Genomic DNA, 144,179 nt, shown 5'->3' with positions numbered 1-144,179 from the left:
TTAAAGGGTTGGGTAACATGCTAAGTAGTTGCAAAGTAGCTTAAATGCTTAAGTTGTCCATTATGAGATTCAAACACACAACCTTTGTGTTGCTAGACATTCACGTTACACATCCACCTATCCACCCCAACCAAACACCTATCCTCCTTTCAAGTTTGCCTTAAGTAACCTTCTGTCTTATTTAACCATACCTAAAATATCATATTAATTTGAGTGACCAATTTTAGTTTACTATGATACGTCCAGTTTATGAGACCAGGCTGGAATAGAGCATGCCTATCCTTACATAGCAGAAAACAAATCATTCAGACAACATTATAGATTATGGCGATATCGTCTATATGCACGCAGCTGCCATTGTATTGAATCCATTGGCAGCAGTTTGTCATAGCACACTATGCTTTATTACGGCCGATTGGTTCAGTACACATCACTGCATTCTGTATCAGAAAGTAGGCTGGTCCTCTTTGAAGTCTTGTAGATTGATGCATTGCACTCTTTTCGTTTATAAAGCCCTCTTGCACAAACTTCCGCCGTACCTTACTTCATTATTAACCCATAGACGTACGGTGTTACCAGACCCGGTCTCAGGGGTGGCTAATTCTAGAGCTCCCTTCCATCTCCACCGAGTTAGCTAAATCTGCTTTTAGTTGTTGTTTTTTTCACCTTACTTGTGATATAATCTCCAAAACGCTCTAAAATGTAACGATTTAATGCCTCTAGGGCCATTCAGATGGCTGATTGAGGACCTGTTACTGAAGAATGTTTGTTTTCTACGATTGTGTTTTGTATCTCAGTTTTGATTTTATTTGTGTATTGATGTGTACATTTTGTTTACGAGGCTCGTCTTTAAAAGAGACTGTGGTCTCAGCATGACTCCCTGTCAAAATAAAGATTCAATCAAATGTGGTTGTATTTAGTCTTCTAAGGGCGATATTAGCTTATCATGTGCACCTGAAAACCTTCGAGTTGACCCAACTGCTGTCCTTCTAATGATCTTTATTTCAGCATTTAACTTTGTGTTTCTGTCTGTCGAGAAACAGTGACAATAGTAGCAAAGCTTTTACATTGATCAAATGGAGCCATCTCTTGTCTTCTGACTGACCTTCGGATCAACAGGGCTATCAGCCTCCATGGACCATGTGATGATGACCAACGTGGAGGGGTTGGGTTGTGCAGCAGGAATGAAACTACACACCAGGGTGACATCATCGCCTCGCGCAACCTCATATGTAGGTTGTCCAATGGTCACCTGTAGGCCTCTGGCAGAGGAGAAAACTAAAAAGAAATCAGATGTATTCTATTCATCTCAATACTCACATATTTCTCTAGATCACTTTCGAATGTATTGTATATCAGTTGCATATCATTGTATAGGCCTATGGAATTTTTAAATATAAAATTCTGACTAAGATTTACACACACTGAACAAGAATATACTGAACTCATAAATTATGACATTATTTTTTTTTAAACAGTTGCTAGTTAAGGATGAACCTACAGCCTGTTCAAGCAAAAGTGGAAATATCTTAGACAGGTTTGGGGAAGTGATTATGTTCGCCATTGATTCAACACACTGAATCAAGACATACTAGACCTATGCAAAATGAAATACCCCTAACAAAACAATATCCTTCAAGCACAGGACAAGAACAACAAACATCCTAAATCCATCAAATACATGATATAGCAAATGTAGAAAATTGAATAAATGGCACATTTCTTCCCTTAGTTCCGGGAGAGAATACTTTTATTATCTTTTTCATGTGGTTAATGATTAACCAGGGTGTTGAAACTGCAACATGACATACAAGACAGGGATAGACGAAGCAAAGCAGCTGTGATGTAGTAAATCTATCCATATGATTTTGATTGCCAGTGACTTCCCTCCTACAGTAGTCTGGGTGAAAAGGTGTTGGCCGTTTTGGAATTAATAACTAAAAGATTACAAAAGAAATTGAGATGGCTACACATACCTGCAAGTATGAAAAATAGTATCATTGTCGAGGTCCCCTTTTCAATCACCTACAGGAATAGTGTTGCAGTCCTCTCAGGTGTCAAATGTCCAATATTGGTGCTTCAAGCGCACCTCACTCAGGTAAACCAAACTGCAGGCACCTGGCGTGTATTTATTACGTCTCGCAACGGAAACCGTTTACCTTCTAAGAACTAAACGGAAGCAAAAGGGAAAAAGCGGGAGGGATCTTTAAAAAAATAAAGAAATAAACCTTTATATTATCAGGGAGTCATACTGAGACCAAGATCTCTTTTACAGACGAGCCCTGAATTACTTAAATTACAAAAAATACAAAAATCTTAATCTAAATACAAAATGCAAGCAGAAAGAAAGAAAAACACGCTCATAAAAAACACACTCATCAGAAATAAGGTCCTCAATCATCTTTCTGAATTACCCTAGAGGCACCAGAACATCACATTCATCAGTAATACGGTCCTCAATCATCTTTCTGAGTTACCCTAGAGGCACCAGAACATCACATTCATCAGTAATACGGTCCTCAATCATCTTTCTGAGTTACCCTAGAGGCACCAGAACATCACATTCATCAGTAATACGGTCCTCAATCATCTTTCTGAGTTACCCTAGAGGCACCAGAACATCACATTCATCAGTAATAAGGTCCTCAATCATCTTTCTGAGTTACCCTAGAGGCACCAGAACATCACATTCATCAGAAATAAGGTCCTCAATCATCTTTCTGAGTTACCCTAGAGGCACCAGAACATCACATTCATCAGTAATACGGTCCTCAATCATCTTTCTGAGTTACCCTAGAGGCACCAGAACATCACATTCATCAGAAATAAGGTCCTCAATCATCTTTCTGAGTTACCCTAGAGGCACCAGAACATCACATTCATCAGTAATACGGTCCTCAATCATCTTTCTGAGTTACCCTAGAGGCACCAGAACATCACATTCATCAGAAATAAGGTCCTCAATCATCTTTCTGAGTTACCCTAGAGGCACCAGAACATCACATTCATCAGAAATAAGGTCCTCAATCATCTTTCTGAGTTACCCTAGAGGCACCAGAACATCACATTCATCAGAAATAAGGTCCTCAATCATCTTTCTGAGTTACCCTAGAGGCACCAGAACATCACATTCATCAGAAATAAGGTCCTCAATCATCTTTCTGAATTACCCTAGAGGCACCAGAACATCACATTCATCAGTAATATGGTCCTCAATCATCTTTCTGAGTTACCCTAGAGGCACCAGAACATCACATTCATCAGTAATACGGTCCTCAATCATCTTTCTGAGTTACCCTAGAGGCACCAGAACATCACATTCATCAGTAATAAGGTCCTCAATCATCTTTCTGAGTTACCCTAGAGGCACCAGAACATCACATTCATCAGAAATAAGGTCCTCAATCATCTTTCTGAGTTACCCTAGAGGCACCAGAACATCACATTCATCAGTAATACGGTCCTCAATCATCTTTCTGAGTTACCCTAGAGGCACCAGAACATCACATTCATCAGAAATAAGGTCCTCAATCATCTTTCTGAGTTACCCTAGAGGCACCAGAACATCACATTCATCAGTAATACGGTCCTCAATCATCTTTCTGAGTTACCCTAGAGGCACCAGAACATCACATTCATCAGAAATAAGGTCCTCAATCATCTTTCTGAGTTACCCTAGAGGCACCAGAACATCACATTCATCAGAAATAAGGTCCTCAATCATCTTTCTGAGTTACCCTAGAGGCACCAGAACATCACATTCATCAGAAATAAGGTCCTCAATCATCTTTCTGAGTTACCCTAGAGGCACCAGAACATCACATTCATCAGTAATACGGTCCTCAATCAACTTTCTGAGTTACCCTAGAGGCACCAGAACATCACATTCATCAGAAATAAGGTCCTCAATCATCTTTCTGAGTTACCCTAGAGGCACCAGAACATCACATTCATCAGAAATAAGGTCCTCAATCATCTTTCTGAGTTACCCTAGAGGCACCAGAACATCACATGCATCAGAAATAAGGTCCTCAATCATCTTTCTGAGTTACCCTAGAGGCACCAGAACATCACATTCATCAGTAATAAGGTCCTCAATCATCTTTCTGAGTTACCCTAGAGGCACCAGAACATCACATTCATCAGTAATACGGTCCTCAATCATCTTTCTGAGTTACCCTAGAGGCACCAGAACATCACATTCATCAGTAATACGGTCCTCAATCATCTTTCTGAGTTACCCTAGAGGCACCAGAACATCACATTCATCAGTAATACGGTCCTCAATCATCTTTCTGAGTTACCCTAGAGGCACCAGAACATCACATTCATCAGTAATACGGTCCTCAATCAACTTTCTGAGTTACCCTAGAGGCACCAGAACATCACATTCATCAGTAATACGGTCCTCAATCAACTTTCTGAGTTACCCTAGAGGCACCAGAACATCACATTCATCAGTAATACGGTCCTCAATCATCTTTCTGAGTTACCCTAGAGGCACCAGAACATCACATTCATCAGTAATACGGTCCTCAATCATCTTTCTGAGTTACCCTAGAGGCACCAGAACATCACATGCATCAGAAATAAGGTCCTCAATCATCTTTCTGAGTTACCCTAGAGGCACCAGAACATCACATGCATCAGAAATAAGGTCCTCAATCATCTTTCTGAGTTACCCTAGAGGCACCAGAACATCACATTCATCAGTAATACGGTCCTCAATCAACTTTCTGAGTTACCCTAGAGGCACCAGAACATCACATTCATCAGTAATACGGTCCTCAATCATCTTTCTGAGTTACCCTAGAGGCACCAGAACATCACATTCATCAGTAATACGGTCCTCAATCATCTTTCTGAGTTACCCTAGAGGCACCAGAACATCACATTCATCAGAAATAAGGTCCTCAGTCATCTTTCTGAGTTACCCTAGAGGCACCAGAACATCACATTCATCAGAAATAAGGTCCTCAATCATCTTTCTGAGTTACCCTAGAGGCACCAGAACATCACATTCATCAGTAATACAGTCCTCAATCATCTTTCTGAGTTACCCTAGAGGCACCAGAACATCACATTCATCAGAAATAAGGTCCTCAATCATCTTTCTGAGTTACCCTAGAGGCACCAGAACATCATCAGTAATACGGTCCTCAATCAACTTTCTGAGTTACCCTAGAGGCACCAGAACATCACATTCATCAGTAATACGGTCCTCAATCATCTTTCTGAGTTACCCTAGAGGCACCAGAACATCACATTCATCAGAGTCCTCAATCATCTTTCTGAGTTACCCTAGAGGCACCAGAACATCACATTCATCAGAAATAAGGTCCTCAATCATCTTTCTGAGTTACCCTAGAGGCACCAGAACATCACATTCATCAGTAATACGGTCCTCAATCATCTTTCTGAGTTACCCTAGAGGCACCAGAACATCACATTCATCAGTAATACGGTCCTCAATCATCTTTCTGAGTTACCCTAGAGGCACCAGAACATCACATTCATCAGAAATAAGGTCCTCAATCATCTTTCTGAGTTACCCTAGAGGCACCAGAACATCACATTCATCAGTAATACGGTCCTCAATCAACTTTCTGAGTTACCCTAGAGGCACCAGAACATCACATTCATCAGAAATAAGGTCCTCAATCATCTTTCTGAGTTACCCTAGAGGCACCAGAACATCACATTCATCAGTAATACGGTCCTCAATCATCTTTCTGAGTTACCCTAGAGGCACCAGAACATCACATTCATCAGTAATACGGTCCTCAATCATCTTTCTGAGTTACCCTAGAGGCACCAGAACATCACATTCATCAGTAATACGGTCCTCAATCAACTTTCACCCTAGAGGCACCAGAACATCACATTCATCAGTAATACGGTCCTCAATCCTTTCTGAGTTACCCTAGAGGCACCAGAACATCACATTCATCAGTAATACGGTCCTCAATCATCTTTCTGAGTTACCCTAGAGGCACCAGAACATCACATTCATCAGTAATACGGTCCTCAATCATCTTTCTGAGTTACCCTAGAGGCACCAGAACATCACATTCATCAGTAATACGGTCCTCAATCATCTTTCTGAGTTACCCAAGAGGCACCAGAACATCACATTGAAGAACATTTTGAAGATTGTTCCACAAATAAGGTGGAGGACAACTTAAAGCTGATTTACCTAACTCAGTAGAGACCAAAGGATTTTCTAGAGATGTCTAAAGATTAGTTATGATGTTAGGTACAGTGGGTGATGACATCACAGAGGGCCAACCAACTTTCTGGTAGAGAATGCAGTGATGAGTATTCAAATTGTTGCCCGTAATAAAGCACAGTGTGCTATGATTAACTGCATCTAATGGCTTTAGGAAAGTGGCAGCTGCGTTCATATAGGTGATGTCGCCATCGTCTAGGACCGATAGGAATGTTGACTGAATAATCTGCTTTCTACTATGTAGCATGAGACAGGATGTATTTCTAGAAAAACAAGCCCATTTTTATTCTCAGCTTCTTAACATAAATCTTCTTCGGGATTGCTGTCCCTTCCACGGGACACTTGAGCTAATGTAGGCTAATGCGATTAGCATGAGGTTGTAAGTAACAAGAACATTTCCCAGGACATAGACATATCTGATATTCACAAAGCTTAAATTATTGTTAATCTAACTGCACTGTCCAATTTACAGTAGCTATTACAGTGAAAGAATACCATGTTATAGTTTGAGGAGAGTGCACAATTTTGAACATGAAAAGTTATTAATTAACAAATTAGGCACATTTGGGCAGTATTGCTACAAAATGTTGAACAGAAATGCAATGGTTCATTGGATCAGTCGAAAACTTTGCACATACACGGATGCCATCTAGTGGCCAAAATCTAAATTGCACCTGGACTGGAATAATACATTATGGCTTTTCTTTTGCATTCCAAAGATGATGGTACAAAAAAATACAAATGAACGGTTGTTTTTTTCTTTGTATTATCTTTTACCAGATCTATTGTGTTATATTCTACTACATTCAGTTCACATTTACATAAACGTCTAAGTATTTCCTTTCAAATGGTACCAATAATATGCATATCCTTGCTTCAGGGCCTGAGCTACAGGCAGTTAGATTTGGGTATGTAATTTTATGCGAAAATTGAAAAAAAGGGGCTAATCCTTAACTAGTTTTTAAGAAATGTGTCCTGTAGGCGTCGATTCTGGGTCCTGTACTTTTTACTGTTTACATAAACAATATTGACTTGTCTGTAAAAAATAAAAAATAAAAAAACTGCAACCTGCACTTGTATGCTGATGATATTGTTGTGTATGCTATAGTCCCACGGTTGACCAGGCTCTATCTGAACTACAGCCTTCATTGTACAACAGAAAATCTTTCTTGACCAGGAATTAGTATTGAATAAAGGTAAAACTAAGTATAAGTTGTTCTCTAGAGCGCATAAAAATAACTTTGATGATTTAAGCATATGTACTTTGTATGGTGTCAATATTGATCATGTCCCTCCTTACAAATATCTGGGCATCTGGATAGATGAAAAGCTGTCTTTTACAAATCATATTGATGAGCTAGTTAATGATGAGCTACCTCATCTGAATGAGCTCAGATAGATCAAACCCTTGGTTTTCTTCTGAACTATCTTTGACTGAATTGTTTAAAATGGGTGTGTTTATCTGCCAGAGGAATAATATTGAGGATACATTTTCTAGAGCCAACTCGGGGTCAGAATACAGGATATCCTTTAGAGCCAACTCGGGGTCAGAATCGGGGAGACCTATCTGAATTTGTCCAAAAGAAACTCTCGTTTTTTGTTGCAAAACGTTTTCCGTTTGGAATAAACGATTTATATTGCAAACATTTTTGCAACAGAATAGGCGTAAGGAATACACCCCCTGCCACACCTTCCCCTGTAGGATCACAGGTGCTTTGCTCACGTGATAAACGAATGGGACAATCAAATGCCTGTCCCAGCGTTAGAGATTTTCTGACGAACGTTTGTCCACAGGTCTGGTTCTCAAAACCTTGTATTAAATGGAGGCCTAAACCAAGAGGTTGTCAGTAACCGTATTGTTCTCGCAAGGCATACATTTAGTAGACATTTAATTTGTACACATTTTCATACGTATTTTTAACCATTCACACGCCCTGAAGAATTTTTACACCACTATTGTGGAAAGTGGGTTTCCGTGAAAATTAGCTGCTGTACGGACGATTTGATTTAGAACACAAGACTTCTCAAGAATACCACCGTTTTTGGGGGGGAAATTTGGGGCTACCTGAAATTCGCGTGTCCCTCGAAAATGATACCGAATTCAGACTTTTATGTTAGACTTCTTTGGTGTTTCACAGGTGAGTTTTCATGTCTTTATGCTATAACCTGGTAATGTCAGTGAAGTAGGTCAGTTGTGTGTAATTTAAATCGACTCATTTGCGGGTTGCAAAGGAAATATAGACCTGTATTTGGGTACCTTTGTTTTGGCTACTCCGGCAACATTGCCTACGGGCATTTCCACCGCAGGAGTGACGCTGATACTCAGATTTTTTACTTTAAATGTGTCCAACACTTCGATTGCAAAGGTAAGCGAACCGTGCAACTGTGCACAATGATTATTTTTAACAATTTCCACTAAGAATTTCACAAAAACATCTACTTGAAGAACAGTGCAGATATTAAATTTGGTAACAGAACGACGGTTCTGTTTGTGGTTATTTGATCAAATTTAGCATATGCACTTTGGGCCTAGGCCAGCCCTAATCGACAGCGTACTCACGTAGGCATATGTATCAATGTAAAGGCAGTGGTGGAAAGTACCCAACTGTCATACTTGAGTCAAAGTAAAAAAAAATACCTTAACAGAATATGACAAAAGTGAAAGTCACCCAGTAAAATACTACTTGAGTAAAAGTATTTGGTTTTACATTTACCTAAGTATCAAAAGTACATGTAATTGCTGATTTTAATTTTTTTATTTATTTCACCTTTATTTAACCAGGTAGGCTAGTAAATGAGATTGTTCTCAACAACTGCGACCTGGCCAAGATAAAGCATAGCAGTGTGAACAGACAACACAGAGTTACACATGGAGTAAACAATAAACAAGTCAATAACACTTTTTAAATAATTAAAGTCTATACATTGTGTGCAAAAGGTATGAGGAGGTAGGTGAATAATTACAATTTAGCAGATTAACACCGGAGTGATAAATGATCAGATGGTCATGTGCAGGTAGAGATACTGGTGTGCAAAAGAGCAGATTAAATATACTTAAGTATCAAAAGTGTACATTTCCAATTCCTTATATTTAACAAACCAAAAGGCAATTTTTTTTCTTGTTTTTTGTAATTTGCAGATAGCCAGAGGCACACTCATACATAATTTACAAATGAAGAATTTGTATTTTGTGATTCTGCCAGATCAGAGGCAGTAGGGATGACCAGGGATGTTCTCTTGATAAGTGTGTGATTTAGACAATTTCCTTGTCCTGCTAAGTGGTGTAAAGTACTTAGGTAAAAACTCTTACAAAAAATATGGCAGAGTGCAGTATAACTGCAATATGCTACAAATACTGGGTCCAAAATACCACAGTCGACTGCAGTTTAGAAACTATAATATTTGTTTGGTAATGGTGTACTACATAAGTAATTGCTTTGAGTATCTGAATTTGACTTTACTAATTATATTTTTGACAACTTTTACTAAACCACATTCCTAAAGAAAATAAGGTACTTTTACTTCATACACTTTCCCTAACACCTAAAATTGTTAGTCACACAGTTATCAAGCGAACATCTCTGGTCATCCCTTCTGCCTCTGATCTAGCAGAATCACTAAAGACAAATTCTTCATTTGTAAATTATGTATGAGTGTTCCTCTGGCTATCTGTTAAACAAAAATGGTGCCATCTGGTTTGCTTAACATAAGGAATTGGAAATGATTTATACTTATACTTTTGCTATTTTAAAACATACTTTGTTGTTTACTCAAGTAGTATTTTACTAGGTGACTTACTCGAGTCATTTTCTATTAAGGTGTCTTTACTTTCTCAAGTATGACAATTGCGTACTTTCTGCACGACTGGTCTAATTCCCATTTCGCCTACTGTTCTCAGGTGTCATGGTTTGTCATGCTCAGGAAGAGTGTGGTCAACCACCCATGGGAAACAGGATTGTGGGTGGAGTAGATGCATCAATGGGGGCATGGCCGTGGCAAGTGGATATTCAGGTAGGTCGGCGCTGAGTCAAGATATGGAATGAACAAAATGCATGAAGACTTGTTTGTCTGGTTTTAGTGTGTGTGTGTGTGTGTGTGTGTGTGTGTGTGTGTGTGTGTGTTGGTCATCATGCTGACCTGCTGAGAGAGAGGGGAATAAGACTTGTTTTGATGATTCACCTCAACCTCCTTACCTCTTTCCCCCTCTTGGTCTTTAGACAGCGAAGGATGGCCATATCTGTGGAGGCACCATCATCACTAAGGACTGGGTGCTGTCTGCTGCCCACTGCTTCCCAAAGTAAGTGTCTACCAGTGGAGGCTCCTCAGAGGAGGAAGGGGAGGACCACCCTACTCAGTGAATTACATGAAAACAAAAGTTTAACATTAAAAAAGCTATCCTTTTCTTAGAACTATACTAAATATATTCACATGTAACCAAATAACGGATTAAAACACCGTTTTGCAATGGTCTACAGTAGCCTCAAACAGTAATGTGCAATTGACCAAAAATATACCAACTTTCGGGAAGAGGCGACGATGGCACGGGAAATACCCCTGTCTGTTTGTGTTAGGGCTCGACATACCGGGGAGTTTTTGAAAACGCTCTGGGACAGTTTATCATCCACCTAAGATGGCCGCTAGGGTAAGTGAACAAAAATATTATAATGCTATTTTTAATCTCAGCTACATGATTGATTAAAAAAATAAAATAAACAACTTTGGGTATCCATCTTTTATGTCGATTTAATTGTCGCACACGTATAACCTCGACACTCTTTCGGACATCGAGTGCGCAGCTTTAAATTGCTGGTTGTTGCATGGAGACCGACAGTGAAAGAGAAAGATGTTTCAAATTATATCTACCTGTAAATGCTATGGCAAGAATAGGTATAAACTGTCATGCCAAATTCAACTGTCATGGAATAGCCTACTTTAAACATTGAAATCGCGTCTGCACCTGGCAACCTTGGTTAGCACGCACTGCGCCCGGACCGCCACAGGAGTTGCTGGTGCGCGATGACACAAGGACATCCCTACCGGCCAACCCCTCCCTAACCCGGACGATGCTAGGCCAATTATGCGTCGCCCCACGGACCTCCCGGTCTCGGCCGGTTACGACAGAGCCTGGGCGTGAACCCAGAGTCTCTGGTGGCACAGCAGTACAGCGCCCTTAACCACTACGCCACCCGGGAGGCCCTCAAATTGGTTTTCTATATAAGTGTTCCATTAGAAGGGGAACCTGGTTTTTGGTTGCTTTCTCATTTTAAAACATGATACAATAACTCTCAAATCTCAAATGGCAAGACTGACTAGCTTGCTGTCTATTTAATCAGGCAATGCCCACATTATTCTTGTCTGTGTTTTGTCATATTTAAATGTATTTATTTATAATAGGCAGTCATTGTAAATAAGAATTTGTTCTTCACTGACTTGCCTAGTTAACTAAAAATACATGTTTCAGACATACACTTACATGACAAAGTATGTGGACACCTGCTTGTTGAACTTCACATTCCAAAGTCATGGGAATTAATAGGGAGTTGGTCCCCCCCCATGTTGCCTCCACTCTTCTGGGAAGGCTTTCCACTAGATGTTGGAATATTGCTGCGGGGACTTGCTTTCATTCAGCCACGAGCATTAGTGATGTTTGGCGATTATGCCTGGCTCGCAGTCGGCGTTCCAATTCATCCCAAAGGTGTTCGATGGGGTTGAGGTCAGGGCTCTGTGCAGACCAGTCAAGTTCTTCCACACTGATCTCGACAAACCATTTCTGTATGGACCTCATTTTGTGCACGGGCGGCACTGTCATGCTGAAACAGGAAAGGGCCTTCCGCAAACTGTTCCCACAATGTTGGAAGCAAAGAATTGTCTAGGATGTCATTGTATGCTGTTGCGTTAAGATTTCCCTTCACTGGAACTAAGGGGCCTAGCACAGACCATTATTTCCTCCTTCACCAAACTATGCATTCGGGAAGGTAGCGTTTTCCTGGCATCCGCCAAACCCAGATTTGTCCGTCGGACTGCCAGATAGTGAAGCATGATTCATCATGCCAAATAATGCGTTTCCAATGGCAGTGAGTTTAACACTGCTTCAGCTACCGCTTGGCATTGCGCATGGTGATCTTAGGCTTATGTGCCAGATATCATTGTCAGGAAACCCATTTCATGAAGCACCCGACGAACTGTGCTTGTGCTGACGTTACTTCCAGAGGCACTTTGGAACTCTAGTGACTGTTGCAACCAATGACAGGTGATTTGAAAGCGTTATGCGCTTCAACACTTGCTGGTCCTATTCTGTGAGCTTGTGTGGCCTACCACTTCGCGGCTGAGCTATGGTTGCTCCTAGACGTTTCCACTTCACAATAACAGCACTTAAAGTTGACCGTGCAGCTCTAGCAGGGCAGAAATTTGATTCCCTGACTTGTTGGAAAGGTGGCATCCTATGACGGTGCTACATTGCAAGTCACTTAGCTCTTCAGTAAGGCCATTCTGCTACCAATGTTTGTCTATGGAGATTACATGGCTGTGTGCCTGATTTTTAAAAATGTTTTATTTTAATACACCTGTCAGCAAGGGGTGTGGCTGAAATGGCCAAATCCACTAATTTGAAGGGTTGTCCACATACTTTCCGAATGCACTGTATAAAGTGTATTCAGACCCCCCTTGACTTTGACCACATTTTGTTACGTTACGGCCTTATTCTGAAACTGATTAAATTGTTTTATTACTTCAATCGACGCCAGAAACGGGTTTAGTAATGTTTGCAAATGAATTAAAAAATAGCTGATCACATTTACATAAGTATTCAGCAATTATAGCATCAAGTCTTCTTGGTATGACACCACAAGCTTGGCACACCTGTATTTGGGGAGTTTCTCCCATTCATCTCTGCAGGTCCTTTCAAGCTCTGTCTGGTTGGATGGGGAGAGTTGCTGCACAGCTATTTTCAGGTCTCCAGAGATGTTAGATCGGGTTCAAGTCCAGGCTCTGACTGGGCCTCTCAAGGACATTCAGAGACTTGTCCCGAAGCCAATCCTGCATTGTCTTGGCTGTGTGCTTATGATCATTGTCCTGTGGAAGGTGAACCTTCGTCCCAGTCTGAGGTCCTGAGTGCTCTGGAGCAGGTTTTCATCAAGGATCTCTGTACTTTGCACCGTTCATTTTTCCCTCGATCCGGACTAGTCTCTCACGCTGAAAAACATCCCCACAGCATGATTCATGCTTCATCGTAGGGATGGAGGCAGGTTTCTTCCAGATGTGACGCTTGGCATTCAGGCCAAAGAGTTCAATCTTGGTTTCATCTGACCAGAGAACCTGGCTTCTCATGGTCAGAGACATTCTGGTGCCTTTGGAAGACTCCAAGCATGCTGTCGGGTGCCTTTTAGCGAGTGGCTTCTGTCTGGCCACTCTAAGAGGTTCTCCCATCTCCACAGAGGAGCTCTGTCAGTAACCATGGCATTTCGAGAATCATAGCAAAGGGTCTGAATACTTTTGTAAATAAGGTATTTTTTAAAATTTTTATACATTTGCTAACATTTCTAAATACCTGCGTTCACTTTGTCATTATGTTATTGTGAGTAAAAAAAGAAACATTTTAATCCATTTTAGAATAAGGCTGTAACGTAACAAAATGTGGAAAAAGGGAAGCAGTCTAAATCCTTTCCGAATGTGCTGTTAATGACCTAAAATTATAAATCCCATATTGGTCTTTCAGTCAGGCCAACCAAAGCTGTACTGTGCAGTAGGCTTACTATTGAAAGTCAGAAATCAGAGTCAGAAATTCAAGTTTCATATTTTTTTTTTTACACAAACATTTTCTACGTCCATAATGCTTAAGCCACATCAGGAGACTACTTTTGAGGTTGGGAAAAATCTTGGTGTAGTTACCCTTTAAAAAAAAAATTCAAGTGTTGATTTAGTGGTGTTAATGTCGCACATGAGCAAAATAAATGGCCTCTGGATTGACGCAAATAATAATGATATCATTCTGATAGATGGGCATAGACTACTTTTGTATCTAGTTACCACTTTTAAAGGTTCTCCCGAAGACAGACCAATTTTTATTAGCATCACTATATTTTTCCTGTAATTTAATTGTTTGTAACCTGGACGTTTCCCTTCATATTATGAGGCAAGTCTTACCTAGCTTCAAAGCGGCCTATAGACCATCCCACCATAGAAACGTGGAGGTAAGTATTTTTTTTTTAAAGACTTAACTAGAGAACAGGAGAATGCATATGCTTTTTCTTTCTTTGTCTAGCTGCCTAGATAATAATGCCTAGCCTACTTAGGCATTATCCTAATATTAGCTACCCATGATTATTGATGCATCTTTAAATCCCCACTCTTTCAAACCTGATATTTCCATCTCTGTCCTGCTTGCATGTGCAGTTAGCTATTTACAACTGTTCCTGCAAATTGCATTCAGGAAGTACTGCTGTGTACATTGCCACGTTTAAAATGTGAAGTTTATAAAAAAAAATTACGCTAAACATTCCAATCTGTTCCAAAAGCCCTAATTAGTTATGTTGTATACCTCCACGACACTGATACGTGTCATTGGGGATTATGAAGTGATTATATGCAATGCAAAAAATAAGTGGGTATATACTCTCCACTAGAGGTCGACCGATGATTTTTCAACGGTGATACCGATTTATTGGAGGACCAAAAAAGCCGGTACCGATCAATCGGCCGATTTTATAATAAATGTAAAAAAATATATATGACAATTACAACACATATATATATATATATATATATATATATATATATATATATATATATATATATATATATATATATAGCTCAAAAAAATAAAGTGAACACTAAAATAACACATCGTAGATCTGAATGAAATATTCTTATTAAATACTTTTTTCTTTACGTAGTTGAATGTGCTGGCAACAATCACAAAAATTATCAATGGAAATCAAATTCATCAACCCATGGAGGTCTGGATTTGGAGTGACACTCAAAATTAAAGTGGAAAACCACACTACAGGCTGATCCAACTTTGATGTAATGTCCTTAAAAACAAGTCAAACTGAGGCTCTGTAGTGTGTGTGGCCTCCACGTGCCTGTATGACCTCCCTACAATGCCTGGGCATGCTCCTGATGAGGTGGCGGATGGTCTCCTGGGGGATCTCCTCCCAGACCTGGACTAAAGCATCTGACAACTCCTGGACAGTCTGGTGCAACGCGGCGTTGGTGGATGGAGCGAGACATGATGTCCCAGATGTGCTCAATTGGATTCAGGTCTGGGGAACGGGCAGGCCAGACCATAGCATCAATGCCTTCCTCTTGCAGGAACTGCTGACACACTCCAGCCACATGAGGTCTAGCATTGTCTTGCATTAGGAGGAACCCAGGGCCAACCGCACCAGCATATGGTCTCACAGGGTCTGAGGATCTCATCTCGGTACCTAATGGCAGTCAGGCTACCTCTGGCGAGCACATGGCTACCTCTGGCCCCCCAAAGAAATGCCACCCCACACCATGACTGACCCACCGCCAAACCGGTCATGCTGGAGGATTTTGCAGGCAGCAGAACGTTCTCCAAGGCTTCTCCAGACTCTGTCACGTCTGTCACATGTGCTCAGTGTGAACCTGCTTTCATCTGTGACGAGCACAGGGTGCCAGTGGCGAATTTGCCTATCTTGGTGTTCTCTGGCAAATGCCAAACGTCCTGCACGGTGTTGGGCTGTAAGCACAACCCCCCACCTGTGGACGTCGGGCCCTCATACCACCCTCATGGAGTCTGTTTCTGACCGTTTGAGCAGGCACATGCACATTTGTGGCCTGCTGGAGGTCAATTTGCAGGGCTCTGGCAGTGCTCCTCCTGCTCCTCCTTGCACAAAGACGGAGGTAGCGGTCCTGCTGCTGGGTTGTTGCCCTCCTACGGCCTCCACGTTTGATGTATTGGCCTGTCTCCTGGTAGCGCCTCCATGCTCACATGGACACTACGCTGACAGACACAGCAAACCTTGTTGCCACAGCTCGCATTGATGTGCCATCCAGCTGCACTACCTGAGCCACTTGTGTGGGTTGTAGACTCCGTCTCATGCTACCACTAGAGTGAAAGCACCGCCAGCATTCAAAAGTGACCAAAACATCAGCCAGGAAGTATAGGAACTGAGAAGTGGTCTGTGGTCCCCACCTGCAGACCCACTCCTTTATTGGGGGTCTCTTGCTAATTGCCTATAATTTCCACCTGTTGTCTATTCCATTTGCACAACCGCATGTGAAATTTATTGTCAATCAGTGTTGCTTCCTAAGTGGACGGTTTGATTTCACAGAAGTGTGATTGACTTGGAGTTACATTGTGTTTAAGTGTTCCCTTTATTTTTTTGAGATATTTAAAAAAATTTTTTTATATATATATATATATATATATATATCAGTGCCTTGCGAAAGTATTCGGACCCCTTGAACTTTGCGACCTTTTGCCACATTTCAGGCTTCAAACATAAAGATATAAAACTGTATTTTTTTTGTGAAGAATCAACAACAAGTGGGACACAGTCATGAAGTGGAACGACATTTATTGGATATTTCAAACTTTTTTAACAAATCAAAAACTGAAAAAATGGGCGTGCAAAATTATTCAGCACCTTTACTTTCAGTGCAGCAAACTCTCTCCAGAAGTTCAGTGAGGATCTCTGAATGATCCAATGTTGACCTAAATGACTAATGATGATAAATACAATCCCCCTGTGTGTAATCAAGTCTCCGTATAAATGCACCTGCACTGTGATAGTCTCAGAGGTCCGTTAAAAGCGCAGAGAGCATCATGAAGAACAAGGAACACACGAGGCAGGTCCGAGATACTGTTGTGAAGAAGTTTAAAGCCGGATTAGGATACAAAAAGATTTCCCAAGCTTTAAACATCCCAAGGAGCACTGTGCAAGCGATAATATTGAAATGGAAGGCGTATCAGACCACTGCAAATCTACCAAGACCTGGCCGTCCCTCAACTTTCAGCTCATACAAGGAGAAGACTGATCAGAGATGCAGCCAAGAGGCCCATGATCACTCTGGATGAACTGCAGAGATCTACAGCTGAGGTGGGAGACTCTGTCCATAGGACAACAATCAGTCGTATATTGCACAAATCTGGCCTTTATGGAAGAGTGGCAAGAAGAAAGCCATTTCTTAAAGATATCCATAAAAAGTGTCATTTAAAGTTTGCCACAAGCCACCTGGGAGACACACCAAACATGTGGAAGAAGGTGCTCTGGTCAGATGAAACCAAAATTGAACTTTTTGGCAACAATGCAAAATGTTATGTTTGGCGTAAAAGCAACACAGCTCATCACCCTGAACACACCATCCCCACTGTCAAACATGGTGGTGGCAGCATCATGGTTTGGGTCTGCTTTTCTTCAGCAGGGACAGGGAAGATGGTTAAAATTGATGGGAAGATGGATGGAGCCAAATACACGACCATTCTGGAAGAAAACCTGATGGAGTCTGCAAAAGACCTGAGACTGGGATGGAGATTTGTCTTCCAACAAGACAATGATCCAAAACATAAAGCAAAATCTACAATGGAATGGTTCAAAAATAAACATATCCAGGTGTTAGAATGGCCAAGTCAAAGTCCAGACCTGAATCCAATCGAGAATCTGTGGAAAGAACTGAAAACTGCTGTTCACAAATGCTCTCCATCCAACCTCACTGAGCTCGAGCTGTTTTGCAAGGAGGAATGGGAAAAAATGTCAGTCTCTCGATGTGCAAAACTGATAGAGACATACCCCAAGCGACTTACAGCTGTAATCGCAGCAAAAGGTGGCGCTACAAAGTATTAACTTAAGGGGGCTGAATAATTTTGCACGCCCAATTTTTCAGTTTTTGATTTGTTAAAAAAGTTTGAAATATCCAATAAATGTCGTTCCACTTCAAGATTGTGTCCCACTTGTTGTTGATTCTTCACAAGAAAATACAGTTATATCTTTGTTTGAAGCCTGAAATGTGGCAAAAGGTCGCAAAGTTCAAGGGGGCCGAATACTTTCGCAAGGCACTGTATATATAATAATGACAATTACAACAATACTGAATGAACACTTTTAACATAATATAATATATCAATAAAATCAATTTAGCCTCAAGTAAATAATGAAACATGTTCAATTTGGTTTAAATAATGCAAAAACAAAGTGTTGGAGAAGTAAAAGTGCAATATGTGCTAACGTTTCAGTTCCTTGCTCAGAACATGAGAACATATAAAAGCTGGTGGTTCCTTTTAACATGAGTCTTCAATATTCCCAGGTAAGAAGTTTTAGGTTGTAGTTATTATAGGAATTATAGGACTATTTCCCTCTATACCATTTGTATTTCGTTAACCTTTGAGTATTGGATGTTCTTATAGGCACTTTAGTATTGCCAGTGTAACAGTATAGCTTCCGTCCCTCTCCTCGCTCCTCCCTGGGCTCGAACCAGCAACACAACAACGGCCACCATCGAAGCAGCGTTACCCATGCAGAGCAAGGGGAACAACTACTAGAAAGGTTCGAGCAAGTGACGTTTTAAATGCTTTTAGCTATTAGCGTGCACTAACTAGCTAGCCATTTCACTTTGGTTACACCAGCCTCATCTCGGGAGTTTATAGGCTTGAAGTCATAAACAGCGCAAAGCTTGACGCACAACGAAGAGCTGCTGTCAAAGCGCATGAAAGTGCTGTTTGAATGAATGTTTAGGTGCCTGCTTCTGCCTACCACCACTCAGTCAGATACTTGTATGCTCAGTCAGATTATATACCGCGCAGGACACGCTAGATAATATCTAGTAATATCATCAACCATGTGTAGTTAACTAGTGATTATGATTGTTTTTTACAAGATAAGTTTAATGCTAGCTAGCAACTTACCTTGGCTTACTGCATTCGCGTAACAGGCAGTCTCCTTGTGGAGTGCAATGAGAGAGAGGCAGGTTGTTATTGTGTTGGACTAGTTAACTGTAAGGTTGCAAGATTGAATCCCCCGAGCTGACAAGGTGAAAATCTGTCGTTCTGCCCCTGAACAAGGCAGTTAACCCACCTTTCCTAGGCCGTCATTGAAAATAAATCAAATCAAATCAAATTTATTTATATAGCCCTTCGTACATCAGCTGATATCTCAAAGTGCTGTACAGAAACCCAGCCTAAAACCCCAAACAGCAAGCAATGCAGGTGTAGAAGCATGGTGGCTAGGAAAAACTCCCTAGAAAGGCCAAAACCTAGGAAGAAACCTAGAGAGGAACCAGGCTATGTGGGGTGGCCAGTCCTCTTCTGGCTGTGCCGGGTGGAGATTATAACAGAACATGGCCAAGATGTTCAAATGTTCATAAATGACCAGCATGGTCGAATAATAATAATAAGGCAGAACAGTTGAAACTGGAGCAGCAGCACAGTCAGGTGGAAGTTGAAACTGGAGCAGCAGCATGGCCAGGTGGACTGGGGACAGCAAGGAGTCATCATGTCAGGTAGTCCTGGGGCATGGTCCTAGGGCTCAGGTCCTCCGAGAGAGAGAAAGAAAGAGAGGAGAGAATTAGAGAACGCACACTTAGATTCACACAGGACACCAAATAGGACAGGAGAAGTACTCCAGATATAAAAAAACTGATCCCAGCCCCCCGACACATAAACTACTGCAGCATAAATACTGGAGGCTGAGACCGGAGGGGTCAGGAGACACTGGCCCCATCCGAGGACACCCCCGGACAGGGCCAAACAGGAAGGATATAACCCCACCCACTTTGCCAAAGCACAGCCCCCACACCACTAGAGGGATATCTTCCACCACCAACTTACCATCCTGAGACAAGGCTGAGTATAGCCCACAAAGATCTCCGCCACGGCACAAGCCAAGGGGGGGGCGCCAACCCAGACAGGATGACCACAACAGTGAATCAACCCACTCAGGTGACGCACCCCCTCCAGGGACGGCATGAGAGAGCCCCAGCAAGCCAGTGACTCAGCCCCTGTAATAGGGTTAGAGGCAGAGAATCCCAGTGGAAAGAGGGGAACCGGCCAGGCAGAGACAGCAAGGGCGGTTCGTTGCTCCAGAGCCTTTCCGTTCACCTTCCCACTCCTGGGCCAGACTACACTCAATCATATGACCCACTGAAGAGATAAGTCTTCAGTAAGGACTTAAAGGTTGAGACCGAGTTTGCGTCTCTGACATGGGTAGGCAGACCGTTCCATAAAAATGGAGCTCTATAGGAGAAAGCCCTGCCTCCAGCTGTTTGCTTAGAAATTCTAGGGACAATTAGGAGGCCTGCGTCTTGTGACCGTAGCGTACGTGTAGGTATGTACGGCAGGACCAAATCAGAGAGATAGGTAGGAGCAAGCCCATGTAATGCTTTGTAGGTTAGCAGTAAAACCTTGAAATCAGCCCTTGCTTTGACAGGAAGCCAGTGTAGAGAGGCTAGCACTGGAGTAATATGATCAAATTTTTTGGTTCTAGTCAGGATTCTAGCAGCCGTATTTAGCACCAACTGAAGTTTATTTAGTGCTTTATCCGGGTAGCCGGAAAATAGAGCATTGCAGTAGTCTAACCTAGAAGTGACACAAGCATGGATTAATTTTTCTGCATCATTTTTGGACAGAAAGTTTCTGATTTTTGCAATGTTACGTAGATGGAAAAAACCTGTCCTCGAAATGGTCTTGATATGTTCTTCAAAAGAGAGATCAGGGTCCAGAGTAACGCCGAGGTCCTTCAGTTTTATTTGAGACGACTGTACAACCATTAAGATTAATTGTCAGATTCAACAGAAGATCTCTTTGTTTCTTGGGACCTAGAACAAGCATCTCTGTTTTGTCCGAGTTTAATAGTAGAAAGTTTGCAGCCATCCACTTCCTTATGTCTGAAACACATGCTTCTAGCGAGGGCAATTTTGGAGCTTCACCATGTTTCATTGAAATGTACAGCTGTGTCATCCGCATAGCAGTGAAAGTTTACATTATGTTTTCGAATAACATCCCCAAGAGGTAAAATATATAGTGAAAACAATAGTGGTCCTAAAACGGAACCTTGAGGAACACCGAAATTTACAGTTGATTTGTCAGAGGACAAACCATTCACAGAGACAAACTGATATCTTTCCGACAGATAAGATCTAAACCAGGCCAGAACATGTCCGTGTAGACCAATTTGGGTTTCCAATCTCTCCAAAAGAATGTGGTGATCGATGGTATCAAAAGCGGCACTAAGGTCTAGGAGCACGAGGACAGATGCAGAGCCTCGGTCCGATGCCATTAAAATGTCATTTACCACCTTCACAAGTGCAGTCTCAGTGCTATGATGGGGTCTAAAACCAGACTGAAGCATTTCGTATACATTGTTTGTCTTCAGGAAGGCAGTGAGTTGCTGAGCAACAGCCTTCTCTAAAATTTTTGAGAGGAATGGAAGATTCGATATAGGCCTATAGTTTTTTATATTTTCTGGGTCAAGGTTTGGCTTTTTCAAGAGAGGCTTTATTACTGCCACTTTTAGTGAGTTTGGTACACATCCGGTGGATAGAGAGCCGTTTATTATGTTCAACATAGGAGGGCCAAGCACAGGAAGCAGCTCTTTCAGTAGTTTAGTTGGAATAGGGTCCAGTATGCAGCTTGAAGGTTTAGAGGCCATGATTATTTTCATCATTGTGTCAAGAGATATATTACTAAAACACTTGAGCGTCTCTCTTGATCCTAGGTCCTGGGAGAGTTGTGCAGACTCAGGACAACTGAGCTTTGAAGGAATACGCAGATTTAAAGAGGAGTCCGTAATTTGCTTTCTAATAATCATAATCTTTTCCTCAAAGAAGTTCATGAATTTATCACTGCTAAAGTGAAAGTCATCCTCTCTTGGGGAATGCTGCTTTTTAGTTAGCTTTGCGACAGTATCAAAAAGGAATTTCGGATTGTTCTTATTTTCCTCAATTAAGTTAGAAAAATAGGATGATCGAGCAGCAGTAAGGGCTCTTCGGTACTGTACGGTACCGTCCTTCCAAGCTAGTCGGAAGACTTCCAGTTTGGTGTGGCGCCATTTCCGTTCCAATTTTCTGGAAGCTTTTCTGGAATGTGTCTTAACTGACTTGCCTAGTTAACCTTTTGTGTGTAGGGGGCAGTATTTTTGTTTTTGGCTAAAAAAAACGTACCCATTTGAAACTGCCTATTTCTCAGCCCCAGAAACTAGAATATGCATATAATTGTCATATTAGGATAGAAAACACTCAAGTTTCCAAAACTGTAAAAATATTGTCTGTGAGTATAACAGAACTGATATTGCCTGAGGAAAATCCAATCAGGAAGTGCCTCTTATTTTGAAACCTCTGTTCCTATGCATGCCTATCCTCCATTTAAAGGGATATCAACCAGATTCCTTTTTCTATGGCTTCCCTAGGTGTCAAGTCTTTAGACATAGTTTCAGGCTTTTATTTTGAAAAATGAGCATGAAGGATCACATTGCGTAAGTGGAGAGGTGGGGGCTCTGAGTTTTGCGCAACTGAGTAAAGCGGCCATTGTTTCTCCCGCTGTTATTGAAAAAGCTACACACTCGGTTGATATATTATCGAATATATATTTCAAAAACAACCTGAGGATTGATTATAAAAAAACGTTTGACATGTTTCTGTGGACATTGTGGATATTATTTGGAATCTGCGTTGTCGTCAACGCTCTTTCCTGTGGATTTCTGAACAACACGACAAACAAACGTCGGTATTTTGGGTTTAAAAATAATCTTTATGGAACAAAAGGAACATTTGTTGTGTAACTGAGTCTCGTGAGTGAACATCCGACGATCATCAAAGGTAAACGGTTAATTTGATTGCTTCTCTGATTTTCGTGACCCAGCTACTTAATGCTTAGTGTACATAATGTTATGTTAACGATAAACTTACACAAACACTTGGATTGCTTCCGCTGTCAAGCATAATTTCAAAATCTGAGTCAACAGGTGGATTAACAAAAGGCTAAGCTGTGTTTTGCAATATTTGGGGGGGGATGAAGATGCATTTCAGTTGTTAGCTGTAAGGTGTTCCAACTCTCTCCTCTCCCAGTCCGTTCGACGTGTCGGGCTACACCCTCTATGTTGGCCGTCACCGGCTCAACAGCTGGAACCCTAACGAGATATCATACCTCGTGGAGCGCGTCGTGATCCCGTCCGGCTACTCGGACCCAAGTTTGGGACAGGACATGGCCTTGGTGCAGCTGCAGAGACCCATCGTCTGGTCGGCGTATGTCCATCCTGTTTGTCTTCCTGACGCCGGGACACTGTTCCCCGGGGACCTTCCCTGCTACATCACAGGCTGGGGAAACATCCGCGACGGGGGTAAGAGAATCAGGCATTATGTATATAGCGGCAAAATCTAACTTCCACTAAAAGGAGCCTCAACCTCTTTGACTCAGTGGACTGTCACAGTGGTCAACTCTCACTCATGGGAGGACTATCTGTCGGTATGTTCCATATGCAGTAGTCTAAGCCTGTCACGGTGACTGACTGACTCGCAGCTACTCATTCAAGGGTTTTTAGTTTTACACTTCTACATTGTAGAATAATAGTGAAGACTTCAACACTAGGAAGTAACAACCATGGAATCATGTAGTAACCAAAAGTGTTAAACAAATCAAAATATATTTTAAATTCAAAGTAGCCACCCTTTGCCTTGACAGCTTTGCACACTCTTGGCATTCTCTCAACCAGCTTCACCTGGAATGCTTTTCCAACAGTCTTGAAGGAATTTCCACAAATGCTGAGCACTTGTTGGCTGCTTTTCCTTAACCCAGCGTTGTATCTCCGAACCATCTCAATTGGGTTGAGGTTGGGTGACTGGAGGCGAGGTTATCTGATGCAGCACTCATCACTCCTTCTTGGTCAAATAGCCCTTACACAGCCTGGAGATGTGTTGGGTCATTATCCTGTTAAAAAAACAAATGATAGTCCCACTAAGCAAAAACCAGACGGGATTGCGTATTGCTGCAGAATGCTGTGGTAGCCATGCTGGTTAAGTGTGCCTTGAATTCTAAATAAATCAGTGACGGTGTCAACAGCAAAATATCATCACACCACCACCATTCTTCACAGTGGGAACCACACATGCAGAGACCATCCGTTCACCTACTCTTTGTGAGACAAAGACATGGTGGTTGGAACCAAAAATCTCTAATTTGGACAGATTTCCACTGGTCTAATGTCCATTGCTTGTGTTTTTTGGCCCAAGCAAGTCTCTTCTCAGTGGTGTCCTTTAGTGGTTTCGTTGCAGCAGGCCTGATTCAGTCTCCTCTGAACAGTTGATGTTGAGATGTCTGTTACTTGAACTCTGAATCATTCATTTGGGCTGCAATTTGAGGTTAGTAAGTCTAATGAACTTATTGTCTGCAGCAGAGAACTCTGGGTCTTCCTTTCCTGTGGTGGTCCTCAGAGCCAGTTTTCACATTGACTGACCATGTCTTAAAGTATTGGACTGTCGTTTCTCTTTGCTTATGAGTTGTTCTTGCCATAACACAACTGATTGTCTCAAACACATTAATTTATGGTATTTCTTAACTTAACAAGGCACACCTGTTAATTGAAGTGCATTCCAGGTGACTACCTCATGAAGCTGGTTGAGTGCAAAGCTGTCGTGAAGGCAAAGGGTGGCTACTTTGAAGAATCTCAAATATAAAATATTTTATTTGTTTAACACTTTGGTTACTACATGATTCCATATGTGTTATTTCATAGTTTTGATGTCTTCACTATTATTCTACAATGTAGGAAATAGTACAAATAAAGAAAAACCCTTGAATGAGTAGGTGTCTTAAGTTTTGATTGTGTGTAAATAAATTCCCCTCCTTGCTCGGCAGAAATCTCAGGAAATGTACAATTGTGAACCCGCAACCCAAATGTATGGTTGGTGTAGGCATTCTCGCTCCTTTTATTTGACCTACCTACTCACTCTGCCTCAACTTCTCTGGCCGTCTCTCAGTCCCTCTGAGTGGAGTGGGAACACTGCAGCAAGTGCAGGTGCCAATCATCTCGTCGTCTTCCTGTCAGATGATGTATGACCTTAACCCATCGGAGAAAGTGGACATCCGTTCTGACATGGTGTGTGCCGGTTATCAAGAGGGGGGCAAGGACTCCTGTCAGGTATGCTCGCCTCACCTGTGTGTGTGTAATAGTAGACTAACGTGGGCTTTTTCTTACTTCTCACCCATCTCCCTCTTTCTCCACAGGGGGACTCTGGAGGACCCCTGGTCTGCCAGATGGTAAACGGAACCTGGGTGCAGGCTGGGGTGGTGAGTTTTGGCCTGGGCTGTGCCCATGCCAACAACCCCGGCGTCTACGCCAAGGTGTCCACCTTCTCCAGCTTCATCCAAAGCAACATACCAGAGATCAGTCTGTATGGCCGGGCCGGTCCCAACTGGACCAGCTCCCTGACAGTGCTGGCTAGCTCCCTGGCCACTTTACTGATGGGCCAGCTGCTAAGATAGGGCTTCCTAAAAGAGCCAGATCTTGAAGGGACATTCAATGTAATTTGACATGAACCTGGTTTTACACTTAACTTGGCTGTAGTAGATTACTGTTTTGGGTAATATTCTGCTTAATTTTTTATTTACCATATTAATAACATGCCAAAACAACTTTTTGACCAAACTGACTCAAAATATCACCACTTATTTCCCACGTAAGCAGAAATTCCGCCTTTCTGGTTCAAGATGCGTGTAAAACCAGGTAAATGTGTCAAATTTCAAAGGAATTTTGCCCTAAAGGAAAGGGCTGAACCTGTGGTGGCAAACTATACTACGTTTTAATGATAAGATATGTATATGCAACTCCTAACAAATTCAAGTGATTCTGAATATACAAGATATCGCTAATCAGCAGATAAAACGGTGATATTATGGGTATTTAGAACTAATGAAATGTAAAGCCATGTTTGTCAATCTATTTTAGCTCACATTTTAACATGTCATGTAACATCAAGCTTCAAGTTTCTTATAATTTTGAATGAATGTAAATAAATGATTACAAATGTCAGTAATTTATAAGAACTGTCACTTACATGTGTTCTAGAATATCCATTGTCTTTGTTCTCCTCCTGTCACCTGGGCCCTGTTTGAATGCTATAGAAATACAACAAGGAAAGGAAGGATGAAGTAATTCCATCTGAGTGAGTGAAGGTAGGGTAGTGACCTTGATTACACCTATCCATTCAAGTTATAGATCTGTAATTATGAAGGAAATGAGGATGGAAGGATGCATTTCTGAAGTCGGATCAATCGTTATGGTCTTTCCTTGATTCCTCTCATGGGCCATTGGCAGAGAAGGTCCAAGGGGAGAAATCTCAGAACGTCTCCGCCAATGCCCTATGAGAAGGATGTGAGGAATCAAGGAAAGACCAATGAGATTCAGAGCCCCGAGATTTGATCAAGGCCTTTTCTAAATTAGATTAGCTCGGCTCCTCGTGTCCTTCTTTTGAAAACTTCAATGAGGGGGCGAGGAGAGGACACTTGCTATCAAATGCAATTGTTAGAAATGAGTCTCCACTGGCATCAGGCAAATTTGTGTAGGAATCCCAACGTACATGTGTAAAATAAGCTTGCAAGTTGTGCTAGACAGGTTATAGATCAAATAGCTCATCTTTACCTTTCAGAACACACACGTTCACTGCCAAGGAGGCTCGAGACTTTGAGAATCAAACCTAACCTATACTCTGAATGATCGGCTATTAAAAGCCAACTAACATACATTTTACTCCTGAGGTGCTGACCTGTTGCACCGTCTACAACCACTGTGATTATTATTTGACCCTGCTGGTCATCTATGAACATCTTGGCCATGCTCTGTTATCTCCACCCGGCACAGCCAGAAGAGGACTGGCCACCCCTCATAGCCTGGTTCCTCTCTAGGTTTCGGCCTTTCTAGGGAGTTTTTCCTAGCCACCGTGCTTCTACACCTGTGTGGTTTGGTGTTTTAGGCTGGGTTTCTGTACAGCACTTTGTGACATCAGCTGATGTAAGAAGGGCTTTATAAATCAATTTGACTGATCAAATCCAACACGCGCAAGGGGGAGGAGTCGACAGAAGGAACCCATTTATGATTTGCTCAATATTCACACATGCACAATCACGCAGCCCTCAGCATAAGACAATGAGGATACCTCAAGTGGGTACAAGGAACATTACTTATGGATCAGTATTGGACTTGATTATATTGCTTATGGAACAGGAGGACATTAATACGGTGACTCTGCCAATGAATGAACAATTTACAATATTATTGAGGTGTCCTACAGATTGGGGCTGCTTCCTGGAGTTACAGAGCTTTAAATTCCGATATGGGCAAAATATAAGTTGGAAGCTATTCCTCTTTTCTTGTTTATTGCAACTGCTAATGAAAGATGCCCCCATTTTCTTCATTACCCACCCTAACTCATCCAAGTCTGCTACTTTTGGACATGTAGTGTGTGGACACCTGCTCGTCGACCATCTCATTCCAAATTCATGGGCATTAATATGGAGTTGGTCCCCCCCTTTTGTTGCTTTAACAGCCTCCATTCTTCTGGGAAGGCGTTCTACTAGATGTTGGAACATTGATGCGGGGACTTACTTCCATTTAGCCACAAGGGCATTCGTGAGGTCGGGCATTGATGTTGGGCGATTAGGCCTGGCTCGCAGTCGGCGTTCCAAAGGTGTTCGATGGGGTTGAGATCTGGCTCTGTGCAGGCCAGTCAAGTTCTTCCACACCGATCTCAACAAACCATTTCTGTATGGACCTCGCTTTGTCCACGGGGGCACTGTCATGCTGAAACAGGAAAGGGCCTTCTGCAATCTGTTGCCACAAAGTTGAAAGCACAGAATTGTCTTGGATGTCATTGTATGCTGTAGCGTTAAGATTTCCCTTCACTGGAACTAAGTGGCCAAGCCCGAACCATGAAAAATAGCCCCAGACCATTATTCCTCCTCCACCAAACTTTACAGTTGGCACTATGCATTGGGGCAGGTAGCGTTATCCTTGCACCCGCCAAACCCAGATTTGTCCGTCGGACTGCCAGATGGTGAATCGTGATTCATCACTCCAGAGAATGCGTTTCCACTGCTCCAGAGTCCGATGGTAGCGAGCTTTACACCACTCCAGCCAATGCTTGGCATTGCGCATGGTGATCTTAGGGTTGTGTGTGGCTGCTTGGCCATGGAAACCCATTTCATGAAGCTCCCGACAAACAGTTATTGTGCTGACGTTGCTTCCAGAGGAGGTTTGGAACTCGGTAGTGACTGTTGCAACCGAGGACCTAATTTCTGGACGCACTCGGCGGTCCAATTCTGTGAGCTTGTGTGGTCTACCACTTCCAGGCTGAAGTGGAAACGTCTCCTAGATGTTTCCACTTCACAATAACAGCACTTACAGTTGACCGGGCCAGCTCCAGCAGGGCAGAAATTTGACGAACTGACTTGTTGGAAAGGTGGCATCCTATGATGGTGCCATGTTGAAAGTCACTGAGCTCTTCAGTAAGGCCATTCGACTGTCAATGTTTGTCTATGGAGATTGAATGGCTGTGTGTCGAGTTTTTAACCTCTCAGCAAAGGGTGTGGCTGAAATAGCTGAATCCACTAATTTGAAGGAGCGTCCACATACCTTTGTTTGTATATAAAGTGTAAACTATTGGAACCAAGAAAAATAACTGATATTGGCAGGAGGGAACATAACTAACTAAATTACAGAAAACAAAAATACAGGCTTAATCCAGTATAAACTAATGTATAGAATTTATTATAGAAGAGACAAAGTTCCCCAATTCTACAGCACAACGGTAGAGTCATGTCTTAAGTGTAAAACTAACAATGACTCAACCCATGTCTTCTGGGAATGTTATGAAGTCAAAGTTATGGGTGGAGTCAAAGTTATGGGTGGAGTCAAAGTTATGGGTGGAGTCAAAGTTATGGGTGGAGTCAAAGTTGGCTGTCAGAGGTATTACAATATAAATGTACTTTTAATCTCTGCCTGCGTATTTCAAGACATGGAATATGAGGGTGCTGTGAGAAACCTGATGGGTTTAATGATACTTTTCTCGTCAATCTTGAAAAAAATCATACTGGAAATCAACCAATCCTCCACCGTTAACACACTGGAGAGGTAAAATGCTTTATCTCAACGTTGAAAGTCTGGATGACGGAGAGAAACAAAATGGTGGTGTTTGAGGCCATGTGGCGGAGAGTGATGCAGGTGCTGGAGATGGGGGTGTGAGCATGTGGGTCTAGTCAGGGGTTGATGCTTGTGTGATGTTTGTGTATTGTTTAGAAAAATATAAACCCAACAATTTCAAAGATTTTACTGACTTAGTTCATATAAGGAAATCAGTCAATTAAATAAAATGTATTAGGCCCTAGTCTATAGTTTTCACATGACTGGAAATACAGATAAAAAGGGTAGGGGCGTGGATCAGAAAACCAGTCAGTGTCTGGTGTGATCACCATTTGCCTCATGCAACGCGACATCTCCTTCACATAGAGTTGTTGATTGTGGCCTGTGGAATGTTGTCCCACTCCTCTTCAATGGCTGTGCGAAGTTCCTGGATATTGGCTGGAACTGGAACACATTGATCCAGAGCATCCCAAACATTTTCAATGGGTGACATGTCTGGTGAATATGCAGGCCATGGAAGAACTGGGACATTTTCAGCTTGCTGTTAGTGAGCATTTCCCCTTGCTACATGGGGCCGTGCATTATCATGCAGAAACATGAGGTGATGGCGGTGGATGAATGGCACGACAATGGGCCTCAGGATCTCTGTGCATTCTAACTGCCATCGATAAAATGCAATTGTGTTTGTTGTCCGTGGCTTATGCCTGCCCATACCATAACCCCACCACCACCATGGGGCACTCTGTTCACATCAGCAAACCGCTCGCCCACACATCTGCCATCTTCCCGGTACAGTTGAAACCAGGATTCATCCACAAAGAGCACACTTTTCCAGCATGCCAGTGAAGGTGAGTATTTGCCAACTGTAGTTGCCAACTGTGTTACGACGCAGAACTGCAGTCAGCTCAAGACCCTGGTCAGCACGACGAGCACGCAGATTAACTTCCCCCGAGATGGTTTCTTAAAGTTTGTGTGAAAATTCTTTGGTTATGCAAAACCACTGTTTCATCAGCTGTCCGGCTGGCTAGTCTCAGACGATACTCCAGTTGAAAGGCTGGATGTGGAGGCCCTGGGCTGGTGTGGTTACACATGCTCTGCAGTTGTGAGGCTTGCTGGACGTACTGCCAAATTATATAAAATGACATTGGAGGCGGCTTATGGTAGAGAAATGAACATGCAACAGCTCTGGTGGACATTCCTGCAGTCAGCATGCCAATTACTCGCTCCCTCAACTTCTGACATCTGTGGCATTGTGTGACAACTGCACATTTATAGTGGCCTGTTGTCCCCAGCACAAGGTGCACCTACTGTTTAATCAGCTTCTTGATATCCACACCTGTCAGGTGAATGGATTATCTTGGTAATGGGGAAATGCTCACGAACAGTGACAAATTTGTGCACCACATTTGAGAGAAATAAGCTTTTTGTGCGTATACAAAGTTTATGGGATCTTTCATTTCAGCACATGAAATATAGGACCAACACTTTACATGTTGTGTTCATATTTTTGTTCAGGATAAAATCTTATACACTAGGAACACCTTTTTGTAACACCAAGGAAACACTTTACAATGAAATTGTCCCTTGTGTGAAATCAGGTAGGCACATTATTCATATTTTAGACTTTTAATGTCACACGCACAAGTACAGTGAAATGCCTTTCTTGCAACAATTCAGTCATCAATAACTATGTAATACTAAAAATACAGTACAACAAAAACACAAGATATAAAAATAGCACGATAAAGTAAGTAAGCATACTATACTCCCTTTTTCAGGACACTCTTTCAAAGATAATTTGTCAAATCCAAATAACTTCACAGATCTTCATTTGTAAAGGGTTTAAACACTGTTTACCATGCTTAATTAATGAACATGCACCTGTGGAACGATCATTAAGACACTAACAGCTTACAGACGGTAGGCAATTAAGGTCACAGTTATGAAAACTTAGGACACTAAAGAGGCCCTTCTACTGACTCTGAAAAACACCAAAATAAAGATGCCCAGGGTCCCTGCTCATCTGCGTGAACGTGCCTTAGGCATGCTGCAAGGGGGCATGAGGATGTGGCCAGGGCAATAAATTGCAATGTCCGTACTGTGAGACGCCATAGACAGGACGGACAGCTGATCGTCGCAGTGGCAGACCACATGTAACACCTGCACAGGATCAGTACATCCAAACATCACACATGCGGGACAGGTACAGGATGGCAACAACAACTGCCCGAGTTACACCAGGAATGCACAATCCCTCCATCAGTGCTCAGACTGTCCGCAATAGGCTGAGAGAAGCTGGACTGAGGGCTTGTAGGCCTACTCTATATTCTAACTATTCATCCCCCCCAAAGTCAATAGTTTGTAGAGACACCTTTTGCAGCAATTACAGCTGCAAGTCTCTTGGGGTATGTCTCTATAAGCTTGGCACATCAAGGCAGAACTGCTCCAGCTCCTTCAAGTTGGATGGGTTCCGCTGGTGTACAGCAATATTTAAGTCATACCACAGATTCTCAATTGGATTGAGGTCTGGGCTTTGACTAGGCCATTCCAAGACATTTAAATGTTTCCCCTTTAACCACTCGAGTGTTGAAGTCAGAAGTTTACATACACCTTAGCCAAATACATTTAAACTCAGGTTTTCACAATTCCTGACATTTAATCCTAGTAAAATTTGGACACTTCAAGCGATTTGGACACTTCAAGCCCTCGACCCGCTCCACTGCAGCCCCGTCGATGTGGATGGGGGCGTGCTAGCCGCTCCGTTTCCTATAGTCCACGATCAGCTCCTTGGTCTTACTGACGTTGAGAGCTTGTTGTTCCGAACCCACATTGTCCAGTCACGGACCACCTCCCTGTAAGCTGTCTCATCGTCGCCGGTAATCAGGCCTACCACCGTCGTGTCACCACCAAACTTGGTGTTGTGTGTGGATGAACAGGGAGTACAGGTAGGGGACAAAGCGCTCACACCCCTGTGGGGCCCCAGCGTTGAGGGTCATCATGGCGGAGGGGATGTTGCCTACGTACACCACCTGAGGTCAGCCTGTCAGGAAGTCCAGGATCCAGTTTTAGAGGGAGGTGTTCAGTCCCAGGGTCCTAAGCTTGGTGACAAGCTTGGAGGGCACAATGGTGTTGAACGCTGAGCTGCCAATCAACAGTATTATCACATAGGTATTCCTCTTATCTTGGTGGGTGAGGGCAGTGTGGAGTGCAATAGATATTGCGTTGTCTTTGGTGGTGGAGGCCCACTTTTTCTTATCCTGCTTATACGGAATTTATTATTATTTAAACTATGTATTCTTTGTTTTTAATGTTCTTCTTTTGAGTGGCAGCCTGTGTTTTGTAAATGTATAATGATCAACAGATTAATATTGCACTGAACATGTTGAAACATGATTACCTGCCAAAGCTAATCTCCATTTTCTGTTCATGCGTTCACACCCATTCACTGTGGTGAACGATTGTCAACTCTCAAATTACAAGCCCCTCAACTCTCCAATAACACAAAACGACAATTTTTTGACAGCGAATGGTAGCGAAGAGGATTCAACAGGGTTGCTTTAATAGTGACAACGTTGAGTTTTGGCCTGTTCCTAATAAATCATTCCTGATCAGGGTTGTATTCATTAGAGACCAAACGGAAGACACCGGACTGAAACGGTAGGACTACCTGGACTCATAACAAACGTTAAAATAATTGCAAAGTCTTTTCTGTTGCGTGCCGTAATGAACATGACCCAGTCATTGCAATTGTACTGATTGCGATTTCATCAATGTATTTTCCCCTCTGTTGGTGTAATAACCGGCATTGGCTTCAATTATGTTAACAAACTACCTTCTCTCCTCTCCTTCAGGGCCCATTGTAAAACAATCATACAAGTTATGACCCAATGATCTTTATTAAAAGAACCATGAACACTGCATGAAGAAATGCTAGAAAAACAAAAAAACTATTAAATAGATGATCCTTAGAGTGTCTATTACAAAGCGTATAACCCAGGGCTCAGACTCCTCCTTTCTAGAAAACTTCTAAATGTAGGGACACAAGGGTCTAGTGTTGACCAGAGCCCTATGGGCCCGGTCAAATGTAGTGCACTACATAGAGACTAAAGGTACCATTAGGGGATGAAATACCCTGTATAGCAGTCCCAGATCTGGGACTAGACTATTTGTATAGTATTTAGGGGCAATTGACCTACTCCCAAGTAGTGCACTGTGTGGGGAATGCACTTGGGATGCAGACAATGCAACCTGATGTCTGGTAAGGGGCTATTTCTACCTCCAGTGTCTTGGTTGTTATTCCAGAAGGAGGGAGTCAGGTGTCAGAGGGGATGGAGTCAGAGAGGATCATGGGAGATCCTAGCTGTAGTTCCTGCTGTAGCGATTCCAGGTCAGCCGGAGTCATGCGGTGCACCTCCAGCCAATCAGAAAGCAGGGAGGCCGAGAGGGGGCCTGAGTCATTGTAACTGATGGAGGAGAAAAGAGAGGGAGGGTTTGATAAACATTCCCCTGCTCGTGCTAATTATCTTTTTCACTGACAGTACACCAACTCCAAATGTATGTATGGTATAACATTTGCATCTACAGTGGTTTCTGGGGTATACTTGTTTAAACTGTGTTTAACATAAGCAAATTAATTATGTTTTCATAGCGCACTGATACACAAATGTGTTTGACTTGTTAGGTTACCTGTAAATACACAGTAAAAATCTATACCCTTTTACACTATAGTGCCGACCCGACTGTACTATGCTGGCTGATCAATTATTTTCAGTCTTTCGCAGCACTGCTCCAGGAATGATGGTGTAGGTGTAAAGCTTGACTCACCTGTCTCTGAGGTCTGCGTGCTGGAGGTCAGTGAGGGACTGGTTGAAGAGGTCATCCAGGTCAAAGCCCACTCCGTATCCTGCCCCACTGCCCTTAGGGGTGACAGAGAACACCGGAGGCAGCACATCTTCCACCTGAGAGTGGCAACGAGATGTTAAAACCTGAAATCACCAACATCTGTGTTGTTGATGTAAAGAATATTTGTTGGTCTGTGGTGTGTACTGAGGAGCAACCAGATGCTACACTTGACACTTATGAAATTGCTTATTCCAGTTACTGATAAGCATGCACTGTCATGGTCAAAACATGTTGATACAACAGTAGCTAAGACGTCTGTCCACAATAAAGCTCTGCCTTCTTAACAACACTATCAACAAGGCAGGTCCTACAGGCTAGTTTTGTCACACCTGGACTACTGTTCAGTTGTGTGGTAAGGTGCCACAAAGATGTACCTCGGAAAATTACAATTGGCTCAGAACAGGGCAGCACGGCTGGCCCCTTAAATGTACATAGAACTAACAAAATCAAAATCTTTTGCGGCTCAAAGTGGAGGAGAGATTAATTTCATCACTTTTTGTAAGAAAAAATGTTGACATGCTGAATGCACCGAGTTGTCTGTTTAAACTACTAGCACACAGCTCAGACACCCATGTCCACCCCACAAGACATGCCACCAAAGTTCTCTTCACAATCCCCATGTCAAGAACTGACTGTGGGAGGCGCACAGTACTACATAGAGTCATGGCTACATGGAACTCTATTCCACATCAGGTAACTGATGCAGCAGTAGAATCAGATTTAAAAAACAATACCTTATGGAACAGTAGGAACTGTGACGAGACACAGGCACACATAAGACACACTCATACACATGGATGTTGTATTTTAAATGTGATAGAGGAGTACTGGCTTGAGGGAAAACAATTCATGTATTGGGTAAAGTGTTAAGAAATGTAATGTCATGTAGTATTTTCAACTGTATATAACTGTCTTAATGTTGTTGGACCCCAGGAAGAATAGCTGATAATGGGGATCCTTAATAAATACAGATAAAATGCAAATACACCATAGAGTTAGAAAAGCTAGAGGTTAGTACCTCCTATCTTTGCCATTGATCACTTCTGTGGCAGCGCCATGGAGAGCTATTGGGATTATGAAGTAGTCAATGTTGTTCTCATGGACGGACTCACCATCCATAAGATCAAAATGATACTTTTTTCCCCCCTATGTTTTATAGATATACAGCGTTTACAAAGTGAGGTAAAAACAGTTTATAATTTGGGGTTTTGATAGGGTTTGACAATTTAACTCATAAGGCATTAAAAAGGTATATACTTTGTATTGTTATCACCTTTAACCCATGCCAAGTCCCACCCAGTTGACTGTCACTATTTTGCTATCACTATTTTGTCCCAAGTCCGCCCTCTAGCTTTTCTAAATTAGTGGTTTAGTTAATCTACCTTTATAACCCCCCAAACAAATGTTGGATTACCAGACAAAATATGGTCAATATTCTGACTAGAATAAAAAATATTAAAAAATACATAACTACAATACTGCTAAGAAAATATATAACAGGGGGAGGGGGGTCTAGGAGAGGATGAGATTAGGAAGAAAGGAAGGTCAGAGACCACTCAGACCCACCTGTGACTTTGAGAGCTGCAGTGTGACCGTGTGGATGTCAGGGGCCACAGCGTGCACCGGCTGTCCGGTGTCTGTGAACCCTAAGCTGGGATGAGGAAGGGACGGGGCCCCTAAGGCCCCGCAGAGAGGGCTCTGCGTGTGGGACCCGGGCTTCTCTCTCAGTGCCGAGCACAGCTTCTCCATGGGTCCGGCCCCACTAGTGACTGAGTTAGGGTGAGAGTTGATGTTGTTCTGACCACTCCCTGTTCTCATGTTGCCATTGGTTTCGCTCGATGGTAGTGCTGGGGCTTTCGTCAAGAAAGTCCCCACGGGGTGCGGCTGAGGGAAGCTTGTCTGGCAGGCTTGGGGTGATCTGTTAAGGGGTAGCTGCTGTTGCTGGGAAGTCCCGGCCCCTACCTGCTGCACAGCCCAATTCCCCAGACAGTTGAAGATCCTTGGCCCTTCGTACTCACCCTGCGTCGGTTTTAGCGCATTGTTTTTAGCTAAGCCACAGGAGGCTCCATCCACCATGTCCATCCCTCTACTCACAGCCACACGCCCCATCTCCTCTCCCTTTGTCTGGCCCAGAGAGAAAGGCAGTGAGCCCTGGGTATTTAGTGGCTGGAACATCCCTGACAGATTGGGATCTATTTGGGGTACCGTCTGTTTGTGAGTCTGAATCTCCCCTGCTTCCTTATCCGATTTCGTGTGGTTAACAGCCATTGCCGCCTGGGTGTTTTCGCTCAAATTCCCGCTGAGGTGGGAACTCACTTTGCAGCCCTTAGTTTTGGCTGTGTCAACATCGGGGTTCTGTGATTTGTCTGCACGGCTGTCCATCATCCTCTTCCAGCGTTCCAATAGGCTCTTGTCATTGTCGCTCAGGAGAACCCCACCCAATGAGTCCCCTTCTCTTCTCTCCTTCTCTTTCATCTTCCTCTCCCGCTCCTTAGCTCGCTCCTGCCTCCTCCGCCTCTTCTCCTCCCTTTCTCTTTGGCGCTCCTGGGCTGTGACGGGCCGCCGTAGCTCCGGAAGAGAGAGGGAGGAGGTTAGGGAGCATGTCAGACCTGTTCCACCTGTATCCATACTCAGCGCTGTTGGACCTCCATCTGAAGAGAGAACACAAGAAATATTCTCGTTAAAGGGTAGTGCAGACAATATATATATTTCTTCTTTACATTGAAAGTAATCAATGGACAAGGAGAGACTGCTTTGGTTTCTAACCAAAACCCAAAATAAAAGTCAATGTTCACCAGTTTCCATTTTTAAAATACCCATACTGAACTACTCCTTTAAAAAGTAACACAGTAAGACGCAAGCACGTCAGCCCTTTTAAGAAGAGGACTTGAAAGTGTAGACTTGTACAATTTACCTCTGGCTTTGTTTCTGAGAGCCGACTTTCGCAAGGCCTCCTTGAGCGCTGCTTTGGTGTCCTCCGAAATGGCTCCATCTTTCCTGGTCCCTTCCCCTGCCCCCGCTGTTCCCCTCGCCCCCTTGGACAATGACTGAGTGAGGGACTGCGAAAGCGACTGAGCTTGGGCCTGGGAGAGCATGAGAGAAGGCACAGAGTTGGGCAGAGGGGCCATGGTGTCGTGTGCTAAAGTGGAGGACACGGAAGACGCAGCCTGGCCCTGAGACATTGGCTGACTCTGGGTGACTTGGGTCAGAGGTCCCCCCTGGCTGGTGGGTACTAGCTCCTCCACCTTCGAGCTTTCTCTCAGAGCTTCAGATGGTGAGGTGCCCTGGGAAGAGACTGGCGTGATCAGGTCTATGATCTCAGGCTGCCCGCTGTCCGAGTTGGCGCTGGGCATGTCCACGTCCTGGCAACTCTCTGCCTGGGTCAGGGGAGGCAACGTGTGGGTCAGACGTTGGGATGGGGTCACCTCTAAAAGGGGCGGGGCATGTTTACTAAAGGATGGCAGCTGATTGGCGAAAGTTTGGCTCCCTCCTGTCGTTATATGATGCTGATTGGCTTGACTCTTTGACACTGGTTGCGGCTGCATCGGCGATACCTGTGTCGGTCGTGACATGGAAGCCAATGAGTTATTGGTCAGGTTGACGGTGGAGGTTTGAGCAGACCGTTGGTCACCACCACCACCCTGCCTCTGTAAGGGCCTGAACTGGATCCTCTGCCGGTTGTTCTGCTTCCGCCGGTGGAAGTCCTGGATCTCCACCAGGATGGCCTCTTTGATCTGCTCCCGGCTCATGGGCGCCTTGTCGAACTCAAAGTCGAAGGCAGGCACGCAGATGGGCTCATCGTCCTGGTCGTGGTACTTGGACAGGTAGGAGTGCTCTAGTGCCTGGCTCACATCAATCCGCTCGCGAGGATCGAAGCGCAGCATGGTGGCCAGCAGGTCCAGGGCAGCAGGCTCGGCCTGCGGGTACAACTTGGCCAAGGGTACGGGTGCGTGCGACGGCAGGCTCCGCACATACGAGCGCACCCGATCAGCCCCAATGGCCCCGATCACGCCCTCTGGTGGTGTGCCCAACACGGACAGGATAAGCTGCAGCTGGTGGACATAGTGCTTCCCGGGAAACAGCTGCTTGCGGCCCAGCATCTCGGCAAAGATGCAGCCCACGGACCACAGGTCGATGGCCAGGCTGTAGTGGTGCAGCGAGAGCATTAGTTCAGGGGCGCGGTACCAGCGCGTGGCCACGTACTCAGTCATGAAGGAGTGGGACTCCTCGGGGTGTGAGCTAAGGCCCCGGGCCATGCCAAAGTCCCCGATCTTCAGCTCGCAGTTCTCGTTGACCAGCAGGTTGGAGGGCTTGAGGTCACGGTGGATGACATTGGCCGAGTGCACGTACTTGAGACCGCGGAGGAGCTGGTACAGGAAGTAGCGTGTGTGCTCTGGAGTCAGCGGCTGCCGGGAGTGGATGATCTGGTGGAGATCACTCTCCATCAGGTCCAGAACCACATACCTGGAAGAGGAGAGACGAGGACAAAACAGAAAAGATGGAGAAATTACGCTTTGTTGTATCTGGTCATTTGTAAGTTAAGTCATGTTTTTTTTCTCGATTGTACAACAACAACAAAAAAGTACTTTCCAATAAGGGGAAAGAAATATAATGAAGAATAACAGTTACTTACACAGACTTGAAGTGAGGGAGGCTAGGCTGGAGGATGTCTTTGATGGCGATAATGTTGTCATGTTTGAAATGCTTGAGAATCTTCAGCTCTCGTAATGTACGCTTGGCGTTTTGCACCACCTCGAAGGCATTGGGAATCTTCTTAATTGCCACTTGTTGACCTGTAGATAAGTTACCCAGATGAAAAAAAATACTGAACAAAAATAAAAACGCAACATGCAACAATTTCAAAGATTTTGTTACTGAGAAGGAAATTAGTCAATTTAAATACATTAATTAGGCCCTAATCTATGGATTTCACATGATTGGGCAGGGGCATAGCCATGGGGGGGCCTGGGAGGGCATAGACACACCCACTTGGGAGCCAGGTCCACCCACTGCGTAGCCAGGCACAGCCAATCAGAATGAGTTTTCCCCCACAAAATGACTTCATCACAGACAAAATAACCCCCTCCCAAACTAGAGCCATGACTCTAGTTAGATCCCTATATGGATATCTTCCTTAAAAGGGTTCTAGAGTAAATAAGGGATAATCAACGAGGGGCTAATGAACAACGTGGGAAATGTGTTCCATGACGTGCTAGCGGAGTGGAACTAACCTTCCACGGAGTTGCATTATTTTCCAGAGAACGCATAGAGCCCCGAGTTGATTATCCCTATTATATTGGTCATGTACCACAAACCTGATGTGCCTTATTGCAATTATAAACTGGTTACCAATCAGTGTCTTATAAACACCTGTTTCCAGTTGCAGGTGGAACTCTGGGTTCCACCTGCAACTTGAAACAGGCGTTTATAAGACACAGGTGCCTTCCAAATCAAGGAAGCAATCGCCAAGTTAAGGTTGGTTGAATATTGTTTTACCGTTTTGTCAATTAACCATCAACTAGCTATGCCGCTGGAAGTTTGAGTCTGATTGGCTATAGAAGCCCATATGGCATCGGTTAATGCTGGTACATCCGGACAAAATATACCCTATGACTGGCCTGAATGTGCCTTTATGGACTTTGTAAACTGTCGAGAGTAGACCATTAACTGACCCAAATGGTTGCCAAATCAGGCAAAGGCTAGATGCCGTTATTTTAGAATGAAACATGCATTTGAAAACACTGGACTTTTTGAGTGGATATTCAAATGCAGTTTAGGCTCAAGCCTCGACCAAAGTTCTGTACTCCCTTGTAAATAATAACACAATTATTCATTGCATTGCGATGTAGGAATGGTCATTTTCTTGTCCCTAGAAACAATCAATAGGGGAGCTTTTCAAGCTGGGCCCTGGGAGCCTGGGGAAAAGACAGCAGGCTACACCTGTCATCTGATTACTGCTTTTCATGACAGGACAATTCACTGCAGTAGTAGGCCTACATACTATATTATAAAGATTGAGCAAAATATCTTAAATAAACACATCCTCTGTAGGATAATGCAAAGACAATGTATCAAATAAATTGCTGGGAAAAGTTTGGGAGGAGAGAGAGCGAGCGAGCGATGGCTGGTGATGTTGAATTGATACATTGTTTACACGAACGCATTGCAAAGCACAGGACAGGCAGAGATAAGCACAGTGAACAATAAGATCCAAATGAGTTCACAACCATTCGAAAAATGAAAATCACTTAGCATGCAATGATTCACTTTGACATGCTGATGTGCCCGGCTAAACAGTGTAAAAATATGAGAGGCCTGTAATTTTCATTTTCATTTTCAATTTTCATCATAGGTACACTTCAACTATGACAGACAAAATGAGAAGAAAAAAATTCCAGAAAATCACATTATTATTTTGGATGGTTAATTTCAATCAAGAAACATTTATTTTTTATTTTAAATTGGGCTGGCAATATTTTAAGGTAGGCCTATAAGAAAAGTGGATGGGCCCAAGCACCCAGAAGCCAATGGGAGGAGAGGATCCAAGGTCCTCCCTCCATTGGACCTGCTCCTACAACGAGTTTGCGAGGATTTGATATAACAGGGATGGAGCAAGCAAGGATATGACAACTAGTATTGTTTTCAGTCGCAACCAAAAACTTCAAGGCAAGCCTCTCACCATTGTCCCGCCTCCTGGCGGAGGAAACGACTCCATAGGCCCCTGTGCCGATGGTCTCTATGACGTCATACTCCTCACCAACCTCAAAATTCACATCCAGGGAGTGGGCTTTGAGCAAAGCCAAGTTCTTGGCTGCTGTGCTGGTGTCTGCCGTACTGCCTGTTTCGTTGCTTGGTTCCAAGTGCAACCTCCCTACTTCATCATGGTTCTTGTGGTTGTTGTCCCTGCCATTGTTGACAGCCATTGAACTCTGTGTTGCCATAGCCCCGGATTCAGCAGTTTCGCCTTTTCTCCCCTCCTTGGATGACATGATCCTTGAGGGAAGAGAAGAGGAAACGGAAGGGACATGATTAACCAGTCAAAAAGCTACATCTATTTTTGAATTAGGCTATGCAGCTGAGCTCCAACTAATTTCTTTACATTGAAAGCAGTTGAGTCAAAGCTCATTTCATTTGATTAAAATCTCATTCCTCCGGCAGGTAGGCTATCAGTGTCCAGATATAGTGCCTTTGGAAAGTATTCAGACCCCTTTACTTTTTCCACTTTGTTACATTACAGCCTTATTCTAAAATTGATTAAATCCCCCCTTCAATTTACACACAATACCCCATAACGACAAAGCAAAAACTGTTTTTCTTATAAATGTTTTTTTAACATTTTTTATTAAATTGCAATGTAAATATGACATTTACATAAGTATTCAGATCCTGTACTCAGTACTTTGTTGAAGCACCTCTGACAGCCTTGAGTATTCTTGGGTATGACATTAAAAGCTTGGCAAACCTATATTTGGGGAGTTTCTCTTGTTCTTCTCTCCAGATCCTTTCAACCTCTGTCAGGTTGGATGGGGAGTGTTGCAGCACGGCTATTTTCAGGTCTCTCCAGAGATGTTTGATCGGGTACAAGTCCGGGCCATTCAAGGACATTCAGAGACTTGTCCTGAAGCCACACCTGCGTTGTCTTGGCTGTGTGCTTAGGGTCGTTGTCCTGTTGGAAGGTGAACCTTCGCCCCAGTCTGAGGTCCTGAGCCCACTGGAGCAGGTTTTCATCAAAGATCTCTCTGTACTTTGCTCAGTTCATCTTTGCCTCGATCCTGACTGGTCTCCCAGTCCCTTCCGCTGAAAAACATCCCCACAGCATGATGCTGCCATCACCATGCTTTACCGTAGGGATGGTGCCAGGTTTCCTCCATAAGTCTTGGTTTCATCAGACCAGAGACCATGTTTCTTATGGTCTGAGAGTCTTCAAGTGCCTTTCCAAATCATATCCAATCAATTGAATTTACCACAGGTGGACTCCAATCAAGTTGTAGAAACATCTCAAGGATCATCAATTGAAACAGGATGCAGCTGAGCTCAATTTCGATTCGCATAGCAAAGGGTCTGAATACTTATTTAAATAAGGTATTTCTGTTTTTAATTTGTAATAAATTTGCAAAAAATGTATAGAAATCTGTTTTTGCTTTGTCATTATGTGGTAGTGTGTATATTGCTGAGAAAATATAAATATTTAATCCATTTTAGAATAAGGCTTTAACTTAACAAAATGTGGAAAAAGTTGAGGGGTCTGAATACTTTCCGAAAGCCCTGTTCATCATTGAGGAAACCAGTGGTCTTAAGCTGAAAGAAACGTTATACTTTATTTAACCTCCAACCCATGTTGCAGTCATTGCAGTTGTATGGCATTGAGATTTCAATTTCAATTTTCTATGTCTATATAATACCTGTGCTAGGAAAAGGCCTCGACTATCCTACTCAATAGCCCTATTCATAGGAGGTTGGTGGCACCTTAATTGGGGTGGACGGGCTCGTGGTAATGGCTGGAGTGGATTAGTATCAAACACAAACACATGGTTTCAATGTGTTTGATGCCATTCCATTCGTTCTGTTCCCGGCCATTATTATGAGCCGTCCTCCTCTCAGCAGCCTCCTGTGGTGTGCTATAGCCTAAAGCACATATTGAGAACTGCCTCATGAAAAAGAATGAGGCCTATGTTATATGAAATATTCACAATATCTCTAACATTTGAAATTGCATTATCATATCAAAATAAGCAGATCTGTATTATGTTATAAATAAATCATTGGCTGATTAGTCAAATATCACACAATCAACTCTGAGATATTATAGTCCAGTGGATTGCATTTTGGGGTAATCCAATAAATCATTTCATCACGAGATCAACTGCTACAATAGGACTCTGATACCCACGTAATCCCATTTATGCACGGACAATGAGGAACAGTGTACCCTCTTCCATGGGCGTATCGGTATTAGCCTACCTGCGTCTTCAGAAAAGATAGCTAGCCCCACAACAATGGCCAACAAAACGACTGCTTCCATGAGTTGAGCTGAAGCCTTTATCAAATATGCCTGCCAAATGCCAATCCTGTTTTTAATGTTCACCTGAAAATAAACTACAATAGCAGTACGCTACATTGCATGGCAATTTGTTGTTATCGCGACTGTAAATATACTTCCTTGTAGTCTTCCGTTTTCTTCTTCTTCTTTGGGATTTGGATAGCGGATCTCATCCAAGTTTTAGGTGCATACACCGCCACCTACTGTACTGGAGTGTCAGGCCAGTTATGGTGTGAGGCCAGTCATGAAATGCGGTCCAAACACTTAAGACACACCCTACCCCCTCAGCCCTCAAATTAAGTGGACACTTCTGATGACGTGTCACGACGTCTGACAATTATACACTTGCAGGGCAAGGGGTGAGGGAGGAAGGAATGATTATTATTGGACCACCCTGTTCATCCTGCGCAATTATGAGTGCATGTCTACTTATATTAAATATATAATTATTAATATACGCCTACTATATGATAGTTAGCAAATGAATTTGCTAACTAATGTTAGCCTGCCTAGCTGGAGCCTCTGAAGGATAATGTTTTATTTCTACAATTTCCAAAAGATAACCAAACAAAAACATATTTACTTTTTACGAGACACGTTTGTGCAGTCATGTGCGTTAGTAGCACAATTTCTAACTTAATTTCATTCGTTTTTACTTACACTTGTATGCTGACTTCTCCATTGATGTTGTTTTTAGCGGATGTACTATCGTCACGAATTGAATTATGGGGAGTTTCAGGGCCTGGAGTGAACATAATTGTACACTCGCAAAGCCGACGAAAAACGAGGGCTGAGGGACTTATGTTGTAAACTTCCCTTGCTTGGCTAATCATTTGGACCACGCTCCAAGATGGCAACAAGGATTCCCCCAAGGGCATAAGGTGAGGGTAAGTAGACGAGGGTGTGTCTTTTAAAGGTTTGGACCGCAGCCATGGCCTACATACATAAAAGTATCTTCATTAGTCCTGTTCCTCTAAGAAAGTGAAATGTAGCCCTAGACACATTAAAAACTCACTACCCCATTCCACTACTTTGACCCTATCTGCTCCTGCACCATGCCAATGGCCCGGAAGGACAGGACACCATTACTCAACACCTCCTGTTACTCTTCTGAAAACAAATTTTGTATATCCAAATACATCTCTGCAGCTGCCATCACAACATCTATTTTCTGTGATTTTACATTCCATTTCTGCAGTGCAGTTGATAAGCATTGTTATGAATGCTAAGAAGATAGACTTATTGAAGCATAAATCACTCGTTGGCCTATCCCTCTACTACTCACTGGAATCCTCTCAGGATCGCTCACCCTTGACCCATCCTACTCTACTTTCTTCACTGCCTCAGCAAACGACACCCTCTGCACTACTCTGATTCTTGCCATTCAACCTGCCTCTCTCGCACCAAACACTTCCAATCCCCAGCAACATGGACACCCCTATAGTTAACACACACAACTGTATCCACTGAAACCACACAATCCTTTGTCTCATGCCCTCCTGCACACTTCCCACATCTTGGAATCTCCTTCCTACACACTGCTGCAACATGACCATAAACGTGGCACCTGAAACACTGCAGTGGAGTCGGCACAAAAGCTCTCTAACAGGATAACTGATACATCCTAACATGTCGGGTAGAGACTCTGACTCAAAAGGACTGACAGTGACTCCGTTTCACTACGCTCCCCACTGGGTCTGTGACACACTTCCGTGTCCTTTTCTGAGTGACAGGAAGAAAATCAACCAGATTTTGAGCCTCTTCTTATTCTTTAAATTTGTATTGGCGGACCGCAACCAACATTCTGTGCCTACGTCACCAACTACTGTATTGGAATATGAGGCCTTCATCTATTTCCCTTATCTAGCCCAGTGTTTCTGCCTACTGTTCTGGAGAGTGAATTCATTACACTTAGTAATCACTCTTCCATCCAACCATTTCATGCGGATTAATTACCCGACGCATGAAAAAAGTCACGACTGATCTATAATGGAAACATGAAATACCGGCAAATTTTTATAAATGCCGACGGACAATTTGTTCAGTTCGACATGGTGGGATGTTTTTGTGTTGGTAAAATTAATAATGCAAGAAATGGTGGTGGAAACGCATTTATGCTTAAATATTTCTATATGATAACCATCGTATTGAAGTAAACATGGAGTTACACGATGAGATGTGGTGTGGTCCTCCCACTACGACTCGGGAAAGCATGAACTTTATTAGGATACAGACTAAATAAATGAACTTCACAGGCTGGTGAATGTGCAAGGTGATGAGCATGATGCTCCGTTCCAATAAATATCGAGGGTCCTATTCTGGTGACGTGATGATCGATGCCTGGTTGCCGTTTGACAAATACAAATAATCTCATAATAGGTAACCTACCCGCACTGTATTTGAGAGCTATTGGCTAGAGTGCACGTGCCAAAACCAGAGCACATTTGCTATAAAACACAACAGTGTTTGTGACAGTAGAGCTGAAAATGCGATGGAAATTTTACTTGTATTTTTAATTCGGTACATGGGAAATGAACCAGCAAAAGTTATTTTTATGTGCATTTAACGCACAGCTGTCACGTTCGTCGTATGAATCGGACCAAGGCGCAGCGTGGAATGCGTACATTCTTTATTGTTACGCACGCCTCTATGAAGAGGGAACGCAACACCCTGCTACAACTAAACTCTCCGTGAAGCGAAAAAGGTATGGACTGTAGGTGCAAGTAAGAATGACAACAGGCAGAATGTGGTACCGTTTACAAGGACTTTATTCCTTTACACGGTAATATGGGGAAAAGGGGCTGGACGGAACCAAAGCAAAGAAAGTAAATCTCAAAGCCCCCCTCTCCTATTTTACCTGCCTACCCACTACTTACCTAATTTAGCACCACCTGGTGCCCTAACCAAAATACAAGGGGTGGTCCGCCCAGGTCTTACCTAGTGTGTCTAGACAGCGAATATGCTACGGGTATATGTATGCCCGCGGGCCTCTTGCCTAAACACTCCCAAGGTGCCTTCCCCTTTCCCCCTGGGAACAAATGAAACAGAATATTAAACAATTTCAAACAAACTAAGAAACAAAGGATGTCAAATAAGCTCTATCTGAGCAACAAACTCACAGAACATACCACTTTCCAGCAATGTACTCCCAGCAAAATCAACCTCTATCACAATCAATCTCAGCAATCCCTACCTCCAGCAAAATCTCTACCTCCAAAAAAATCTCCCTCCTGAACAGAACACTGGCTTTTATATAGCTTCAGAAGGAATGGGTAATTGGAGACAGCTGTGTCTTGACGAGGGGGCGGGGTCAGCTCTCCAATTAGCCCTGGAGTCGACCAATCAGCTGCTTGAGGGATTTCAGGAAGCCATTTCCTGAAATAAACACATGCAAATACACAAACTACAACACATAATCTGGGGAACGTAACACGCCCACCACAAAAATTGCAAACCTAGTTTTGCAATAATAAATACCAACGTATCCCCAGTTAGTAAACCCGTGATAGAGCGTCAGCAACCACATTCGCCGAGCCCTTCACATAAGCTATCTGTACATTATATCTTTGCACAATCAGAGCCCACAGCATAAGGCGGCGGTTCTGGTTGTACATTTGTTAATAGGAACTGGTTACCTGACCTGGTTTTCGGCAATGGACCTACACAATCAATTATCACTCTTTCAAACGGTTCCCCTACCACAGGAATCGGGCAGAGTGGCGCTCGTGGAACTGTTTGATTCACTTTCCCAGTGAGTTGACATATGTGACATGTTTTACAAAATTGGACCACGTCAGACTTCAAACCTGGCCAGAAGAAATGACGAAGGACCCGGTTATAGGTCTTTGTGATCCCCAAGTGTCCAGACCACGCCTGGTCATGGGCGAGTGACAGCACCTGCTGTCGGAACGGTGTAGGAACAACCACTTGACACACTTCACTCCAGTCATTCATGGTGTCATGAGATGCCCATTTACGCATCAAAACTCCTGCTTCCATAAAGTAGGCAGTCTCTCTAGTTTTAGCTTCCTCAATGGAAATTACCGAAGCAAAACACTTGCGAAGACTGGTGTCTTCTTTTTGACATTCAATCACCTTCTCAGGGGTGACAGACAAAAGAATGTCATGTAATTGGGGCGCGATTTCGTTTTCCCCTGCCTTAGTTTTTACGGGGTAAAAACTGTCGGCAATGCAGAAGGAATACTCAGTGCATTGTCTTCTACCTCAACATTCTCAAAAATAGAACTAGCCAAATCCACCACATCTCCTAGCTTGCGAGATTGTGCCCTCGTTAACACACAAGCAGGAAAAACATGTGGAAATGCTTGAACCAATTTCTCATCTGTAGTTCTGATTTCTGGGTTGTCTACTACCTCTAACACAGGAGTGACATTACCACCAGCAATATCATTCCCTAGTAGCAATTTTACTCCTGATACTGGCAGTGTAGACACTACACCAACACGGAAACGTCCTGATACCAAGTCTGACACTAAGTGGACCCAGTGTAATGGTACAGGTACGGTTTTTGTCTCTATCCCCTGTAATATGACATGTGAGCCACAATACGTTTCAGGAGACCAGGGTAAAGCATCAGTAATGATTACTGACTGCGCCGCCCCGGTGTCACGTAGGATTTGGATAGGCTTTTGATCAGTTGGTTCTCCTGTTAAGGAAACATAACCGGCAGAGATAAACGGAGCATAGACAGGATCCGGTTTCTCAAATGCTGAATCAACAACTCGATCCAATGGAAGATCTAAAGACTTGACTAAACCCAAACCTTTCATTTTTGGGGACGGTGACAGGGACTGTTTCGGTTTATTTTTCAAAACTGGGCAGTCCGCAATCACGTGACCCTTTTGGTGACAGTAATAACATTCACGGATTTCTTGAAAAGGCTTAGGGTTGTTAGAGGAAAAAACGAGGAACTGATGACATAATCGTCCGGCCTTCAAAACATGGTGCACCAAAGACAGTCTTGTGTGTCAAAGCGTACTCATCTGCCAACACTGCTGCTTGGGCCAATGTCACCACTTTCTGTTCATTTAAATGAACTACAAGTCTATCTGGGAGGTTGCTTTTAAAGTCCTCCAACAGCATCAACTCCCGAATATCAGCAAAGGTGTTAGCTTTGCTGGCTGAACACCAACGACTAAACAGAGACTCTTTGTCCCTAGCAAATTCAACAAATGTACGGTGAGATGTTTTTGTGGTTCCTGAAGCGCTGCCTATAAGCTTCAGGCACCAACTCATAAGCCCGCAACACTGTAGTTTTAACTGTATCGTAATGTAAACTGTCTTCCAGGGAGAGAGCAGCTACTACTTCCTGGAAGACAGTTTACATTACGATACAGTTAAAACCACAGTGTTGCGGGCTTATGAGTTGGTGCCTGAAGCTTATAGGCAGCGCTTCAGGAACCACAAAAAAACGTCTCACCGTACATTTGTTGAATTTGCTAGGGACAAAGAGTCTCTGTTTAGTCGTAACACATGTAACATTTATTATATTAAAAATGAACACTGAACAAACTGAACAAAATAACACAACGACACATGCCGCTATACAAATGAGTGCTGACAGGCAACTACACATAGACAACAACCCACAAACGCCAAAGGGAAATGGCTACCTAAATATGATCCCCAATCAGAGACAACGATAAACAGCTGCCTCTGATTGGGAACCACCATAAACATACAAATACCTAGACCTACAAACCCTACACATACAAAACCCCTAGACAATACAAAAACTAGCGTATCCACCCTAGTCACACCCTGACCTAACCAAAATATAAAGAAAACAGATATATCTCAGGTCAGGGCGTGACAACAGCCTTTTATCTGAAAAAAGTATGTATGATGGAAACACATCGCTGGTGGGAAAATGCGCATATTGTTTTATGCAGATTTTAGAATATTTGCATGACAATCTGTTGCGAATTGGATGGAAACCTAGCTAGTGATACAAAAGGGAAGGAAAAAGGTAAGAAAAATCCTACACGCATTCAAATCTAACCACTATTCCACTACTTGGCCCTACAGTGCCTTCGGGAAGTACTCACACCCCTTGACTTTTTCCACATTTTGTTACAAAGTCAACAATCTATATATTTGTAAAGATTAAATAAAAAATAAAACACTAACCCTTCAGTTAACACACACAGCTTTCTCCACCGATACTACACATTCCTCTGTCTGATGCCCCCCTGCACACTTCTCACATCTCGGAACCTCCCTCCTACACACTGCTGCAACATGACCATAAGCTTGGCATATAACATCTTTATTTATTAGAAATGTTTATTAAATTGTTATTAAAATTGTTATTGTTATTATTGTTGTTGCATGGTTGAGAAGGGACCTGCGTATCCCTGTGTATCCCCTGCATACAACTTGAAATGAAAACACTGTAATGGATTCGGGACAAAAAGTCTCACGGGATAACTGACAAATCCTAACGTTGTCAGGTAAAGACACTGCATCCAAACTTAGCAGGACAGACAGTATTTTCTGTGTTTCACCACGCTCTCCGCCGGAGTCGCAGCAAACGGCGGGCATCACAGACACCCAGAATCTTCCATTTCAGTTGGTCCTCCTCAACACTTAGCGCCACTCCAGTTATCAATCCTTTCAATGGCACTCTGCTCCGGAGAGCATTAGCAGGTCACATGACTTGTCCTGAGGCGCGTGGTGCGGAGTGCCCACTCCTTCTGGAAGGAAGAAACACAAAAAGTTACTTTCACCAATTAAACATTCCCCAACCTCTTCTCCACCAACCTTGACACCACATATAGATCGGCCAGAAGGCAAGGATCCGTTCTCTCCAAAACATCTCACTCACACTGGACCAGAATCATCGTTGTCGTCATCGTGACGAGACCCAAACTCAGTGGTCTTCACTGCACCTGCCACCTCAGGTCCTCAATCTCGTCAGGTTAAATTTTCTGAGCTACGAGAGTACGTTTTTTGGGGGGATCTGGGTACCCTGTTCTGGCCAACAGTGAAATTGGCTCAAAACAACGGTGATGTAGGTGAACCAGGTGGAGTACAAACAGGATTCTGTGTTTTTTTTAAGTGTCTGCTCTCGTGATAAAAACACATATGCCAGGGACTCCTGAGTGGGGCAGTGGTCTAAGGCACTGCATTACAGTGCTGGAGGAGTCACTACAGACCCGGGTTCGATCCCGAGTTGGATCACATCCGGCTGTGATCGGGACTCCCATAGGGCGGTGCACAATTGGTGCACACTGCCAACCCTACAGGACACCTACAATGCCAGTTGTCGCAGAAGGCCAAGAAGATCATCAGGCACCCCCAGCGTCGTTTGGGTTAGGGGAGGGTTTGGCCGGGGGGACTTTACTTGGCCTATCGCCCTCTTGAGGCGGGTCGGGCACCTGCAGGCTGGCTTTGGTCGTCAGTTGAATAGTGTTTCCTCTGACACATTGGTGTGGCTGGCTTCCAGGTTAAGCGAGCGGGTGTTAAGAAGAGCGGTTTGGCGGGTCATGTTTCAGAGGACGCATGACTCGACCTTTGCCTCCTGAGCCTGTTCAAGAGTTGCCACTGAGACAATACAAAAAAAACTGCATAGGCCTACGTGCTTTATTTGCCTTCCCAAGTATACCTTGTTCGAAAATTCAAACATATACTTTATGGAAAAGACACGTGTGTTTCTGAACGAAGAACCATGTTGACTAAATGACCGGGTGGCAAAGATGGATTTGAAAAGGGTGCTCCTCCCTCACCGTTTATACTTCTATTGGCCCATTTATAAACTAGAACCAAGGGACCAGGTTTCTGGTTGGAAGTACGCCATCCCATGTACCCAGAGGAGACTGGCGGTACTGCAATTTAACTAACACCGAGCCCTGAAAGACAATTCATAAAAAGACCGTTTCGTTATCAAATTTGTGGCAAAAATATCAGTTAAATGGTTCAATAAATTGTCTTCCATGTCTATTTTTTTTCAGTTTCTATGGATTATTTCGTTGTGTTGCAAATCACACTCTATGGCAATAATTTTCGTCAATTGGACGACTCTGCGTGCGTTGTGGAAGGAAATTTGCAACACAAACAAACATGGAGGAGAGTGCACTTGACATAATGCACGGAGACATGGAGCTCGTACCTACTTCGGTCGTATGGACGTGGTTTGGGTATGAAAAGAATGACACGGACTAGAAAACCGTCCGCTGCAAAATACTCCGCAGGCCGGTCCCGACAACAGGCTCAGACACCACTAACCTCTTACCACCTACGCAAGAATCATTTGAAACAGTACGGAGATAGTCTACGGATGAGACCCCAAAAAGTACAGTCGAGTGTTCAAAACAAACCCCTGACTCAGGCGATGCAAGAGGCTTTTGCCCGCGGCACAGCATATGGCGAAGAATCACGAAGATGGAAGGAGGTAACAGCTGCCGTTACAATTTACATCTGCAAAGACATGGTCCCGATTTACACGGTCGAGAAACGGGGGTTTCGTGAGTTGGTGCCAAACCTCGACCGGAGGTACCAAGTGCAAATTGATATGTGACACGTATTAATGCCAAAATAACATGCAAAACAGGCCTATAGGCATATATTAGGAATCACAGGCCACTTTAAGGACATGAAACACTAGCCACTTTAATAATGTCTCCGTAGCTTGCATTACTCATCTCATACAGTGGGGCAAAAAAGTACTTAGTCAGCCACCAATTGTGCAAGTTCTCCCACTTAAAAAGATGAGAGGCGTGTAATTTATCATCATAGGTACACTTCAACTATGACAGACAAAATGAGAAAAAAAAATCCAGAAAATCACATTGTAGGATTTTTTATGAATTGATTTGCAAATTATGGTGGAAAACATGTATAAACTGTACTCTATACTTTTCTACGGTATCTTAGTCACTTTAATTGTGTAAATATTGCATCACCCATCTCATATGTATATACTGCACTCTATACTATGCCACTGTATCTTAGTCCAATGCCACTCTAACATGTATGTATATTCTTAATCCATTCCTTACTTAGATGTGTGTATTTTGGGGTATATGTTGTGAAGCTGCTAGATATTACTGCACTGTCGGGGAGCTAAACGAAACGTCATCACACTGTCAACTGCGTTTATTTTCAGCAAACGTAACATGTGTAAATATTTGTATGAACATCAGATTCAATAACTGAGACATAAACTGAACAAGTTCCACAAACATCTGACTAACAGAAATGGAATAATGTGTCACTGAACAAAGAGGGGGGTCAAAATCAAAAGTAACAGTCAGTATCTGGTGTAGCCCAGTACTGCAGTGCATCTCATCCTCATGGACTGCATCAGATTTGCCAGTTCTTGCTGTAAGATGTTGCCCCACACTTCCACCAAGGCATCTGCAAGTTCCCAGACATTTCTGGGGGGAATGGCCCTAGCCCTCACCCTCCGATCCAACAGGTCCCAGGCATGCTCAATGGGATTGAGATCCGGGCTCTTCGCTGGCCAAGGCAGAACACTGGCATTCCTGTCTTGCAGGAAATCACGCACAGAATGACCAGTATGGCTGGTGGCATCATCATGCTGGAGGGTCATGTCAGGATGAGCCTGCAGGAAGGGTACCACATGAGGGAGGAGGATGTCTTCCCTGTAATGCACAGCGTTGAGATTGCCTGCAAAGACAACAAACTCAGTCCGATGATGCTGTGACACACCGCCCCAGACCATGAAGGACCCTCCACTTCCAAATCGATCCCGCTCCAGAGTACAGGCCTCGGTGTAACGCTCATTCCTTCAACGATCAACGTGAATCTGACCATCACTCCTGGTGAGACAAAACCGCAACTCATCAGTGAAGAGCACTTTTTGCCAGTCATGTCTGGTCCAGCGACGGTGGGTTTGTGCCCATAGGCGAGGTTGTTGCCGGTGATGTCTGGTGAGGACCTGCCTTACAACAGGCCTACAAGCCCTCAGTCCAGCCTCTCGCAGCCTATTGTGGACAGTCTGAGCACTGATGGAGGGATTGTGCGTTCCTGGTGTAACCTGGGCAGTTGTTGTTGCCATCCTGTACCTGTCCCGCAGGTGTGATGTTCGGATGTACCGATTCTGTGCAGGTGTTATACGTGGTCTGCCACTGTGAGGACGATCAGCTGTCCGTCCTGTCTCCCTGTAGCACTGTCTTAGGCGTCTCACAGTACGGACATTGCAATTTATTTCCCTGGCCACATCTGCAGTCCTCATGCCTCTTTGCAGCATGCCTAAAGCACGTTCACGCAGATGAGCAGGAACCCTGGGCATCTTTCTTTGGTGTTTTTCAGTCGGCAGAAAGGCATCTTTTGTGTCCTAAGTTTTCATAACTGTGACTTTAATTGCCTACCGTCTGTAAGCTGTTAGTGTCTTAATGACCATTCCACAGGTGCATGTTCATTAATTATGGTTCATTGAATGAGCATGGGAAACAGTGTTTCAACCCTGTACAATGAAGATCTGTGAAGTTATTGGATTTTTAAGAATTATCTTTGAAAGACAAGGTCCTGAAAAGGGGACGTCTTTTTTGTTGTTGCTGTGTTAAGAAACACAAGCATTTCGCTACACCTGCATTAACATCTACTAAACACGTGTATGTGACTAATACATTTGATTCGGTTTTTGACCTGTTGCCAGAGCTCTAGAGACTTTGCCAAGCTGACAAGCGTGGAGCTGCAGGCTGCTGATGTCACCAGGCAAAGTTCCCACACCTTTGCTGAGCAGAGAGGAACCCGATACAGACAAACTGTGCAGAAAATCATGGGTACAGTAGTAGAGCATGATAGTAAAATAAAAATTACCTTTGCATTTAACCATCTGCATGTGTGTAGGTGCTGTCTGACTAGTACACCCTACTAGCTGTCTGACCCTACTGTCTTTGAGTGCATTGATTGAACACATCTTTATCAATTAATTTAGTTTTGCACTAAATACATCCAGTAAATTAAATGTTCAGTGTTCTAGTGTCCCTGTGTGTCTGCTCGTACTGTCACAATGAGGTCACTGAGCTGCTGGTGAGAAACGGGGCATTGGTCAACGTAGCTGACCTGTGGAATTTCAACCCTCTCTTTGAGGCTGCAGCCAAGGGCATATAGCCAAGAGATCTGCTGATGCTCAAGGTTAGCCTTCCTTCATGTGCCTTTCATATTAGCTCTTGAAAAAGTATTGTTTGATTGACCGAAGGCAACTAGGTAGCTTTTGTTTCTTCTTCTAGTCAGTACTGTACAATATGTGTAACGGTAACTTTTTTACGTAAAATGCTTTACATACATTTTAATGCCACATCTATCTATCTCTGTGTATCCTCACCAAGAAGAACTATGATGATGCCATGTCTTTGGACACGGGCATCCAGTTCCTGCTGGAAGGAGATGCTGCCCTCCTAAAGTACGGGGCTGATGACAACAATCAGGCCTCATCTCCCTGCACAACACAGCCTCATACTGAGTGAGTCACTACAACGACAACAATCAGGCCTCATCTCCCTGCACAACACAGCCTCATACAGAGTGAGTCACTACAAAAATCAGGCCTCATCTCCCTGCACAACACAGCCTCATACAGAGTACATCACTACAACAATCAGGCCTCATCTCCCTGCACAACACAGCCTCGTACAGAGTGAGTCACTACAAAAATCAGGCCTCATCTCCCTGCACAACACAGCCTCGTACAGAGTGAGTCACTACAACAATCAGGCCTCATCTCCCTGCACAACACAGCCTCATACAGAGTTGCTACAACGACAACAATCAGGCCTCATCTCCCTGCACAACACAGCCTCATACAGAGTGATTCACAACAATGATTACATCAGGCCTCATCTCCCTACACAACACAGCCTCATACAGAGTGATTCACAACAATGATTACATCAGGCCTCATCTCCCTACACAACACAGCCTCATACAGAGTTGCTACAACGACAACAATCAGGCCTCATCTCCCTACACAACACAGCCTCATACAGAGTGATTCACAACAACGATTACATCAGGCCTCATCTCCCTACACAACACAGCCTCATACAGAGTGATTCACAACAACGATTACATCAGGCCTCTGAAGACGTTTTACATGCTGTATGGTTTGCCATAAAGTTTTTTCATAGACAAAATGCATACAAAACATATACAGTGGGGCAAAAAAGTATTTAGTCAGCCACCAATTGTGCAAGTTCTCCCACTTAAAAAGATGAGAGGCCTGTAATTTTCATCATAGGTACACTTCAACTATGACAGACAAAATGAGAAAAACATCCAGAAAATTACATTGTAGGATTTTTAATGAATTTATTTGCAAATTATGGTGGAAAATAAGTATTTGGTCACCTACAAACAAGCAAGATTTCTGTCTCTCACAGACCTGTAACGTCTTCTTTAAGAGGCTCCTCTGTCCTCCACTCGTTACCTGTATTAATGGCACCTGGTTGATGGCACCTGGTTAATGGCACCTTCTTTTTTTATATTTTCTGTGGTATTGTTAACAAACACCTCATAAAGAAAATAAGAATTAAAAAGGTTCAGCCCCTGGTTCGACCGTGATCTTGCAGAGTTACTCCACCTCAAGAATTGCATTTGGCGAAAGGCTCGGCACAAGCATACTCAGGCTGACTGGCTATCATTCAGGCAAATGAGAAATAAGCGCACTCAGGAGATCCGGAAGGCCAAAGTTAGTTACTTTAAGGAGCACTTCTCTCTGTGGGTCTAACCCCAACAAGTTCTGGAAAATGGATAAAGATCTGGAGAATAAACCCTCCTCCTCACAGCTGCCTATGTCCCTCAATGTTGATGATGTGGTTGTAACTGACGAGAAGCACATGGCTGAGCTCTTTAATCACCACTTCATTAAGTCAGGATTCATATTTGACTCAGCCATGCCTCCTTGCCCGCCCAACATTTCCTCATCTCTCACCCCTTCTAATGCGACAAGCCCTGATGCTTCTCCCTCTTTTTCCCCTGCCCCGCTAAATGTTTCTCCCTGCAGGCAGTCACTGAGTCCGAGGTGCTAAAGGTGCCCCTTAAACTTAACCCCCAAAAAACATCTGGGTCAGATGGTTTAGACCCTTTCTTCTTTAAGGTTGCTGCCCCCATCATTGCCAAGCCTGTCTCTAAGCCTGTCTCCTCTCCTGTCTCTTGCCAAGCCTGTCTAGGGAGGTTCCCATTGCTTGGAAGGCAGCCACAGTTCGTCCTTTATTTAAAGGGGAGATCAAGCGGATCCTAACTGTTATAGGCCTATTTCTATTTTGCCCCGTTTATCAAAAGTGTTGGGGAAAAAAAGTTATCTCTGGAATCTGGTTTCCGCTCAGGTTATGGATGTGTCAAAGCAACCTTATAGGTCCTCAATGATGTTACGATTGCCCTTGATTCAAAGCAATATTGTGCTGCTATTTTTATTGACTTGGCCAAAGCTTTGATACGGTAGACCATTCAAATTATTGTGGGCTGGCTAAGAAGTATTGGTGTCTCTGAGGGGTCTTTGGCCTGGTTTGCTATCTATCTCTCTCTCAAATCTGCTGTCTCAGCTACTGCCTGTCACCAAGGAAGTACCACAAGGCTCAATCCTAGGCCCCACTCAATTTACATCAACAACATAGCTCAGGCAGTAGGGAGCTCTCTCATCCATTTATATGCAGATGACAGTATTATACTCAGCTGATCCCTCCCAGGATTTTGTGTTAAATGCTCTACAACAAAGCTTTCTTAGTGTCCAACAAGCTTTCTCTTACCTTTAACCTTGTTCTGAACACCTCCAAAACAAAGGTCATGTTTTTTAGTAAGAAGAATGCCCCTCTTCCCACAGGTGTCATTACTACCTCTGAGGGTTTGGAGCTTGAGGTAGTCACCTCATACAAGTACTTGGGAGTATGGCTAGACGGTGCACTGTCCTTCTCTCAGCACATATCAAAGTTGCAGGCTAAAGTTACATCTAGACTTGGTTTCCTCTATCGTAATCGCTCCTCTTTCACCCCAGCTGCCAAACTAACCCTGATTTCAGATGACCATCCTACCCATGCTAGATTACGGAATCTATATAATTTATAGATTGGCAGGTAAGGGTGCTCTCGAGCGACTAGATGTTCTTTACCATTCGGCCATCAGATTTAAGACCAATGCTCCCTATAGGACACATCAGTGCACTCTATACTCCTCTGTAAACTGGTCATTTGTGTATACCCGTCGCAAGACCCACTGGTTGATGCTTATTTATAAAAACCATCTTAAGCCTCACACCCCCCTATCTGGGATATCTACTGCAGCCCTCATCCTCCACATTCAACACCCGTTCTGCCAGTCACATTCTGTTAATGGTCCCCAAAGCACACACATCCCTGGGTCGCTCCTCTTTTCAGTTCGCTGCAGCTAGCGACTGGAACGAACTGCAACAAACACTCAGTTTTATCAGTTTTATCTCAATCTCTTCATTCAAAGACTCAATCATGGACTCTCTTACTGACAGTTGTGGCTGCTTGTGTGATGTATTGTTGTCTCTACCTTCGTGCCCTTTGTGCTGTTGTCTGTGCCCAGTAATGTTTGTACCATGTGTTTGTGCTGCTACCATGCTGTGTTGTCATGCTACCATGCTGTGTTGTCATGGGTTGCTGCCTTGCTATATTGTTGTCTTAGGTCTTTATGTAGTGTTGTCTCTCTTGTTGTGATGTGTGTTTTGTCCTATATTTATATTGTATTTATTTTTTAAATCCCAGGCCCCGCCCCTGCAGGAGGCGTTTTGCATTTTGGTAGGCCGTCATTGTAAATAAGAATGTGTTCTTAACTGGCTTGCCTTGTTAAATATAAAAATAAATCAAATGTTTGAACTTTTAGGAAACGTTCTGTTAAAGTATTGAAATACCAAGATTTTTTTGGTTGTTTTGTCAAGTTCTTTAAATGTGCTGAGAATTTTTCAAAGCCAAACAACCATCCTGCACCAGTCCGAGAAAGTTGTGGGAATGTTGTATGCAAAATAACCCTAGGACAACCTCTCACCAAGCTCTAAGAAATATGTGGTTTTCAGAACGTTATGTGCTAGCTCCGCAGATAGCCTACATCGAGTTCCCTGTACCAGTTTTGTTGTTGCATAAAGTAGACATATGCACCTTTTCATTTATCCTAACTGTTCATTTGGAAGTATGAAGCAGCCCATATTCTACGCTTGTGAAATACGTTTTTGTGTGGACAAATAGAGGTAGATGAGGCCAACTGTTTACAGCAGTCGTCATATTCATCCACAGACTGCAGATGGCAGTGTTGGACTGAAAACATAAGGCTGAATTACCTGGAAGTATCTGGGCTTCTATATGTAGCCCTGGATGTAGTTGGCCTTACTGCTTACCTCAGTTTATTTATGACATGTTACCTGCTAGTTTATTTACACATTCTTAAAGTTGTGCAAATGTTATGAAGTCACCTTGATTGCTTAGCAAGTACCACTTCTCCCTCGATTCGGCTCATACTTGGCTCGAACTAGGTTCTACAACCACAAAGTTATAATTATGGCTAAACCAACCTATTTCTACAATTTCTCTTCATAAAATGTGATTTTAAACCTGACCCTAACCTTAATCATAACCACACTGCTAACTTTATGCCTAACCCTAACCTTAAATTAAGACCAAAAAACATATTTGGGGTTTTCATTCATTTTTACATTATTGACAATTTTGACTTTGTGGGTCAAGAATTTAGTAGAAAATAACTCTTAACCCGGGACCTCTGTTTTTCTAACACACGTGACCGCCCTCCTTGACAACATTCCAACGGTTTGAGCCAGCTAAACGGTACTAATTGGATGGCTACATCCGTGCATGGCCGGCCCGCTTATGAAGCAGGATTAGGCGGCCGCCTATGTTGGAAGATTGGTGAGGGCAGCATTTTCTGAGCTAAACTGATTAAGACACACACCTCCAACAACAACACAAACAACCTCACATAATTCTGCCCCTGAAAAATTACAATTTCTCTCGCAACCAATGTATATGCATATGGGTGTTTTTAGGTGAGAGCTGATGCTGCCCTGTGATAAACAGTGCCCACTTTGTCAAAGGCATGGGGCACAAAATATTTTGCTTGTCCAATCCCAGCTCGCCTCTCCAGGGTGCTGTTGGAGAGACGCATCGCTGCAGCACTCCACCAATGTTCAGTCCCAAAACATGGTCTAACATAAATCAAGTAGCAGATATAGGATATGGTAGAAAGAATATATGGCCTTTTCTGTAGCCTACAGGCTGGAGATAAAATGTATGACAATGTAATGACACTGACATTTTTTTTACATCATGCAGGTTTCTATGATCAAATGGCCTAACCTAAATGGCCTAACCTAAATGTGCTTCTACACCTGCATTGCTTGCTGTTTGGGGTTTTAGGCTGGGTTTCTGTACAGCACTTTGAGATATCAGCTGATGTACAAAGGGCTATATAAATAAATTTGTTTTGATTTGATTTGCCTAACCTAAATGGCCTAACCTAAATGGTCTAACCTAAATGGCATTCAATCTAATAAAAAATGCGCTGTCATGTCAACAAACAACAAATCCTAAAAACCGGACAGGTCAAAGTAAAATGGACAACATGGAACAGATCATCACAACTGTTGTCCAGGAGTTTTACTCCCCTTGTCATGATCAGTTGTTTCAAGTTTTTATCCATACATTTTTGCACAATGTAAATAGGCTCACGATAAGTCCTGATAAAGTTGGTTAGCTGATTATCAGAACTTAAATAGCCAAATTGATTAGTCACAGGAATCAGGACTAATAAAGCCAATGCCACTGCCTGTTTTACAAATGGTGGGCCTACCACATGGATGAACATTCATACAATTACATTGAGGCTGACATGGTTTTCTACACCTCAGTAATACAAGCTGTTTCTTTTGTGTTTTACAAACGGTAGGTTTAACATATAGATTCATACAATTCTGACGTCAAGTGCTTGCTTAGCGAGTACCACTTAACCCCCAATTAGGCTCATACCTGGCTCGAACTCGGGACCTCTACTTTGCTAACACTCCTTGACAATGTTCCAAGGGCACAATTGGATGGCTCCATCCACAACATGTCAAGCTATCTGTGGAGTGAGCTTGCAGTGCGTCCTTAACGCCGTTACACAAACTGCAACCAGGTAGTCTACAACAGTACATACATAGTACTGTACTATCTATGTAACAATATATAGGCCACCCACTGTGACTACACTGTACCAACTTCTGTAACCATATAACTACAAAGGTTTTAGGCCACATAGTGTATAGTGGGACCACACCTCTCATTGTCTCAACCACCTTAATAAACTCTGGTTTGAGAAGACTACAGGTGAGTGCAGAAAGTAATACAATGGAAACCCATCTTATCCTTTCAGTGGTCATGAGTGGAAGAAGACAATGAGACCGTGGGACAAAGGATTCTATAGATGATATTATGGACGCTGGGATGCCTCTGATAACTCTGAGGCAGTGTTATCATGCATTTCTCACACACACAGACACAAGGTGTCTGCTCTGTACTCATATCACTTTGAAAAAACTACAACTGAATGGTTTGCACTGTTCTGGTCAGGATGTGTATACCCTAGACAAGTACACTGAAGCTTTCAATTAAAACCTGTAATGATACAGGGAGAAAAACAATCATTTCCATTAAGAGAACTCAGGGATCAGGCAGTTGTACTCAGCATTGATAGACGTTTGTCACACAGCCCTATATAAAATACACCACCGAAAGCGTAGAGGTTTTTTGTGGTTGAGGTTTGTTGTTTTCTATCAGTTTCCCTGAAAATCTATGATAGTAAAGTCAAATTTAAATGCCTATTTGCTAATTACATCATAAGTCATAAGGGCAGTGCATGTTGTGGATGGATAAACAACAGGTTTCCCCCTCCATCCACTCTCTACTCTTTGGGGGCCTTCTTCTGGCACACGTGGAGTCTGCTGCGCATAACATGAAACCAACTGTGAGAAATGACTAATGTCACTGAACTTCAATTCATCATCACAGAGATTTGTCAATAGGATCCATAGATGTTTCAACTTGATTGCCTGAAGATCCAAATAAAATTCAATAGGACAGTGGAGCTGTACATACATCGAGTTTAGGGGACAACCTCAGGAGACAACCCTTGCTTTTATTCTATTGGTTTAAAAAACTGATGCTGAACACTATAGGCTAGACTATATGTGCTACTGTATACACACACACACACACACACACACACACACAGACATTCTTTACCACACATGTATGCCATTTCACATACACTAACAAACACAAACAATTAATTATGATACTATTCAATATTCTGCCATATTTGCAGCCTACAACATTGAAGATGTATTTAGTTCAATTTACTTTAGACTACTTAGGTTATTAGAATATTACTAAAATGAGTTAACACATGCAAATATAACATGGTACGAAAAAAACATTCATACTTTTTCAAATGTATTTTTAATGTAGGTCAAAATACAGTACACTTGCACTGAGTTGTGTGTGTAGATTATAAATCCCTTTCCTACCAGGGCTGGGATTTCGGGTTAAATATTCAAAATGGCGGACGGAGGAGCAGCGAGTCAAGATGAGAGTTCAGGACCAGGTAATCATTACAGCATTTTACATATTCATACTTATATTCAAAAACTATTTATCTGAAACCGTTTAGCACAGGAGAAAGGCGACCACAAAATAATGTTGCTGTTGTCCGCATCATCATATCAATTAATTCCCCGCTAGCGGATATTTGACAGGGGGAAACAGGCTATATAGTATTGCAGTGCGACGGCGAAAAATAAATGCATCTAAAAAGACATGCCTACCTTTGTGATTAGACCGCTGTACGCCGCTACATATTCATACCACTGTCTAAAAATACGATTTAGCATATTTTATTAGTAATCGGCGACGTGACTGTTGTTTTTATACATGCCATATTCAGATATTGCTCAAATACTGTAGCTGTGCTAGCTTGATACGGTGGTTAGCTTGGCTGCTATAGCTAGGCGATCGGCTTTGTGTTGATGCTTATTATTGTGGCGTGAACCTTCTTGGAGGATGTTTGCATATTCATTATTTTTTTTTTCTCCACCAACAGTCAGCGGCTGCGCGTACCACACGTTACAGTAACATAATAGAAAGCCGAGAAGCTAACTTGTTTGATGTCGCTTTTATATGCCCATTCTCCCCAGCCTTTGTGTCCGGTGCAGTCGTTGTGTTATTCATGTGGGCCTGTCCGACGGCAGAGAGAATGCTTAGTTCAGCATTTTACATTAATTAACTATTCGACGCAAAATATGTTAAACCTTTTTAGCTTGCCAGTTATAGACAATGTCAATTTCTCATGTTTTTAGATTGAAAAGTAGGCTAAACCATATTTGTTTCATCCATTGTAGGCAGATACAATCTGCCCATTTTCAGCACCTAGTGCGTGAGCTAGTTTCACTGACATCAACAACAGCACTACTTTTCTTTAGCATAAAAGCCCAAACCCTTTATGAAATGTTTAGCATATATTGTCGTTTTTAGGACGTATTGGTCAAACCCTTTATGAAATGTTTAGCATATATTGTCGTTTTTAGGACGTATTGGTTGTGCTGCCTACCTCCTAGGTGTTTTAGCCTTAGTGATGAATAAACGAGTTAAAACTATTTATTTTTAGCCAAAATATAGCTAGCTAAAATAGTTACATAAAAGGCTGTTCCTGCTACCTTAAATACAACTAATAACATGCACGGTCGACACGAGAGAATTTGACCAGGAGACATGCCCTGCCCCAAATAACCGAGAACAAGTGTATCTTTTGTTGCCGCCATTGTCTCGACTTTCGCGATGTGGTTTTCAGAGTTCGGATGAAAGAGTTGAAGTTTCGCCCCAAACGCCCGACTCACTCTTGTCTTGATTTATTTTTTTTGTGTGCGTCTGTATGGGTGGCGTTTGTTTACGCAGTCTGAATATATTAAAAACTTAATTAGAATGCCTAATTCGGGGAGGTTTCCTATATTTAAAAACAGTGCAGTCGAGCTCTCCGCCTCTCTCGTTTAGAATGATTCCCGTATTCAGTGTAGGTTTTGAATGCCGTTTTTTTTTTTAGCAATCCATGTCCGAGAGGCTTAGGTTACCTGTGCCAATGTTTTTCCTGGGGAGAGGTAGCGAGGCCCACTTCCGTGACAGTGAGGGGCAGAAGAGAGGCACAACCCATTAATGTTCTCGGTCTCATTTTGTTTAAAGGGCAGCCAACGGCTCCCACCCATTTTCTTTTCACATTCCGCTGTTTCACCGTGATAATAAACACTCCAGATTAACACAGAGTTCCCGAAGTAACCTACAAATTGTTTGCTCTCGATGTGATGTATTTTATGATGATTTTGATGAACTTTTATGAACATTCTATCTGGCCAGCAAACACATTTTCCAAAAGATTCGTGAACAAGGCCATTTTCTGCTTAGGCTAATGTTTGTGTGTGTCAACATTGTAGTTGTTGGTTACAACATAAGTTTTAAATTATTAAACATATGTTTATTCATATCGCTGTGTTGTGAAACCAGGCTGTCCTTGTCACTGTAAAACATCACTTGGGGTGGTCAATATATTTTTTTGTTGCTTTGGGAAGGATAGTGTGTTTTTTCCCCCTGGTTTACATTCACTTTAGCAGGTTTGACTGTATACTTTCTTCCATCCTAGCCAAAGTTCCTCATCTACTTGTATGTGCCTCCCTATATCAAGGTATTTTGGTACTCTGTCTATCCTACTCTCTTATCACCATTCATAGTGACAATAGTGGTAGGTGGATTGTTTGTCCAGATCTGCAATAGGCTAACTAGCAATCATACCACACATAAAAACATTCAAAGCTGCATCAATTTTCAATATGACTCCACAAGAAGAAATAGGAGTAGCGGAGAGGCAGCGGAGAGGCCAGGTGCATCATTGCGCATTAAATCATTAAAAAAGCTCTCCTATTGATCTTGTTTAGGGACAATACAATCATCCTTCCCAGGCTAGCCTACAACACAACAATGCAATGAATAATTGCATTATTGTTTTCAGGTGAGTACAAAATTCTACTCTAGGCTGCATTGAAAATGTCATTTGAATAACGGCACAAAGTCCCGTGATTTGAATGTTTAATTCCATTTGGATCAGTTACTCTCGACAGTTTATGAGGTCGAGAAAGGCACAGTAGCAGGCCAGTCTGGTTGTATTTTCACTTCTGATACTTTCGATGCTCTGTCTGTTGTGGATCATCGTTCTCCCAAATCGCCCTATAATAATGTGGCCACATGCTCCCGGCAGACCCAGTTATTCAGGATAGCTTAATGCTCTTACTGCCTCCTCTCCAATTCGAGTGGCTATTCCTCGCGCACCTAGAACCTAATGCTTCAATATAGCCAAAATATTTGTAATTTAACTTTTTGACAAATACAAATATTCTCACACTTTGGTCCATAATAGTCTCATCATGTAGACTATACCTGCACTGTATCTGCGAGCGGTTGACTAGAGCGCATGTGGGCACATTCGCTATACCTACGTGACATTTTTAGTGACAAAATCATCAGTAGTTCTAGAGTTGAAAATGCAATGGAAACCCTTTTCAAATGTATTTTTTATTTTGAACATGAGAATTTAATTGAAAAGGTATTTTTTTGTTGTATACTATGTATTTACACACTGACCTTTATCCGCAACAAGTTAATTTGATGGAAACAACTTATTTTTTTGACCAAGTTTACATTTTTTTAATCATTTTTTGTTGTGCGGGTTACAGGTACATTATCCATTTAAATGTTTACGTTTATAACATGTACTCATAGGCTCCCACTCAAAAGAAGAAGGGAAACAATTCCAGAATACATAGAGAGTTTAAGTAAGAATACATTTCAGTATAAACAGGAAAAGAAAAGAAAAACATGTGGTCCTCCACTCCCGACCTTCCATTCCCCCGACCTTCCATTCCCCCAACCTTCCATTCCCCCAACCCCACCCAGCCAACATGTCACCATCCAAAGATTAAAATAGTAATATATAGTGCTGCCTGTCAGCAATAATTGTCTCTGATTAATTGAGAGATTCACAGAGCTATCATCACTAAGTAAATAATAGATACAAAGCATTGAATATTTACATTCATGCACTTCAAAATTAATTTAGTAACCCTTCCCCAGAAGTCTTTATCAGCAGGGCATTCCCACATCACATGTGCCTTCCTCATTTAGGGGACACAGTGAAGAGTTGGGGGAAATTTCATTGTGAAACGTTTCCTTGGTGTTAAATACAGTCTATGAACAAACTTAAATTGTATAAATTGACGGTTCGGATTATGGAATACCAAGGCCATATTTTTCCATAGTCTGTTCCAGTTAAAGGGTTGTTCAGATTCAATTAGATCTGTGGACCATACTTTTTTAATGGCTAGCTTAGAATATGAGCTTTCCAAAAGTTGTTTATACATTATAGAGATCAGTACTTTCAGGAGCCCAGATATATTTTTTAAATAAGTCCAATCATTGGATGGTTCGGTATTTGGGTTTCCCAAGGGACTCCACAGGCCAACATAGATGACCTAAATTGTAAATCTAGAAAAAAGGAGTTCCCTGGTAATGTGTATGTATCTTTAAAATCTTGGAATGTTCTCAAACCATTACTGTCCATGATATCTGCAAGCGCACGGATTCCACATTTGGACCATTGGGGGAAATGCAAAATGTAATTGTGTTAGCAATAATAGGACCAAAGCAAAGTTTACATTGTAACTTCAAATATATATATATATATATATAAGTTTACATTGTTTAAGGGATATATATATATATTATACAATGTAAACTTTATATATATATGAGTGAAGACTACCTCTTCCAGGGCAGTAGGAGACACCATATTTCTTTCTACTCAGCCAGGGGGCTGAAAAATAATGTACAATAATATATATAATATACAACTCTGATGGGAAAATGTACATATCGTTTGTTGTAAATATATTTTAGAATATTTGCATGAAATTTTGTCGCCAATTGGATGCAAACCTAGTTATAGACACCCTAAAGACTCTGGCAATTACGCTTTGATTATGCCTGCACATGAATGGTTCACCAGCAACCGCAAACATCTAAAGAAAAAGCTACAGATCAGCCAAAACAAGCTTGTAAGAATTGTACTTAAACTCATGTGGATGTTGAGCATTTTAAGCAGCTAGGCTGGCTGTCTGTGGAAAAAAGACTAGTATTAATTTACCTTGGTCTAGTCCACAGAATTATCACGGACTCAGCCCCCTGGTAACTATCAAACTATTTTTCCTTTGTTAGAGATGTCTACCAGCATAATACTGGAGCCAGAGACTTTAATATTCCCTGTTTTAAATATAAGAGTTTATCTGGTAAGAACACATTTTTATATTCCGGTGCTGTTGAGTGAAACAAACTACCACAGCAACCCAAAGCCATACTAACCATAATCACTTTTAAAAAATAATGTGAAAATCTGGCTGATGGCTGATGGAGACTTTTGAATGTATCCCTGTAATGTAATGTGTCTGTATCTATGATTTCCCCCCCTGGCTGAGTAGAGAGAGAAATATGGTGTCTCCTACTGCCGTGGAAGAGGTGGTCTTCACTGATATATCCCTTAAACAATGTCAACTTTGCTTTGGTCCTATTATTGCTAACACAATTTCATTTTCACATTCACCCTCCTTACTTCCTCCCAGTTCTACATCTCCACCACCCCCATTCCATCCCGAGAGTTCCAAACATGAATATTCATGAATGTAAACATAGTAATCGTGAATAATGCATTCTGTTCAGTAATAGATGCAGGGAATCAGAAAGGTGTGCATGAAGTACATACAGACGAGCTGTCCTAGAGTGGGAGTTAGAGAGGAGCATGTCATATGCAGATAGAGATGTTCTGTAAATGACTCGAATCAGACGGATAGAGAAGGGCATTTCCATGTAAAAGGACCCATGAGCACCAACATGTGAAGTTCATAGAGCCATATTAAATTGGGTGTCAAATGAAAGCTAAGAGTCTATATTTTGCGGAAATGAAGGCATGTATACATTTTTCAACCATTTTCCATCCTAAAAATGAGGCATAAGTAAATGCTTTGATTTCTGGATAAACAGATGGAAAAAGGTCTTATAAAACATCTACCTGAAAAAGTCTTGAACGGTATCAGAAATGCATCCAAACATAATGATGTTGACGTTAAGACCCCTGCCAACTAATACTTATATTTTGTTTTGGAGAAATTGTTTACCTTCTGTAAGTTTAAGAAATATTGACTTGTGACTTGTAATTCCGTTACAAAAAACTCACATATCTATGAGATATTTTCTAATTCCTCTCCATCATAAGGAGGTAGGATAATACAATTTCACAGTAGTAACAAGTAATGGTAGACCTACCAATTAGTTATAGTGATTTTACTGATTCCAATTTTGTTTATGAATTATTAAGTGATTAAAACTCGTAATTCTAACGGAATTTCCCCCCCAAAATTGAACAGAATTACTGCTACAGAATTGGCTACAATAGTCACAAATTGGGCTGTGTCGGTCATGGAATTTCTTTTCTGTTGGTAATAGTCATGCAAATAACTGCCGGTCTCAAGGTAATTGACAGTTAATTAACATAAACACATTTTAGCATCTCCAGGCCTCCACACATACAAGCCACGTACAAGACGCTTATGCGCATCTTTGGAACATCTACATTTGAAAAAGTCTAGTAAACACCATCACAATAAATTCACAATTTATTTTCAGTCAGGTCTAAAGAAACATGATATGAAGAAAATGTATTTAACTTGAATAGAATGTGAGTTGGCCTACTGTATGTTATCTGGCTATGTGCCATGACATAGGCTGTAATCTCATTTATTTATCATGCTTATAAGTGCAGTGCCATTATTTTATATACAATTATTTATTTTAGTAAGAAGAATACAATAGAAAGGATATTTTTCCCATTCCACAGTGAGTGTTATTATAAAGTTGCCATGTTGAGCGTAAAAGTCCTCATTTGAAACAGGTCCTAAATGTTAGATTTAGAGTTATTTGGAAACTTTAGTTGTGAATGATACAAACCTTAGAATGTCTTAGAAATCAAAACATAAATGGGGGGCATGATGTGACTAAAGGGTATTGATGATCTGACACTTTTCTCTCATCAAGTGATTATATTTTCACCCATCAGACTATCCTCAATTTAATCTGGTCTTTACTAATATGTAAAAATTAGTTTAGATTTAGAATAGCCCATTATCAAATGGGCAGGGGGGAAAAGACATCCGTATGCACTCTAATAACGAATGGAGGCCGCTATCCCGCAGTTAGTTTTTCAATCATGCTGGGTAGGCTACTCAGGTTTTATAGCGGAGCATATGCTTGATATGAACAGCTGAGAAATAAATATAGCAGCAGGTGGGATCCTCTTCTTTTTAGTGGCAACCATCAAACTCTGCTTTCACGTTGCATATAGAAATGTCTGGGCTTATAGGAAGCATAGTACTGAGTTCACACTCAAAGGTGATTACTAGAATGTGTTTAATTTAGCAGTATAGGCTAGCTAGATCAATTATGTACCAAAGGCATCTTAAATCTTTTATCATAATTTGTAGTTTTCCCCCCCGTGTGCGTAATATGCGGTAGGCTATAAGGCTTTGTATTGTATAACGGCACAGTCAATATTTTAATTCCGTTTTTTTCCTGGGCTCGGGCTCATATACGTATGTATAAGCTCTAATATGCATATGGGGGTTTTGAACGAATCATCACCTTAGAAAGCGCTGTCCATTTCGTTGTCAGGCTTTGAAACAACATCCACAACGGCCATGTTTTCCACTCAGTTTCAGCCTGTTGTTCAACTTTTTTCTTCAACTTGATCGATCACAGTGTGGTGAGTTTTAAAAGCATGATACTGTTTTGATGATAAGTGTTTGATGTGATTTCTGATTGCATTTGATGTCCACTGGGCATACTGTTATGTTCAGCTCATAACTGTTTTCTTTGTGTTTCTGTCATCTGGTGGTCAAACCAAGTGTTAAAACAGTTTGTCTGCCCTCTCTCTCTGTCTCTCTCTGTCTCTCTGTCTCTATGTCTCTCTCTGTCTCTCTCTCAATTCAATTCAATTTCAATTCAAGGGCTTTATTGGCATGGGAAACATGTGTTAACATTGCCAAAGCAAGTGAGGTAGATAATATATAAAGTGAAATAAACAATAAAAATTAACAGTAAACATTACACATACAGAAGTTTCAAAACAATAAAGACATTACAAATGTCATATTATATATATACAGTGTTTTAACAATGTACAAATGGTTAAAGGACACAAGCTAAAATAAATAAGCATAAATATGGGTTGTATTTACAATGGTGTGTGTTCTTCACTGGTTGCCCTTTTCTCGTGGCAACAGGTCACAAATCTTGCTGTTGTGATGGCACACTGGAATTTCACCCAGTAGATATGGGAGTTTATCAAAATTGGATTTGTTTTCGAATTCTTTGTGGATCTGTGTAATCTAAGGGAAATATGTCTCTCTAATATGGTCATACATTACTCTCTCTCTGTCTCTCTCTCTCTGTCTCTCTCTCTCTGTCTCTCTCTCTCTGTCTCTCTCTCTCTGTCTCTCTCTCTCTGTCTGTCTCTCTGTCTCTCTCTCTCTCTGTCTCTCTCTGTGTCTGTCTGTCTCTCTCTCTGTCTGTCTCTCTGTCTCTCTCTCTCTCTGTCTCTCTCTCTGTGTCTGTCTGTCTCTCTCTCTGTGTCTGTCTCTCTCTGTGTCTGTCTCTCTCTCTGTGTCTGTCTCTCTCTCTCTGTCTCTCTCTCTCTGTCTCTCTCTCTCTCTCTCTGTCTCTCTCTGTCTCTCTCTCTCTGTCTGTCTCTCTGTCTCTCTCTCTCTTTCTCTGTCTCTCTCTCTGTGTCTGTCTGTCTCTCTCTCTGTGTCTGTCTCTCTCTCTCTGTCTCTCTCTTTCACCCACCCAGTCTTTCTTTCTTTCTCCCCCCCAGTTAATGTCACCTCTTCCAGCTGTTTCTAACACCTACCGTGAGCCCCCTCTCTTTCCATTGACTGTAACCAGCATACTCACCCACTGAGCACCGACCGACACCGGACGTTGAAAGTAGAAGAAATTTGGTCAGTATTCTCTGGCCTTGATGTTATCGTCCACGACCGGACTGGACAAATCTGAACCTATCATATCAAAATAAAATTTTATTGGTCACATACACATGGTCAGCAGATGTTATTGCGAGTGTAGCAAAATGTTTATACTTAGTACAACTTATACTTAGTATAGTACAGGGAGTAGAGTACAGTCAATACAGTAGTATTTATTTATTTATTTTTATTTTACCTTTATTTAACCAGGTAGGCAAGTTGAGAACAAGTTCTCATTTACAATTGCGACCTGGCCATGATAAAGCAAAGCAGTTCGACAGATACAACGACACAGAGTTACACATGGAGTAAAACAAACATACAGTCAATAATACAGTATAAACAAGTCTATATATAATGTGAGCAAATGAGGTGAGAAGGGAGGTAAAGGCAAAAAATGCCATGGTGGCAAAGTAAATACAATATAGCAAGTACAACACTGGAATGGTAGTTTTGTAATGGAAGAATGTGCAAAGTAGAAATAAAAATAATGGGGTGCAAAGGAGCAAAATAAATAAATTAATTAAAATTAAATACAGTTGGGAAAGAGGTAGTTGTTTGGGCTAAATTATAGGTGGGCTATGTACAGGTGCAGTAATCTGTGAGCTGCTCTGACAGTTGGTGCTTAAAGCTAGTGAGGGAGATAAGTGTTTCCAGTTTCAGAGATTTTTGTAGTTCGTTCCAGTCATTGGCAGCAGAGAACTGGAAGGAGAGGCGGCCAAAGAAAGAATTGGTTTTGGGGGTGACTAGAGAGATATACCTGCTGGAGCGTGTGCTACAGGTGGGAGATGCTATGGTGACCAGCGAGCTGAGATAAGGGGGACTTTACCTAGCAGGGTCTTGTAGATGACATGGAGCCAGTGGGTTTGGCGACGAGTATGAAGCGAGGGCCAGCCAACGAGAGCGTACAGGTCGCAATGGTGGGTAGTATATGGGGCTTTGGTGACAAAACGGATTGCACTGTGATAGACTGCATCCAATTTGTTGAGTAGGGTATTGGAGGCTATTTTGTAAATGACATCGCCAAAGTCGAGGATTGGTAGGATGGTCAGTTTTACAAGGGTATGTTTGGCAGCATGAGTGAAGGATGCTTTGTTTCCGAAATAGGAAGCCAATTCTAGATTTAACTTTGGATTGGAGATGTTTGATATGGGTCTGGAAGGAGAGTTTACAGTCTAACCAGACACCTAAGTATTTGTAGTTGTCCACGTATTCTAAGTCAGAGCCGTCCAGAGTAGTGATGTTGGACAGGCGGGTAGGTGCAGGTGTCGATCGGTTGAAGAGCATGCATTTAGTTTTACTTGTATTTAAGAGCAATTGGAGGCCACGGAAGGAGAGTTGTATGGCATTGAAGCTTGCCTGGAGGGTTGTTAACACAGTGTCCAAAGAAGGGCCAGAAGTATACAGAATGGTGTCGTCTGCGTAGAGGTGGATCAGAGACTCACCAGCAGCAAGAGCGACCTCATTGTACTGTATATTGTACTGCACTGAACTATACTCTGCTTTACAGAATTCTACTGTACTCTGCTGTACTGCACTGAACTCTACTGTGCTCTGCTGTACTGCACTGAACTCTAGGGTGCTCTGCTGTACTGAACTACTGTACTGCACTGAACTCTATTGTGCTCTGCTGTACTGAACTACTGTGCTCTGCTGTACTGCACTGAACTAGTGTGCTCTGCTGTACTGCACTGAACTCTACTATGCTCTGCTGTACTGTACTCTGCTGTACTGTACTCTGAGTGTGCTCTGCTGTACTGCACTGAACTCTACTGTACTGCACTGAACTCTACTCTACTCTGCTGTACTGTACTCTGCTGTATTGCACTGAACTCTACAGTTCTGTATTGTATTGTACTCTACTGTTCTGTTCTGTATTGTACTCTACTGTTCTGTATTGTATTGTACTCTACTGTGAAACACGAGGAGAATAACATTCAAATTCAGAATGATGCATTTCTGTGTTGTACAAATTAGGGACCATCATGTAATTCCGTTAGCGGTTGTAAATCCACTTCATTTCTTCAAACTCTAGGTGCCATGTCATAGCTGACACCCCATTATATTTTTTATTTGAACTTTATTTAACCAGGCAAGTCAGTTAAGAACAAATTCTTATTTTCAATGACGGGGCAGAATGACAGATTTGTACCTTGTCAGCTCGGGGATTTGAACTTGCAACCTTCCGGTTACTAGTCCAACACTCTAACCACTAGGCTAGCCTGCCGCCCCTTTATGCAGACATCTTTGTATTTGAATTCAGAGCAAATATTTGACAACGTGGTCGTATTAAAACCCGAGGGGGATTTTACCGTAATTCTGTTATCAAAGTTGGCATCAGCACAGTTCTTCCAATAAATGTGTTTTTTGTACAAATAACAAATATAGCATAGCCAGAGAAAATATATAGCGTAGTTCAGGTATCTTTTAGAATGTACTATAATCAGGGTTGCCAGTGGCCCTGCTTGAAATGGGCTAGCCTACTCAAAAGAGAGGACAGAAATACATGATAGATAGGATCAGACACATCCTTACTCTGTTTACATTTTTTTTTGGGGGGGGGTAACAACTTACTTTTGAGTTGCACCAGCCTACCAACAGCTAGCCTACCTGTGACAAATGGAGAAACATTTGATCACCGTAGTTGTAGAACAGTGGAATGCCTTAATGCAGACACTGTAACATGCTAAGTACTGTTCTAACAAAGTAGTTTAGGCCCATAGGCTCGACTCGACTATGATATTAATGGGAACTTAGCTTGTAGTGTTGCAGTGACTTCCATACCATGGGTGAAGTTAAATGTCAGTGGAATTTGAATATATACTTATTATTCTGCGCTCGCTATGCCTCATGTCACGTTGAATGTCTCCATTCACATGAACTGTTCTGTTATATTCACTCTCAATAAAACCGCGCTAATGAGTTACCTATTTAAAATTCTCTCTGCTAAAATATTTGCATAATGCATTGGTCACGCTCCACATTTGGCTTTTGCAAGACACTAGCAACTGTGTTTTAAATAAAGTGCCTTTCTCCTTTACTTCTAATGTGTGTGTTGATATTTTCCTCTTTGTTTCTGAACCCTTCTGTTTTCTCTCTTTGTTCGGTTTTAAGAGAGGTAGAGTAGTGTACCGGTTTGGAAGGAGGAAGACTGTAGCTTGGTTATCTCTATGATATTTTTTTCTATCAACAAATGTAAGCCCACATGTTGTATTGATTGGTACCATTATATTCTGCCAGGCCCACTTATTCAGAGGCACCAATATTCCACCCTGATTGAACCATTATTTTAATTGTTTTAAATGAACCAGTTTCTGAGAACTGGTTCATGCAGGACATTTCAGTCATTAGCAAAAACAACCTGATATGGCCTTTTTGGTTGAGAAAAACATTGGAGAGTTGGTGGTTGAGACATACTTTCTATGGCTTTGAGAAAGAGGGTTTAAATGTTGTAACCTGGCCTAAATCGGCCTTCTGAAGAAAATGTTTAGTCATATAAGGTTCCTTGGCTGAAAAAGTACTCAAACAAACTAGGCTAATGCCCCCACTGGCTACTGTTTGGTTAGTCCTGACCAGGCCCCAGCATGGCTACTGTTTGGTTAGTCCTGACCAGGCCCCAGCATGGCTACTGTTTGGTTAGTCCTGACCAGGCCCCAGCATGGCTACTGTTTGGCTAGTCCTGACCAGGCCGCAGCATGGCTACTGTTTGGTTAGTCCTGACCAGGCCCCAGCATCACTACTGTTTGGTTAGTCCTGACCAGGCCCCAGCATCACTATTGTTTGGTTAGTCCTGAACAGGCCCCAGCATGGCTACTGTTTGGTTAGTCCTGACCAGGCCCCAGCATGGCTACTGTTTGGTTAGTCCTGACCAGGCCCCAGCACGGTTGCTGTTTGGTTAGTCCTGACCAGGCCCCAGCATCACTACTGTTTGGTTTGTCCTGACCAGGCCCCAGCACGGTTGCTGTTTGGTTAGTCCTGGCCAGGCCCCAGCACGGTTGCTGTTTGGTTAGTCCTGACCAGGCCCCAGCACGGTTGCTGTTTGGTTAGTCCTGACCAGGCCCCAGCACAGTTGCTGTTTGGTTAGTCCTGACCAGGCCCCAGCACGGTTGCTGTTTGGTTAGTCCTGACCAGGCCCCAGCATGGCTGCTGTTTGGTTAGTCCTGACCAGGCCCCAGCATCACTACTGTTTGGTTAGTCCTGACCAGGCCCCAGCATCACTACTGTTTGGTTAGTCCTGACCAGGCCCCAGCATCACTACTGTTTGGTTAGTCCTGACCAGGCCCCAGCACGGTTGCTGTTTGGTTAGTCCTGGCCAGGCCCCAGCACGGTTGCTGTTTGGTTAGTCCTGACCAGGCCCCAGCACGGTTGCTGTTTGGTTAGTCCTGACCAGGCCCCAGCACGGTTGCTGTTTGGTTAGTCCTGACCAGGCCCCAGCACGGTTGCTGTTTGGTTAGTCCTGACCAGGCCCCAGCACGGTTGCTGTTTGGTTAGTCCTGACCAGGCCCCAGCACGGTTGCTGTTTGGTTAGTCCTGACCAGACCCCAGCATGGCTGCTGTTTGGTTAGTCCTGACCAGGCCCCAGCATCGCTACCTGTTTGGTTAGTCCTGGCCAGGCCCCAGCATCACTACTGTTTGGTTTGTCCTGACCAGGCCCCAGCATCACTACTGTTTGGTTGACCAGGCCCCAGCATCACCTGTTTGGCCTGGGTCCCCAGCATCACTACTGTTTGGTTAGTCCTGACCAGGCCCCAGCATCACTACTGTTTGGTTCGTCCTGACCAGGCCCCAGCATCACTACTGTTTGGTTAGTCCTGACCAGGACCCAGCATCACTACTGTTTGGTTAGTCTACTGTCCTCAGGTCTGATTTGTCATGTCCTTTGTTCAGTCTCTGTTCGTCCTGGTCAATGGTGTGAAGTATTTTGTGAAGGAGTGGTTGGAATAGTTGTAGTTGGGGAGCAGAGAAAAGGAAAGAAGGTATAGTTTTCTGTTGAGGATTCTCTGAGCAAGGCTATGCTCCACGTTCGTACCCTCTTTTTCAGAGATCTATCCACCCCAGCAGTAGGAGATTTGGTGGTGAGAAATACTTGCTGTGGCTTTGAAAAAGAGGGTTTAAGTGTTGTAACCTGGCCTAAATCGGTCTTCTGAAGAAAATTGAGATTTAATTCTAACATTGCTTTGACACCCCACTCTGTCAGTCGGGCGCCTGCCTGTCCGCCACATTATGTTCCAGGGTATGTTCTTCTACGCTGAATTGACAAAGAGAGAGGGGGGGGAAGCCAGCTGAACACGAAAAACGTATCTAATGGAATTTAAAGCTAATCTAAATATGCTAATCTTCACACGCTTCATAAACAGCCGATAGTACCCGTTGCCCCCCTTCTCTCTATTTCTCTCAGTAGTTGTGCAGAGTGGAATGGCATAGCCACGAGGGGTCCGTCAGTAATGACAGACCCCTCATTAATAGCCCGGCCTGGTCTCTGTGTCTCCTGGGGGAGTTTGGGACCAGCAGTCCGAGCCATTCTATTAGTTCTATTAGCGCCCTCCACCTGTCCATGCCAACGTTCCCAGACCACTGCTCGAAAATCCTCACACTGAATTCTGGGAAGTTGTTTCGCATCCTTTTTTACCAGGCCCTCTTAGCTAATTAATCTGTGGCTTGCATTCTGCCGGTAATTGGGTTTGTTCTGTTCCCCTCCCCCTCCAGCCTACGCTGTATGCCTGTTTTGAGCCCATCTCTTTTTTCCCCTCTCCTATTCCCCTGTTTTTTTTATCATCCTCCAAAAGCCATCCAATTAATATGCTAATGAGATAATACATATTTATGGTGGTTTTAAATTATGCAGACAGCTTTCAGAGCCCGGTGTGAAACGAGTCACTCGCAGAACTTCAAAGCCTTGCATCGCTAACGAGGCAGGGCTTGATTTGCATACTGCTTTAATCAGCTGAATACTGATTATACTTCATTATAAGGTGTGGGGGAGAGAGGAGTGGGGGAGAGAGGAGAGGGGGAGAGAGCTGCCAGCTGCAATCGTTTATTTTTCCTTCCAGAGAGAGAGAACTTTTCCAGTAGTCGTGACAATCCTCGTGCGTACAGGAGACAGAGAGAGAGAGTCGGAGAAGAAGAGGGGGACCATTGCAAAGGAAAGAGAAAGGTAGAGAAAGAGAGGAGAAAGGTAGAGAAAGAGAGGAGAAAGGTAGAGAAAGAGAGGAGAAAGGTAGAGAAAGAGAGGAGAAAGGTAGAGAAAGAGAGGAGAAAGGTAGAGAAAGAGAGGAGAAAGGTAGAGAAAGAGAGGAGAAAGGTAGAGAAAGAGAGGAGAAAGGTAGAGAAAGAGAGGAGAAAGGTAGAGAAAGAGAGGAGAAAGGTAGAGAAAGAGAGGAGAAAGGTAGAGAAAGAGAGGAGAAAGGTAGAGAAAGAGAGGAGAAAGGTAGAGAAAGAGAGGAGAAAGGTAGAGAAAGAGAGGAGAAAGGTAGAGAAAGAGAGGAGAAAGGTAGAGAGAGAAAAAGAGCTGTTAGTCTAAACCCTGTTGGGTTTCGTGGAGTACTGTGTGTGTGTGTGTGTGTGTGTGTGTGTGTGTGTGTGTGTGGTTGGTTGGTTGGTTGGTTGGTTGGTTGGTTGGTTGGTTGTACTGGACTCAGCTCGCTGACCAGTGGAAAGTAGAGTGGGAGGGGCAGTGTGCCGACTGTACAGCCTGACGGAGGGTCAGGCTTGGTTCCACCGGACAATCTGCTGTCTCTAGCTTTTGCAACCATGCTTGAAAATAAAGGGGCACCAGAAGTGGGTGAGTCGTGGGGTCCGATGTAGTGTGTTTGTGTGCGGATGTGTGTATGTGAGAGAGAGAGATCATCAAGGACCAAGTCAAAAGGGGGGAAAATGTACTCTTGCTGGGCTTTTATGGATGTAAACACATGCTCCAGGGTCTCTGTTATTTGCCATTTGCTTGGTTGAGGATGTTGATTATCACTGTATTTAATGGGGCTTTCTAATAAGTTGGAAAATGTAGGCGCCCACAAAGAAATTTAGGCGCACAATGGAAAGTATTTGAGGTATTTTCAAGGCGCACTGGTGCTCCTACAGCTAAATATTTAGGAGCACATGCAAGTCAAATGGTTGCATTGTAGAGCTCTATTACTGTGTGTGTGTGTGTGTGTGTGTGTGTGTGTGTGTGTGTGTGTGTGTGTGTGTGTGTGTGTGTGTGTGTGTGTGTGTGTGTGTGTGTGTGTGTGTGTGTTTATTAGAAAACATTATCGTGCTCTGTTGAAGGAGTGGGATGTGTCTAGTGTCATTATAGTAGGGTAGAAGACATCCGATCTTTATAAGATGTGGGCTTTAGGGGCTGTTTTGGGATGGGATGGTGGGGGCGTCGATTTTAGAGGGTCAATGACCGTCGAGTAAAATTCTCTCTGTCTGCCTCTTCCAGATTCTAGAATGAGTAATGCGTCAGAAACGAGTAAATGTGGAATGGAGAGTCAGAGTGGGGACGGCAACACAGGTGAGTTACCTGTTGTGACCTGCCACTGCTTTGCTCTGCCTGGTCTGTAACTCCTTCAACTGGTCACAAACGGATTACGAAAAGGACCTTGGTTCATTAGGCTATAAGTTCAGTTAATGGTCTTCTGTTTGAAAACCCTTGGTCCTTTTTGTTGCCCTCTGAACACATGCCGGGGTCTGCACTTTGCACACAGCCGTGTGTGTGTGTGTGTGTGTGTGTGTGGCAACCTAACGGCATGAGAGGTTCAGTGAGTTGTTGTTGTGCTGTAATTAGAGGCTACTTTTATTTTATTTAACCTTTTATTTAACCAGGTAGGCTAGTTGAGAACACCTTTATTTAACCAGGTAGGCCAGTTGAGAACACCTTTATTTAACCAGGTAGGCCAGTTGACAGCAAGTTCTCATTTACAGGGGAAAATGTACTCTTGCTGGGCTTTTATGGATGTAAACACATGCTCCAGGGTCTCTGTTGCCATTTCTGCGACCTGGCCAAGATAAAGCAAAGCAGTGCGACACAAACAACAACACAGAGTTACACATGGAATAAACAAACATACACTCAATAATACAATAGAAAAAGTATATATACAGTGTGTGCAAATGAGGTAAGATAAGGGAGGTAAGGCAATAAATAGGCCATAGTGGCGAAATAATTACAATATAGCATTTAAACACTGGAATGGTAGATGTGCAGAAGATGAGTGTGCAAGTAGAGATACTGGGGTGCAAGGAGCTAAATAAATAAATAAATAACAGTATGGGGATGAGGTAGTTGGATGGGCTATTTACAGATGGGCTATGTATAGGTGCAGTGATCTGTGAGCTGCTCTGACTGCTGGTGCTTAAAGTTAGTGAGGGAGATATGAGTCTCCATCTTCAGTGATTTTTGTAGTTCGCTCCAGTCATTGGCAGCAGAGAACTGGAAGGAAAGGCGGTGCTTGTGTTACTTCAGCACTTGTGTTATGTCAGTGTGTGCATTATTTTCACACGTGTTGATCTGTGTGTGCTATGTGAAACGGGGGGGGTGAGAGGGTGCTATGTGAAACTGAGGGGGGTGAGAGGGTGAATCTGGGAGGGGTGAGAGAGTGCTATGTGAATCTGGGAGGGGTGAGAGAGTGCTATGTGAATCTGGGGGGTGAGAGAGTGCTATGTGAAACTGGGGGGGGTGAGAGGGTGCTATGTGAAACTGGGGGTGAGAAGGTGCTATGTGAAACTGGGGGTGAGAGGGTGCTATGTGAAACTGTGGGGGGGTGTGAGAAGGTGCTATGTGAAACTGAGGGGGGTGAGAGGGTGCTATGTGAATCTGGGAGGGGTGAGAGAGTGCTATGTGAAACTGGGGGGTGAGAGAGTGCTATGTGAAATGGGGGTTGAGAGAGTGCTATGTGAATCTGGGGGTGAGAGAGTGCTATGTGAAACTGGGGGGTGAGAGAATGCTATGTGAAATTGGGGGTGAGAGTGCTATGTGAATCTGGGGGGGTGAGAGAATGCTATGTGAAATTGGGGGGGGTGAGAGTGCTATGTAAACAGGGTGAGAGAGTGCTATGTGAACTGGGGGGGTGAGAGAGTGCTATGTGAACTGGGGGTGAGAGAATGCTATGTGAATCTGGGGGTGAGAGTGCTATGTGAAACTGGGGGGTGAGAGGGTGAATCTGGGAGGGGTGAGAGAGTGCTATGTGAATCTGGGAGGGGTGAGAGAGTGCTATGTGAATCTGGGGGTGAGAGAGTGCTATGTGAAACTGGGGGTGAGAGGGTGCTATGTGAAACTGGGGGTGAGAAGGTGCTATGTGAAACTGGGGGGTGAGAGGGTGCTATGTGAAACTGGGGGTGTGAGAAGGTGCTATGTGAAACTGAGGAAAGGGGGTGAGAGGGTGCTATGAATCTGGGAGGGGTGAGAGAGTGCTATGTGAAACTGGGGGTGAGAGAGTGCTATGTGAAATGGGGGTTGAGAGAGTGCTATGTGAATCTGGGGGGTGAGAGAGTGCTATGTGAAACTGGGGGGGTGAGAGAATGCTATGTGAAATTGGGGGGGGTGAGAGAGTGCTATGTGAATCTGGGGGGGGTGAGAGAATGCTATGTGAAATTGGGGGTGAGAGTGCTATGTAAACAGGGGGTGAGAGAGTGCTATGTGAACTGGGGGGGGTGAGAGAGTGCTATGTGAACTGGGGGGTGAGAGAATGCTATGTGAATCTGGGGGTGAGAGAGTGCTATGTGAAACTGGGGGAGGGGGTGAGAGAATGCTATGTGAAATGGGGGGGTGAGAGAGTGCTATGTGAACTGGGGGTGAGAGAGTGCTATGTGAACTGGGGGGGGTGAGAGAGTGCTATGTGAATCTGGGGGGGTGAGAGAGTGCTATGTGAACTGGGGGGTGTGAGAAGGTGCTATGTGAAACTGGGGGGTGAGAGGGTGCTATGAATCTGGGGGGGTGAGAGAGTGCTATGTGAAACTGGGGGTGAGAGAGTGCTATGTGAAATGGGGGGTTGAGAGAGTGCTATGTGAATCTGGGGGGTGAGAGAGTGCTATGTGAAACTGGGGGTGAGAGAATGCTATGTGAAATTGGGGGTGAGAGAGTGCTATGTGAATCTGGGGGGGTGAGAGAATGCTATGTGAAATTGGGGGGGTGAGAGTGCTATGTAAACAGGGGGTGAGAGAGTGCTATGTGAACTGGGGGGTGAGAGAGTGCTATGTGAACTGGGGGGGTGAGAGAATGCTATGTGAATCTGGGGGTGAGAGAGTGCTATGTGAAACTGGGGGAGGGGGTGAGAGAATGCTATGTGAAATTGGGGGTGAGAGAGTGCTATGTGAACTGGGGGTGAGAGAGTGCTATGTGAACTGGGGGGTGAGAGAGTGCTATGTGAATCTGGGGGTGAGAGAGTGCTATGTGAACTGGGGGTGAGAGAATGCTATGTGAATCTGGGGGTGAGAGAGTGCTATGTGAAACTGGGGGGTGAGAGAATGCTATGTGAAATTGGGGGGGTGAGAGAGTGCTATGTGAACTGGGGGGGTGAGAGAGTGCTATGTGAAATTGGGGGGTGAGAGAGTGCTATGTGAACTGGGGGTGAGAGAGTGCTATGTGAAACTGGGGGGGTGAGAGTGCTATGTGAAGGGGGTGAGAGAGTGCTCTGTGAAGGGGGTGAGAGAGTGCTATGTGAAGGGGGGTGAGAGAGTTCTATGTGAATAGGGGGTGAGAGTGCTATGTAAACAGGGGGTGAGAGAGTGCTATGTGAACGGGGGGGTGAGAGAGAGTGCTATGTGAACGGGGGGGTGAGAGAGTGCTCTGTGAAGGGGGTGAGAGAGTGCTATGTGAAGGGGGTGAGAGAGAGTTCTATGTGAATAGGGGGGTGAGAGTGCTATGTGAAGGGGGTGAGAGAGTGCTCTGTGAAGGGGGGTGAGAGAGTGCTATGTGAAGGGGGTGAGAGAGAGTTCTATGTGAATAGGGGTGGGGTGAGAGTGCTATGTAAACAGGGGGTGAGAGAGTGCTATGTAAACGGGGGGTGAGAGAGAGAGTGCTATGTGAACGGGGGGGGTGAGAGTGCTATGTAAACAGGGGGTGAGAGAGTGCTATGTAAACGGGGGGGTGAGAGTGCTATGTAAACAGGGGGTGAGAGAGTGCTATGTGAATAGGGGGTGAGAGTGCTATGTAAACGGGGGGGTGAGTGAGAGAGTGCTATGTAAACGGGGGGGAGAGAGAGAGTGCTATGTGAACGGGGGGGGTGAGAGTGCTATGTAAACAGGGGGTGAGAGAGTGCTATGTAAACGGGGGGGGGGTGAGAGTGCTATGTAAACAGGGGGTGAGAGAGTGCTATGTGAACGGGGGGGGGTGAGAGTGCTATGTAAACAGGGGGTGAGAGAGTGCTATGTGAAACGGGGGGTGAGAGAGTGGGGGGTGAGAGAGTGCTATGTGACGGGGGGGTGAGAGTGCTATGTAAACAGGGGGTGAGAGAGTGCTATGTGAATGGGGGGGTGAGAGTGCTATGTAAACAGGGGGTGAGAGAGTGCTATGTGAAACGGGGGGGGTGAGAGTGCTATGTGAACGGGGGGGGTGAGAGTGCTATGTAAACAGGGGGTGAGAGAGTGCTATGTGAAACGGGGGGGTGAGAGTGCTATGTAAATGGGGGGGTGAGAGAGTGCTATGTGAACGGGGGGTGTGAGAGAGAGTGCTATGTGAACGGGGGGGGTGAGAGTGCTATGTAAACAGGGGGTGAGAGAGTGCTATGTGAACGGGGGGGTGAGAGAGAGTGCTATGTAAACAGGGGGGTGAGAGTGCTATGTAAACAGGGGGTGAGAGAGTGCTATGTGAACGGGGGGGTGAGAGTGCTATGTGAAACGGGGGGTGAGAGAGAGTGCTATGTGAAACGGGGGGGAGAGAGAGAGTGCTATGTGAACGGGGGGTGAGAGTGCTATGTAAACAGGGGGTGAGAGAGTGCTATGTGAAACGGGGGGGGGGGTGAGAGTGCTATGTAAACAGGGGGTGAGAGAGTGCTATGTGAAACGGGGGTGAGAGAGAGTGCTATGTGAACGGGGGGGGGGAGAGAGTGCTATGTGAAACGGGGGGGTGAGAGAGAGTGCTATGTGAAACGGGGGGGTGAGAGAGTGCTATGTGAAACGGGGGGGGTGAGAGTGCTATGTGAAACGGGGAGGGGGGTGAGAGTGCTATGTAAACGGGGTGAGAGAGTGCTATGTGAAACGGGGGGGTGAGAGTGCTATGTGAACGGGGGGGGGGGGCTGAGAGTGCTATGTGAAACGGGGGGGTGAGAGTGCTATGTGAAACGGGGGGGGTGAGAGTGCTATGTAAACAGGGGGTGAGAGAGTGCTCTGTGAAGGGGGGTGAGAGAGTGCTATGTGAAACGGGGGGGGTGTGAGAGTGCTATTATTTTCCTCGTCTGATGACTTGATTGCTTTTCTGTTCTCAGAAATCCAAACGAATGGACTGGACTTTCAGAGGCAGACGCTTCAGACCACAAGCGCAATCACCAACGCTCACACACAGGCTCTCCTCCAACAGGTAACAGCGACACACAGGAACAGTGCATTTAAATGAGTTAGGCTCTCTCGGTATCGGCTAGGAACAAGGCAGATTAATCAACCCTGTATGCTAATTAGCTGCTCTGCGGTTGCTTGGAAACAGATGGCGGAGAATATGCAAATCTATGCAGAATTCACATGCACTGCATAACATTTAAAAAACATTTTTTTTGATTAACTTCTTCACTCACCCCCTCCCTTCTTCCTTCCCCCTCTCCTTCCTCTCGCTGGGCTGCAGTACATTTCAAACACCCACCCCCCTTCCTGCTTTTCTCATGTAGATAATTTTCTGTTAAGACAATACCTTCAATTTTTTATTTTACCTTTATTTTACTAGGCAAGTCAGTTAAGAACAAATTCTTATTTTCAATGACGGCCTAGGAACAGTGGGTTAACTGCCTGCTCAGGGGCAGAACGACAGATTTGTACCTTTGTCAGCTCAGGGGTTTGCAACCTTCCGGTTACTAGTCCAACGCTCTTAACCACTAGGCTACCCTGGCGCCCCAATAGGTTACCTAGTATTGAAACCCTGTGTTTGTGGATATCTGTCAGTGGGAGTGTGTTTTGTCTTGGTGTGTAGATGTTTTTCCACGTCTTCTACACTCCAAGGTTGAAAAGTAAAGTATGGGTCTTTTCTCTAATCAAGAATCTAACAACTAGATTTTTGGCTTCTGTATACAATAAGTAGCAGTCAACATCATTATTTATTTAAAAACATGGGTGTACAGAGAACTGACGACTTGTGATAAATGCAATGTCTCGAGACTGGACTAAACCGCAACATGCAGTTGTAAAAGAATGCAGATATATTCGGACTGGAAAAGAGTATTGCACTCAGTTTACAGTCAGAGTTTACACAGAGTTTACACAGACCACGAGTCTGTTTCTATATGATATGATGTCTTCTGGGAAGGTTATCCTATCTATATGAGGTTATCCTATATAATAAAGGTTAATTAAATAAAACATGAGGTTATCCTATATGAGTTTATCCTATATGAGTTTATGCTATATGAGTTTATCCTATATGAGTTTATCCTATATGAGGTTATGCTATATGAGTTTATCCTATATAAGGTTATGCTATATGAGTTGAGTTTATGCTATATGAGTTTATCCTATATGAGTTTATCCTATATGAGGTTATGCTATATGAGTTTATCCTATATAAGGTTATGCTATATGAGTTTATCCTATATGAGTTTATGCTATATGAGTTTATCCTATATGAGTTTATCCTATATGAGGTTATGCTATATGAGTTTATCCTATATAAGGTTATGCTATATGAGTTTATCCTATATGAAGTTATGCTATATGAGCTTATCCTATATAAGGTTATGCTATATGAGTTTATCCTATATAAGGTTATGCTATATGAGTTTATCCTATATAAGGTTATGCTATGTACTCTGCTTCTAGTCCAAGTCAGAAGACTCGGGTGCAATTCCGACCTCCGTCCAGCAGGGGGTGCTGCCTCAGGCCCAGCTCATGCTGGCTGGGGGACAGATAGCTGGAGTAAGTGGCATGCTGTCTGCCTGCCTGCTTGCCTGTCAGTTCATCTGTCTGTCTGTAATGTGATGGATCTCTATGGCCTTCTTGTCTCATCTCCCTCATCTGCCCTGATCTGAAAGAACAGCAAATGCCCATTAGGCATCGTCCACCATGATGCTTTCACTGTTCTTAGATCAGAGCTGATAAAGAGAAGAACACACACACACAGAGAGAGAGAGAGAGGGTGTTGTTATGTCCAAATACAATTTTTTTTGTTTCCTCTCCTTAGTGACCAGTGATTCATATAAAGATTGGATGGGAATTGATCTACCTATCATATGCATTCCATTAATTCCTGCTATGATCAGTGTGGAGTATAACCTGCTTGTGCATGCAGATCATGTCAACTCCCCTGACACACATTACCCTGGTACCATCTGTGCGTGTGTGTGCGTGAGCCCAGGTGTCATGCTCATCCGTGATCATTCTGTTGCTGTCACATTGCCAGCATGTCCTCACATGTGGCCTGAGGGTCAGACAGCCAGTGGCTGTGACGTCTTCATCCAGTAAAGCTTCACAGCAAAGTCATCTTCTGTCCAAAAGCACGAGTCCTTTCCTCTCTCCATCTCTTGGCCCCTGGACACGCCGTCACTGCATCACATGTACTGCTTGACGTTGTATTCATTTGAAACATGAAAATCCTTTGACTTTTGAAATAAATAGTTAGGACAACCTACTGTTTCTCTTCTTCCCTGCTGTCTCTTTATTTCTCACACCGCTTTACCCTCTCTCCACAATACGTCATCTCTCGCTTTCTATCTCCCTCTTTCTCTCTGCCCCCTCCTCCTCTCCCACTCTACCATGTCCTCCTCTCGCTTTCTATCTCCCTCTCTCTCTCTTACCTCCTCTCCCACTCTACCATGTCCTCCTCTCGCTTTCTATCTCCCTCCCCTGCTCCTCTCTTACCTCTTCCTCTCCTCTCCTCTCCCCTGCTCCCCTGCTCTCTCTTACCTCTTCCTCTCCCCTCTCCCCTGCTACCCTTCCTCTCTTACCTCTTCCTCTTCCCTCCTCCCCTGCTCCTCTCTCTTACCTCTTCCCTCTTCCCCTGCTCCTCTCTCCCCTCCTCTCCTCTCCCCTGCTCCTCTCTCTTACCTCTTCCTCTCCTCTCCCCTGCTCCTCTCTCTTACCTCTTCCTCTCCTCTCCCCTGCTCCTCGCTCTAGTTGACCCTGTCTCCAGCGCAGCAGCAGTTGTTGTTGCAACAGGCCCAGGCCCAGCTCCTAGCAGCAGCCATGCAGCAGCAGTCAGCCAGCCAGCAGAGCAGCACTACGGGGGCCAGCATCTCTGCCTCTGCAGCCACCCCTATCACACAACTGCCCCTGTCCCAGCCCATCCAGATCACCTCTGTAAGAGATTCGCACACACACACACACACACACACACACACACGAGAACCCGCATGTGCGCAAACACACACGCACACACACAGAGACAGGTAGACACACACAAACACACCACATCATCACTAGGGCTAGATGGAATCTGCAGGGGGCAGAGTATCCTGCTACCTCTAGAATGGGGTGTGAAATAAATAAAAAACTATGTAATGATGTCAAACCCAATACTGTTCCACTATATATCATATACCAACCACAGTGTCATCATTAATTAATTGAATATGCAGGAACCATGGAGCTCTGGAGGTAATGTTCACATCGTTCCCCCTCAGATTCCCTCTGGTTCTACCCATCTTCCAGGCCAGCTAAGCCAGCTGGGATACCCCTATGAGATGGCGACCTTCAGCAGTTACCTACCTGTAGTACTCCTTTTTAAATCACTGTTACATGAATGACTGGACCTGTATAATGTCACTGTAGTGGTACATCTGTAAAACAGTATAGTAGGAATGAGTGTGGTTTTTTTCCTGTAGCACATTAGAACCTGATCTCCATGTGGAAGCTTGATGAGAACCTTCCTCTGTTGATCTCTGCAGTATGAAGCTAGAAGGGAGACCTTTGAAGCCCTGTACCACTCTTACCTTTAGGACTATAGCCTGCTTGTTAATACTGTTTTACCTCTAGATACGAAGGCTCCATGTTTGTGTGAGATGAACAACAACAGCATGAAGTGATTTGTGTATACCTGTAGTAATGTGTGCTCCTCTCCTGGTGTGTGTGAGGACGTTCAGCAGTTACAACAGCTGCAGCAGCAGAACCTGACCATGCCCCAGTTTGTCCTGGTTCAGCCTGGCCACCACATCGCTACCCAGCTGCAGCCTGGCCAGTTCATCATCTCACAGTCACCACAGGGCCAGCAGAGTATGTACCACACACACACACACACACACACTCCACGCACGCACGCACGCACGCACGCACGCAGATACACCCACACGAACACAGGCACGCGCACATATACTCTCACCCTCCCTTTATGCCTCTTAAAAGTTCTCCATTATTCCCTCAACAGGTCTCCTGCAAGCCCAGAGTCTTCTAACTCAACTACCTCAAAGCCAAGCCAACCTCCTGCAGACTCATCCCAGCATCACGCTCTCCACACAGGTCAGACACTACAGATACGGCTACCATGTTTCAAACCTTTCGAGTTTAAACCATGTTTAGTTTGTCTAACCCCATACACACCCCATCTTGTAGCCAGCGACTCCAACCCGCACGATAGCAGCCACTCCCATCCAGCCTCTGTCCCACAGCCAGACCTCGCCCCCTAAACGCCTGGCCACGCCCAGTCTGGAGGAGCCCAGTGACCTGGAGGAGCTGGAACAGTTTGCCAAGACCTTCAAACAGAGACGCATCAAACTGGGCTTCACACAGGTGTGTGTGTGTGGTTGGGGTTGTCAGGGAGCTGTAGGAAGGTGTGTGTGTGTGTGTGGTTGGTTGGGGTTGTCAGGGAGCTGTAGGAAGGTGTGTGTGTGTGTGTGTGTGTGGTTGGGGTTGTCAGGGAGCTGTAGGAAGGTGTGTGTGTGGTTGGGGTTGTCAGGGAGCTGTAGGAAGGTGTGTGTGTGTGTGTGGTTGGGGTTGTCAGGGAGCTGTAGGAAGGTGTGTGTGTGTGTGGTTGGGGTTGTCAGGGAGCTGTAGGAAGGTGTGTGTGTGTGTGTGGTTGGGGTTGTCAGGGAGCTGTAGGAAGGTGTGTGTGTGGTTGGGTTTGTCAGGGAGCTGTAGGAAGGTGTGTGTGTGTGTGTGTGTGTGTGTGTGTGTGTGTGTGGTTGGGGTTGTCAGGGAGCTGTAGGAAGGTGTGTGTGTGGTTAGGGTTGTCAGGGAGCTGTAGGAAGGTGTGTGTGTGGTTGGGGTTGTCAGGTAGCTGTAGGAAGGTGTGTGTGTGGTTGGGGTCGTCAGGTAGCTGTAGGAAGGTGTGTGTGTGTTTGGGGTTGTCAGGGAGCTGTAGGAAGAGGTGTGTGTGTGGTTGGGGTTGTCAGGGAGCTGTAGGAATGTGTGTGTGTAGTTGGGGTTGTCAGGGAGCTGTAGGAAGGTGTGTGTGTGTGGTTGGGGTTGTCAGGGAGCTGTAGGAAGGTGTGTGTGTGTGTGTGGTTGGGGTTGTCAGGGAGCTGTAGGAAGGTGTGTGTGTGTGTGTGTGTGTTTGGGGTTGTCAGGGAGCTGTAGGAAAGTGTGTGTGGTTGGTTGGGGTTGTCAGGGAGCTGTAGGAAGGTGTGTGTTTGGGGTTGTCAGGTAGCTGTAGGAAGAGGTGTGTGTGGTTGGGGTTGTCAGGTAGATGTAGGTAGAGTGTGTGTGTGTGTGTGGTTGGGGTTGTCAGGTAGCTGTAGGAAGGTGTGTGTGTGTGTGTGGTTGGGGTTGTCAGGGAGCTGTAGGAAGGTGTGTGTGTGTGGTTGGGGTTGTCAGGGAGCTGTAGGAAGGTGTGTGTGTGGTTGGGGTTGTCAGGGAGCTGTAGGAAGGTGTGTGTGTGTGTGGTTGGGGTTGTCAGGTGTGTGTGTGTGTGGTTGGGGTTGGGGGCTGTAGGAAGGTGTGTGTGTGGTTGGGGTTGTCAGGGAGCAGTAGGAAGGTTTGTATGATAACAGCAGAGTTGTCCCTTACCCTCTCTCTGTCTCCCCCAGGGAGATGTTGGCCTGGCTATGGGCAAGCTGTACGGTAACGACTTCAGCCAGACCACCATCTCCCGCTTCGAGGCCTTGAACCTGAGCTTTAAGAACATGTGCAAGCTGAAGCCACTGCTGGAGAAGTGGCTCAACGATGCAGGTTTGTCCCTGAGCTGACCGCCAGCCCTGTGTGTGTGCTGTATTGTGTGCTGTATTGTGTGCTGTATTGTGTACGTACATATACCTGGTCTTTACCTTTGTCCCTGTCCTTTGTCGCGGTGCTGTTTATGCAGACAATCTGTCGTCTGACCAGGCCCTGTCCAGCCCCAGCGCCCTGGGCTCCCCTGGCCTGGGTATGGAGGGGCTGAACCGCCGACGCAAGAAGAGGACCAGCATCGAGACCAACATCCGTTTGGCCTTAGAAAAGAGATTTCTGGAAGTGAGTGACATTTCATATTCTAGATTATCTCTCAGGAACTGCCCCATACTGAAAGGGAATCCCTGGGGTTTTGCCCTCTTCAAGCAGAACCAAAAACCTACCTCTGAGGAGATCACCATGATCGCCGACCAGCTCAACATGGAGAAGGAGGTGATCCGGGTGTGGTTCTGTAACCGCCGGCAGAAAGAAAAGAGGATCAACCCCCCTAGTGGTGGATATAGCAACACCGGGACAGGCAGCAGCCCCATCAAAACCATCTTCACCCCTACGACCCCCCTGGTATGGACAACACACACTGGCATGTACCACACACACACACAAAGTGTTTTTTCCTATTCCATGTTCAACCCCTCTCCTTCTCCTTCCCTGTTGCAGGTGGCCAGTACGGCCAGCCTTGTGACCAGTAACACACCGACCACACTGACTGTAAACCCAGTGATGCCTCTCAACAGCACCAGCGTGTCTGGCCTGACCTTCACAGGTGCACAGGGAAAGGGACAGGATCATATTTAGCTAGGAATCAAGCAATATTCTCTTCCCATTTCCCACCTTCTGGTCCTCAAATACTAAACACCAGTCTCCCGTTCTGTCCCAGGCACGACCATAGGAGCGACCACAAACACAGCGTCTGTCATCTCCACGGCACCCATGGTTACTGCGGTGACCAGCTCCTCATCGCTAAGCCCCTCCCCCACGGCCCTCCAGGCCACGGCGGCGGAGACCGGCGGAACCCAGGAGCACACGGTGGTCACGCAGGCACCGTCGTCCCTAGCGACCACTCTGGGGACGGGTCAGGTGATGGTGGCTGGACTGGGCCTGTCGGCCGCCCTGCAAGGCGCCGCCCAGTTACCCACCAGCTCTAGTTTCGCCGCCATGGCCGGGCTTAACCAAGGACTTATGGCGTCATCGCAGTTCACTCCTGGGTGAGTAGGATGGGGAGGGGATATCTGAGCACGGTCTGATCACAGAACATATCAAACTACAGGAAGGGCTGTCCTCATGCTCTATCTGGAATGCAGAATTATATCATGAAATATAATCTTTGTGAATAGTTTTGTGAATAGTCTAAATGTTTTGAATAATCATAGTATTAATAGTAGCATATGATCATCAGAATCTCAGGGATTGAAGGAGCAATCAGAATGATTTTTAATCTCTCCTGCTTTCTTACTCTGTGTGTCTCTGTGTAGGGGGGCCTTGCTGAGCTTGGCTCCAGGGGGGCTGGGAGGGGCTCTGAACCCCGCCATGTTGAGCAACAGCACCCTGGCCACCATCCAAGGTCTGTGGAGCGGCAAGTACACTGTTTAATTACCTCATTTACATAGGCTGTTCTCATATTATACTGGATAAAAATATAAACGCAACATGTTGACTGCAATCAGTCAATTGAAATGAATGAATTAGGCCCTAGTATATGGATTTCATGTGACTGGGCAGGGGCACAGCCTGGGTGGGCATAGGCCTACTCACTTTCCACACAAAAGGGCTTTATTACAGACAGAAATAGTCCCCCGCCTCAGATGATCCCACAGGTGAAGAAGCTGTATGGAGGTCATGGGCTGGCGTGGTTACACGTGGTCTGTGGCTGTGAGGCCGGTTGGACGTACTGTCAAATTCTCTAAAACAACTTGGGAGGCAACTTATGGTAGAGAAATTAACATTCAATTCTCTGGCAGAAACTCTGGGGGACATTCCTGCAGTCAGCATGTCAATTGCACACTCAACTTGAGACATCTGTGGCATCGTGTTGTGTAACAAAACTGCACATTTTAAAGTGGCCTTTTATTGTCCTCAACTGTGTAATGATCATGCTGTTCAATCAGTTTCTTGATATGCCACACCTGTCAGGTGGATGGATTATCTTGGCAAAGGAGAAATGATCATGAATAGGGAGGTAAGAAAGAATGGAAAATATCTGGGATCTATTACAAGCTCATGAAACAGGGGCACAACACTTTATATGCTGTGTTTATACACATGTTCAGTGTAGTTTTATACTGTTTGTCCAACCTCCAATATATTTAAGACTACCTTTCTCATTGCTCTGAATCTTCCACTTATACACCTGTAGAACAATGGAGGCTGCCGAGGGGAGAACGGCTCATAATAATGGCCGGAACGGAGCAAGTGAAATGGCATCAAACACATGGAAACCGGGCCTCCCGGGTGGCGCAGTGGTTAAGGGCGCTGTACTGCAGCGCCAGCTGTGCCATCAGAGTCCCTGGGTTCGCGCCCAGGCTCTGTCGTAACCGGCCGCGACCGAGAGGTCCGTGGGGCAACGCACAATTGGCCTAGCGCTGTCCGGGTTAGGGAGGGCTTGGTCGGTCGGGATGTCCTTGTCTCATCGCGCACCAGCGACTCCTGTGGCGGGCCGGGCGCAGTGCACGCTAACCAAGGTTGCCAGGTGCGCGGTGTACCCTCCGACACGTTGGTGCGGCTGGCTTCCGGGTTGGATGCGCGCTGTGTTAAGAAGCAGTACGGCTGGTTGGGTTGTGTATCGGAGGACGCATGTCTTTCAACCTTCGTCTCTCCCGAGCCCGTACGGGAGTTGTAGCGATGAGACAAGATAGTAGCTACTGGTTGGGTTGTGTATCGGAGGATGCATGACTTTCAACCTTGACTTTCAACCTTCGTCTCTCCCGAGCCCGTACGGGAGTTGTAGCGATGAGACAAGATAGTAGCTACTACAATACCACGAAATTGGGGAGAAAAAGGGGTAAAAAAAAATTTAAAAACTAAAAAAAACACATGGAAACCATGTGTTTGATGTATTTGATACCATTCCACTGATTCCACTCCAGTCATTACCACAAGCTCGTTCTCCCCACCTGTATAACTAGTCTGTACCGGACACTGTCCTCCTGGTCTTCACCACACGTCACACCATTCTGTACAAGACGTAATGAGAGCTCCCGCTAGCTACATTACAGCTAACTGTGGATGGATATGAAGGGTAACTCCTCCAACTGAGGATGTCTAGATATTTAGGTAAACCCCCTCTGTCCCTCCTCTCCTCCCCCTGCAGCTCTGGCATCAGGCGGTGCTCTTCCCATCACCTCGCTGGATGGGAGCGGTAACCTGCTGTTCGCCAACACCTCCGCCGGCAGCACCCCCAACCTGATGCAACCCCTCTTCCTGAACCCCCAGAACCTGTCCCTGCTCACCACCAACCCTGTCAACCTGGTGTCAGCCGGAGCTGCTGGGGGAGGGGCCCTGCAGGTCTCAGCTGACCACCAGGTCACCACGGCGACTGTACCAGTTCCCGCCTCCACCATCACCACTGCCTCCAGGGCCCAGTGAAGCTGGAGGCCTCAAATGGAACCCTATGCCCTATTTAGTGCACTACTCTTGGTTAAATGTAGCGTACGATATGTCTGGCTCTGGCCATATTAGGGCACTATATGGGGGAATAGGGCTGTTGTTTGGGATTTGGCCTTAGACTAATGGCTCTACCCACCTGTTCCTCTTCTTCCTTCTCTCTGTCATCTGTCATTATTTAAATATTTTGCTGCCACCAAAAAGAAACCCTCTGTGAAGCGGGTTGGAATTTATTTTTTAAAAATGTTGGTCTTTTTTCCATTCTCTCTTCCCTAGTACTCCAAAAATGTTGGTCTTTTTTCCATTCTCTCTTCCCTAGTACTCCAAAAATGATGTTTTTTGTCGTTGGATGCGTCAGGTCACACAGGAGGACTGGGGCGGCCATTTTCTGAGGCATGATCGTCTTGAACTCTATGGTTTGTGCTCCTTGTGTGACGCCTGACCAACGTGTTGGGAAAGTAAATAACAGAGAAGACCCACCTTTTCTACTCCGTCACCTTTTTCACAAGTAGAGATCTTTCTCTTCCCTGTTCAGAACTTATTCTGAAGTACTTCTAACCAAAAATGTGTGATTTTTACTTTTAAAAATTTTATTCTAACAAAAATGATTTACTACTAAGTTCACAATCTACATCATCACTAAAAGGGGGGTTTGTGCGTCTCCCCTGTCTAGGTTGAGTTTATAGTGTCGGAGGCTCTGTTGGAAAGGCCTCAGCACGAATATCAAAGTTTTATTTTAGAAGCGTTCTCGTTTTAGTTTGTTTTCTCTTGTTTTTATGTGAGTGGACATTTTCAGAACTTTACGTCTAACATTAAGTTTTAACTGCTATATATATAATTAGTTTTATCGTGGTTATAAGGCTTTAAAAATCTAGTAATAATAAGTGGCTGATATATAACGGTTATCGTTGCTTTAAGGAACAGGGTTAGCTGCGTGGTCTCGCTCTGGTCCTCTCGGTCTGGTAACACTGAGTTTGACATTTCGCAGTAGCCCAGTGGCCATGGAGCATTTGTAAATGGTAGTCTAGGTGCGGACCATAGACACTGATATAAGAACTGATAACGCTTAGAGCTTTAACCCGGGTTGCATATGGACCCATGTCTGTGGGGTGGTGGTTGCGTGTTGTGGGGTTCATGGTGGTGGTGGGGGGTCAGGGTTCACAGTTCAGGGGTCAGGCAGTATAGGGGCTAAGTGGTTGTGACCTTTACAGCTCAGGCAAATACAGATGCCTCAGTTAGCTGTATGATACATGGAGTTCTGTGACTGAGTGTTCTCTGACGGGCTGTCTGTATGGTTGCCATGCCAACTGGATGACGTTGGTGTGCGGTAGATGGGGACGTTGTGTATATTTGCTGAGATATTTTTCATTTTTTTTAATGCCATTGTTTTTTTAATGCCACCAATGAACTGCAGTCTGCCTGTTTTGAAAGACTTAAACATTCTGTCATGTTTTCTAACATGTTTTATGGTCCTTTATTTCTGCAGTCTTTTGACTGGCTTACTTCAAATATACCAAAAATATTTGTTAAAACTAGTGCTGTTTATTGTCAGTGTAGCTTAGCCTAGTCCTAATATTTATGAGTACAAAATCTCTCTCTCTCTACACACACAACAGGAGATGAAATGCAATATGTTGATGATCACTTTCCAAAGACAAACGTATTTTTAAATTTGACTATGGCTCTCCCAGCTCAGCTTTAAAGTAGCAGGGCAAATAACCAAAAAGAAAGGGATGGGAAGATGGGAGGTCAGGTGTCTCCCTGAATAATGTTCATATATTTGAGGGGTGTTTAGGTTTGAATGGTAGCGGTTATATGATATCAATGGGTGCTTATCCTCTAGGCTCGGTCTCGTTTCTCTACATGTTTCCACCTATGATGATATGGCAGACTGTCCGGACCCTTTCTAGACTGGCATATCCGATGGGCAACAGTTTGGACTGTAGTCAGGCTTTCAATAGTCTGGTAAGGGCTGTCCATTTTGAGTTTTTCTACTAATCCTCAGCCATGAAATAAAAAGCTTGAACCAAAGTCGTTTTCTCACTAGCTGCTGTGCCTGTGTGAGCCAGCAAGTGCTGTTCACACGATCACTATTTTACATAATACTACTACTGACAAGTTTTCTCCTCTTAAACCCACCTGTGTGCATCCCCCACCTCTAACCCGCTTCTAAGGAACAAGGATATTTTGGCTTTAATGACCAGCTGCTTTAACTTAGAATGGAGGCAAATGTTCTTCGTGTTTTCTTCTTCTGGCTTTGTGACCACATCCTGTTAGCAGGTCTCGATTTCTTGTGGTTGAAGCCTTCTCTCCTTACCCTCAATGCCCAGCTAGCTTTACTATGGGGAGCTCATCCACTGGCAGCACCAGTAAAGACGTTTCGGACCAAGATCCTGACCTGTAACCAAGCAGCGTAGCCTCTGTGCTGCCCTTATCGAACTGCCCCTTTTCAGCACACAGCAATAGTGTTGTTCTGTCGGCCCTAACATAACCAGATTAATGACTGCCTAGTTTGAAAGCAGAGAATTGGCTCCACGCTGTTCAGTTTTTGTGCTCCTTTTTCACCCGTGAATTACTTTGACTAAATACCTCAGCAGCACTTAGACATTAGGTTCTCTAAGAAATCTGACACCCGCTGAATATTATAGAATGTACAAGAACTGTATGGCTGAATTGTACAAGATGGCAAAAAAGAGTTATCGTTATCTCAAACTAGGACAAACTACTACTGCTGTTTTCTAGTACTACTACTTATGGGTATTTCCAGGTTTTAACAGTTTAACATTATTTTGTGATCCTTCTTGCCAAAGCAAAGCGAAAGCCTTTCTCTCTGCGGCTGGGTTGATGTCTCCATGCTGCTCACTTGGCTGGTGTTCTGTCCGAATGGGACTTGTCGTTCTATTTGTAGTCCTGTTTGTAGTCATTCACCAGTCGTGAAGTGCGGTAGCTAGGTGAACCAGTGTCCATTGGCACCATTGGAAGTTAATGAAATATTTATCTGCGGAACGACTAAAGAATAAGAGAAAAAAAGCTTTTTTTCTCTCTTCATTCTATACATATATATATATATATACACAACACATGTAAGATATTCATATTTTATATTTGAACTAGTATGTTATCAAGACTGAATGTGGTGTTTTGTCATGCTTATATTCAAAAGACAAAAAAATGTTTTTTTTTATTAATCATAGCAATTTTGAAAAACTTTCAAGACCAAAAACTTAGACCGCACCCCCTTGGTGCATGAATCACAGACACCTGTAGCCATCACGTGTGGGTGTGGTCTGTTGAGTGGGAGGGGCTTGCTCTGGTGCTCCTATTGGACAGTCCCCGTTTGTGCTGTTACTAGGGGAAACAGACTGAAGCGCCTAATCTTTCATTGTCTTTTTTGTCTGTGTGTTTGGTTTACTATGGACTTGATTTGCTGTGCTGTTTTTAACAATTGTTTTAGATTTTTTTTTAAATTACATATGCCTTTAATTGTTTTGTATAGCACGAGAGGGCAAGATCACTGGCTTCCTTAGTTTGACAAAATATGAAAATGATAATTTACGCCTTATCGTTATTTAGAAGACAAAAGCATTGTAGCATATGTTTGTGTGAGAGTAATCTAGTGAGAAGAGGCTGCCTCCTCGCTATCTTTTGTGTTTAGCTAGCCTACTCAGTGCATAGTTCTTGGGCTTGTGCTGTTCTGGCACAGTTATGTTGCTACCTATGACTTTAGGGGTGACTTAGACAGGTGGCAATACCTGTAGGAAAGGCTTTACTATTAACTGAACTCCAGCAGAGGTGTGTGTGTGTGTGTGTGTGTGTGTGTGTGTGTGTGTGTGTGTGTGTGTGTGTGTGTGTGTGTGTGTGTGTGTGTGTGTGTGTGTGTGTGTGTGTGTGTGTGTGTGTGAGAAAGGAAGAGCTGACTGCAGACCACAACGGTGCATTTGTTTTCAGCTTACAGATAAAGTATAATGATAAGAGCATTCAAGGAAGATGGGAATGAGAATATGGAACAGTAGCTGAGTGTGTCAGTGATCCATTGCCTCTTTGTTGGTATGCGATGGTGCACCAGTGAATCCTATGGTTTGCTATATTTAATTATAACCTGTTGTGATGGCTCAGTCAGTGGATCCTTCAAACATACAGGATCTTTGTGCGTTAGAGTGGATCCTCTTTGATACAGTTTTATTGTGTTTGGTGCCGTTGTGGATCTGGATGTCTCTCAGGTTTGTCTGATGCTCTAGAAGTGGTTCTGTGTGGTGGGTGTAAAGGTTTAGTAAAGGGAGAGGGCAGCGAGACACCAGGAAGTCTGGGGTAACTAGCTTGGTTAAGGGAGCTGCTGTATACCTCATTTTTAGCTCAAGACTGAGTGAAACTTGCTTTAAATCTACTTTAGTAAAGAAAAATATTAAACTTAAGAAAAAAACAAAAACATAAACAACACCAAAAACACATGGTCCTATCAGAGAAGCTCACAAATGTCTGTTTTAAGAGTACAGAGTGTCATGACAGCTGCTGCCACCGGGGGGAGACAGGACATACTCCAGCACTTAAGAATGTCTGCTTCTCTTTATTTTTTACAAGAACAACATCATCATCGCTCACGCTAAACACACAGTGACCTCTCACACCTCCACCTCCTATTATAATGCTGAAAGTATACTCACATTTCACTTTTTAGTAGTATGTACTTGATTTATCCCAATCTTATTATGTTTTCTATGATTTGACAATCCTGTCCTTTTTTATATTCTTATTTAGATTGTAAATGTAGATGTTGGTGTGTCTACTCACCTGGTGGTGCACTGCCTCGCTGCACTCTCTTTCCTGTGGTAATGTTAACCAAAGACTTCCAAAGTGATTGTATATGGACTAGACCATCTCTCACCCCTCCGCCTCATCATCCCACGAGAAAAGACATGCAGCTGTGCTCACACACGCTCTTCCCTGAGCACCTGTAATGTCGATACGCCTGTATGGCAGAGCTGTGTGTGCGTGCGCGCTGCGGACACAACAGGCACCTGTAGCAGGGCCTGTGGGGGAGGATAGGTAGAGTTTCGAGGGGCAAAGTGAGGTTCTCTGATAGACAGATCAATTATCCAATCCCGTGATGGCTGGGTGATGTTTGTTAATACACATTGAGGGTGCATCCTGTGCACGCTGTAAAGGCTCAGGAGTCACTTTTTCTGTCCCTCTGTCTGTCTCTGTCTGTCTCTGGGACTGTTGCTAGGACACACCTTTTCCGTCTCAAAGACGGTCACAAAAATACACGGTTTCTGCTTCTTTGGATACAGTGCATCTGTCTGGCTCCCTATCTGTGTATTGTAGTTGCCAGGATACATTGTCTCTAGGATACAAATTCTCTGGTTCTTTCTCTCTGTCTCACCACTGTTTTCTTTCTTTCTCTGTGTCTCTCTCTTGCTTCTTTCTCCTGCTGTGACACTATGCATCATGGTCCTTCACTACACATGGCCTGATTGGCTAAGCTCTTTGGTCAATGGAGTCCCAGGGAAACGTTATATGATGCTTTATTCCAAGTGGGGGAGTTGTAGGATCTCACAAGCGCTATCCCAAAGCAAAAAATATCCAAATAATGTTTGACAAACGCAGATACCAAAGATAACTCTCTCTGTCCTGTCACTCTCTCTTTCTCTCTCTCTCCCTCTTCCTCTTTCTCTCACCCTGCAGCTTGTGTATTAAGAGATAAACCCAGCACTGGCTTTAGCCCTAGCCCCAGTAATTCCAAAGCTTAGATGTATATTTTGGTATATTTCTGAGAAATCTAAATGGGGAAAAAAAGTATGTTGTTTTAAAACAACAATCTTGTCTGTTTGGTGTATCGATCTTTTTCTGTCACAGCATGGAACTAATTGCAGAATTGTCTTACTCTTGGTAGATTAAAGATATAGTATTTTTGTATGTTTTGGGGTGTGTAAAAAAATTCTGTGTGTGTGAATATATCAGTTAACACGGCCCAAGTGTCAATGGTTTAAAAAAGAAAACTAGCAGAAAAATACAATAAAAACAAAAGGTCAACTTGTAAATATTACTTCTGTTTGTGGATTTTTGAGAAATGCATTCTGTAAAATCATTGATAATTCTCCCTCTGTAAACCAAGCTTGGGCTAAACTAAAGGAATGTGCCCCTTTTATCTTCTGACTAGTTTTTCCTCTGAGTACACCATCTGTCACTCTAGAACTCTGGGAGCCATGCTGCCGTTGTGACTCGCGGTTCCACTGTTACATCATGGACTAGAACACTGCTCACTGTTGCCACGGGGACACATGCCTCATATCCAACTAAGAACCCCCCCAGACATGGCGGTTGGCAGCATATAGAACTATAAAGATTGTGTAGAACATTAAGTATGTGAATCAGGATACATGGTAGATTTGATGCATTTGTCTGCTGTATTTTTGTTTTAGTTTTTTATATGTATATAAAGATGAATCTTTTACTGTAACTGTACAGTTCTCTTTTGTTGTAAATGTCATTAAACCATTTTCCAGGTGTTTTAACATTGGAACGTTCCAGTCTTTTATTACGGTCATAATGTTGACATTACCACATACAGCCATAGATGGACTTAACAAATGACATGATAATACACATTGTCAAGACATGTACACTTTTCTGCTGAGTTGTAATATGCAATAACAGGCCAGGGAGTTGAGCTCAGGGGTAGAACACTGTTATGCACATAGAACTCGGGAAATAATCTAGAAGGTACTCTTCAGAGATTGGATCAGTGCAGGGCAGAGCTGCAAGTGGAGTTGACTGCTGCCTCCGTGCCCAGGGCTGACTGGGTCAGATCAGTGTGGAGGTAGTGGTGGGGCAGTGGCCCGGGTCTGGGTCTTTGCACTGAGAGGCTGGGGGACTTGGGCCTTCTTGTTCTTTTTGTGAGCATGTAAGGAGAGAACCCACAGGAAGAAAGTGTAGGAAGGTTAATATCCTTCAGAGTTCATCTACAGACGGGTCACATTTCACATTTGAGGTGCCCTAGTTTTGTCTTCCTTTACTCATGTAAGTTTGATAGCAGCTTTATGACACCCTGATGACTATCCATACTCCAAGGAGTGGATATTTCATCTTTCCATCTCGCAAATGTATATAACCTATGCATACACTACCCTGATTATTTCAAACTTCTATGTCACACGTTGATACATAGTGGAGATGGACAGTTATTTCCTAAATGGCTAACTGGAGAGACGCAATCCGAAGCGGTGCAGCCAGCGGGTTTCTCCACGCATCGCGCCGACAGAAACAAACATCTTTCTGGTAAGAAGACGGGGGGGGCGTATGCCTTATGGCCAACGTGACATGGTGTGATGAAGGAAACATACAGGAACTCAAATCCTTCTGTTCACCTGATTTAGAATTCCTCACAATCAAATGTAGACCGCATTATCTACCAAGAGAATTCTCTTCGATTATAATCACAGCTGTATATATCCCCCCAAGCAGACACATCGATGGCTCTGAACGAACTTTATTTAACTCTCTGCAAACTGGAAACGATTTATCCGGAGGCTGCATTCATTGTAGCTGGGGATTTTAACAAGGCTAATCTGAAAACAAGACTCCCTAAATTTTATCAGCATATTGATTGCGCAACCAGGGGTGGAAAGACCCTGGATCATTGTTACTCTAACTTCCGCGACGCATATAAGGCCCTGCCCCGCCCCCTTTCGGAAAAGCTGACCACGACTCCATTTTGTTGATCCCTGCCTACAGACAGAAACTAAAACAAGAAGCTCCCACGCTGAGGTCTGTCCAACGCTGGTCCGACCAAGCTGATTCCACACTCCAAGACTGCTTCCATCACGTGGACTGGGAGATGTTTCGATTGCGTCAGACAACAACATTGACGAATACGCTGATTCGGTGTGCGAGTTCATTAGAACGTGCGTTGAAGATGTCGTTCCCATAGCAACGATTAAAACATTCCCTAACCAGAAACCATGGATTGATGGCAGCATTCGTGTGAAACTGAAGGCACGAACCACTGCTTTTAATCAGGGCAAGGTGTCTGGTAACATGACTGAATACAAACAGTGCAGCTATTCCCTCCGCAAGGCTATCAAACAAGCTAAGCGCCAGTACAGAGACAAAGTAGAATCTCAATTCAACGGCTCAGACACAAGAGGTATGTGGCAGGGTCTACAGTCAATCACGGACTACAAGAAGAAACCCAGCCCAGTCACGGACCAGGATGTCTTGCTCCCAGGCAGACTAAATAACTTTTTTGCCCGCTTTGAGGACAATACAGTGCCACTGACACGGCCTGCAACGGAATCATGCGGTCTCTCCTTCACTGCAGCCGAAGTGAGTAAGACATTTAAACGTGTTAACCCTCGCAAGGCTGCAGGCCCAGACGGCATCCCCAGCCGCGCCCTCAGAGCATGCGCAGACCAGCTGGCCGGTGTGTTTACGGACATATTCAACCAATCCCTATACCAGTCTGCTGTTCCCACATGCTTCAAGAGGGCCACCATTGTTCCTGTTCCCAAGAAAGCTAAGGTAACTGAGCTAAACGACTACCGCCCCGTAGCACTCACATCCGTCATCATGAAGTGCTTTGAGAGACTAGTCAAGGACCATATCACCTCCACCCTACCTGACACCCTTGACCCACTCCAATTTGCTTACCGCCCAAATAGGTCCACAGACGATGCAATCTCAACCACACTGCACACTGCCCTAACCCATCTGGACAAGAGGAATACCTATGTGAGAATGCTGTTCATCGACTACAGCTCGGCATTCAACACCATAGGTCATCAAGCTCGAGACCCTGGGTCTCGACCCCGCCCTGTGCAACTGGGTACTGGACTTCCTGACGGGCCGCCCCCAGGTGGTGAGGGTAGGCAACAACATCTCCTCCCCGCTGATCCTCAACACTGGGGCCCCACAAGGGTGCGTTCTGAGCCCCCTCCTGTACTCCCTGTTCACCCACGACTGCGTGGCCATGCACGCCTCCAACTCAATCATCAAGTTTGCGGACGACACAACAGTGGTAGGCTTGATTACCAACAACGACGAGACGGCCTACAGGGAGGAGGTGAGGGCCCTCGGAGTGTGGTGTCAGGAAAATAACCTCACACTCAACGTCAACAAAACTAAGGAGATGATTGTGGACTTCAGGAAACAGCAGAGGGAACACCCCCATCCACATCGATGGAACAGTAGTGGAGAGGGTAGCAAGTTTTAAGTTCCTCGGCATACACATCACAGACAAACTGAATTGGTCCACTCACACAGACAGCATCGTGAGGAAGGCGCAGCAGCGCCTCTTCAACCTCAGGAGGCTGAAGAAATTCGGCTTGTCACCAAAAGCACTCACAAACTTCTACAGATGCACAATCGAGAGCATCCTGGCGGGCTGTATCACCGCCTGGTATGGCAACTGCACCGCCCTCAACCGTAAGGCTCTCCAGAGGGTAGTGAGGTCTGCACAACGCATCACCGGGGGCAAACTACCTGCCCTCCAGGACACCTACACCACCCGATGCTACAGGAAGGCCATAAAGATCATCAAGGACATCAACCACCCGAGCCACTGCCTGTTCACCCCGCTGTCATCCAGAAGGCGAGGTCAGTACAGGTGCATCAAAGCTGGGACCGAGAGACTGAAAAACAGCTTCTATCTCAAGGCCATCAGACTGTTAAACAGCCACCACTAACATTGAGTGGCTACTGCCAACACACTGTCAATGACACTGACTCTACTCCAGCCACTTTAATCATGGGAATTGATGGGAAATTATGTAAATATATCACTAGCCACTTTAAACAATGCTACCTTATATAATGTTACTTACCCTACATTGTTCATCTCATATGCATACGTTGATACTGTACTCTATATCATCGACTGCATCCTTATGTAATACATGTATCACTAGCCACTTTAACTATGCCACTTGGTTTACATACTTATCTCATATGTATATACTGTACTCGATATCATCTACTGTATCTTGCCTATGCTGCTCTGTACCATCACTCATTCATATATCCTTATGTACATATTCTTTATCCCCTTACACTGTGTATAAGACAGTAGTTTTTTTTTGGAATTGTTAGTTAGATTACTTGCTCGTTATTACTGCATTGTCGGAACTAGAAGCACAAGCATTTCGCTACACTCGCATTAACATCTGCTAACCATGTGTATGTGACAAATAAAATTTGATTTGATTTGATTTGATTTAAATGTCATGTTCCATGTGAGTGACCTGATGGACTCTTACCCTCCCCTTGGACATGAGCACCTGGTAGTCATCATTTCCATCATCTTTTATCTGGAGGGCCTAGAGGACAAAATACAAGTTCAATATTAAGAGCTTGTGGAAGTGGATGAACCTTTCCAAAACACTGGCTGCGTTCAGGGTCTCGGTGTTCTGCAACGTCTCAGCACGCTAATAAACTTGTGGTATAAAGAGAAGTCTTTACCTGGTATGTGTCGCTACTAGCTTCCTGTTTGCGCTTCTGAGAAGGACAACCACAAACAAACACATTAGCAAGACTGTGAGGATCATGAATATCTGTACACGGAATTAGAACAAGGCCTCTCTCACACACCAGCCATAATAGTCCACTCACTCACCCGTCTAGTAGCTGCAGACTGTTGGTCGTCAGCATTAGCACCTGGCTGGAGTTCCTTAAAAAAAACATATATTCAGAATGTCAGTACCATGTCATGTCCATGATCACACACACACACACACACACACACACACACACACACTTGAAAGGTATGGGACATTTTAGGGAACTCACTGCATGGGTGGGGTCCTCTTTGGGTTCAGGTGAAGACTTATACCACTACAGACAAAGACAGATAGAGATGAGGGAGAGCGAAAATGAGAGAGATGAGAGAGGGGAAAGCAGAGATAATGCGAGAGGGAAAAACAGAGAGATAATGAGAGAGGGGAAAGCAGAGAGATAATGAGAGCGAGATAATGAGAGAGGGGAAACCAGAGACAGAAGAGATAATGACACTCTTCTATGTCCATGTACAGTATCTATAACACATCCTCTTACAGTATTTAATTGTAGGGGAACATGCCTCTGTAATTACCTGTGTACAAACTCACCTCCACTGTATACACTTGAATAACTAGTACCTGACCAGTGGTAGACAGTCTGTATTGTGACCCACCTTGGCTCTGACGAAGAGCAAGGTGGTGATGATGCAGTAGAAGAGCAAGATTCCATCCAGTATGTAGCAGATGGCTGGTTCAGTCATTGAAGCCTCTGCAGGCCACACAGAAGACCAATAACCATTAAAACACAGACAGGGCACACAGACGAGCACAGAGTCAGTCATTCAAACACAAGACGAGTGCAGAGGAAGAAGGGAGTAAAATATATAATTCTAAACTAGGTGGTTCGAGCACTGAATGCTGATTGGCTAACAACCGTGGTATATCCGACTATACTACGGGTATGACAAAACATTTATTTTTACTGCTCTAATTACATTGGTAACCAGTTTATAACAGCAATAAGGCACCTCAGGGGTTTGTGGTATAAGGCCAATATACCACGGCTAAGAGGTGTATCCAAGCACTCTGCGTTGCGTTGTGTGTAAGAACAGCCCTTAGCCTGTTGTAAATTGGCCATATATCACGCCTCGTCGTGCCTTATTGCTGAAATAAACACAGTCAGTAGAACAGGTGCATGGATACTGAACTAGAAGAACAGGTGCATGGATACTGAACTAGAAGAACAGGTGCATGGATACTGAACTAGTAGAACAGGTGCATGGATACTGAACTAGAAGAACAGGTGCATGGATACTGAACTAGAAGAACAGGTGCATGGATACTGAACTAGAAGAACAGGTGCATGGATACTGAACTAGAAGAACAGGTGCATGGATACTGAACTAGTAGAACAGGTGCATGGATACTGAACTAGAAGAACAGGTGCATGGATACTGAACTAGTAGAACAGGTGCATGGATACTGAACTAGTAGAACAGGTGCATGGATACTGAACTAGTAGAACAGGTGCATGGATACTGAACTAGATGAACAGGTGCATGGATACTGAACTAGAATAGGGTAGTACTGAACGCAGGGTTATACCCCAACGCAGGTGGGCATTTTAGTAGAGTACTCTAAAGTAAGAAACAGACACCCTGTCATCGCGAAGACAAAACGACCCTGTAGACAACTGTCTTCCTGTCAGCGCTCTCTCTCTATCTCTTTCCCCCTCTCTCCCTCTTTGTGGTTTGTGTCTGTGGAACTCAGTATGTAGTTCAGTGGTTTCTACAGAAGCTGCGTCGTGACAAATTGAGCCTTTGGTGGTGTAACTGCTTTTTTGGGGGCATTTAGTTGTGTTACTGTCTCTCATCTGTCTGTGACTCTCTGTCTTTCTGGTAACTTTGAAATGAACAAAGCTTTCATGTTCTACACAGACGCAAAAATAGATGCGTAGAAACGTAGCCACTCAATAACCCACACGAACAGCTAGCACAGAGCAATAGAGCTCCTGGAACCTTCTCTCTCTCCTGACCAGGGGGAGGACACTTTTCATACCCAGGGCAGAGCGCCTCTGTATCACAGGAGGTTGGTGATGGGAGGACGGTTCATAATAATGGATGGAATGGAGTGAATGGAATGGTATCAAACACTTGGAAACCATGGAAACTGTGCATTTGATGTGTTTGATACCATTCCATTCAGTAGTGGTGTGGGGTAAAATCACTGGGGAAGCTAAGCCAGAAAAAAAGGTGTGAGGGAAAATTGTATTGTCTGAAGAGATAGCCTTGAATTGTACACAGCATCTCCTCTCACTTTATCTTGGTTCGTGCCATTATAATCAATGGCCAGTAAGGAGAATTAAGTAAAACCACAAGTCCAAATCCATCCATGGCTAATTTAGGAAAGGGACAATTTTAGGTAGCTAGCTAGCTACTGGAGGACAACAACACAAAACAAGTTTCTGTTAGTGACGTATGCTCTTGATGCGATGTGATTGTAGTGAAGACAAACTGGCTTCCCTTGAGACTTTTTTTGGTGCACCAGGATCATTCACAGGTGAGCTTTTTTTTTATCAAGGGAGGCCAAATGCTCGCTGTCTTCCCTTGCCCTCAATGATACCGGCGTACTATTTTAGACCAGACAGCATCAGATATATGGCCTACACGTACAGAGACAGAGGGGCGCTGTTTTGCTCGCTCGGATGCCTTCTCTGGTGAGATACATTCAGCCTCTTGTGAATTGAAAAACTTTTTTGGAGTAGCCTGGCTTCCCTTGGCATCCATGAACACACACCACTGATTCTATTTATTCCGTACCAGTCATTACTATGAGCCCGTCCTCCCAAATTAAGGTGCCACCTGGTGGGAGAGTAAAAATCTAGCGCGCTGGACAGAAAATAATACACTGTAGTACAGGAATCTTACTATCTGGCCACACTAAAAAGTACAGAAGTCAAAACTTCCTAACCAAACAGACACTTTAACGAACTTGCCCTAACCTTGCCCTAACCTTAACCTTGACACTAAATTCAGGTCAAACACCTCCGTTTTGATGGTATTGCCATTTCTGTCCATTCCACCATGGCTAGTACGTGACTCCCATGGTACAGCTGGATTGGTACTTACCTGCAGAAGACACAAGCTTCAGCATCACCACAACACCTATCCTCCATGGAGCAGTCATTCTCCCTTTTTTCCTCTCTTTCCCTCTGAGAAAACAAGTGATGATCTCTCTCTTTCTGTCCTGGGGTGAATGATGGCGGTGGCTCTAGAAGGCTCTCTTGGTTAATCTCTTTCTAGCCCTCCCTCCCTCTCTCTTTCGCTCTCTCGCACACTCTCTCTCTATCGCTGATGACAGGAAATGGCTGCACTGACACCAATATCTCTGCCCCTCTCTCTCTCACTTTCCATCATTCTCTCCATCTCTCTAAGCATCTTCTTCCTCCCTAAGCATATTTACTTGTCTTTGTCTTTCTCGGTTTTCCCTTCTCTTTATGTCAGTGTCACTTCCTTGCTCAAACCATCATTCTCTGACAGGTGGCCTAGCGGTTAAGAGCGTTGAGCCAATAACTGAATGGTTGCTGGTTTGAATCCTGCAGCCAACTAGGTGAAAAAAATATGTCTGTGCTCTTGAGTAAGGCACTTAACCCTAATTGCGCCTGTAAATTGCTCTGGATAAGAGTCTAATAAAAGACTAAAATGTAAATGTATCTATCCCCTTATCTCTTAGGATTTGTTAATCCAGAGTGTAGGTTCACTAGGCTGTCTCTCCATTTGTTACAGTTGTCATGCTTTAACAACAGACTGTCTATGAATCTAAAAATCAGAGAAGAGAAATTACATTAGTTCAAAGACCATGGTCTCTGCTCTTTTACGGTGTCATGAGTCATCTTCTAAAGAAACTGATTGCTTCCTCCAGCAATAGTAAAGAATAATGTAAGCATTACTGTGCTTATTGGCACAACCTGATGGTTAGACCTGCAGGAGCCTAGATTTGGCTCATGTTGTTACAGCCCACAGGGCACGTCAAAAAGACGCGTAATCTCCCCCACCACGGCAAAGTGCCAGCTCCAGTATTGTGGACAGTGAGCAAGGATATCAAATTATCATCACGTTTCAAAGTTATGAAGTTATGCTTCAGAATAACTTGCACTCTCTAGGATGTACCATTGATATCAACAGGTGACATTATCTTAGCAGTTAAATGCATCTTTACTCATCTGGAGCTCATCTTTCTACAATGAGTTTCCAAGTCGGACATTTCTCAGTTTCCAAGTTGCCTATATGTTATGGTGGCTGTGGTGTAATGATGCCCTTGTGAAATGCTGTGGTGTAATGATGCCCTTGTGAAATGCCTCATTACCACAAGACAACTTCATCTTGACCTTGGACTCTGGTAGGCCAAGCTGTCCTTTCCTGTGTATGACCAGAGTATTTCAGTATTTCCTCATCCCTGGTTTTATATATTATTGACCAGAATGGAGGTTTGTGGACTCGTCAATAGGCTTAATTAAGGTGAAGAAGGGGGTAAATAGCATGGGGAAGCCTTTCGACATCCCTGTGTGAAATGCCCCCTGGCATCATCTGATGATGGAAGGTGGATTGCTACTGGTCTGAATGATGAGGGAAAATGCTCTTCAAATGTGACATGATGATAGTGAAGAGAGAGGGAGAGATGAAGTAGACCTGGGCATACACCTGCTTTCAAAACTAATAAGATGTTATTTGTTCTTTACTTTTTGTATATCGAGAAAACTGTATCATTGTTATTACAACGAGGCAACTTCCTCGACCAAAAATACCTAATACAGAATGTGCCACTGGTAATCTTCAGTGCAACGTTGTATTCAGCTGTACTGTAACTCCACAGCTGTTATCTTTATATATATATATATATATATATATACACAGTTGAAGTCGGAAGTTTACATACACCTTAACCAAATACAATTAAACTCAGTTTTTCACAATTCCTGACATTTAATCCTCGTAGAAATTCCCTGTCTTAGGTCAGTTAGGATCACCACTTTATTTTAAGAATGTGAAATGTCACAATAATAGTAGAGAGAATGATTTATTTCAGCTTTTATTTCTTTCATCACATTCCCAGTGGGTCAGAAGTTTACATACACTCAATTAGTATTTGGTAGCATTGCCTTTAAATTGTTTAACTTGGGTCAAACGTTTTGGGTAGCCTTCCACAAGCATCCCACAATAAGTTGGGTGAATTTTGGCCCATTCCTCCTGACAGAGCTGGTGTAACTGAATCAGGTTTGTAGGCCTCCTTGCTCGCACACGCTTTTTCAGTTCTGCCCATTCATTTTCTTTGTAAGTATGCTTGGGGTCATTGTCCATTTGGAAGACCAATTTGCGACCAAGCTTTAATTTCCTGACTGATGTCTTGAGACGTTGCATCCATTTATCCTGATAATTTTCCTCCCTCATGATGCAATCTATTTTGTGAAGTGCACCAGTCCCTCCTGCAGCAAAGCACCCCCACAACATGATGCTACCACCCCCTTGTTTCAGGGTTGGGATGGTATTCTTCGGCTTGCAAGCCTCCCCCTTTTTCCTCCAAACATAACGATGGTCATTATGGCCAAACAGTTCTATTTTTGTTTCATCAGACCAGAGGACAATTCTCCAAAAAGTACAATCTTTGTCCCCGTGTGCAGTTGCAAACCATAGTCTGTTTTTTTTATGATGGTTTTGGAGCAGTGGCTTCTTCCTTGCTGAGCGGCCTTTTGGGTTATGTCTATATAGGACTATATAGCATGATGTTTCCACCCCCATGCTTCACAGTAGGTATGTTGTTCTTTGGATGCAACTCAGCATTTTTTGTCCTCCAAACACGACGAGTTGATTTTTTTACCAAAAAGTTATATTTTGGTTTCATCTGATCATATGACATTCCCCCAATCTTCTTCTGGATCATCCAAATGCTCTCTAGCAAACTTGAGACGGGCCTGGACATGTACTGGCTTAAGCAGGGGGACACGTCTGGCACTGCAGGATTTGAGTCCCTGGCGGCGTAGTGTGTTACTGATGGTAGGCTTTGTTACTTTGGTCCCAGCTCTCTGCAGGTCATTCACTAGGTCCCCCCGTGTGGTTCTGGGATTTTTGCTCACCGTTCTTGTGATCATTGTGACCCCACGGGGTGAGATCTTGCGTGGAGCCCCAGATCGAGGGAGATTATCAGTGGTCTTGTGTGTCTTCCATTTCCTAATAATTGCTCCCACAGTTGATTTCTTCAAACCAAGCTGCTTACCTATTGCAGATTCAGTCTTCCCAGCCTGGTGCAGGTCTACAATTTTGTTTCTGGTGTCCTTTGACAGCTCTTTGGTCTTGGCCATAGTGGAGTTTGGAGTGTGACTGTTTGAGGTTGTGGACAGGTGTCTTTTATACTGATAACAAGTTCAAACAGGTGCCATTAATACAGGTAACGAGTGGAGGACAGAGGAGCCTCTTAAAGAAGAAGTTACAGGTCTGTGAGAGCCAGAAATCTTGCTTGCTTGTAGGTGACCAAATACTAATTTTCCACCATAATTTGCAAAAGAAATCATTAAAAATCCTACAATGTGATTTTCTGGATTTTTTTTTCTAATTTTGTCTGTCATAGTTGAAGTGTACCTATGGTGAAAATTACAGGCCTCTCTCATCTTTTTAAGTGAGAGAACATGAACAATTGGTGGCTGACTAAATACTTATTTGCCCCACTGTAGATACTTTTGTACCTGTTTCCTCCAGCATCTTCACAAGGTCCTTTGCTGTTGTTCTGGGATTGATTTTCACTTTTCTTATCAAAGTACGTTCATCTCTAGGAGACAGAACGCGTCTCCTTCCTGAGCGTTATGATGGCTACGTGGTCCCATGGTGTTCACACTTACGTACTATTGTTTGTACAGATGAACATGGTACCTTCAGGCATTTGGAAATTGCTCCCAAGGATGAACCAGACTTGTGGAGGTCTCCAATTTTTTTCTAAGGTCTTCTTGGCTGATTTATTTTGATTTTCCCATGAGGTCAAGAAAAGAGGCACTGAGTTTGAAGGTAGGCCTTGAAATACATCCACAGGTACACCTCCAATTGACTCAAATTATGTAAATTAGCCTATCAGAAGCTTCTAAATTCATGCCAAAATTTTCTGGAATTTTCCAAGCTGTTAAAAAGCACAGTCAACTTAAACTTTTGACCCACTGGAATTGTGATGCAGTGAATTATAAGTGAAATAATCTGTCTGTAAAAACAATTGTTGGAAGAATTACTTGTGTCATGCACAAAATCCTAACCGACTTGCCAAAACTATAGTTTGTTAGCAAGAAATTTGTGGAGTGGTTGAAGAACAAGTTTTAATTACTCCAACCTAAGTGTATGTAAACTTCTGACATAAACTGTATATATATATATATATATATATATATATATATATATATATATATATATATATATATATATATATATATATATATATATATACTAGCATTAGCACAATGACTCAAAGTCTATATATATATATATATATAGAAATATATATAGTAGATACCATAGACTTCGAGTCATTGTGCTAACGCTAGTAAGCATTGGTTCACACTGTTTACCTCTAACTTCCTTCATACTGGATGCAGAGAAATAAACATGGTATCCATGAGTTCATCTGACTCTGGGTCAGTAGATAAAGGGCTTCATCTGACTCTGGGTCAGTAGATAAAGGGCTTCATCTGACTCTGGGTCAGTAGATAAAGGGCTTCATCTGATTCTGGGTCAGTAGATAAAGGGCTTCATCTGACTCTGGGTCAGTAGATAAAGGGCTGATCCTGAAGTATCCCTTTAAGACACATGTATTGACTGTTTTTACAGCTTTCTTATTTAAAGAATGTATAATGATCATAATGTACTGCTCAAACTCCCAATAAAAAAAATTGTGAATTATTAGTGAATTTACATGTATGAATATGAAATTATTCCATTAGCACAATTACATTTTGGACGTAAAATGTATTTTTCTTTATCCTTTAACCCAGCAGCACATTCTCACATAATAAACAAAAGTCACCAATAATATTTATCAATAATAAACGTACAAATATCTTTCCATAATCTCTTTACATGTAGGAAATGTTCAAATCAATGCAAAACTGTTTCTGGATGCTCATCACAAAAAGTACAGTTAAGCAATAAGTCACAAGGGGGTGTGGTATATACCACGGCTAAGGGATGTTCTTATCCAGTACCTGGATACAGCCCTTATCGGTGGTATATTGGCCATATACCACAAACCCCCGAGGTGCGTTATTTCTATTATAAACTGGTTACCAACGTAATTAAAGCAGTAAAAATAAATATTTTGCCATACCCGTGGTATACGGTATGGCTGTCAGCCAATCGGTATTCAGTGCTCGAACCACCCAGTTCATAATGAATGTTAATATGCTGTTATCTGTAGCCCCACAGCTGTTCAACGTCAACGAATCCCAGCTCATGTGATTATTCTGGGCGGTACTTAAACTCTTGATCACATGACCGTTGTCGCTTCTTCCTGGTGCAGGAATCATCCGTGGTATGTGACGATCCAGACACTCAACGAAGACCAATTTAATCAGCGCCAACAAAACCGAAAAAGAGAAAACAACACTGAAGGAAAAGGGCACATTTCTGAAGATTTGTTTCGTGAGGATTCTAGCTTGCGGCAGCAGAGAGAGCACAAGCCGTGAGCGTACGTTGTTGCAAGTAAAGCTCTCTTACTGCCCTTCGTTCCTGTCGCTGGACCGTGTGCATGTTGTGATTCGCCCCTTGCCTTGACAAACAACTTAACAAAAATGACACAACAACATAGCCGCAAGCAACCTTTGTCCATTGCATTCATCGCGCTTTTAGGTGAGTATGGTGATTCTGGATGGACGCAGTAAATACAACACCGTACATATAGAAATGGTAGCTCATACACCATAATTCGGTATTCAACCTATTTTTACCTTGCATGATGGTTATTTACCTTGCATATGATGGTTAAACATGGTTCTACGTTTTCCAGATGACTTGCATTTCTGCCTTAGATTATGTATTACAGGTCGATGCGAGACCAGACAGAGTTGTTTTTCTTGCTTAGTGGCTGGTTGACAGCTCGATCGGCAGGTCAAGAGGTGTAGGTGGGCTGTTGTGCAATGGGACCCTCACGTGATATCAAAAGCGCTGTGCCTAGTGTTAAAAACAACAGGCTATGCTTTTTTCATTTATTGATGACATTGCACTCATTTTGTTTTGTTTACTCGCTGATTGTTTCTTGGCAAGTAACCTTTTTAGCTTGGGCTAGAAGCTGGTGGTCACGTACTGAGTAGCCCATTTTACCAAAGGCCAGCAGATGGTGCTATTGGGTCGTTTCATTTTACCGTTCAAAGGGGATCCATGCAGCTGGCTTATCCCCCATTGATGGGTTCATACGTAAAACATTTTCCATCCAGGCTGCAAATGTGTTGCGTTTCTCAACTTGATTTAATGTCGAAGGTGGGGGGGGGGAAATGAAAGTATGCCTGCTTTCTTTATGGAACACCCTTTTTCACCACCATGTTAGATTAGCCGAAGGGATTTTCCAAGAGTGGGGAAAACCAGTCAGTCCCCGCCTGATGCCTGGGCGGGCATCCATCACGACCAGCACACAGCATGAAACCAAAACATAAATGGCGAGACACAATGATCCCACCCTCACCTCTGATTGGAGGACTTCAAACATTTTACACTGTACATTTTGTGTATATAATTATACCAACACATCAATTCTACTCTTCAGACTTCCACAGATCAACTAATCTTTCCCAATTAAACATAATTCTACCATGTCTTCTCCCAATACATCCCTCCATTCTCCCATTGTGTCTCACAGGGGACTTGAACCTCCCCATCTGCAACACTTCTGCCGAAATTGCCTCCGAAGATAAACATTTTACCAGAGAGCACAATGATATTTCCTATTGACTGCCTGTGGTCCTTCAACTCCCCCAGTAATACAATATGCAGGTGTAACTGACCCTGATAATATGGCATAATAACCATTCCTGGACTTCACTCCAAAAACAAGCCACCGATGGACAGTACTAGAAGGGATCCTCTATTGATTGTTGCCTTAGGGCAAAGTCTGCACCAGTCTGTCTTGAATACCCCATAAACTGAGCCTTCTTTTTGTAATGAGAATTTTAAATAAAAGCTTAAATTGAAAATAATGAATTGATACGTCAATTGTTTAGTATATCAGTCTGCTGTTAGCAGAGTTGCCAACAACCGGATGCATCCGGTTTTCGGGAATACAGCTAATTCAACTTAGCTCAGGTGTTTATTTGACGCTTTCTACGTTCGGTTACCCTTGGTCTGAACACTGTATGCAATGTCAGGAAGTAGTATTAGCCACCATAGCATAGTGGTGGAAAATGGTGTTTCATAAGAAAGTATGCATATCCCCCACCCCACCTTCTTGCCATTAAATCAAGTTAAGGAGGAAATCGATGCCTTTGCAGCCTGAATGGAGAATGTTTTATGCACGAACTGGTCCACAAGCATTTTGCTACACCCGCAATAACAACTGCTATATATGTGACCAAAAACATTTGATTTGAAGGGATATGAGTGTATAGCCAGTTGCATGGATTCCCTTTGGGTGTTAAGATGAAATGACTCCATAGCACCATCTGCTGGCCTTTGGGCTAGGCCAAGGCAAGCTATTAGATATCGATCACATTTGCACAGCCTGTCTTTGTAATATTCTCTTTGTAGGACAAACTGGGCCTAAATGTAGCCTAAATGTCAAGATATCAGGGAGTGTGATAGTTGAACAGATGAGTGAGCAGAAGGCGTAAACAGATCAATGATACAGGGGAACTGAGTGTGACGACACCCTGACGAAGGCTGTTAAAACGCCGTGGTTTGATCATGAAGATGTATAATCAACTTCAATTGTCCTCAGAGTTGCTGAATATTTGACATTTCAGGTTTCTTCATATTCATACACCTTGGTTCCGAATCAAATGGTATGTGTCACACGCGCCAAATACTACAAGTGTGGACTTTATCGTGAAATGCTTGCTTACGAGCCCTTCCCAACAATGTGAAGTTAATATATTTATAAGGAATAAAATACACAAGAATGGCGCTATATACAGGGATTTCTAGATTTTTGTGCAGTGGTATGAGGTAGATATGTACATGAAGGCATGGTAAGGTGACTAGGCAACAAAATGTAATAAGAATAGTGGTAAAATAAAGAGTATAATAGTGTTTGTTGGTATGGATGTTTTTATGCATGTGTGTGGTCCTCTGTAGCTCATTTTGTAGTGAATGGCGTTTTGCGACAGCCAGGGTAGTGGGTTCGATTCCCGGAAGTACCCATCCATGAAATGTATGCACGCATGCCTGCAAGTAGGCCGTCATTGTAAATAAGAATTCGTTCTTGCCTAGTTAAATATAGGTGTTTTATTTTTTTGTAGTGTTTTGGATAAAAGCGTCTGCTAAATGGCGTTTATTATAATATTGTGTGAGTGTGCATAGAGCCAGTGCAAAAAAGGGTCAGATAGTTCATTAAATGGTAACCTAGACTATTTAGCAGTCTTATGGCTTGGGGATAGAAGCTGTCTCTGAGCCTGTTGGTCTGAGAGCTGATTCTCCGGTACCGTTTGCCAGACAGTAGCAAAGTGAAGTCTTTGGTCAATTTTTCGGGCCTTCCTCTGACACCCCCTGATATAGAGGTCCTGGATGGCAGGGAGCTCGACCCCCTAGTGATGTATTTGGCTGTCCGCACCACCCTCTGCAGCATTATGCAGTTGAGGGCGGTGCATTCACCATACCAAGCGGTGATGAAGCCAGTCAAGATGCTCTCGATGGTGCAACTAACTTTTTGAGGATCCGAGGGCTCATAACAAATCTTGTCAGCCTCCTTAGAGGGAGAAGAAGCCGTCATGCTCTCTTTACGACTGTCTGGGTGTGTGTGGAGCATGCTAAGTCCTTGGATGCCAAGGAAGCTCTCGCCCCGCTCCACTACAGCCCCATGGATGGGCGTGCTGTGCCCTCTTTCACCTGTAGTCCACGTTCGGGGAGAGGGTTGTTGTCCTGGCACCAAACTGCCAAGTGTCTGACCTCCTTGTAGGCTCTCATCGCTGTCGTTGATCAGGCCTACCACCGTTGTTTCGTCAAAGCAAGGCACTCACTAGTATTTTTAATCTGCACAGGCCGGTAAGACAGACATCAGCTGAAGACGATGTAATTGACACCAGTAGTGGCGTCTCCTCGGAAGCCACGTGAGACTAGGATTGTAGAAATGAGCAGACCTGCTTCTTCATTCCAATGGTTCTTTTGTGGTGTGACCCACTAAAGCTTTTGGAATTTGTGGACAGCCACATCAATGGAATCAGCAGGTTTTGTTGTTGGCACAACCCAGTCTGCCATCACATAAAAGGATTTGGCCATAACATTACTCCAAAGTTACTGACCTACACAGTGGTTGCATCGCTATAGTCTCAAATGGCTCCTCAGCTCTTCTCCTTCATCTGCACTTATCTAATATCTTATCTACCCCACATGATGGGTGAAAGCAACAGTATGGTGGTGAATGCATACAGAGGTTGCTTGTCAACTTCTTTCACGTCTGTGCAGATCCAGGAAAGGAGGTGAGGAGAGGAGGCCTCTTAAACTATTGAAGACTTTTACCAGCCTCCAGCTAAGGATCGAACAGTGCCGTGTCTGTCTATCCATCTGTGGTTGTCTTGTTACGTCACTACAGCGGTCACGATGCATCAGAGCTTTGCTGCCACTGACGCTCCGCCCACGGCTGCCCCTCAAACCACGGCTCCGCCTCCTGCACCCCCGGCCCGGCCCAAGAGAGGCAACTACACTGTAACCAACGGCAATGGGACCGCCTGTCTGATGGCCCGCATGGGACTGCAGCTCAATGTCAGCTTCAGCTCTGCCTCTCTCAATAAGGTACACACACAGACTTGCACATACTTTGAAACCTAGCACCTCTCAGACAGTCTTGTTTTATTAACCTTGTGGGACACACACAATTAATTCCGATTCAAAATCCTATTATTCTTAACCTCTAAACTGAACCTTTTTAACCCTAAACCCCCTAGGAATAGCCTTTTTTCCTTTGTGTGGACCAGGAAAATGTCCCCAGTTGGTCAAATGTTTGTTCACTATTTTTGTGTAGACTTCTGGTCCCTACAATTATAGTTAAACATGTCCACACACTGCCCTGTCTTGTTGTCCTGTGTGTGCGCAGACTGTGCTAGAGGTGGTGAACCTGCAGCCCAACCTGACTAAGAGCTCAGGGTCATGTGACTTGGACAGCGCCACCCTACTGCTGAAGGCTGACGAGAATGCAACCAGCCTCACCCTCGTCTTCTCCCTGGTCAGAACTCTTGTTTGACATTTTTTGTTTCTCTTTACTGTTCTGTCTGCCACTTAGTGCTCTCTTGCTCTTTATCTTCATTTCTTCTTGCATCCATTAATGCATTAGTACACGCAGTAAGGTTTTCTGTATCAGTAGTAGAAGGCTTTTGGCACTAACACCTGACTGCCACAAGATGGAGCCTCATGAACAAGCTGAGGACAGGCACTCGTGAACTATTGTTTCAGTCCTGTGTGTGGTGTAGATACTGTGTGGCGTCACTAGTTCTCTTGTGTCTGCAGAATGCCACGTCCAGTAAGTACCACCTCAGTGGAGTGACCCTGTTGGCAGCCTGGCCGGACATGCATGGTGAGTCTGGATCCAACAATCACCTGATGTAGTGAATAGTACCTGCATATAATGAATCTGTCTCCTCATACAACCCCAATCTGCAGTGTTGAAACCCCTCTATAATCCTCCTTTTGCCACACTCTTCCATCCCCATCATTATTCTAATGTCTCTTTCCATCCTTTCTTTATCCTGTTTCACATCCCAACCATTACCCCCCGAGCTGACAAGGTAAAAAAAACTTTGGTTCTGCCCCTGAGCAAGTCAGTTAACCCACTCTTCCCCAGGCGCCGATAACGTGGATGTCAATTTAAGGCAGCCCCCCGCACCTCTGATTCACAGGGGTTGGGTTAAATGCAGAAGACCTACTTCAGTAGAATGCATTCAGTTGTACAACTGACTAGGTATCCCCCTCTCCTTTCCCCCGATCTTCCCTTTCTTACCCCACCCATAACCTCTCTCCCTCCTTCCCACCATTATCTCTCACTCTCCCTGTCGTCCCTCCAGTGCCCTTCTCAGCCAGTAACCGTAGTCTGGACTACCTGCGTGGTACCCTGGGGCGTAGTTACATGTGTCGTGAGGAGCAGACTCTGGCTGTGACTGTCAACTTCTCTCTCAACACCTTCCAGCTGCAGGTGCAGCCCTTCGGCCTCAAAGGGGACCAGTTTGGAGCAGGTACTGTGGGTTACCACTTCATGTGGTACTACTTCAGTATGGGACTGTGGGTTACCATTCAAAGTGTTAATGTTTCAGGAGGGGATTGTTATCAACATTTCTGAGATTGGAATAATACATTCTGGTGATTATCATTCCATCACATTTATTTATTGATTTCTTGTTTTTCTCCACGTTCCCTCGCCTGCTCTTCGGTGTCTATAATTCCCGCTCTCTCACGGTCTCTCTCTCTCCCTCTCCAGCGGAGGAGTGTCAGCTGGATGAGGATGACATGTTGATCCCCATCATCGTGGGCGCTGCGCTGGCTGGCCTGGTCCTCGTCGTTCTCGTGGCCTACCTCATCGGCAGGAAGAGGAGCCACGCTGGCTATCAGACCATCTAAAATCACTTCCTATCAACTGACACCCCCCCAAGAGCCAGAGAGCGCAAGCCCGCCCCATTTTACCCTCCAGCTACTAACAATCACCTGGATTGACTGAACCTCACTGCGACCCTTAAACTGAACTTTCCCCAATTCAGTTGGTCTCATCTTAGAATCCTTGCTGCCCCATCCTCCCCTCTGAACTCTCACTAGCCCCACGTTGGGTATCCATGGGGTTGATATGCGCTTTCAGGACTGAACTGCTCCTTTGTATGAAAAAAAAAAAAAAGTGGGAATCTGCTGAGATTTGAATTTACATAACGAAACACTCTTGACAGTAGAGCTTTTCACGGATCCATCTATACTCGAGACCTGATCCAGAATTCAAAATAATGTCACTGGTTGAATCTGAACATATTATCACGGGTAGGCCTACATGTAACTTTAATGTACTTGTCCGGAAGAGCCCGTACAGATCCAAACGCGACTGCTACAGTAGAGAGAAATGTAGAATTTATGCTGCTGCTCTTTATGCTGCTGCCACGAGAGTGGCGCTTGTTAATGTTGTTCAGTCATAAGTTAACAAGGCTACAATAGGCTAGTCATAGAGCCTTCCTGTGTGGCAAAAGTTAGGAGATATATAATTACAAGTTAAAGGAGAGGGATGGGCTACAACGACAATAGTCTGGAGTTGTAAGTGTAGGATGAGAAAGTGTAAGCACTGCAGCCTCAGTTAGCCTAGCTCGCTAATATCAGCTAGCTTAATTAGCTTCTCCCGGTTTGATACAGTCAAGCCCGGTACTACGTAATCATATTTGATAAATCATTTAGCTATGGCAGCTATTGGTTGGTTGCTGTCATCTCTCCCTCACTCGCTCACAGTACGGCCCCTCCCCCACCTGCTGGAGCGGCACCTCCCTCACGCGTTTTATCGGCTTTAAAAAAGTGTTTTCTGTTGCTTCCCTCACTCGGATCGGTGCTGGATCTGACCAGGTCTATACGGAACGGTTCTAGCTGTCTCTGGGTTCGTTCGGAATGCGTCTCTGACTAAATTCAAAAATTGTATTTATACATATCGGGTTCGAGTAGGGAAAGCCCAGGTCCATTTTGGAACAGGTCCAGCTTTTTGGACCCATGAAGACCTCTACTTGAGAGACACCATCACTCAACATGGTGGGGGGTGGGGTGGAGTTCTCATATAACCATATGCTGAATAATAATCCACACTCTGCTATTTGTAGCCTAGGGTTTCATATCATGCATTACATTTACTGGTGTTTAATAACAGGATTTCTGAGGGATTGTTTGTGTACAACCATTGCTGCTGCCGTTTAATGGCTACTTCTCTGTTTTGGTTGGTGGCCATTTTGTCAGTCACAACGTAATAGGAGGCCGTTGTTACTCCTGTGTAAAGGGAATATTATGACTGTCGCTGGTTGCTCCAACCAAACTTGTTGCTTAAGGTTTTCAACATCATTAAACATAATACATTTTAATTCTGAATATAATATGGAGTTGATGCAAGTCTCCCCTAACCTGAGTTTGAGGGTCAGATATTTTTGCATCCACCTAATGGGTAAGGCTATGATTTAGGGCTGGGAAATCTGATCCTAGATCTGTGGTTAGGGGCTAAGCTAGGTACCAGCGGCAGTTTTCAGAATGGTGTTTCTTAATCCATTTCTTAGGGGTCCCCTAGTTGGACTTTTTTTGTGCACCTTCTTGGGTTCCTCTTGGACTGGGTTGAGGAACAAGGGTAAAGGTCATTTGATGGTGAAGCAGTTGAGGTCCGCATACCACTGCTTATAGGTACATGTATTAAACAGCGCTTCACGCTTCATTCAATCCGACATCTGCATTGGCTGTGCAGCATTTACGGTGATACGGCCTCTGCAGAAGTCAGGACATTCATACTTGTTGTGCTTCCTGAAGCAAAGCCGAGCTGTTAAGGAAGTGATGCTATACGGAGTCCTCCCCATTATTACAACATTTTGAGAGGCATGTGCTTGATTTGGCCTCTGCATGCCTCAAGGCTCCGCAATTGGTTCACACCCTCCATACGAAGCCTCTGATCACATTTGCTGACTAAGCATAAATTGGCTTTACGACCGTGATTTATTTATTTTTCTGGGGGGGGATGTACTGATGGTACGTCCAGTGATACACTAAGGGGAGGGTTGTTACAGTTGAATTTTATGGTGCTTACAAATGGCTGAACACTAACTCAAAATGCACCTGTGTAACTTGGGACACTTTTTAGTGAAGTCACACTTTATTAGGTGGTTTTCTCAAGTTACAATTCCAGATATTATTGTTTAAATTGTTCTGTTGGAGTTACTGCCAAAAGAACAGCAACATTTTTAGGGAGGACATTTCTCCACCCCAAAATAATGTTAAGCCAAATGGAATATGTGCCTCCCCACTTACAAGAAGGATGGGATCTATGCTAATGTTCTAGATTTGCACACTCTAATCTGAAGGATGGGCTCTATGCTAAGGTTCTAGAGTTACTCGCACTCTTAATCTGTCTCAAATGACACCCTATTCCCCATGTAGTGCATATCTTAGTTGGGTGTCATTAGAGTCATAGCCTTTTGTCTCTACACAGCGTTACCATAGAACAATGAGCCATATTTCACCAGATGTATACATGGCTGTGGTCTGTCTTGGTTTAGTTATAAAGATCTTTGGTGTCGTTCTGAGATCTTGCCTTGCCTGTTGAAAGATCAGAGGATGCATTATTTGGAGTAATGAAACTGCGTTTTTGTTCCACCCCTCTTCTAGAAGTGTTAACATCCATAGGTAGTGATTGAATATGGATTTAAGAATGTTTTAATTGTTTTCTTAAGTGTAGTGGTCAATAAAATAAAATCAGTTGAAGGAATGAGGTGTGTCTTAATTTGTCGTTCTGGCGTTTGCCAACACCTTTCGCTCTAATTCTAGAGGACTTGTATTTGGGAACCAATCGCAATGCTGGGAGAACAAAGCAGGGCCGTAATTATAATATAGATTGGGGGGGGGGGTCACATTTCTAAGGTCTTTGAAATCCAAGTTAACAAACATCACCGACCATTTTGAATCCCACCGTACCTTCTCCGCTGTGAAATCTGGTTTCCGAACTGGTCATGGGTGTACCTCAGCCACGCTCAAGGTCCTAAATGGAAAAAAAACTGGCATCGATAAGCGACAATACTGTGCATCCGTATTCATCGACCTGGCCAAGGCTTTCAACTCTGTCAGTCACCACATTCTTATCGGCAGACTCGACAGCCTTGGTTTCTCAAATGACTGCCTCGCCTGGTTCACCAACTACTTATCTGACAGAGTTCAGTGTGTCAAATCGGAGGGCCTGTTGTCCGGACCTCTGGCAGTCTCTATGAGGGTGCCACAGGGTTCAATTCTCGGGCTGATTCTCTTCCCTGTATACATCAATGTTGTCCTTGCTGCTGGTGATTCTCTGATCCACCTCTATGCAGACGACACCATTCTCTATACATCTGGCCCTTCTTTGGACACTTAACTAACCTCCAGACGAACATCAATGCCATAACTCTCCTTCCGTAGCCTCCAACTGCTCTTAAATGCAAGTATAACTAAATGCATGCTCTTCAACCTATCGCTGCCCGCACGTCCAGCATCAATACTCTGGACGGTTCTGACCTAGAATATGTGGACAACTACCAATACCTAGGTGTCTGGTTAGACTGTAAACTCTCCTTCCAGGCCCACATTAAGCATCTCCAATCCAAAATTAAATCTAGAATCGGCTTCCTATATCGCAAAAGTAGCATCCTTCACTCATGCTGCCGATCATACCCTCGTATAACTGACTATCCTACTGATCTTCGATGCCATTTACAAAATAGCCTCCAACACTCTACTCAACAAATTGGATGCAGTCTATCACAGTGTCATCCTTTTTGTCACCAAAGCCCCATATACTACCAACCACTGTGACCTGTACGCTCTCGTTGGCTGGCCCTCGTTTCATACTCGTCGCCAAACCCACTGGCTCCAGGTCATCTACAAGTCTTTGCTAGGTAAAGCCCTGCCTTATCTCAGTTCACTGGTCAACATAGCAGGACCCACCCGCAGTACGCGCTCCAGCAGGTATATTTCACTGGTCACCCCAAAGCCAATTTTAAGCACCAGCTGGGCAATGCAGAGCTGACCACCTGGCTGAAAGGTCACTGATTTCACCAGTCCCCAAAGGTAAAACAGCATTTTGATGCTGGTGGGGAATATAATCGTGAAAGAAATCTTGTGGGAAATAATGTCAATGCCAGTGGTCCAGTTCGCACTTATCATTGATGGGACACAGGATATATCAGGAGTCAATATGTTTGATGGTACAAGGGATATATCAAGAGTTGATCAGGAGTCAATATGTTTGATGGTACACAGGATATATCAGGAGTCAATATGTTTGACTCTAGATGCAGATCTACAACCAATGGAACAATTCCTGGGGCTCTACGACGTGTCATCAACGGCAGGGCAAAATATAGCCAAGATGGCATGTGATGTAATGATTCGTCTAGGCCTTCCTCTGTCCCAACATCGAGGATAAACCTATGACGGTGCCAAAAACATGGCTGGACGATTGCAGGGGGTGCAAGACATTTTAAGGAAAGAACAACCGCTGGCTATGTATTGTCACCTCGATCCACACTTTGTGAACTTAGTTACGCAGGCTGCCTGTGTAGCCTCTCCACTAGGAAGAGATTCAATGGGTCTGGTGCATGAATTGGGGGAGATTCTTTAATCAATCTGGCAAGTTCAAGGTGATTTTCCAGGAAATCGCAAAATCAAAGCATTGTTTGTTGAAACCTTGTTGAAACCTCTGTCCCACCAGGTGGACTGTTCGCACCCCTGCCATCCGCTCAGTTCTCAGCCAATAGGAGTCAGTGCTGACAGCCCTTGAAGAAATGGCATCACGCAGCTCATCTGACACTTCAACTAAGGCTAATGGTCTTCATGGAACATTTCTAAAAGGGAACACTGTGCTCGGCCTTGTCATGGCTGAAGACCTGATGGGGGATTTGGAGTGTCTGAACATCTCCCTGCAGCTTAGGAAACAGACCGTTTCAGGCATGTTGGAGGCTGTGGACCATGTCAAAACAAGCATGCAGGACAAGCGAACAGAGGAGCACTTTGATGTCTTGTTCACAAAAGCAACTGCTGTGGCAACAAAGTTGGACCTACAACCTATTCAGATGCTTCATATCCGCAAACCTACAAAGCGTTACACCGGTCAGGCTGCAGCCCATATCCATCCAGATGCCCAGTCCTTGTACAGAGCCCAATTCTACAACGCCTTGGACACAGTGAATACTCAATTCATAGAGAGGTTTGATTAAGCTGGTTTCCACAAACTGCAACAGCTTGAAAATGTGCTGCTACGCTGAGACATGGACAAGGTGGTAGACCAGTATCCTGAATTGAATTCAAGACTACTGCAGGTGCAGCTGGCCATGTTTGGGGCTAATTACACATATCAAACGAGCTCAGATGTTGCTAGCATTATTGGGGAAATGGTGCCAGAGGTGAGTGGTCTCTTCAGTCAGTTGGAAGCTTTAGTAAGGCTTCTTCTGGTCATCCCTGCCTCCTCTGTAGAGGCTGAGAGGAGTTTTAGTGCCCTGAGGAGGCTGAAGACATGGCTTAGATCATCCATGAGTCAAACAAGGCTGAATAATGTGGCCATGTGTCACGTGCACCAGGGGAGACTGGACAGACTGGACTTTGAAGGAATAGGCCAGTCTTTTATTGGTGTCAACGATAAGCACAAAAAGGCCTTTGGATCAATTGCTTGTTGAATGGCAAGTCAAAACACATGTCATTGCCTTTAGAGGATAGGAGAGCAGAGGAAAGGAGAAGAGATGTCTGGAGAGAGGAGAGAAGAAGAAATTACTGGAGAGGAGAATATAGGACCAGAGGAGAGGAGGAAAGAGGGCTGGAGAGGAGAAGATAGGATGAGAGGAGAGCAGAGCAAACACCACTGCTGCCCACCCAAGTTTACTTGTAAATAAAAACAACAATTTGCTAATCCTTGGCCACAATATCTGGACTTGTATTCATATAACAATGCATAGAGTTCTGTTTATATGATTATGGTTATACTTTATTCATCCCTAATCTCTGCCATTACATACAATGAAACAAGATAACTTGGCTACATAGCTGATGCCTGCTGGACTGTTCATTAATCATGGTACTCCATTTTTTTGTTTGTCTGTCAGCCCCAGCCTCGAACTCAGGCCCTGTGTATAGTTAACTGACCCTCTCTGCCCATTCATCGCCAATTTACATGTTGTTGTCTAAGCTGATTAGCTGTTGTTGTCTTTCCCGTTGTTGTCTTAGCTAGCTCTCCCAATCAACACCTGTGATTGCTTTATGCCTCACTTTGTCTCTCTCAAATGTCAATATGCCTTGAATATTGTTGTTTAGGATAGTTATCATTGTTTTAGTTTTCTGCAGAGCCCCTAGTCCCACTCATCATGCCTCAGATACCTTCTTTGTCCCATCTCCTACACGTACGTAGTACTAACTAGTAGCATAACTAGTACGTCCAGTGATGGAATCTCTCTTATCGTCACAAAATGTCTGGGTTTACCTCCACATTACCCGTACCCCACCATACCCATCTGTACATTATGCCCTGAATCTATTCTACCACGCCCAGAAATCTGCTCCTTTTATTCTCTGTCCTCAACTCACTAGACGACCAGTTTTGATAGCCTTTAGCCGTACCCTCATCCTACTCCTCCTCTGTTCCTCTGGTGCTGTGGAGGTTAACCAAGGTCCTGCGTGTCCCCAGGCACTCTCATTTTTTTACTTCTGTAACCGAAGAAGCCTTGGTTTCATGCATGTTAACTTCAGAAGCCTCCTCCCTAAGTTTGTTTTACTCACTGCTTTAGCACACTCTGCCAACCCTGATGTCCTTGCCGTGTCTGAATCCTGGCATAGGAAGGCCACCAAAAAAGATTTCCATTCCCAACTACAACATTTTCCATCAAGATAGAACTGCCAAAGGGGGAGGAGTTGCAATCTACTGCAGAGATAGCTTACAAAGTAATGTCATTCTTTCCAGGTCTATGCCCAAACAGTTCGAGCTTCTAATTAAAAAAATTAATCTCTCCTGAAATAAGTCTCTCACTGTCTCACTGAAGTGGCTCGGAAAACACACGTTTGTTATTTTTGTAGCTAAGTACAGTATAGGCGCAGTTACGTTCCATATGCGAACACACACCGTTTCCTACTCACAACACTGATCAACTCGTTGTTAGCTGCCTAGCTAGCATCACTACCTACGTTGATGACTGAAGGCAAAGAAATCTCATATTCCATTGCTATGGCAGCGAACATTCCGCCACCAAATCCCATGGTTCTCACAGGGGACTGGAATACTAATTGGGACAACTTCAGGGATGAATTCGAGGACTATGCGCTGGCGACCGGTCTACATGAGAAACCCAACGAGGTACAAGTGGCAACTCTGAGGAGTTTAATGGGCAGCGAATGCAGGCATATCTACCGGCACAATCTCACCCTCACAGCACGTCAACAGTGTGATGCAAAGGCTATATTGGATGCATTGGAGAATTACTTCAAACCCGCCAGATACGTAATTTATGAGCGGTTCGTTTTCGGAAGCTGTAAACAGGAAGAGGGTGAGTCAGTACACAACTTTGTAACCTGGTTGAGAGAGAAATCCGCCACTTGTGAATACGGGGGATTGAAAGATGAATTGATTCGTGACAAAATAGTGCTGGGAATTGCAAATGAGGATACACGCCGGCGTCTACTGAGAGAGAGAGACTTAACATTAGTAACTGCCATTGAAATGTGCCGCACTGCTGAAGTCACTGACATGAGAATGAGAGCAATGGAAATCGAAACCCCACGCTCCGACGTTGATACCGTTCACGCTGTTGCTAGGCAGACATTCAGACTAAACCAATCGAGGCAGAGCAATTCACCACGAACGGTGAACACAGAGAGCCCCGTATCATGTAAATACTGTGGGAATACACACACACGTGGCAAAGAGCACTGCCCTGCCTACGGTAAACCATGCAGAGCTTGTGGAACTAATAATCATTTTGCAAAAGTGTGTCTCAAAAGCAAAAGAAGGGTGAGTGAGGGCAAGATTCACTGTGTTGATGATGTCATTCAATATTCAGAGCTGAAAAGTGAAAGTGACATTTACATGCATGAATCCATTGGGGCTGTACACTCAAGAGGGAAGAAATGGTTTGTGACACTACGATTACACAACAAGCAACAACAATGTCAACTGGATTCTGGTGCTACATGCAACGTAATGAGCTACAAAGACAAAATCAATCTGGCACCTGACACACATCTATTGCCCAGCGATACTAGACTAAAGCTCTACTCAGGAGAGCTAATGAGCTCTATGGGCACCTTTGAGACCGAATGCGTTATTCGGGGACGCAAACACAAGCTGGAGTTTGAGATTGTGAAAACCAGTCAACATCCTCTCCTCTCAGGCTCTACATGCGAATGCCTGGGACTCAGCCTGAAGGTCATTTACAAGCCAGGACCAGAGATGTACATCAGCGACACACTGAGCAGGGCAACAACACAATGTACAGGCAGAGGCACTGTCTATCAGCGGCAGGCCATCTGTTCGCTACAGCAGGAACAACAAGATGTTCAACAGATCAATCAGGCAGACTACTTAAACGTCACAGATCACCGCCTAGCCCAGATAAGGCAACACACTGACAAGGACGAACGCCTACAGTCACTGAAGACCATGGCCCTCGCAGGTTGGCCATACCTGAAAGAGGAGACACCTTTCACAGTGAGAGAATACTGGACCTTTCGAGATGAGATCAGCGTGCAAAATGGCGTCTTGTTCAGAGGTCAGAAGGTCATTATTCCCAAATCACTACGTCCAGAGATGCTTACCCGCATACACTCCAGTCACGTTGGAGGTGATGCATGCTACCGCCAGGCTCGTGAAACATTATACTGGCCAAACATGCAAGCAGAAATTAAAGACTTTGTCAGCAACTGTACCACATGCAACGAGTACGCTCATGAACAGCAAAAGGAAACCATGATGTCACACGAACTGCCCACAAGGGCCTGGCAAATCGTCAGCATGGACTTATTCAGCCACAGACAAAAGGACTATCTTCTCATCGTTGATCACTACTCTGACTTTTGGGAAATTGAACTGCTCCCTGACTTGTCTGCAGAGACAGTCATAAAGTGCTGCAAGGCGCAGTTTGCAAGGCAAGGTCAGCCTGACAAGGTAATCACGGACAATGGCCCACAATTCACTGCACAGTTCAAGCGTTTCGCCTCAGAATGGGAGTTTGACCACGTGACCTCCTCTCCAAGACACCCAAAAGCAAATGGCAAGGCAGAATCAGCTGTCAAGATTGCAAAAAACCTGTTAAGCAGGGCCTTGCGCGAAAGCAACGACCCATGGAAAGCGATCTTACAGTGGAGGAACACACCCACTGAAAACATGGACAGCAGCCCAGCACAACGCCTTCTGTCCAGACGTCTGAAGACTACCATCCCCGTAGCTAACAAGCTACTTGAGCCCTGCGTCATGGTTGGCGTCACGGACAAACTGCGTCACAGAAAGCAGCTCGCTAAGTGCTTCTACGACCGGACTGCTCGGGACCTACCAGAGCTGGAGGTGGGTGAAACGATAAGAATGAAACCGCTGCCGGGAGACCACACAGGACTTTGGAGGCTGGGCACATGCCTGCAGAGAGTTGCACCACGTTCTTACCTGGTGGATGTTGGTGGCTCCCTCTATCGTCGCAATCGGGTGGATCTGCGCGTAGCAGAGCAGACAAACCAGAACACGCCATACACTCACCTAGATGAGCTGGATCACAGTCCAGGCCTAAGGGTAAGGGGTGCAGAATTGAGACATGGGCCAACTGAAGGTGAGGCTTCTACCCCACCAAGCTCTCCAGCTCGTGCCCCTAATCCTACCCCTGTCAGAGCCAATACTTACTCACGGGTGGGTCGGCTGTGCAAGCCACCGGACAGGCTTACTCTGTAAGCAAGGGACTGTTAACTTGCCCTCGGTTAATTAAAATCTATATTTGTTCTTAAATAATTAAATTGAAATTAAAAAAGGAAGATGACAACTGAAGTAAAAAAGAAATGTAATGCTTTTTCTATTGTTATGACCTGACTGTTAAGAATTTAATGTTATGCCTTTATGTTTGCACTTTCTATTGAAAAGGATGATGTTACGGAGTCTAGTTGATAGGCAATCGACTAGCCGGACTGTTCCCCGGACTCCAGTTGTAGCCATTCGTACAAGGCACAAACAAGGCTATTCAACCTGACATTGGTGTCTGTCGTTATTCCTTTATCTAACATATCATACTGAAACACCAGGTACAACCCAAAATCTGTAACCATGGGCACCCTCACAGATATTATCCTGACCAACTTGCCCTCCAAATACACCTCTGTGGTTTTCAATCAGGATCTCAGCGATCACTGCCTCATTGCCTGCATCCGCTATGGGTCCGCGGTCAAACGACCACCTCTCATCACTGTCAAATGCTCCCTTAAACACTTCTGCGAGCAGGCCTTTCTAATCGACCTGGCCCAGGTATCCTGTAAGGATATGGACCTCATCCCGTCAGTCGAGGATGCCTGGTCATTCTTGAAAAGTAATTTCCTCACCATCTCAAAAAATGTAGAATAGATATAGCCCTTGGTTCACTCCAGACCTGACTGCCCTCGACCAGCACAAAAACATCCTGTGGCGGACTGCAATAGCATCGAATAATCCCCGAGATATGCAACTGTTCAGGGAAGTCAGGAACCAATACTCACAGTCAGTCAGGAAAGCAAAGGCTAGCTTTTTCAAACAGAAATTTGCATCCTGTAGCTCTAACGCCAAAACGTTTTGGGACACTGTAAAGTCCATGGAGAACAAGAGCACCTCCTCCCAGCTGCCCACTGCACTGAGGCAGGGTAACACTGTCACCACCGATAAATCCATGATAATTGAGAATTTCAAAAGCATTTCTCTACGGCTGGCCATGCTTTCCTCCTGGCTATCCCAACCCCGGCCAACAGCTCCATGGCCTATTTATTGCCTTACCTCCTTATGCCATTTGCACATACTGTGTTATTGATTGTACGTTTGTTTATGTGTAACTCTGTGTTGTTTGTGTCGCACTGCTTTGCTTTATCTTGGCCAGGTCGCAGTTGTAAATGAGAACTTGTTCACAACTAACCTACCTGGTTAAATAAAGGTGTTCACAACTAACCTACCTGGTTAAATAAAGGTGTTCACAACTAACCTACCTGGTTAAATAAAGGTGTTCTCAACTAACCTACCTGGTTAAATAAAGGTGTTCTCAACTAACCTACCTGGTTAAATAAAGGTGTTCTCAACTAACCTACCTGGTTAAATAAAGGTGTTCTCAACTAGCCTACCTGGTTAAATAAAGGTGTTCTCAACTAACCTACCTGGTTAAATAAAGGTGTTCTCAACTAACCTACCTGGTTAAATAAAGGTGTTCTCAACTAACCTACCTGGTTAAATAAAGGTGTTCTCAACTAACCTACCTGGTTAAATAAAGGTGTTCTCAACTAACCTACCTGGTTAAATAAAGGTGTTCTCAACTAGCCTACCTGGTTAAATAAAGGTGTTCTCAACTAACCTACCTGGTTAAATAAAGGTGTTCTCAACTAACCTACCTGGTTAAATAAAGGTGTTCTCAACTAACCTACCTGGTTAAATAAAGGTGTTCTCAACTAGCCTACCTGGTTAAATAAAGGTGTTCACAACTAACCTACCTGGTTAAATAAAGGTGTTCTCAACTAACCTACCTGGTTAAATAAAGGTGTTCTCAACTAACCTACCTGGTTAAATAAAGGTGTTCTCAACTAACCTACCTGGTTAAATAAAGGTGAAATAAAATAAAAGAACATTTTGTAAAGAATAACAGAGCGATGTAATACAATACACTATTCAACCTTATTGTAAAAAAATATATAAAAGTTAATCCCATGTGTAAGTGAATTGTTAAAAATATATTTTAGAATGTCAGGAAATTCGTTTTCAAATTTAGATTTTTTTCTGGGGGGGGCAGCAGATTTGGTCCCCCCATGTTGACTCCATGGCTACATTGTTTAAATCCTCACATTTTAAACCGACAGTAACTAACTTCATCTAAAAAAGGTAATTGTCAGGGAGCAGTTCTTTATTGTGGCAAAACAGTAAAAAGGTCCAATTCCAAAACCTTTTACCCTAAAGTCAAAATCTATAGAGGTATGATTGCACAAGCATAATTCATGCATTCAATGGAAGATTAGCGCAGAAACATACATGCACAGATCAAGTTAGGATTCGGGCCTAAGTATGCACTTCTTCATGGATTTAAAGCATTTGGATGGTGTAAGTATAGGCTGGAATTTATTTTCCCAGACGATTCCTGGGTGGAAGTGTACACTTCGTGGACTACAGCCCGTGACTTCATTTCAGAGGTGACACCTCATTATCTTCAACCCAACAAGCCTATGCTTACATATTGTGGGCGGCAGGTAGCCTAGTGGTCTGAGCATTGGGACAGTAACCAAAAGGTTGCGGGATCGAATCCCTGAGCTGAGTCATTCTGCCCCTGAACAAGGCAGTTAACCCACTGTTCCCCGGTAGGCTGTCATTGTAAAATAAGAATTTGTTCTTAACTGGACTAAATAAAGGTTAAAAAAATATTTAAAAATAAACTCCATTCTAACAAACCCCAACCTATTGTTCCCAAGATACTACCACAGGACAATTACAGTTAGCTTTTTACAATGCAAAGAATTGCTTCCTGAGAACAAATAAATAATATTCAGTTAGATGGGGTACTACAATCGCTCAGACCATTTTAGCACCTCAGATGTCATCATATGGTTCCTAAGATATTACACATTTCCCCAGGGATTGTGAGATCTAATAATCTTTTTAGCGTCAGGGCAACAAAAATGACCTGGAACACGGCCAGGTGAACCGCAAGGCGATTGCTTTAGGGAGGTTATTAGTGGTGGTCAGGGGCAGAGTCTGGTCTCCTCCGCCACGATACGCTCTCTGTACGTCTCCCGCAGCTTAGTGATGGTTGCCATGGAGAGACTTCCTGGTTCCCTGAAGATTTCCTGTCAATATCAGGAAGAAGAGAAAGGAGGATATCCTGTCAATATCAGGAAGAGAAAGGAGGCCTTCCTGTCAATCAGGAAGAAGAGAAAGGAGGCCTTCCTGTCAATATCAGGAAGAAGAGAAAGGAGTTAGTAAACTGTTTGTGGAACAGATTAAGTTACCAATATTCACTAATCCCAGACCCTAGATCTGTGCCTAAGGTTACTTTTCTCTTTTGGAGAACCTTACCTGCATGAAGGTGTGGCAGTCGTATGTAAAGGCTCCCTGAGTGATCAGTTTGAAGCACTCACACACCTCGACCATGGAGCGGGCCTGCAGGATCTCAGCCTGGTGGTGGCGAATCAGAGTCAAGGCCACGCGGAACAGGATCTTAGAACCCTCGTAAAACAGGCAATCCCAGATCCGCAGAACTGTCTAGGGAAGACAAGAGATGTGAGAAAGACAAAGATAATCGTTATCTTACAGAGGGTGGTGATGACAGTATTTCAGTCTGGGTCCTGTGTCAACAAGCACACGGAAACACCCCCACCCCCCAGACCCTCACCTCTACAGGCAGAACGTCGATGTAGAGGCAGATGAACCATTGGGAGACCACCAAGGTCCACATGACGTTGTGTTGGACCATGGTCTGCCACACGGCTGGGGCTTTGACCCTTACCAGCTCCCCCAACACCTCCTGGTCCGTCTTCAACCCCAGCATGGCCGGGCTGTAGTAGTCTACAACAACATGGACAGCTCAGGTTAATTCAGTTCTGTTTGTGTGAGATGAGGTTGTGTGTGTGTGTGTGTGTAAAATCTAATTTTATTTGTCACATGCGCTGAATACAATGGGTGTATACTCTATAGCCCTTCCCAATGATGCAGAGTTAAAACAATATAATAAAAATAAATATATTAACGCGAGGAATAAAATACACAAGAATGGAGCTGTATACAGTAAGTACCAGATCAATGTGCAGGGGTATGAGGTATTTGAGGTAGACATGTACATGAAGGCAGGGTAAAGTGACTAAACATCAGGATAGATAATAATAAGGTATTTGAGGTAGATATGTACATGAAGGCAGGGTAAAGTGACTAGGCATCAGGATAGATAATAATAAGGTATTTGAGGTTTGATTGTGTACATGAAGGCAGGGTAAAGTGACTAGGCATCAGGATAGATAATGATAAGGTATTTGAGGTAGATACAGTGCCTTGCGAAAGTATTCGGCCCCCTTGAACTTTGCGACCTTTTGCCACATTTCAGGCTTCAAACATAAAGATATAAAACTGTATTTTTTTGTGAAGAATCAACAACAAGTGGGGCACAATCATGAAGTGGAACAACATTTATTGGATATTTCAAACTTTTTTAACAAATCAAAAACTGAAAAATTGGGCGTGCAAAATTATTCAGCCCCTTTACTTTCAGTGCAGCAAACTCTCTCCAGAAGTTCAGTGAGGATCTCTGAATGATCCAATGTTGACCTAAATGACTAATGATGATAAATACAATCCACCTGTGTGTAATCAAGTCTCCGTATAAATGCACCTGCACTGTGATAGTCTCAGAGGTCCGTTAAAAGCGCAGAGAGCATCATGAAGAACAAGGAACACACCAGGCAGGTCCGAGATACTGTTGTGAAGAAGTTTAAAGCCGGATTTGGATACAAAAATATTTCCCAAGCTTTAAACATCCCAAGGAGCACTGTGCAAGCGATAATATTGAAATGGAAGGAGTATCAGACCACTGCAAATCTACCAAGACCTGGCCGTCCCTCTAAACTTTCAGCTTATACAATGAGAAGACTGATCAGAGATGCAGCCAAGAGGCCCATGATCACTCTGGATGAACTGCAGAGATCTACAGCTGAGGTGGGAGACTGTCCATAGGACAACAATCAGTCGTATATTGCACAAATCTGGCCTTTAAGGAAGAGTGGCAAGAAGAAAGCCATTTCTTAAAGATATCCATAAAAGTGTTGTTTAAAGTTTGCCACAAGCCACCTGGGAGACACACCAAACATGTGGAAGAAGGTGCTCTGGTCAGATGAAACCAAAATTGAACTTTTTGGCAACAATGCAAAACGTTATGTTTGGCGTAAAAGCAACACAGCTCATCACCCTGAACACACCATCCCCACTGTCAAACATGGTGGTGGCAGCATCATGGTTTGGGCCTGCTTTTCTTCAGCAGGGACAGGGAAGATGGTTAAAATTGATGGGAAGATGGATGGAGCCAAATACAGGACCATTCTGGAAGAAAACCTGATGGAGTCTGCAAAAGACCTGAGACTGGGACGGAGATTTGTCTTCCAACAAGACAATGATCCAAAACATAAAGCAAAATCTACAATGGAATGGTTCAAAAATAAACATATCCAGGTGTTAGAATGGCCAAGTCAAAGTCCAGACCTGAATCCAATCGAGAATCTGTGGAAAGAACTGAAAACTGCTGTTCACAAATGCTCTCCATCCAACCTCACTGAGTTCGAGCTGTTTTGCAAGGAGGAATGGGAAAAAATTTCAGTCTCTCGATGTGCAAAACTGATAGAGACATACCCCAAGCGACTTACAGCTGTAATCGCAGCAAAAGGTGGCGCTACAAAATATTAACTTAAGTGGGCTGAATAATTTTGCACGCCCGATTTTTCAGTTTTTGATTTGTTAAAAAAGTTTGAAATATCCAATAAATGTCGTTCCACTTCATGATTGTGTCCCACTTGTTGTTGATTCTTCACAAAAAAATACAGTTTTAAAACTTTATGTTTGAAGCCTGAAATGTGGCAAAAGGTCGCAAAGTTCAAAGGGCGAATACTTTCGCAAGGCACTGTATGTACATGAAGGCAGGGTAAAGTGACTAAGCATCAGGATAGGTAATAATAAGTTATTTGAGGTAGATATGTACATGAAGGAAGGGTAAAGTGACTAGGCATCAGGATAGATAATAATAAGGTATTTGAGGTAGATATGTACATGAAGGCAGGGTAAAGTGACTAGGCATCAGGATAGATAATAATAAGAGTAAAAAAATAAAACTGTAGCAGCAGCATATGATGAGCTTAAAGGTGTGTGTGGTACATAAATGGTATACAGTAGGGCAAAAAAGTATTTAGTCAGCCACCAATTGTGCAAGTTCTCCCACTTAAAAAGATGAGAGAGAGGCCTGTAGGTACACTTCAACTATGACAGACAAAATTAGAAAAAAAAATCCAGAAAATCACATTGTAGGATTTTTAATGAATTTAATTAGCAAATTATGGTGGAAAATAAGTATTTGGTCACCTACAAACAAGCAAGATTTCTGGCTCTCACAGACCTATAACTTCTTCTTTAAGAGGCTCCTCTGTCCTCCACTCGTTACCTGTATTAATGACACCTGTTTGAACTTGCACAATTGGTGGCTGACTAAATACTTTTTGCCCCACTGTATATCCTGAGAAACATCCTGTGGTTATTAATCTTGTAATGTGAGCCTGACAAACCAACAACAAAACAGGGTCTTACCACAAGCCACGTGATCATGGTGCTTTTGCACAGAAGCACACAGCAATAGAGCCTTCCACAAACAAATAGGTCTACAACTACTGTATGTACAGTGGCTTCAGGAAGTAGTTACACCTTTTGACTTGGTCCACATTTTGTTGTGTTACAGGCCGAATGTAACATTTTATTGTGATTTTTGTGTCACTGGCCTACACACAATACCCCATAATGTCAAAATAGAATTATGAATTTTGAAATGTTTACAAATGAATAAAAAAATAAATAATAAAAGATGAAGTCAATAAGTATTCAAAACTCCTTTGTTATGGCAAGCCTAAATAAGTTCAGGAGTAAAAATTAGCTTAAGAAGTCACAAGTTGCATGGACTCACTCAGTGTGCAATAATAGTGTTTAACCAGATTTTTGAATGACTACAATACCTAATTTCTGTACCCCACACATACAATTATTTGTAAGGTGCCAGTCGAGCAGTGAATTTCAAACCCAGATTTAACCACAAAGAGCAGGGAGGTTTTCCAATGGCTTGCAAAGAAGGGGCCCTATTGGTAGATGGGTACTGGGAGAACCTGCCAGAAGGACAACAGTCTCTACAGCACTTCACCAATCTAGGCTTTATGGGAGAGTGACCAGACGGAAGCCACTCCTGAGAACAAGGCACATGGCCGCACACCTGGAGTTTGTAAAAAGGCACGTGAAAGACTGAGATCATAAGGCACAAGATTCTGTGGTCTGAGATAAAAATGTAACTCTTTGGCCTGAATGCAAAGTGCTATGTCTGGAGAAAACCATGCACAGCTCATCACCCATCTAACACCATCCCTACTGTGAAGCATGGTGGTGGCAGCATCATGATATAGGGATGCTTTTCAGCAACAGGGACTGGGAGATACAGACATACCCAAGATGACTCAAAGCTGACACAGACATACCCAAGATGACTCAAAGCTGACACAGACATACCCAAGATGACTCAAAGCTGTAATTGTCACCAAAGGTGCTTCTACAAAGTATTGACTCAGGGGTGTGAATACTGATGTACATTTGATATTTCTGTATTTTATTGTGAATAAATTAGCAAAAATGTCTAAATACAAGTTTTTCACTTAGTCATTATAGGGTATTGTGTGTAAATGGATGAGAAGAAATAATTATATTTAATCAATTTTGAATTCAGGCTGTAACAACAAAATGTGGAATAAGTCAAGAGGTATGAATACTTTCTGAAGGCACTGTATGTGTTCAGGAAGTGGAAATGTGTCTAATAAGCTATAAGAAGTTTGTTAATGAATATTTTAGTTTTAAGTTATGATTTCAGTTTTACTTGGTGTTATCACTGTTACACACAATATTTAAAACTAATAACACCTCACCACACACATCCTCTTTACACAACCACTTATGCACACAGGCATACAAACACAGACGAGCAGACAGACACAACAGGAGTGTGTGGTACTAACCGGGAGTATTCTTCCCAATAAAGCATCCATCAGCCAGAAGGACTTCTCTTCATCCTTAGTGATGATGATGAGGTAGCCTGCAATGAAATTCATACCCTAGAATAGAGAGAGAAACTATAACTCCCTTCACACACACACACACACACACACACACACACACACACACACACACACACACACCTGTGCACACATGGTATGCACACAACACACACACACACACTATAGAGAACAGGTGAGGTATAAGCAGTTATGGCTGGGGACAGAACAGGCACAAACAGAAGAGGCGACAGTAGAGGTACAATACACACAAGGTTAGTCAGACACAGGAGACAAGTGAAATCCACTCAGTTAACAGATTATTTATACCAGGAGCAGCTCTCCAACCATGTTACTGGAAACTTACCGTCCTGTAGGTTTTCACTCCAACCCTAATCGAGTGCACCTGATTCTAATAATTAGCTGGTTGATAAGCCGAACTAGGTTAGTTACAACTGGGGTTGGAGTGAAAACCTACAGGAGGTTAGCTCTCCAGGAAGACGGTTGGTGTTAAAACCTACAGGAGGTTAGCTCTCCAGGAAGATGGTTGGTGTTAAAACCTACAGGAGGTTAGCTCTCCAGGAAGACGGTTGGTGTTAAAACCTACAGGAGGTTAGCTCTCCAGGAACAGGGTGTTAGAACCCTGGTTTATAGTACAGTGTTGCCATCACTAGCACATAGAGTCTGCTGCCTATATACATAGACTTGAAATCACTGGCCACTTTAATAAACAGAACACTAGTCACTTTAATCATGTCTACATATTTTGCATCACTCATCTCATATACTGTATCTTAGTCTATGCCGCTCTGACATCGCTCGTCCAAATATTTAAATATTCTTAATTCCAGTCCTTTACTAGATTTGAGTGTATTGGGTGTAAGTTGTGTAATTGTTAGATATTACTTGTTAGATATTGCTGCACTGTCGGAGCTAGAAGCACATGCATTTCACTACACCCGCAATAACATCTGCTAAACACGTGCATGTGAGGAATAAAATTTGATTTGATATAAGGCCCAGTACCTGGCAGTATCCCACAACCTGGTTGTGGTGTCCGTACGCCAGCAGCACATTGTACAGAGCCTTCTGCAGACAGGGCTCAGAGCTCTTCCGGAACTGCACGTTTTGGGGAATGTCCTGTGCATGTCTACCAAGACAGGACACTCAACCATCAACCAATCATAAAGGAATCATCAGGGTCTTGATCATCAGGGAACAAAACTGAAGAAAATTGACAGTAACAGGGACCTCAAAAGCACTCATTTCTGTTTTCTGTTGCAAAACACTATAAAACATTTTATATTGCGTGGCCTAATGAACATGTTCCAGATGCATCCACGGCAGGTGAGCTGAGTTAAGTAGAGGTGATTACAATCATGTGAATATAGTTACACTACCTATGCGGACTGTCTCCTCCAGCTTGGCGTCGTGCTGCTGCTCGGTGCCCAGCAGAGAGTGGTAGTACCCCGGGTTCTTCTCCAGGTGTTCCTGGGCCCCGCTGGCTGCCATCCAGATCTGGGCTCGGTACTCGTTGGGCACACCCTTACGCACATACCGCTTCACTAAGGGAACCGAAACCATGACTAAAGCCAACTTTCTTTTTTTTATGTACGCACTCACTACTGTAAGTTGCGCTGGATAAGAGTGTCTGCTAACTCAAATGTAAACGTGTGTTTCTCCCTCTCGCTCTGTATGTGTGTGTCTCACCCTTCAGGTTATTTTCCACGTGCACTTTCCCCTGCAGGAGTTTGGACCACTTGACAGACTGCCTGGTGAGAACGGCTACATATTGAGCCATCATCTCCTCATAGGATTCATAACCCTCAGGCTTCTCAAACCCATAGGTGTCAACCCTATAGAGACAGGGTCAGTCCGGGAAGAGACACACACACTTAAATAACTATGGATCATTCAGATCTATATGACCCACATTTCAGACCCAGCAGACTGTATTGATCACAGCCTGTAATAGCACAGTGATAGTCAGATGACCTGACATTGGCCAAGCCTTAGCTACATTAACCCAGACTAGGTGGGATTTCTGTGACAGGTAGCTAGCTATAGGATCAGAAAATATGCTGTTGAATCAACCCGTGTGAAATTACAACCCGAGACAAGCTGATTGGAGCAAAAACCAAGCCAAACGAGGAAAGATCCCGAGAGAGAGGTCAAACATCCTTAAAAGATAAATATGTAATTTATTGTTTTGATCATTACCCAGAGGTGCCTTGTAGGCGTTATAAACTTGTTACCAACATAATTAGAACAGTAAACAAGTATTTTTTTCGTCACAACCGTAGTATATTGTCTATATTTAGGTGGTCATCATACATAGGTCGGCTGTAATTAAAACATTATTTACAAGACACATGGAAATATACGCGTTACCTGTCATTCGCGTTAATGCGGTTGTTCAGGTGAAGCTGGGAAGAGATGTTTCCGTTCGTTTCACTCTCCATAGCGTGAACTCCTCCGAATTGACCGTAACATGTGAAAACGCACCCCATTAGTAGATGGTCTGATCCACCAACTTCAATAGCGCGCAGTTACATTAGAAATCAATGTAACTGCCAGACCGCATAGGGGGAGAGACACTGCGGTAGCTGGCTCGGAGGTGTCAAATGCAGGCCACTATTGAACGTTTATAGCGCTGCGGGAACCGTGTTTACTTTGCTTTGTTCCGGGTCAATGTGGACCGCGCTGACTTTCAATGTAGCAACTGCTTGCTTATGGAGGACTACAGGAGCGAAGTGGCTACTCGTAACAAGCAAGTAGCAAACATACACAAGCTACTGGGGAACACACGCCCGCCTAGTTTTTATCTTTCTTCCAACCCAGTTGCCGAACGCGGCACTGGTCTGGTGGAAGTTTCGCCGCCTGTCGGCTCTATACAGCCGACTGGCCGGTGCTCTGCAGGGTTCCATCCCCGAAGGGGTCTCCCCCTTCCCTGGAGAACGGAGACGTTCTCGACCCAACCAACCAGCCATGGATGTACGTCACTCGCCGTGGAAGTCATAGAAAGCGTCCTCTGCCAACGGAAGTTTCCATGGAGATGTTGAACCCGGATCTGACAAAGACCAGAAACAGCTTTACCGTTCCGGCGCCTTCTTCCTTGGGGGCTTCACATTCAAGATCGGATCCGGAGGTACCTGCGTCTTTGTGCTCGGTTCTCCCTCTCCGGTGGCATCTACCTCGGGTTCAGATCCTCGGATCTCCCACCCTCATCAGACCGCCTGAGAGACCGGTGTCGTGCCTAAAATCTCCCCCTGCCAGAATTCCCCCTTCGCTTGAACACGCACACACTAAATTCTTCATTGCTGCGACTTGCTTGCTAGTTGAGATTTCTGCTCTTCACCCGTTGTCAGTTTAGCCACTGATCTTAGAAGCAGAAAGCAATTTTTTATTTGTGTCCTTCAAGGCAGCTGTCAATGATCACGTTAGGCTGCGTTTCATGTTTTTTTTTTATGGCCGTTTGATCACAGGGTAGGCACTAGTAATGTCTGCAGTTTTCGGTTTGGCTATTTGTTTCAAGTGTATTAGTCTATAAATAAATCTATTTGCCAACATTCGTAATCTCTCCCATGTCTTATTCGACTAGTAGTTGTTCTGAAATGTTTATTGCTTGCCTACATTTACCTCCCTCTATATTTAATACAACACACATACATTAATTATTAATTTCGGTTGCCTATCCTGACATGACGTTTGTTCTATAGGTAGAATTTAACTCTGATGTGTGCAACAGAAAGTGTTTGACTCTACTGACAAAATTAACGAAATTAGAAGGGGGATTTAGGCAAGGCCATTTTCTTGCCTGCTGAAATTCTCTCCCCCTTCTAATTTAGAGTCAAATAGAGTCAAATACTTTTTTCCCTTCAATTTTTGCCTAAAATGACATACCCAAATCTAACTGCCTGTAGCTCAGGACCTGAAGCAAGGATATGCATATTCATCAAATTTTATTGGTCACATACGCATGGTTAGCAGATTGCGAGTTATTGCGAGTGAAGCGAAATGCTTTAATTTAATTTCGCATTTAATTTGAATGGAAACACTTTGAAGTTTGTGGAAATGTGAAATGAATGTAGGAGAATATAGTGGATATAGATATTTTTGTACATGTTTCCTCCAGCATCTTCACAATATTCTTTGCTGTTATTCTGGGATTGATTTGCACTTTTCGCACCAAAGTACCGCTCATCTCTAGGACACAGAACGCGTCTCCTTCCTGAGCGGTATGACGGCTGCGTGGTCCCATGGTGTTTATACTTGCATACTATTGTTTGTACAGATGAACGTGGTACTTTCAGACGTTTGGAAATTGCTCCCAAGGATGAATCAGACTTGTGGAGGTCTACAATTTGTTTTCTGAGGTCTTGGCTAATTTCTTTTGATTTTCCCATGATGTCAAGCAAAGACTGAGTTTGAAAGTAGACCTTGAAATACATCCACATGTAGGCTAATTTACTTAATTTTCTGGAATTTTCCAAGCTGTTTAAAAGGCACAGTCAACTTAGTGTATGGAAACTTCTGACCCACTGGAATTGTGATACAGTGAATTATAAGTAAAATAATCTATCTGAAAACAATTGTTGGAAAAATTACCTGTGTCATGCACAAAGTAGATGTCCTAACCGACTTGCCAAAACTATAGTTTGTTAACAAGAAATTTGTAGAGTGGTTGAAGAACGAGTTTTAATGACTCCAACCTAAGTGTATGTAAACTTACGACTTCAGCTGTATGTCTATGTCCTGGGAAATGTTCTTGTTACTTACAAACTCATTAGCCCACGTTCGCTCAACTGTCAGCGGGGGACCCACCGATCCTGTAGAGGTTTAATTAACCTTTATTTAACTAAGTCAGTTAAGAACAAATGGGACTCCCAATCACGGCCAGTTGTGATACAGCCTGATTTTGAACCAGGGTGTCTGTAGTGACACCTCATGCACTGAGATGCAGTGCCTCAGACCACTGCACCACCCAGGAGCCCCGATCCAAGATGATCCAAGATGATCCAAGACCAGCTCAGTTAATCCCTACCGTTGTGACAGTGAGTTGTCATAATGCTGCATCAAATGTACATGATCTTAGGGGCATTGGCAAACACAATGTAAGTCACTTCATTTATGTACCCCTAATTGCATGAGCCTATGAATCAGAGTTACACTGTTAGCATTAAGGCGGTGTACCCTAGTAGGAATACCACTTTGTGCAGCTCACCCTGCACTATTAGCTCCAATATAAATAACATGAGTAAGTCTACTTCCGAAAAGCTTCCCACTAAAGCATTAAAAACAATCAAAAACCCCAGAAAAGTGGTAAAAATATTCATATTAACATGCAGCCTGAGAAACAAGGTCCATGAAGTCAATAACTTGCTTGTAACATATGATATTCATATTCTGACTATCTCTGAAACTCACTTATATAATATGTTTAATGATACAGTGGTAGCGATACATGGTTATAACATCTACCGAAAAGACAGAAATGCCAACGGGGGCGGTGTTGCGGTCTATATTCAGAACCACATTCTTGTAAAGCTTAGAGACGATCTAATGTTAAACACTGTTGAAGTAATATGGCTTCAGGTTCATCTTCCTCACCTAACGCCCATTCTTTTGGGAAGCTGCTATAGACCACCATTTGCTAACAGTCAGTATCTGGATAACATGTGTGAAATGCTTGATAATGTATGTGATATCAACAGAGAAGTATACTTTCTGGGTGATTTAAATATTGACCGGCTCTCATCAAGCTGCCCACTCAAGAAAAAATGTCAAACTCTAACCAGTGCCTCCAACCTGGTTCAGGTCGTCAGTCAATCTAACCAGGGTAGTTACAAACAGCACATTAATTAAATCATCAACATGTATTGATCACATCTTTACTAAAGCTGCAGAAATTAGCTTTAAAGCAGTATACAAATCCATAAGATGTGGTGATCACAATATAATAGCCATATCTAGGAAAACCAAAGTTCCAAAGGCTGGGCCTAATATAGTGTATAAGAGGTCATACAAGAAGTTTTGCAGTGATTCATATGTTGATTATGTAAATAATATTTGTTGGTCTGAGGTGTGTAATTATTTATGTCACCTTTATTTAATCAGGTAGGCCAGTTGAGAACAAGTTCTCATTTACAACTGCGACCTAGACAAGATAAATCAAAGCAGTGCGACAAAAACACAGTTACACATGGGATAAACAAACATACAGTCAATAACACAATAGAAAAATCTGTATGCAGTGTGTGAAAATGAAGTAAGGAGGTAAGGCCGAGTGGCAAAGTAATTACAATTTAGCAATTTACACTGGAGTGATATACAGTGGGGCAAAAAAGTATTTAGTTAGCCACCAATTGTGCAAGTTCTCCCACTTAAAAAGATGAGAGAGGCCTTTTGTTGTTGACCAAATACTTATTTTCCACCATAATTTGCAAATAAATTCATTAAAAATCCTACAATGTGGTTTTCTGGATTTTTTTTCTCATTTTGTCTGTCATAGTTGAAGTGTACCTATGATGAAAATTACAGGACTCTCTCATATTTTCAAGTGGGAGAACTTGCACAATTGGTGGCTGACTAAATACTTTTTTGCCCCACTGTATGTGCAGATGAGGATGTGCAAGTAGAAATACTGGTGTGCAAAAGAGCAGAAAAACCAAAATGGGGATGAGGTAGGTAGTTGGTAGGATGGGCTATTTACACATGGGCTGTGTACAGCTGCAGTGATCGGTAAGCTGCTCTGACAGCTGACGCTTAAAGTTAGTGAGGGAGATATAAGTCTCCAACTTCAGTGATTTTGCAATTGTTCCAGTAATTGGCAGCAGAGAACTGGAAGGAAAGGTGGCCAAAGGCAATGTTGGCTTTGGGGATGACCAGTGAAATATACCTGCTGGAGCGCATGCTACGGGTGGGTGTTGCTATGGTGACCAGTGAGCTGAGATAAGGCGGGGCTTTACATAGCAAAGACTTATCGATGACCTGGAGCCAATGGGTTTGGTGCCGAATATGTAGCGAAGACCAGCCAACGAGAGCATACAGGTTGTTGCGAAATAGGAAGCCGATTCTAGATTTAACTTTGGTTTGGAGATGCTTAATGTGAGTCTGGAAGGAGAGTTTACAGTCTAGCCAGACACCTAGGTATTTGTAGTTGTCCACATATTCTAAGTCAGAACTGTCCAGAGTAGTGATGCTAGTCGGGCGGGCGGGTGCGGGCAGCAATCGGTTGAAGAGCATGCACTTCGTTTTATTAGCATTTAAGAGCAGTTGGAGGTCACGGAAGGAGTGTTGTATGGCATTGAAGCTCGTTTGGAGATTTGTTAACACAGTGTCCAAAGAAGGGACAGAAGTATACAGAATGGTGTCGTCTGCGTAAAGGTGGGACAAAGAATCCCCTACAACAAGAGCGACATCATTGATATATACAGAGAAAAGAGTCGGCCCGAGAATTGAACCCTGTGGCACCCCCATAGAGACTGCCAGAGGTCCGGACAACATGCCCTCCGATTTGACACACCGAACTCTATCTGAGAAGTAGTTAGTGAACCAGGCAAGACAGTCATTAGAGAAACCAAGGCTGTGGAGTCTACCGATAAGAATGTGGTGATTGACAGAGTCGAAAGCCTTGGTCAGGTCGATGAAGATGGCTGCACAGTACTGTCTTTTATCGATGGCGGTTATGATCTCGTTAATGAGGAGCATCCACACGCTGCACTTGACACATTTATGAAATTGCCTATTCCAGTTACTAATAAGCACGCACCCATTAAGACAATTATTGTAAAAACTGTTAAATCCCTTGGATTGATGAGGAATTGAAAAATGATATGGTTGAGAGGGATGAGGCAAAAGGTATGGCAATTAAGTCTGGCGGCCCAAATGATTGGCAAACGTACTGCAAATTAATAAATCATGAGACTAAACTAAATACAAATAAACTATACTATGAAACAAATAAATTATGTAAAGAATGATTTTTAAAGTTTTGTGGCACCTTAAATTAAATTTTGGGGGAAAAAGTCAACTCGGCTCCATCATTCATTGAATCAGATAGCTCATTCATCACAAATCCCACTGATATTGCCAACTACTTTAATGACTTTTTCATTGGCAAGATAAGCAAACTTAGGGATGACATCACTACTTTTATTTATGAGAGGTATTGACATGTTGAATGCACTGAGCTGTCTGTCTAAACTACTGGCACACAGCTCGGACACCCATGCATACCCCACAAGACATGCCACAAGAGGTCTCTTCACAGTCCCAAAGTCCAGAACAGACTATGGGAGGCACACAGTACAACATAGAGCCATGACTACATGGAACTCTATTCCACATCAAGTAACTGACGCAAGCAGTAAAATTTGATTTAAAAACAGATTAAAAAAACACCTTATAGAACAGCGGGGACTGTGAAGCAACAATGACATTGGCACTGGCACAGACATGTATATATACACACACACACACACACACACTATACATACACATGGATTTAGTACTGTAGATATGTGGTTGTGGTCGAGTAGGGGCCTAAGGACAAATCAAATCAAATCAAA

General features: G+C 43.7%; 6 protein-coding genes and 1 pseudogene across 13 annotated transcripts in view; 3 read left to right on the top strand and 4 right to left on the bottom strand.

Moving 5' to 3' along the window:
* Nucleotides 1-2,138, bottom strand: part of LOC112242483 — a 32,557-nt gene extending 30,419 nt beyond the window's left edge. Inside the window, exons 1-2 of the mRNA XM_042319907.1 lie at nucleotides 1,977-2,138; nucleotides 1,106-1,278 (exon numbers count right to left, since the gene is read on the bottom strand). Of these exons, the coding sequence (XP_042175841.1) occupies nucleotides 1,106-1,278; nucleotides 1,977-2,001 (198 nt within the window). The 5' untranslated portion in view covers nucleotides 2,002-2,138. The remainder of the gene's footprint in view (nucleotides 1-1,105; nucleotides 1,279-1,976) is intronic.
* Nucleotides 2,139-7,982: 5,844 nt separating this feature from the next.
* On the top strand, nucleotides 7,983-26,211 carry zgc:92313 (uncharacterized protein LOC436869 homolog). The gene is made up of 6 exons (XM_024410381.2): nucleotides 7,983-8,367; nucleotides 10,128-10,240; nucleotides 10,447-10,526; nucleotides 23,252-23,523; nucleotides 25,160-25,320; nucleotides 25,407-26,211. The coding sequence occupies exons 1-6, from the start codon at nucleotides 8,319-8,321 to the stop codon at nucleotides 25,662-25,664; spliced, it is 933 nt and encodes a 310-aa protein (XP_024266149.1). The 5' UTR covers nucleotides 7,983-8,318; the 3' UTR covers nucleotides 25,665-26,211.
* Nucleotides 26,212-32,926: 6,715 nt separating this feature from the next.
* On the bottom strand, nucleotides 32,927-43,414 carry mapk7 (mitogen-activated protein kinase 7). 2 transcript variants are annotated; one of them, XM_024410364.2, is made up of 7 exons: nucleotides 43,180-43,414; nucleotides 40,898-41,211; nucleotides 38,852-39,011; nucleotides 37,133-38,682; nucleotides 35,785-36,869; nucleotides 34,141-34,274; nucleotides 32,927-33,779 (listed from the first exon to the last, which is right to left on the bottom strand). In XM_024410364.2, the coding sequence occupies exons 2-7, from the start codon at nucleotides 41,205-41,207 to the stop codon at nucleotides 33,629-33,631; spliced, it is 3,390 nt and encodes a 1,129-aa protein (XP_024266132.1). In that variant the 5' UTR covers nucleotides 41,208-41,211; nucleotides 43,180-43,414; the 3' UTR covers nucleotides 32,927-33,628. The 2 variants fall into 2 exon arrangements, with proteins under 2 accessions (XP_024266132.1, XP_024266139.1); XM_024410371.2 differs by having other exon boundaries at nucleotides 43,304-43,395.
* An 18,392-nt stretch (nucleotides 43,415-61,806) lies between these two features.
* Nucleotides 61,807-98,734, top strand: LOC112242335 (POU domain, class 2, transcription factor 1). Of its 5 annotated transcripts, XM_042319893.1 has the most exons (17): nucleotides 76,847-77,193; nucleotides 77,833-77,904; nucleotides 82,814-82,905; nucleotides 83,164-83,202; nucleotides 84,348-84,443; nucleotides 85,641-85,823; nucleotides 86,147-86,233; nucleotides 86,606-86,735; nucleotides 86,887-86,978; nucleotides 87,072-87,248; nucleotides 88,484-88,625; nucleotides 88,750-88,904; nucleotides 88,989-89,183; nucleotides 89,280-89,385; nucleotides 89,500-89,827; nucleotides 90,095-90,195; nucleotides 91,930-98,734. In XM_042319893.1, the coding sequence occupies exons 1-17, from the start codon at nucleotides 77,163-77,165 to the stop codon at nucleotides 92,202-92,204; spliced, it is 2,301 nt and encodes a 766-aa protein (XP_042175827.1). In that variant the 5' UTR covers nucleotides 76,847-77,162; the 3' UTR covers nucleotides 92,205-98,734. The 5 variants fall into 5 exon arrangements, with proteins under 5 accessions (XP_042175831.1, XP_042175829.1, XP_042175830.1 ...); XM_042319897.1 differs by lacking the exons at nucleotides 76,847-77,193; nucleotides 83,164-83,202; nucleotides 84,348-84,443; nucleotides 86,147-86,233 and adding an exon at nucleotides 61,807-61,852 and having other exon boundaries at nucleotides 86,609-86,735; nucleotides 88,759-88,904; nucleotides 90,095-90,183; XM_042319895.1 differs by lacking the exons at nucleotides 76,847-77,193; nucleotides 83,164-83,202; nucleotides 84,348-84,443; nucleotides 86,147-86,233 and adding an exon at nucleotides 61,807-61,852 and having other exon boundaries at nucleotides 86,609-86,735; nucleotides 88,759-88,904.
* On the bottom strand, nucleotides 98,630-111,837 carry LOC112242439 (high affinity immunoglobulin epsilon receptor subunit gamma). 3 transcript variants are annotated; one of them, XM_042319899.1, is made up of 7 exons: nucleotides 111,704-111,837; nucleotides 103,384-103,478; nucleotides 103,002-103,046; nucleotides 102,829-102,882; nucleotides 102,675-102,710; nucleotides 102,473-102,532; nucleotides 98,630-99,109 (listed from the first exon to the last, which is right to left on the bottom strand). In XM_042319899.1, exons 1-7 carry the CDS (start codon nucleotides 111,723-111,725, stop codon nucleotides 99,029-99,031), a joined length of 393 nt encoding a protein of 130 aa, XP_042175833.1. In that variant the 5' UTR covers nucleotides 111,726-111,837; the 3' UTR covers nucleotides 98,630-99,028. The 3 variants fall into 3 exon arrangements, with proteins under 3 accessions (XP_042175833.1, XP_024266122.2, XP_024266125.1); XM_024410354.2 differs by lacking the exon at nucleotides 111,704-111,837 and adding an exon at nucleotides 111,065-111,180; XM_024410357.2 differs by lacking the exon at nucleotides 111,704-111,837 and adding an exon at nucleotides 105,838-106,147.
* On the top strand, nucleotides 111,226-117,798 carry LOC112224657 (lysosome-associated membrane glycoprotein 1-like). Its single transcript, XM_042319898.1, has 6 exons — nucleotides 111,226-111,585; nucleotides 115,472-115,671; nucleotides 115,973-116,101; nucleotides 116,383-116,449; nucleotides 116,937-117,104; nucleotides 117,347-117,798. The coding sequence occupies exons 1-6, from the start codon at nucleotides 111,528-111,530 to the stop codon at nucleotides 117,484-117,486; spliced, it is 762 nt and encodes a 253-aa protein (XP_042175832.1). The 5' UTR covers nucleotides 111,226-111,527; the 3' UTR covers nucleotides 117,487-117,798.
* An 11,877-nt stretch (nucleotides 117,799-129,675) lies between these two features.
* LOC121846212 lies at nucleotides 129,676-138,871 on the bottom strand (annotated as a pseudogene).
* Nucleotides 138,872-144,179: the final 5,308 nt, after the last annotated feature.

This window comes from Oncorhynchus tshawytscha, linkage group LG03 (assembly GCF_018296145.1).
Source record: "Oncorhynchus tshawytscha isolate Ot180627B linkage group LG03, Otsh_v2.0, whole genome shotgun sequence".
Lineage (NCBI taxonomy): Eukaryota > Metazoa > Chordata > Actinopteri > Salmoniformes > Salmonidae > Oncorhynchus > Oncorhynchus tshawytscha.
Note: the sequence above shows the minus strand (reverse complement) of the source record. Positions and strands in the feature narration are given on the sequence as shown.

Coding starts and splice junctions, on each gene's coding strand:
- mapk7 (XM_024410364.2), bottom strand. CDS start 41,207: ATGTCATCCAAGGAGGGGAGAAAAGGCGAAACTGCTGAATCCGGGGCT. Junction 34,275..35,784: donor TGCAGCTCTCAAAGTCACAG/GTGGGTCTGAGT, acceptor TGCCACTCTCAG/GTGGAAGATGTGCTGCCTCC. Junction 33,780..34,140: donor CACGCAGACCTCAGAGACAG/GTGAGTCAAGCT, acceptor CTCCTCCATCAG/TTACAATGACTCAGGCCCCC.
- zgc:92313 (XM_024410381.2), top strand. CDS start 8,319: ATGATACCGAATTCAGACTTTTATGTTAGACTTCTTTGGTGTTTCACA. Junction 8,368..10,127: donor ACTTCTTTGGTGTTTCACAG/GTGAGTTTTCAT, acceptor TACTGTTCTCAG/GTGTCATGGTTTGTCATGCT. Junction 23,524..25,159: donor GGGAAACATCCGCGACGGGG/GTAAGAGAATCA, acceptor GCCGTCTCTCAG/TCCCTCTGAGTGGAGTGGGA.
- LOC112242439 (XM_024410354.2), bottom strand. CDS start 111,125: ATGAACTGGGTGGTTCGAGCACTGAATACCGATTGGCTGACAGCCATA. Junction 102,533..102,674: donor CTAGTAGCGACACATACCAG/GTAAAGACTTCT, acceptor TTTGTCCTCTAG/GCCCTCCAGATAAAAGATGA. Junction 99,110..102,472: donor TGCTCATGTCCAAGGGGAGG/GTAAGAGTCCAT, acceptor GCTCACAAAAAG/AACAAGAAGGCCCAAGTCCC.
- LOC112224657 (XM_042319898.1), top strand. CDS start 111,528: ATGACACAACAACATAGCCGCAAGCAACCTTTGTCCATTGCATTCATC. Junction 116,102..116,382: donor TCACCCTCGTCTTCTCCCTG/GTCAGAACTCTT, acceptor TTGTGTCTGCAG/AATGCCACGTCCAGTAAGTA. Junction 116,450..116,936: donor AGCCTGGCCGGACATGCATG/GTGAGTCTGGAT, acceptor TCGTCCCTCCAG/TGCCCTTCTCAGCCAGTAAC.
- LOC112242335 (XM_042319893.1), top strand. CDS start 77,163: ATGCTTGAAAATAAAGGGGCACCAGAAGTGG. Junction 86,234..86,605: donor CCTTCAGCAGTTACCTACCT/GTAGTACTCCTT, acceptor GAGGACGTTCAG/CAGTTACAACAGCTGCAGCA. Junction 86,979..87,071: donor GCATCACGCTCTCCACACAG/GTCAGACACTAC, acceptor CCCATCTTGTAG/CCAGCGACTCCAACCCGCAC.